Below are 144179 nucleotides of genomic sequence, written 5' to 3' on the forward strand. Positions count from 1 at the left end.
TGATAATTTGACGCAGATCTTAGCTAGTGTGCGCCTAACTTGGGATTCCCCATTCAGTCCACTTTCCTCTATTTCCCTTTTACAAAATGTGATATATATTAAGTCTCTTCTCTAATCAATCTCTGCCAAAGTATCAGTGTAGCTTGAAGCCCCTGATAACTTCAGGCTGTAAAATTACATTCTGCCCTCACAGCGTGGATCAAAGTTGATAGCGGAAAAGCAAGGAGCAGTTTCACACAATTATCTTCCTCAAAGTTCCAATCCAAATTACCACCTAAGGATAGTACCTCCACTCCGTACTGAAATTGTGGGCAGACCATTGCATTAACCGCAAGCGTGCGGCCGCGATTTTCGCGCTGGGCGGCTCTTTTAAAAAAAACGCGTTACATGACGAGCTGAGCTCGTCATGAGCATGCGAGCGGCGCAACTCATGACGAGCTCAGCTCGTCATGAGCATGGAAGGGGTTAAAGGCTGATAAAATGGGACATAGAGACATGCATCCATATTTCTGCTTAAACTGTTTTAGGCCCCTTTAGTGATTCTATGGGGTCCCTGCAATTTAATTTGGTTTCAAACTAAATACCCAAATATTTATATTTGTCCACCACCTCAACTTTGACCTCTCCCAGTTTCCAATTAATAACTCCCATTCCTTTCCTGTAGGAAAGTAGGATATGCTTGCATGGTTACCCCCACATTTTGTTGGTGTTTTACTGTTTTTCTGACTATTCTGACTGGGATCCTGCAAATCAGGACCCCAGTCAGTGTGCTTCCTCCCTAAATTGGTACATTCCTAATTGGCTGCTGGTGTATCCTAGTAAGTCCCTAGTATATGATACTAAGGTACCTAGGGCCTGGGCACACAAGGGGTCCCCCATGGGCTGCAGCATGTGTTATGACACACATAAGGGAGCCCCTAAACTCTGACTACAGGGCTGCCATTGCAGCCTGTGTGAGTTGGTGCATGCACCTCTCACGAAAGATATAAGTTCCTTTTTATCTTACATCACTGCACTTGAAACCTATAGGTCATTCCTCTAGCAGGCCTTTCAGTCCCAAAGGCAAAGTGCTCAGTTCTGAATGTGAGGGTGGCCTTGCATGAGCAGACCACCCCTACAAATTCCAGTCTATTCTACAAACTTTGTAATTGAATCAGCCATTATGATATAAAGAGGCCATGCGTCATTATGCGATGACCTTCTCTAAACTGGTAAGAATGAACTTGGGCATGTTTGGTATCCAACATGTTAGAATCATACCCCAACACGATACCCAGTGTTGGAGGTATAATTCCATCCAAAGTAGGACCCCTCCGGGAGGCCTTCCTGTTATGTTTCATATAGGTACCCCAATATAGGCTGAGGTAGACATCTATTATCTATCTATAATTCTTCCCGTTATTACACTAAAACTGTTCTTGGGATTGAACTTTTATCTAGTTGCGGTACTGGTTACAGAATGTGGGGTTTTCCTTGAAAACTAGCCTCATTTATTATGCATGAGGATTCTTGGAAACTCACCAGGACTAGCATCTCTTGCATAATAACTATGTATAAGCGTAATTCCTTCCGTCATCCTAAGTGCAACATGACACAGGAAGGTAGATCCCCTGAGGGTACCACTTTGGGTATATATACACCATACCTTTGGTGAGGCAGGGAGAGGAGAAAAAGGACTTCCATGTTGACACACTGACGAAAGACGCTGAGGTTCCTGCTTGCAGACACTCCACCTCGCAGTGGTATGACATCCCTCGCGGAGTGTCCATCTTGAGACAAAGACGGGGTCCCACACGCTCTCACTTCAGGTAATGAGGTTGACTTTATCCTAGAGGGATTCTTGGCTTTACACCTACATACATGCTAGGTCCACTTAGGTACATCTAGTTGGGGTCGCATCGTAGGAGTACGCATTATTACTGTCATGTATTTTACATTCTTAACTGTATTCATTGTTATAACACAATGGTAGGGATCTACCATCCATTTACTCTGTTGGTGCTTATAATCATTTATATCTGTTTCTGTTATGGTTGTTTCAGCACACTTATTTTACACTGCAATGACGCTGGTTCAATAAATGCTTACTGAAAAACGTCCCCACCGTGTATTCTGTGTATCTCTTTGGGACAAAGTTAGCAAGAGTGACTGAGCAAAAATCACTGTACTGTTTCCATGATCCCTGATAGGACTGAGTTGTCATGTTAGATAGTTGCCAAGAACTATGCTTGGATACTCCCCTTGGTAAGAGGGGTTCACAGTGGCACTGTGAGCTAGCTGGTACACTGGCGAACATACTCATTGGGGGTGTCTGGAATCAGTCTGAACACCAATCCCACAGTCTATGTTGTCTAAACGTTCAGATCCTATATAGGTTTATAGGAACTACACGACATGGCACCACCAATGTTGGTTTGGTACTTATTTAAAGGTCAAATCTAGTAGTTCAGTCATGCTATTCTCAGAGACCTCTACCCACATTTTCTCAAAGATGTCTGGAGTAGGAAGGGAACAATCTGCCACAGCTGAGTAGATGTATCATACGTATTGGCTGTAGGTTTATCAAGCTTGACGGACAAATAGTTCCTATTGTGCATAAAACCTTATCTCAGTTTCCTTGAAGCTTCTTCCTTTTCGAAATAATGACTGAAGAAGACACTCCTGCGCCAGCACATCATTCAGCTGCAGGAGGGAGGAAGGAGAAGATTAAATAAACATTTCAGAGAATCTCAGAACTGCCCTTACTCTAAAACTAGCAGACTAAGAAGTCGCAGCTAGGGGCGGGACAGTAACATTCCTGATTGAGGCCATACAGAACAGAGGTATTCTATTTATGGGTTTAATTCCCACAAGCAGATGCACAAATGCATACATTTCATTCTTATACTAAAGATGAAACACCAGATGAATACTGTCTCTCTGAGGACATTTAAATTCTGCTCACCTACCAGGAGCACATGACTGGTTTAAAGGCACCCTCCCACACACAAAAGAAAAAGTGAGACTGTCTGCTCAGAAGAAATGGAGCAACTTGGCCAGCCCTAGCAGCATATACACCACATCCAGACATTGACACAAATGCCAGTAGTAGACTTATGTCCACTTCATAAAGAAATAATGACACTATACGGAAACCAGATACAGTTTGTGATGAGAACACTCACACTTCAGCCTGCAAGAGCTACACCAGAACGACAAATTCAGGAATCTACAACTAAAATAACACCACAAAAGCTACACGCAGTTACGGGTAAAATGCCCACTAGACGTGAACAAATGCCATTCTGGATAGCGCAAAAAATAACACAGCTAGAGGCAGTATTTCTACACACAAGCCCTCAAGAAAAACACTGAATGCTAACAATCTGCTTGCCAATGGGGACAGCTACCCAGATAGAAGATTGTACCTCTTGGGGTACATTCTTCACTGCATATATACCAGAACTCATGGTATCCCTTCATTACCAGTAATACCATATGTATTTAACAAATACTGAATGAGTATGGAGTAGAAGCTGCTCTGAATTTAGGAATGAAACTGTTAGGAAATTTTGCCCAGGTATCAGCTATTATATTGGCAAACATAAAAGGGGAGGCAGCAGTGGTGGCAATACGACAACGCCTGAGGGATTTCACTCCTGTACAACAGGAACGTGAATTATCTAAAATTATTGAAGATACCTATGCTGAACTAGGTAGAGATAGTTTAGGAGCCAGAGCAACAAAACCTCAACTCATGGATGGTCCTAAAAAAGAGAAGACCAAGCAAGCCCCTGATTCTTCCGAGAAGAAATGGGATAACAATAAAAAACAAAAGAAAAGAGATAATAGATGACAATCCAGGGGTGGGTCTCCTCAACAGAAGCCCTCCAAAACATTAGGAATAGTAATAACATTAAAAACCTGGCAGGTATCAGGATACTGGTACGCATTCCTCTCATTCCTTTCAGGGTTCGTCAAAAAACTCTGAGAGGGAAGGATGGTCAGAATACAGACAAGAAGAGCGTACAAAGTCCAAAGACATGCAACCCGCTTCACACTATACTCCCAAAAAAGAAGAGAAACCAAAATCAAAACCTCAATTTAAAAAGAAGAAAGTAGCAGGCCTTAAAGTTAGACATGCACAGAATTCTAAGGACTAAACTTCTGAACAGGGAATGGGCTCTGACGATGTTAGACAGTGCAGCAGAAGTAACAATAGCTCACCAGAACCTGATGGAATTTTTGGTGACAGCTGAGTTGAACGAACATATCACGGTGGAGACACCTGATACAAGGGTAAGTGTCCCACATAAGTTACACGAAAAAACTCTCCAAATGGAGGGGACACACCCAGAAAAATTAAAGGTCACTTTTGGGAGAACCTGACTTACAGCTATGACATCCTTTTAGCAGAAAAAGATTTGCCACCTGAAATTGTTATGGAGTGCCCAAAGGGAGAAATGTAATTTTACCGGCTTTATCCAACGACCTTCCAATATACTTAAAACATTCAAATGTCAAACACGTTTCATTCCCATGCTGGGAACTTCATCAAGGCAATGGAAAATTGCAGTTTGAATCTACTTGCACGCACCAGCAAATTTCCGCATTCAGTAATTTCAAATAAGGTGGATTCTCCCAAGGACAATATGCGTCCTTATGTAAGCCAGTGGAAAATCATGACTTGATTAAACTTGCACACACCCGCACATTTTTGCGTTCCATACTGTCAAGTAGGGTGTATTCTCCCCAGGTAAGAATGTGTACTTATGTATGTCTATTAGGCCATTGTTTATTTGCGAATGTAGGATTGTACGTCGGTCCCATGCTATGCACTGTGAAGCAACCGACAGAGAGCAAATCAACAGGTAAAATCTCATGAAACATTGTTTTCATGTGTTAGGCTCTAACTTCTCACAATCCCGTGTATTGTACTGGGGCCAGGCACAACGATCACAGGTATGATAGTTCCTGGATGCTGAACTAGTGTTTCTCCCTCTTCGTGTGCACACCACCCTCGAGGAGGTGGTAGCACTTTCTCCAGCATTATATCGCAACCATGTTGCGTGGGATGCTGAGTCACCTCACCGTGAAATCCTAGTAAAAACTACTCCAACTCCACAGAGACAGTACCCATTAAAACAAGAAGCAAAAAAACAGGTTAGGAAGATTGAAGATCAACTTGAATACCAGGGTGTAATTGAAACTTGTACCTCTTCAATGAATAATCCTTTGTTTCCTGTAATGAAACCCAATTATTCACACTGTCTAGTTTTAGACTACAGACATTTGAACACATGCACCAAAGCATTTTCAGTACAGAATGCACACAGTGCACCCCATTAACCCCTTCGCCGCGGGGGTAATTCCCCCGCAGTGGAGGGGAGGGGCCGTGTGCGCGGCACCGTGGTGCTCATGGCGAGCAGTGGAGCTGTGCTTGTGACGAGCTGGGCTCATCATGACTCCGCCCACTTCCATACAACGTCCGCACAGGCGTGGAATTTGCTGTGCGGAGGAGTGGCGCAGCCGTTATGATGAGTCCAGCTCGTCATGACCACAGCTCCACTGTGCCTCATGATGAGCTGGGCTCGTCATAAGCAGGCAAAGGGTTAATGAATAACATTGTGCGGAAAAAATACAAAACAGCACTAGATATCTTAAGTGAATTTTTCAGCCTGAGAGCAGATTCTTGATAGCATTTTCAGCGCTCGGTACCCAGGCTCAATTTTGTCGACACCCCCAAGCGTATTCGAAAAGCCCTGGGTTGTTCTCAGCTAGGGTAAGAGAGTTACTTCAGAATTTGGATGTAGAGGCATTGTCCTATGTAGATGAGATTTATCTGATGAATGGGGTTCACCTCTGAGGGCTACAAATTCAACTTTAAAACATTAAAAATAGCCCACCTCAATGTCCTATTTTTGGGATATGAGCTTTCAAGTGAAGGGAAAAGCCTGGCAGCTAACTTTTTAGAAACTTGTGTGCTGCTCCAACCTCTTAAATTGTTGGTAAACTTACAATCCATGTTGGGATACTTACATTTTGGCAGAAGTTACATTTTAGATTATGCAGTAAAATTGAAACCTTTCTATGACTTAATAAAACCTGCTTTTTCAGTTAGGCATTGGACACAGGAACACACAGCTATCTTCCGTTCCCAACAAGCTGACATGATAGCATCCAAACACGTACACACATGTATCAACACCTCAGTTTGATGATCCGTGTTATCGAGGGTCAATCTAGGTATACCTACCTAACCTTCAATGGAGGCGAAACAGTACCCATAGCATACAAATCACACTTGTACACAAACACTGAAACGCGTTTAACTTCAACAGAAAAAAATCTGACAGCAGTACAAACTGCCGTGGTGAGAGAAAGAGCATTGGCTCAGGGAAAACGAATAATTGTTGTGACTCCGATACCAGCCCTAGAGGCTGTCACAAAAGCAAGAGTTCCAAATGCTAAAGCTTTACATCCAAGATGGATGCAATGGGCTAATTCTCTCACTGCAACAGATGTAGATTACAAATTTGACTCTACACTTAAAACACAAGCATTCCTGCAATACCAATAAGACTATCCTCTTCCGAATTAAATAATGGCTCTAGGGCAGTATGAATATATTATTTACACTGAAGGATCGGCTCAGCCGGCCATAGGAAGTACACAACAAAACAGCGCTGAGTGTGCAATTGAGAAGGAAATCAATGCAGGACGGCAAGTTCCATCCTAGCAGCACGAAGACACAGTCTCTAGGAGACTGCATGGCACAGCTGACAGGATTAAAATCTCTGTTACTGGCACTAATAAATACGGATTGAGAATTCCTCAAACTGATATTGTGCGATTCTTTTTACTGTGTCCAGTCATTCAATGAATATCTACACTACTGGAGTCAAGATGGGTGCAAAGGTTCAAAAGGTGGTACAATTAAGCATAAATTGCTATGGGAACAGATAGCTGAGTTGAAAAACGAACTACAAAGAGCTTAAGTGATACACACACTGAGTCATCAACGTGGTTGCTTTCACGTTGAAGGGAATTCATAGGTCGATGAAGCCGCAAAAGAGGCAGTACCTACTACTGTCGTACCTGCAATTACTCATTCAAAAAGGAGATAAGAGGGACAGATAATGGTAGCTATCATTGTTTCACTCAAAAACAGCACAGCCTTACCGAAAGGTTTTCCACTCAAGTACTCCTACAAGTTAAATGCAAATACAAATCCATATGCTCAAATTCCAGGAGTGGGGGATAGAGTAATACCTAACATGGATTGCAGATTAGGTTTAATTCTAACTGCAGACGAGGGTCTAGAATCTGAACACACAGGAGTTACAGCGACAGTTCTTTATTGAAACAACGCTATTGGTGGCCAGGATTAACTAAACAGACAAAGACTTTTGTCATAAATTGTGACAGCTGCCAGCAGATAAATGTTCCACCGTAGTACGTCCAGCGCAAACACCATAATTGATATCAGACAGACCACTCGCTTGTGTCTATTTGGACCACTGCGGCCCCTTACAATCTGAAGGGGCTTACAAGTACAGCTTTGTGGCAGTGAATATATGCTCTTGATTCCTGTGGGTTTGGCCTCAGTGCTCGGCTGACACTCAAACTGTTATAAAAGATTTGCGAGTCTTCATAGGGACATACGCAGTTGGCACATTACATTCTGACCGCAGCCCGCGTTTAGCTCTGAGGCTTAAAAGGAGGCCATGGGAAGGTTCTGTGTTGGATTACAGTACAACTCTCCAAACCATCCCGAGGGAAATCCAGTCATGGAGAGGAAAAAATGATACTTGAAACAATATTTAACAGCAAGGTTATTAGGTTTGGTTGATCGTTGGGTCAATCACTTATACGGGGTCCAGAGGGCTCCTAACAATATGCCAAGAAGTTCCCTAGGATGTGTACCTCCTTACAAAGTCCTATTTGGGACTTGAATTTGGTTACCTGATCTCAATTTTAAATGCACAGTTTCGGACAAAAAACCATTTGACATCAATAAACATTTGGCTGTTTTCAAGGATCTCAATTAATTCCGGGCACTGCAAAGCAACGTGCAAGAAAAACACACCACCGCTGCAAGTCATGGCAAGACCTGCCTGGATCCCAAAGGTCGGAGATCTGGTCAGAGAAAAGAGTGTGGACAAGAAAGAATTTGGGCCCTCATAAAGAAAGCCTGTACCTGTCGAGGGAACAGGAATAGTATTTCTTCCACCTCTTGCTGGCAAAAAAGAAAAGAGATTTGTTTCCATCCATCTGATCAAACCACACTATGTGGCCGATACTAAAAAGTAGGCCTTGTGGTCTCCTGGGTAGCCGACACTCTCGTCTCGCTACCATACAGGAAGTTCAGACAGAAAGACTCATAACTTTTGAGTCACCAATACCAAGTAATGGACCGTCCAACAATGAAATGGAACTTGTTCCTGTTGAAACAGAACATCAAAACACAAATTAAAGATAAATACCAATTCGGCCTTGCACCAATATCTACATCAACATGCTTCTAAAAGAGACGTCTGCCAGTTCAACGTAACCTGTTGGGCTACCAAAAAGAGATAAAACTGCATCTGGCTACTTCATCGATTTTGATACCTTTTTCTCTGGATCCCAGTGAACCTGAAACAGCGCCTGCTCCAGTTTCCTGTAAGCAACAACTTGATGATTTCTATAATTTTCTGAAAAAAAATGTACCTAGTCTCACCATGGCTAGAGCTCTGGATTATAATGGGAATGCTGTTTTTTCTATTCTGGATTGGCCTAGTGACTGTCTTTTGCTTACTCATGAATGGTAACAATCTCCCAGAACGCTCTGCAGTATCATATGTTAACTTGGTCCCAAAACCTCATTAGTCATCTCATCATGAACAAAGAGACCTGTCTTTGGTGAAGATTACAGCTGTTCCAGTTCCTGATGGTATAGTTTGGGACATATTTTCATATGATGTATTTGGTCCCACTGAACATTTGAAAATTCCTTCTGTGTTCAATAGTTCTTTAAATGATATCATTACCTCCAGGAAATTTCCTGATGATTAGGATTTTGAAACTGTAAATAATATGATGTCTGATTTAGAACAATCCGGTGCATTTTCAAGCATTGAAATGTTAGAAGACACTACTGATTATGACACAATGTACTGATACCAACATTATGATCATCGCTCTTTACATAAATCCACTATCCCACAAATTGTTTTTACAGACCACCAACAGGAACATTGCCCAACACTACTGAAAGGTAGTTCACGAACGATTGTACAGAACATTTTGTATTTTTCAGGGTTTAACACTTGTGACCCAACCTCATATTACCATAAGGTTGCACCTACAACGGCAAAGAAAAATAGGCTAACTAACACCAAACACATTTACTCTACATCCTTTATTTACCAACTGTCTGAACAGGGTTTCGACTTATGGAAGGACACTGTAAACATAAAATCAGTCTGTGGTTCAAAGGAATGGCAAGTTCAGGGAAGAGATGCACTATTTGGAGCATGCCCCATTCCTCAGCAGATAATATTTCTGAACGAAGCAGTGCAACAGATTTCATGTCTTGGACTAGCCAAGAACAATGACTTGAACACACCTCAGATTCCCCCACCATCACACTTTGAGGGGTGGCAAAACTTTACAACCCATGGTGGGGACACAGTAGATGACATCGAACATACCATTTCTTACAATTCATCAGACCCCGATTGGAAAGGATGGTTAGTTTGGCCCACAGACACAATTAGGTGTCAAAAAAGATTCTGGGGTACTTCCGAAGGGTTTAGTATCCATAGGCCAGACCTACAGTATGTACAACAAGAACATCCAAGGTTGCTGACATCTTACAGTGTTAGGAAGTTATGCCTTGATTGGCTAAAAACCTTGACACAGTCCCAGGTGAAACAACACTTATTCTTACTATCAGAAGACATGCATGTAAGGGATTTTTTATTAGACCCCTGAAAGCCACGTCAGAAACGTTTCATCAAGGAATCTTAAGATTTGCCATACAGATTTTGATGCAGGAGCGGGGACATCAAAGTGTTTCTGAGCGGTGCAAACTGCAAAAACTCTTTAAGTAGATCTCTTATCTGCCAGGATATCATGCTTCACGGGCCTGTAACGGTTCAGTTGCAAACTTATACTGTCATTTGAAAGGGGCCGCTGTGAATAATCCAGTATTCAGATTGCTCTCGAATGGGAGTTATTTGATGCTGAATGATCAACGTTGTTGTGGAATGCTTCCGGGCATCGCATATCTTGTCACTGTTGCCTCCAAGGTTACTTGTTGTAGGCAAGTATTGTTTCCACCGATCCACACAGTCAGGGAGGTGCCTTTATTGCTTTCATTGAATGTTTCTTTTATACGGTTTGATACTCTGAGCCAAATGCCATGCTTTTACAGAAAACCGTGCCCTTAATCTCCGCCCGAGAGACTTTTGATCGGTAGGTTGCAAGGTCCTCAGCTGAGATACAGGCATTTGTATGAACAAACTGCCTTATCCATTTCACAGAAATGATACAACGTATCTTTAACATGTCTGATACAATGGGTATAGTACACATATTTAAGACCATAGGTTCTGGACTGTTAAGCACCTTTCAGGCTGCCTTCGGAGTGATTCCAAACTTTATACACTCTGTATTCTGAAGCATTTTTGGTGGACTTCCGCTGATCCTGTTCCTGATAGCAGGAATCCAAATTGCAATTTTTCTGCTACACAATGGAAGTGCAGGTCACCAAGGATATGGAAAAAACGCTCCTAGAGTGCAGATACCGCGATCACATGGTACTCCATCTGGGCACACCTCACCATTGCGAACTGAGCGAGTCTTGGTTCCTGTCATTTAAACCAGTCTAGATCAACTGTGTTCTGCCTGTCCTCTGATGCCTGTTCTGCAGACAAGAACGCGTGTTTGATCTCTGTCTAATGCTTCCATTGGTGCACCACTGGACATGGATCCTTTACTGGACCCAATATCAGCCCATGTACTGCTGTGTTCTCAGTATATTCCCATGTTGACGTCTGCATTCTTAGAGCCACCACAGGATGCTTCAGCTCCTGTTTGAACAGCTACGGACTCCTCTACAAACATTCAGTCCTTGGATGTCACACTGGCCTCCCCAGGCACCAGCTGTAGGCAATACAGAAGATCATCTGTGCTCAATTGACCTGATCTGTGGGGTGTTGCAGGGACCGTCGTCTGCGATGGCAAGCAACAGTGATGTTGCGTCTCCCAGCCAGGACACAAACTGTGGCTCATCGTGTGCTGGAAAACAATTTGGCCTTTTTAAAAAACAATCAAACTCTTGAATTTTAACCAACTAACACTATTCTTTTTACTGAACAGCATGGCTTTCAGACACCATAGTTGTTCAAACTATATATACTAACATATTTTAGTAAGACTTCTACTATTTAAAATACAATTTACCAATGGCCCTTGGGACTGAAATTTTACCTAGTTGTTGTACTGCTTACAGGACGTGGGATTTTCCCTGAAAACTAGCCTCATTCATTATGCATGAGGATTCTTGGAAACTCAGCAGGACTACCATCTCCTGCATACTAACTATGTATAAGGGTCATTCCTTTCATCGTCCTAAGACCGACATGACACAGCAAGGTAGATCCCATGAGGGTAACACTTTGGGTATATATACACCATATCTTTGCTGATGCAGGGAGAGGAGAAAAAGGAATTCAATGCTGATATACTGATGCAAGACGCTGAGGTTCCTGCACACAGCGGTACAAAAGGGGGTGGTGATAGACGGAGCATCTGAACCAATCAAACACTCACACCCAGTCAACAGATCTGGGTTTAATCCATCACTATTCTTTAGCCCACTCTGCCACCCCAGTTCATGCATGGCCATATGCAAATCAGTCTGACCCTGTGCCTCATGGGAACAGTCCAGCCCGAACTGCAAAGCCATGCCTTCCCTGGACTGGATTCAAGCTTCCTAGGACCAGTTTCTGGCATTACAGCCTTCTTCAGCCAGGCTTGCTTGAATCCAGTGGTAAAGTGAGCAAGGGACTCACGTCTGAGCATACCCTGCCAACTTATGGCGAACAAAGTGGTACAAAAGTGGGTGATGATGGACGGAGCATCTGAACCAATCAAACACTCACACCCAGTCAAGAGATTTGGGTTTAATCCATCACCGTTCTTTAGCCCACTCTGCCACCCCAGTTCAGACATGGCCATATGCAAATCAGTCTGACCCTGTGCCTTGTGTGAACAGTCCAGCCGAACTGCCAAACCATGCCTTCCATGGACCGGAAACAAGCTTCCTAGGACCGGTTTCTAGCATTACAGCCGTCTTCAGCCAGCCTTGCTTGAATCCAGTGGAAAAGTGAACCAGTGTTCGTGCTCCATACTGGTTCCGTCCTGTGCCTGTGGATATCTAAAGACATCCAAATGAATCTCCCTTGGAGTGAAGGAGTCACTCCCATGCATCCTAAGGCACCTCAACATCATCGACCGGTCTGCTGAACCTGGGCCCCCACAGACTCCAAAAGGCTGAGCAACACAGGTTGTGGTTCTGCATTCTCTCGAGGCCTAAGTTGTCCTCTCGTTGTGTTGAGGCCAGTATCCCTTGTAGAACGCCCGGCAACCGAACCCCTGTGCAACGCATCATTGCATCACTTCATCACAGTGTAACTGCATTGGTTACCACAACAGTTTCATGAGTCGGACGCATCGAAAGATTCTGTAGCTTTCAGCATCACAGTGGCTCAGGCAGAGCTACCAATTCGGCGTACCCATACCTGAAACCTCTTCATAAACTGACCTATTTCATTGAACTCGAGTGGCCTTCGTCTTCCATGCCTCCCGGACGTCTCAGTGTGACATAGAACTCTGGCCTCTCTGCTTTCAGGTGCTTTTGGACACAAGCCTGAGCCTGGATTCCAACAGACTTTTTCATGCTTCTGCAACAGCGGTCTCGATCTGAAGTCCTTGATTGTGGTCGACAGTGGTTGTAGGTATCTGGATTCCGAGGATATCCACGGGTGGGGTGGCTCCTCAACTTTCTGTCTTCCATAGGGTATCTTCGGGTCCACTGTGAAGAGTCTTGTCTCTCGAAGACTGCAACTGCAATGTACCCTGAGTAGTATTGAGTATGCGGTTGTGTATTCTCTTGGCATATGAATATCGTGGGTTACCTAGACTGTCACCTGGGGTGGTATCTTGGGTCCCCGACTCACTACACCTACTGGGTCCAGTCTCATCTACTGTTGTGGTTTGCATTCCACTATTTTGACATATAGTTTGGTCTCCACCTGGGGAGACCACTGTGTACTGGTGCTGCTTATTGTTCTATTTTAAAGTATTGTGTGTATTGTCAGTATTTCTCCAGGTAGAAAATATTGTATAGTGTTAGTGAGTGATTGTAATAAAATATCCATTTTTATAAGTACACTGTATGGTTTTTAAGGCTCCTCTCCACAGCTGATGTGGCGGTGCAAAAACCTTAAATTCAACGTTTATCTAAATAAACAATTTTCATACATACTTGCATGTGTTACTTCTGGCAAATTTCAAAACATATTCTGTAAGAACACAACTCAAGCAAAAAAAGATTTCAAACATTATTGTATTAAATCACAATAAGTTGGATTCTCTGTACATTTGACATTAGTTTAACATAATTCAGAATTGATACAAAAATTGATCATTGACGACTTTTCTTTCATGCCCAATGCATTTCAAGCTCGTGTGAGCTCTTCATCAGGGGCCTGTGGGGTTTGAATATGATATTCAATTAGTGAACTATATGACGACATCAAATTTTCACAAGATACAAGGCTTCAACAATGTTTTAGAACCATAGAAAACACGCAACATAAGTGCTCAAAGAACCACTTTTCCTCACCCTTGTGTGATCAAAAAAACGAAAAACGGACTCACTGGTCTTGAAAAAGGAAGGTGTGTCGTGCCTACGGCATGAAAATCGGGCGTTACTGATTAGTACAAGAATTATTCTTCAACCGCTTAAAACAAACTCCTCTTCAAATCTCTTACCTTGTTTCAAAACTTTAAATGTTGCCAACGATTGCTCGAGTGACTGCTGACATAGATCCAACTTCTCCTGCCAACACAAAAACCAAAAGCTCACTCTAATCTTGTCAGCTCACAAGTGCTCTACTCTGTTCTACTAGAGATCTATCGCTACCTCGTAGCTCACCTCTGGTTTAACACTGCTGCTGTGAAATGACCCGCGTTCGTTCAATGGAACCTCCGATCGGCGGTAAACATACTGCTCAACTCGCCGCTCCTCCTTACCTCAATGCAACGTCACAGTAATCAAAACTGAAAGCGGACTAACCGACTGCGCGACCGCGGGCGCCATGTTGGAGTGTGTGGTGACGGATGTAGGACCAGGACTACATCGTAGTGATAACCAAAGAATAGAAAAATAGGAGAATAGAAAAATAGGAAAAGAAAGAAAAATAGAAAAATTCTCATGTTGCAAAGTTCGTACATATTTACAGGAAATACTGGCATATGTTGTACAATTTCATTATGCAGACATCAACTTTTAGCAGAATCAGGGAGAAATGTCATAAAAAACATGATAAATCTACTTTTTCCTTTAATCCCCTCGGTTCTTGTGTTTCCAGGTTTCTGATCCAGTGGATTTCTCTTTGGAGGAGGGATCTAGTTAGATCTACCCCCTCGTATGTTTTCACTATTTATAGAATGGAAAACCTGATCTGGGCTATGTTATGATTATTCTCATTCCAGTGTTTGGCCAAGTTACTTTTCAAATTTTTATTTCTTATCGTACTCTTGTGTTCTGATATTCGGGTCTTGAGTTTTCTTTCAGGTTTTTCCTGTGTAAATTTTCCCACAGGGACACTTAATGTAATAGATTAGGTTTCTGGAATTACAATCTCCATCATACTGTAAACTCATTTCCTTTCCTGTTCGTGGGTGGTGTAGTTTTTTTCCTTCTATTACATTAGAACAATGAACGCAGTTGTGACATTTCTTCATTCCTCTATAGGTCACTTCTGCTTGTCTTGTAGGGGTCATTAGTAATTCTTTGAGATTTTTGGATCTGGTATGAGCAAAAAGAGGTTTATGAATGAATATCCCATTGAAATCTGTTTCATTTTGCAAAAGTACCCAGTGTCTGTTGATAATATTTTTCAGTTTATGTGACGTAGTGGAGAATTTAGAAACAAACACATGTCTTTCCAGTTTTTTCTTCGGTTTCTGAATCAAAAGATTTTCTCTGCTATATGTCTGAATTCTTTTTCTTGCTTTCGTCAAGATATCATCTGGGTATCCTCTCTCCTTATATCTTTGTTGTTGAAATGTTAAATGGGTGTTCAAATCCTCTTCCTTGGAACAAATTCTTTTTATGCGCATAAATTGTGAGACCGGTAGATTGTTTTTGAGATTTTGTGGATGGAAGCTCTGGAATAATAAAGAATTATTCACATCTGTAGTTTTTCTGAAGACTGTCGTTTTCAATTCTGCATCTTGGATGTTGATCATAACATCTAAAAATGACAATTATTTATCGCTGATCGTATGCGTGAATTCAATGTGCTCTGTGCAATGATTTAATTTTCCAATTTCTGATTCCAGATGTTCCCTTGATCCAGACCACAACACAAAGATGTCGTCTATGAATCTCCGATAAAGAATCGCATGTTTGTTCCATGAACTGTTGTTGTAAATAAAATCAGCCTCGAACTTTACCTTAAAGGTATTTGCATTTGCCGGGGCCCCGGCAAATCCCATAGATGTTCCATTTTGTTGGAGAAAAAACTTAGAAGACCATTGAAAATAGCTGTGGTATAAACAAAAGTGTAATAGTTCCAAAATAAAACTTTCTCTGCCTTAATTGATGGTTGTTGTAACAAGGCCCATTCCACGGCCTCCAATCCAGATTGATGGGGAATGGAGGTGTACAACGACTTCACGTCGATTGTGCACAAAAGAGTTTGACTTGTCAGCTTGATTTCATTCAGTTTCAAAAGAAAATTGTTGGTGTCCTTTATGTACGAGGGCCATTTCTGCACAAATGGCTGAAGAAATGTGTCTATATATTGACCCAATGGTTCAAAAATGGTGCCACATCCGGTCACGATGGGACGCATTGGTGGATCTTGTGGATTTTTATGCACCTTAGGGAGCATATAAAGAAGTGGTCTCCTAGGATATTGCACGGTTAGAAATTGTTTGGTGGTAGTTGAAATGTGACCTAATTCATGTGCTTGTGTCAAAATTCCTCGAAGCGCTGTTTGCAATTCTTCAATAGGATCTTTATCCAATTCAAAGTAAGTAGATATGTCTGCCACGTGTTCCTCTACTTTTTGGTTGTACATACTCCTGTCCATAACAATGATGGCTCCACCCTTATCAGCCTTTTGGATTAAGATACTTTGATTTTCTTGCAGTCCTTTAATTACACTTCTGTCATATACTGATAGATTCTTTCTTTTCAATTTCCGAATGTTTAAGCTATCCAGATCATTCATTACTGCATTTTCAAAAGCGCCAAGAAGTTTATGTGACACTAGTGCCTGAAATTTAGATTATGGTCTGAATTCCAAATATTCTGGTTCCTCTCGATCTGTTTGGGCTGGTACCACATTTGTGAAGAAATGTTTAAGTTTGAGTACTCGCATGAATCTGTAAAAAGCGATCTCACACTCCAGTTTATTGGTGTCATATGTGGGGACAAACCCCAAGCCTTTATTCAATACTCTTACTTCATCTTCGCTTAGTTGTGTTTTGGAAATGTTCAGCACTAGGTTTGTCTCATGCTTCTTGTGCGGGCTCCTTCGGCCTCCTCTCCTTGTTTTGCACCATGTTTTTTTTGCGGTTTCCCTGGTGGTTGGCTTGAGTCCCCTACCTGAGCTAAAAAAGACTGGCTAGTACTTGCTGTTTTTGACGACTCGGTTGGAACTTGATTTGCTGATGCTTGACTTTCAACTATTTGAGTTTGGGCAGAGGGCCTGTTGGTGTTCAGATCACTATCGGAAACTAAGTTTTCTTCTGAAGTTGTGGGGGCTTTCTTCTTAGGGTATGTTCTACGTTGGGCATAGACTTCAGCCCACGTGTAGACTTCGTTTAGTTTGTAGTCCAACGTGTCACGTTTAAACTTTCGTAATTTACCTTCTTGTAACTCTTTTGAATATTTTTCAAGTTTTGTGTTGATTTCATTGATGGTTTTCCCCCAATCATCTTTGTCCATCCGTGTCTCCAAATTGTTTTTAAGTTCCTCAATCTCACATGTTAGTTCGCGAATTACCTTCACCAATTCCTCAATTAGTAAACAAATCAAGTCCAACGAACATTTATTTAAAATGGAATTATGTTAAACTAATGTCAAATGTGCAGAGAATCCAACTTATTGTGATTTAATACAATAATGTTTGAAATCATTTTTTTGGTTGAGTTGTGTTCTTACAGAATATGTTTTTAAATTTGCCAGAAGTAACACATGCAAGTATGTATGAAAATTGTTTATTTAGATAAACGTTGAATTTAAGGTTTTTGCACCGCCATAGCAACAGTGCATAGAGGTTAAGTGTCTCCGACAGACACTTAAGATAAAATTCATAGTCAGGCACGGCGAGGACAAACGTGGCACCTCCATAGCACGCTTAGATCAAAAATATCAAACAAACAGAGTTAATTTCACTGCGAAGAGTCAGTTATAGAGGAGTGCTCCTCTAACTTTACATTCGTCTCCACAGCTACCACTAAAATCATCACAAGGGCATGTGGATTAGTGTAGGGTGCTATACTTACATAAGTGAGCATCATATACTAAGCCAGTCTCCTACATTTGTGTACAGCGGTTAGGAATTAAGCTTGCACTGGTTTACCAGCTAATCTAATTGTGGTCTAATTGAAAAACCATCAAGAAAAATGTAGGCACTTATAATATTTTATAGACAAATAAGTTCTGTTTAACTTACAGATTGTTTGTTAAGGGCCTAGCACACCCTTTCTCCAATCTTAGGAAGTTTTGTTTTCACTAGGATTCACCAGTGGGTCTCTGCCTTCTAGATATAGTGGCTTCACATTTCAGGAACCGAGAGCTGGGAAATTTAAGACAGGGAAAGGAGCTAGCGTTCAATGCCTTTTAGAGGTGTTACTGCAAGACGACCTGCAGGAAGCCGATGGGTCAGAGGAGCAGGACCGAGAAGGTGGGCAAAGGACAGAAGAAGAGTCAGGAGGGTACCCCCTTTGACCTAGATTCTAACCCTAATCAGGAGGATTCTAATGAATCCCCCTGGAGAACTCAGATCCCCCAGAGTGTAGTGCAGATGGCACGAATGGTGTGCCTAGAAGGAGGTCCCCCTTTATTCCACCTGCGAGGGTACAGGGTAGGCAAAGGAGGATTAGTTCCTCCTCAGTTGAGTCCATTGGCTCTGACATTTCTGGGGGAACATCTATCTCTAACAAGAGGAATGACTCCATACCAAAGGATTCGTCTGGAGAAACTGAGACTCAGGAAAGATCAGTTAGAACTTGATAAGGAGGCCTTAGAAGTACAGAAGGCTTGGAAAAAATTGGGACTAGAGTCCCATTGTGGCAGCCCCAGTGCCCCTAGATCAGGGAACCCTCCTTTGATATTAGGTACCTGAGGAGGATAGACCCTCCTTACCAGGAGGGGGATGACATCCATAAATGGATCACTGCTTTAGAGAGGGCCTGTAAAGTACAGAAGGTCCCTCAAAGGCGGTGAGCAGCTATCCCGTGGCTCTCCTTTGCTAACAAAGGAAAATATATGCTCCTCACTGGTAGAGAAGAGGATGCTGATAACTACACTGTCTTGATACCTGCTCTCATAGATGGGTGTTGGCTTAACCACAGAACAATACAGGATTAAGTTCAGATATACCCAGAAGGCAAACACCCAAGACTGGGTTGATTTTGTAGAGGGTGCTATTAAGGCTCTAGAGGGCCTGGGCTGATGGAAGCAAGGTACAGAACTATGAGGGACTGTATAGTTTGATCATAAGGGAGCACACCCTTAATCAACTTTTGGACCAGTACCTGGTGGACTCTGATCTGACCTCTCCCCAAGAATTGAGAAAGAAGGCAGACAAATGGGTGCCCTCCATGGCTAAGAAGAAAAAACACTGGTGGAGGTGACCAGAAGAAGCAGGATTCTTCTAAATCTCACGATAAGGGTGGGGACAAAAATAAAGACAGGAAAGAGCCTTCTCAAGGTCCCCAAAAAACCTGCATCTGAGGGTGGGTCCCAAACCCACAAGAAAGGCAAAAATAAATCTTGGTGCTATATTTTTAAGGTAAATATCCATTGGACAAGGGATGCTGATTGTCCAAAGGCCAAGGGAACTCCTACTACCACTGCCCCTAAGGCACCTGGTCCTCCTAGCACAAGTACAAGTAGTAGTACAGCAGCCAAGGGATAAGTGGGGATAACATTGGGTTCTGAGATGGGTGGGTCCGACCTAGTCAGAACTCAGGCTGTTCTAGTCTGCGAGGGTGGCATTGACCATGCTACCTTACTGGTAAGTTCCACTAACTTGGGCAAGTACAGACAACCACCTTTGTTCAATGGAAAAGAAGCCATGGCTTACAGGGACACAGGGGCCAGTGTCACTATGGTGAAAGAGACACTTGTGTCCCTTGAACAGATCATACTTGGATAAAAGCATCAAGTCACCAACGCTAGTAATGTGGAGACTGACTATTCCTTGGCAGTTGAGAATCTCAGCTGGGGAGGGGTAACTGGACCTAAGAGGGTTGTGGTATCTCCAGACCTACCTGTAGGATGTCAGTTGGGCAATGATTAGGAAACTTCAGACTGGGCTGAAGTTGAGTTCAGAACTCATGCAGAAATGTCAGGCGTTTCTGCCAGTGTCTTAGCTGTCACCAGGGCTCAGGCCAAACAGCTCAGCAGAAGTACTGGACCGTAGAAAAATGGAAAAAGGGACCAGGTGCCTCAAATGAGAAGGTACAGGAAGGGTAAAGAATTGCCCTCCTCTCAAACTCTGTGTGAAGATCAACCTCCTGAGGGAGATTATCTCAGCCCCTGTGAAGGAAATGTACCTGAGGAACTTGGGCTTGACGGGGCAGAATTCTTGGGGCCAGAGGGCCCTTTCAGGGAAGACTTGAGTTTGGAGCAGCAGACCCGCCCCTCTCTTGAAACCCTCAGGCAGCAAGCTGCTGTTGAGGAGGCAGGAAATATCAGTGGATGCAGTTGGATCAATCGGGGAGAGGGACTCCTGTAGTCTGAAGGTAGAGACCCCAAGCGTGGTGCCACCAAGAAGTAGGTACTACCCCAGAGTTCAGGGGGGTTCTCCTCTCCCTAGCACATAATATTCCCCTAGCAGGACATTTAGGGCAAAGCAAGACTTGGGACATGCTTGTCCCTCATTTTCACTGGCCCCATATGTCTGAAGACATCAAGGAGTTTTGTCGCTCCTGTGTCACATGCCAAGCCATTGGTAAGTCAGGTGGCACTACAGAGGCCCCCTTAATGCCACTTCCAGTGGTTGGGGTTCCATTTGAAAGGGTGGGGATTGACATGGTTTGTCCCTTGAACCAACCAACTGCATCTGGGTGGCACAGTTACATACCAGAGGTGGTAGACCATGCCAATAGGTACCCAGAAGATATTCACCTTAGAACCACCACAGCTCCTGTAGTGGCCAGGGCCCTCCTGGGAATCTTTTCCAGGGTGGGCTTCCCTAAGGAGGTCTTAACTGACAGAGGTACCAACTTCATGTCAAGTTACATCACTGCAATGTGGAAAGAGTGTGGCGGTAACTATATGTTTACCACACCCTACCACCCACAATGCAATGGGATTGTTAAAAGGTTCAACAAGACCCTCATGGGTATGATCATGGGACTGCCAGAAAAACTCAAACGAAAATGGGATGTCTTGTTACCTTGCCCTCTCTTTGCCTGCATAGAGGTCTCACAAAAGGGGGTTGGTTACAGCCCATTTGAACTTTGGTTTGGGTATCCGGTTAGGGTCCCTTGTGTCTGGTTTAGGAAGGATGGGAGCAACCTTTCAAACCTCCTGAACAAGACATTGTGGACTATGTCCTTTGCCTGCGTTCACGTATAGCTGAATACACGAAGAAGGCAAGTAAGAACCTGGAGGCCAGCCAAAAACTTCAAAAAGCTCTGCATCACCAAAAAGGCTGTCTTGACTGTTTACCAGCCAGGCCAGAAAGTGTGGGTGTTGGAGGCTATGACCCCAGCAGCACAAGTGGAGTGCCCCCCACACCATCCTTGAACAAAAAGGAGAGGTCCTCTACTTGGTGGACCTGGGTACTCCAAGAAGTCCTCACTGGATATTTCATGTGAACTGCCTGAAATCTTTTGTGGACAGGGCTGAAATGAGTTTACTCATGGCAGCTGATGAGGGACAGGAAGAAGAGAGTGACCCTCTCCCTGATCTCCTCTCTCAGAACCCTGGTGATGGGTCGGTAGATGGAGAAGCCTTGGCAGGCAGCTTCACTGACCAGCAGCAAGCTGATTGAAGGCAAATCCTCAATGAGTACAGACACTTGTTCTCCCTTATACCCAGTTATATTGCCTGGTGTACCCATGATGTGGACACAGATGACAGCCTGCCTGTCAAGAGTACAATCTACAGGCAGCCTTACCATGTCAGGGATTGCATCAGAACTGAGGTCTAAAAGATGCTGGAATTGGGGGTCATTGAGCCTTCAGATAGCCCAAGAGCTAATCCAGTAGTACTGGTACCAAAGCCTCACACTAAGGATGGTAAAACAGAGTTGAGGTTTTGTGTGGACTTCAGAGGCTTCAATGCAATCACTAGGACTGATGCCCATCCTATTCCAAGGTCAGATGAGTTTATAGATACTTTGGCCTCAACCAAGTTTCTGAGTACATTTGACCTGACTGTTGGCTACTGGCAAATCAGACTAGCTGAGGATGCCAAGCCAAAACCAGCATTTTCAGCTTAGAGTGGGCATTATCAATTTATTGTAATACCCTTTGGTCTCGAAAATACACCTGCCACATTTCAGAGGTTGATGAACAAAGTTCTAACAGGTCTGGAAGCCTATAGTGCAGCATATCTAGATAATATTGCTGTCTTTAGCTCCACCTGGGAGGATCACTAGGTCCACCTCAGGAATGTTCTGGTGGCTCTGAAGAAAGCAGGCGTCAATACCAAGGGCAACAAGTGCCAGATAGGGCAGAACAAGGTTGTATACTTGGGCCACCTAGTAGGATGAGGCCAGATTCAACCATTGGCGAGCAAAATCCAGACCATTGTGGACTGGATTTCTCCCATTACCCAGACTCAGGTCAGAGCTTTCTGAGGCTTGACTGGGTACTACAGAAGATTTGTTAAGGAACATGGGTAAATCTTGACTCACTAGAAAGATCTAACATCCAAAAACATGCCAAACAAAGTTCAGTGGACAGTAAGCTGTTAAAAGGCATTTGATGGCCTGAAGCAGACCTTGTGCACCGCTTCCATTCTGCAGAAGCTTGATTATTCAAAAACCTTTATTGTCCAGACAGATTCTTTTGAGATAGGGTTAGGAGCTGTGTTATCACAACTTATTGCAGAGGACCAAGATCAACCAGTAGATTTTATCAGCAGAAGGTGGAACCCCAGGGAGAAACATTGGTCAGCTATAGAGAGGGAGGCCTTTGCTGTGGTATGGACCCTGCAAAAGTTGAGGCCATATCTGTTTGGCACTCACTTAATTGTTCAGACAGGCCATAAGCCCCTCCTATGGCTCAAACAGATGAAGGGTAAAAACCGCAAACTTTTGAGGTGGTCAATTTCTCTACAGGGTATGGACTATACAGTGGAACATAGACCTGGGTGTAATCATGCCATCGCAGATGGACTCTCCAGATATTTCCACTCAGAAAATGAAGACTAAACTGGGCAAGGTTAGTCTCATCTCTTTATGTTTGTGGGGGGTTGTGTAGGAATGTAGGATCTGCTTTCTTGGTTACCCCTGCTTTTTTCTGGTGTTCTACTCTTTTCCTGACTAGTCTGCCTGGGATCCTAATAATTAGGACACCGGTCACTGTGCTTTCTTCCTTAATTGGCTATGGAGATCACCTTGGTATATTCCTAATTGGCTGCTGGTGTATCCTATTAAGTACCTAGTGAATGGTACTAAGTTACCTAGGGCCTAGTTACACCAGGGGTCCCACATGAGCTGCAGCATTTTTTATGCCCCCCATAAGAGACCCTCCCAACTCTGGCTAAAGGCCTACCATTGCAGACTGTGTGAGTTAGTGCAAGGTTCCCTTATATCTTACATCACTGCACTTGAAACCTATAAGTCACCCCTCTAGCAGGCCTTTCAATCCCAAAGGCAGGGTGCTCGGTTCTGAGTGTGAGGGTGGCCCTTCATGAGCAGAACAACCCTATAAACCCCGGAGTCTATTCTTCAGACTTTGTAAGTGAATCAGCCCTTATGCTATAGAGAGGCCATGCGTCATTACGCAATGACCATCTCTAAACTGACTGGAATTAACCTGGGCATGTTTGGTATCAAGCATGTTGGAATCATACCCCAACACTGTATTGGGTGTTGAAGATATGCTCCCGGGACCAATCTTACAGAGCCTGACTGCAACTTAGGGCTGCTGCCGACCACAGACACAATTCTGCCCTCCTGCTGCTGGTCCGGTTTCGTGTCACATAGAAGTGTAACCACCTCCCAGACAGGATTTAGTGTATTAAACCGGGGTGGGGGTGCTTGTCCTCGCCAAGTAGTCTGCTGGAAGGGCACATTTGGTGCCCTCCTTGCATACTCCAGTTCAAACCAGCTCAAGGAGCCGTTGGCTCTCTCTCTGGTGTGAAACTGGACAAAGGACATGGAAGTATCCTGCCCACTGTCCAGCCCCTCCTCCGGGAAGGACCCTTGAATCATCCGAACCCTTTCCTGAGGGTACCTGAGGCTTACCTGTATGTGGGACCCTAGATTCGCTGTGGGATTTGAGTCGGCTCCAACTCCACTTCAACTTTGACCGTCTGGACATCCTGGCCAAGTTGTGCTGACTATTCCAAACTGATCGCGTCGTCCTTTGCTTTGGGACCAGACTGCAACTGAGAAGACTTTGTCTACTCCAAAACTTGTCGTCCTGCAAACCCGCTGCACTATCAATGTCTGTGCTCCATACAAGGTCCGTCCTTGGCCTGTGGACGTCTAAAGCCATCCAAAGGAATCTCCCTTGGAGAGAAGGAGTCACTCCCCTGCTTCCGCTGGCACCACAAAACGATTGTCCGGTCCGCCGAACCTGGGCTCCCATGGACTCCAAAAGGCTCAGCAAACAGGTGGAGGTTCTGCATACTCTCGAGGCCTGGGTTGTCCTCTTGTCCAGTTGAGGCCAGCATCCCTCGTAGAACGTCCTGCAACCAAACCCCTGTGCATCGTGTCATTGCATCGCTTCATCACACGGTAACCGCATCGGTTACAAGAACTGAATAGTGTCAATGGAGCCGGACACATTGAAAGATTCTGTCATCTTCAGCATCACGGTGGCTTGGATAGAGCTACCGATTTGGTGTACCCATACTTGAAGCCTCTTAATCAACTGACCTGTTTCATTGAACTCGAGTGGCCTTTGTCTTCCATGCCTCCTGGGCATCTCGGTGTGGCATAGACTCTGTCCCCTCTGCTTTCAGGTACTTTTCAACACAAACCCTCGCCCGGGTTCCTACAAACTCTTTCATCCTTCTACAACAGCGGTCTAGTCCTGAAGTCCTCGATTGTGCTCGACAGTGGCTGTAGGTATCTGGATTCTGAGGTTATCCACAGGTGGGGTAGCTCCTCAACCTTCTGTCTTCCACGGGGTATCTTCTGGGTCCACTGAGAAGGGTCTTTCTTCTTCAAGACTGCAACCACAGGGGAAACAAGCTTTACAACGCAACTTTTACAACACACTACCATTACAACAAAACTTTTACAACGCAACATCCATTACATCGCATGCCATTACAACGCAACCATTACAACGCATGACACTACAATCAATGTCATTACAACGCAGTCATTACAACGCATACCATTACAACGCATACCATCACAACGAATAGTACCCTTACACTATCCAACACTTACCACAGAGAAGGGTGACCCCCACATCAATTGAAGGCAGGTAGTCGGGGAAAATTACAGATCAAGGCAAAGAAAAATTACCTGCCTAAAGTATGAAAATATAGGCCTCAAAAAGGTCCAACTATATTTGTGCTAACCTCAAACCACATAAGAAATTCTTGAACACATATTTTACAAAAGTATAAAGAGATATTTTTTATTTTATATGACAATGTTTATCCATTTCATAGGCATACTTCAGGTTAGTTCATTGCATATAGATCATAACTATTGGATACAGAAAAATTACACCAAAATACAACAAAATAATTAAGTTACATCCTCACCATAGCCGACGCATCATACAGAACTATCATACCACCATGCATACAATTCAAATCACACACATCCAACAAGTTCATATAATACTCCACAAAGATGTTACAATAAATGATCGATTGGGGACAGTTGGTATAGAATCACAAGTCATTCAGATATTCCTAAGATGGTAACAAACGCCAACGCGCGTTTCGGTGTGAGACCCCCAGCTGGGGCTACACCTTCATCAGGGCGGGAGTAAACGGGGGCACAAGGAAAAGGACGTCTTTCTTCTATAGGCTGGGTCCTAATGAGATATCTCGGGATAGAGTTAACCTTGGCTTAGACGATCACAGCAATAGATTTTTCTTTGCCTTGAACTATCCAACACTTACCCTACTGTTGCAACCCTTGGAGTTAGAAAAGTAATTTTTACCCCTACACTATCCAACATTACCCTACTGTTGCACCCCCCTGGAGTTAGAATAGTAATTTTTACCCCTACACTATCCAAAACTTTACCATACATGCAATTGTGTAATGGCATGCGTTGTAATGGAATGCGTTGTAATGGATGTTGCGTTGTAAAAAATGCGTTGTAAAGGTTTGCGTTGTGAAAGTATGCGTTGTAACGTCATACATCCCAACCACAGTGTACCCTGAGTAGTATTGAGTAAGCAGTCGTGTATCCTCCTGGCAAACAACTATCATCGGGTACCTAGACTCTCACCTGGTGTGGTATCTTGGATCCCCAACTCACTACACCTACTGTGTCCAGTCTCATCCACTATTGTGGTTTGCATTCCATTATTTGGACATATGGTTTGGTCTCCTGCTGGAGACCACTGTGAATAGATGCTGCTTATTGTTCTATTTTAAAGTATTGTGTGCATTGCCAGTATATCTCGAGGTAGGAGATATTGTTTAGTGTTAGTGAGTGATAGTAAAAAAATATCTATTTTTATAAGTAAGTGGTTCTTTTTCAATTAGAGTATGCTAAAGATTAGATACTGGTAAACCAAGCTGCTTTACACTCCTCATGGACTAGGCCTGAAGGCTGATCTCCACAGCTACCACTTAGAGAGCCTTTCTAAGGTTGTCTAAACCACAAAAATCACCATAATGGTCATATGGATTAGTACAGGGTGCTACACTTACATAAGTGAGCATCATATACTAAGCCAGCCTCCTACATTTCCACAGCGCCATTATTTTATTCTTTTCCAAATTGACCGTAAAAGCCTCCATTTTATTTTGTAGACCCAATTCCGTCATGTCCACTATCAATAGACCACCTGCATATAGCAGACATGGGATGTGGGTTCTGCCTATTTATATTATTCCCTGGACCGGAAACAAGCTTCCGAGGATCGATTTCTGGCATTACAGCCGTCTTCAGCCTGGCTTGCTTGAATCCAGTGGCAAAGCGAGCAAGGGACTCACGCCTGAGCATACCCTGCCACACTTATGGCAGCCAAAAGCGGTACAAAAGGGGGTGGTGATGGACGGAGCATCTGAACCAATCAAACACTCACACCCAGTGAACAGATCTGGGTTTAATCCATCACCGTTCTTCAGCCCACTCTGCCACCCCAGTTCAGACATTGCCATATGCAAATCAGTCTGACCCTGTGCCTCACAGGAACAGTCCAGCCCGAACTGCTTAGCCATGCCTTCCCTGGACCAGAAACAAGCTTCCTAGGACCGGTTTCTGGCTGTTCCCATGAGGCACAGGGTCAGGGTGATTTGCATATGGTCATTCTGTGATTTGAATTCTTCCCAACATATTTTGGCCTCTTTCAGGAGATTTTCTGGGTCGGTTGATTAGTTTCTATACGACATTTAAAAAGCATGGTAGGAGGGAGATGGGGTTGTAGATGGTTTCTTGAGCAGGGGCGGGGATGATAGTGGCAGGGTCCAGGTGTCTGAGAATGTGGTTGAGACAATTGGAGTATTGAAGATGAGTGTTAGTGCTTTTCTGATTGGTAAGAGTCCTTTGGTGAAGGCATGGTAGGGGAAATTGTTAGATGGGGCCTCCGAGTAGATAATTTTCATCATAGCAATGACGGTGATTGTGGGCCATGAGGTCAAGGTTTGCTCTTTGGCCACGATGAGAAGTTGAGTTGCAACAGTGACAGGGTCCATTTGAGGGTTAAAGTTGCCATAGATCAAGATGATTTTGTTACAGAAGAATTCTGAGAGCTTATTGCAAAGATCTTGGGAGGAGGAGATATTGTCAGAGGCAGCAGGAGGTGCAGTGAGATCCTTGATGATGGTGAAGGTTTCCTTGCTGCTTTTAGCACTGGCATCAATGTAATCTGCAAGATCTGTGTGCTTTGTATCCCGTGTGTGTTGGTGGTAGCATGTTAGGGCTGATTTGAAGAAGTCTTAATCTGATGTCATGACTTGTTCTCCATTTTCTCTACAGTTGATTGCAGTGATGTTTCATCAGCTTGAGTTCCTCTGTGTACCAATTGGCCTATGGTCAAGCTTTTGCCAGCGGGTTGCGCTTGAGGGCAGCCATGATGTCGGCACATGCAGTAATCCAGCTGTTGCGGTTCTTAATAGCTTTTGGCAAGTTACTGGTTTACTCAGGCTGGTGCATGGAGAAATCGGAAGCCAACTCATCTTCTCATGGATGTCATTTAGGGGTAGTCAGGTTTCACAGATGCAAGCCGTAGCTTGCTACCTGCTATCCCTGGCACTTCCTTTGTGACTCCTGGCCTCTGAGGGGGCAAAACATTTTCCTCCTCCAAATCCTGGGGTTGCAAGAAAGCGGCAGTACTAGCAAGGAGATCGCATGAGGTTGCAGCTGAGACCCCTGATTACCCCCAAATGAGATCTATGCCTCTTCTCAGATGATTTTTTAACTGTGGCGGGAGGGTACAGTGGTGGTGGGTCTGTGGTGAAGTGTGATGAGTATGCTGAAACTGAGGAGGGCGTGGTCTGTCTAGTTCATAGCTGCTAGCTTGTGGACTGTAATGTTGCTTATCGATTAGAAAATCGGGTCCAAGAGGTTTTCGGTGAGTGAGGCCAAGTTTTCCATGGATTTCTAGAAGGGACATAGACTTTGAGTCGGTGTCATCTTCCAGGTAAAATGTAAATTTTATGAGGAGGATGAATGTGCTGGAGATGATGATTAGCAGAACGACAAAATCCGTGAAAAAGTTGGCTGTAATGTATATCTTGAACATGAGGTGTTTTATATAGCTGATGTGGGTGTTCTTGTAGGTTGTGCAGCTGAAGAAGTCTTTGTTGATGATGGTGACCCCACCTCCAGGCTTGTGCTGACTGTCTTGCCTAGCAAGCTTGCAGCTGGCTGGGATGGCTCCGGCGATGTCTGGTGCAGAGGTAGGGTTTAGCCATGTTTCCATGAGGGAGAGCGGGTCGTGATCGCAGTACTGCTGTAAATCTTATATCTCTGTGGCGTGTTTAGTGAATAAGTGTGTATTGAGGAGCATGCATATGAGTGTGGGGTGTTGTGTGGGTGGTGTTTGATCTGGGTGGCCATAGCTGGTTTGTGTGAGTGTGAGCGAGTGGGGTGTTGGGTGCTGTTAGTTCAAGAACGGTGAGTGATTTGTGAGGGAGAATGCATGTAAACTTGCAGAAGGCACATGTGAATGCTTCTTCCGTGTTGAGTGGTGTATTGTGGCAGCATTGCAGCAAGCGACAGATGGATTTGAGAGTACTGAGGAGCATGGAGGGTTGCTTTGGGCAAGCGGAGAACCAGGGCTTCTGCTGCTGGTCATGGCCCAGGTGGCAAGCACAGACAGGCTTGCCTTTGGTGCATCTTTCTCATCCCAGCGGTGCACCTGCTGCATGTTCATGCTGTAGCTGCCATTAAGTAGGGCTAGGGAGGGGGAGGAGTGTCAGGTGATATGGATAGGAAACCAGGGATGTCTCTTTCTGTTCAGATGGGGGATGCAAAATTAATTCCTTTTGCTTTGCTTCTTGTTTTGAAGATGATTTTGGTGGGAAATCAGAGATGTCACTTTCGGTGCAAATGGATGATGGGAAATCAGTAATGTCACTTCCTGTGCAGATTGATGATGGAAAATGCATTGATGGCATGTCCTGTGCAAATGGTTTATGGGAAATGGTCTGGTCTATGTCTGGTTTTTGCAAGCCCGATATAGTTAGTATTTCTTGTTGCAAATGTATGCAATTCAAATTAAAAGTGAAAGAGAATCAATTTCTGAAGTATAGTGAGCCATTGCCCCTACTATACACTATGGTAGGTGGATGCAAAAGGTGAAAAACAAATATTAACCACCAATGTAGCCTGACTGTTGAAGTTCAGTTCAATAGAAACTTTATTCAGTCTTTTACAACCATAAAATTATACAAATAGGTGACATTACATTCATTAAAAAAAGTAGATACAAATGATCAAATAATCTACACATTCTTAGAGCCAATAATCCTCCAGACATTTTTTAAATTATGTTAAAAGTTTCTAAAAGGCACAATTCATTTTTAATCTAATAAAAAATGTGTATATTTTTTTCCATGTTACTTTTACCCTTTCGTAGCTCATTCTCAGAGTGAGCTTTAAACATTGTCAGCTCAAGACTCATTACATTTAAGGAACTCTTTTATTTTTTTATATATATTTCCCCATGGCACAAGCTATGTCTAAATTGATCATTTCCACTAAAAGTTTTACTGCTTGCGTCCTATTTTTAATATCATACTTTTGAAAAAACGGGCATAAAAACTATCTTCGAATTCCTAAAACCTTCTGGCAAATCTATAAAATATGTATGATATTGCATGTTGTTCCTAAAGTGCAGGTGCATTTTCTTTTGCTGTTTATCATGGATCTTTTTACCCCTTTATTCGCATAGCATGGGTTTACCCCGAATCTTAACCTTAACACTTCTCGCCTTAACGGGCAACTGGGTAGCTTGTCAATATAGGGATACTGTAGTTAATTTTGCCACACTGAGCTCATATGGAGAACTGAGCTTTTCCTCAAGAGGTACTCTTGATCCTGAGCTCAAGAGATGTATTTTCCCCGGGTCCTAAGTTCCCTCTTATCAATGTTAGGTTGGAGGGATTGGGGGCACAGCATAAGAGTTGTCGTACACCTCGTCTTATTAATGGTGGCTCTGATTCCTTTTGCCCACTTTAACTCGCTGTTTACAATATCGTTCCTGCACCATTGTGAGATTTTATCATCTTCATCCAATCCCAAGCACTGCCAGAAGCGCAATAGAGCCATACAAGCTGTTATACCCCAAGATGTGATTCCCAATTCTAGTCTCACTGCCTCTACCATTGACGATTTAGGCAGAGAGAATAGATTTTTCAAAATCTTTCCCTCCTCCGCTTCCCACCTATTTTTGCCACTTAAATAAAGCACCTCTGCGCCATTGAGGTGGTACCATTGCTGAGTAAGTATTTAGGACCGGTCTATCGGACATTTCACCATACACAATCTTTTTAATCCCTTAACTGAAGCCGATGCCCTCAGGTTTAGTGCCTCAAGATGGGTCTGCCATTGCAGGCTTCTTTTGAACCACATCCCCGGGTATCTTGGGGGCAAGTCTGCAATAAACAAGGAAAAAAGCAGGGGGGCCAGTACGCACCCCTGCCTCAGCCCATTACCAATCTGGATTTTTCGAGATAAACGCCCCTCTACATCCATGATTATCTGGGCCCAATTTTCAGTATGCAGTACTTGAATCAGGCCCAATATGTCACCTGGGATGTTGTACCCTATCAGAGTCTCCCACAGCTGCTCCCTATCCACCAAATCAAATGCTGCATGGACTGTTGACGTTTAAACCTGCAGCCCGACCTGTCCAAACAAATCTTTTGACAAGCGAAAAAACCTCCCCTTTAAATATGAATAAGTTACACCTAAGTAGGCTTTGTAGCCCACAATGTATGGTTCTACTATTGGAACGTGGGACACATAAAAATATAATGTTACCACGTTCCTACATTGAGAAAAGATGTTTTCACTGTGGAAGACTCTGGCTCTCCTATGTGGGTAAAAAGAGTCCAAATTAATATTTTAATTTTGCTAACTCAGATTTGAGATAAGCTACAGAAATGGTTCAGTCACTATTTTTAATATTGAATAAAATCCACATCAACTGCCCTCAGCTTCAGACATTCATATGTTCTGGGATTGCCCCCATATAGACACTTACTGGGCAGAGATCAAAGTTACCTTGAACGCAATCACTAAAATCGACATTCTCTTATCATTACCATTTGTCATTCTTGGTTTAGACCCGAATATAACCGGGGCAGCACGATCTCTTCTGTTTTACGCCACGTTGCTGGCAAGGCGGCAGATATGCATGCATTGGGTGGACACCACCCCTCCCACCCACTCAGCATGGCTAAATTCATTATATGAAACCTCAAAGGTAGATCTGAGAAGATCATGCAGAGCCCAGAATCTCACATTTTGGAAACTTTTGACAGAGTGGAAGTGAGGTCCTTTTCTTGGGGTTTTTTTTTTTTGTTTGTTTTTTTTCCCCCCAATATCCGATGATTAAGCCCACCCACTCAATAGTTCAGTACTGTGGTCTGCCCAGATTTCGATATCTATATACTGAATCTTTTGGCACGAAGTTGCTTTGAGACAACGTTATAAGATGTATGGTTGTTCCTATCAACTCATAAAACTCTACGCACGCCGAGTGGTGAAACGGCTCAATCTTCAGGGCTTCGCTCCCAAAGGCAGTGAGATGGTTGGTTGGTTCCTTCCGCATCTAAGGGACGTCTGTCGGGTAGATGAGGATACAAAAAAAAAAAAAATCCACATCAATAGAGACATTGGATTTTTAATTTATATTTAGGAAAAGTAACTTTAAGAAAGTTACCTTGTTCCCACCTGAAGTTCTTGGAAGCTAATTTGCATTAACATGCTGGCAGATGCTCCTGCTCACGCTTCACCTTAATGAGGTGTGAAAATTGCTCCCAGAGCAGATGTAATTGGCTTAGGCCTAGTGACAGGATGAGCTGGGGGTGAGGTGTGTGACACCTGTCAGCCTAGGAAGAGCACCTAGAAAGGTTCGGGATTTTAAATTACTTCAAAGGTACAAGGGGGAAAGCTATCCATTTGCAGTCAACTTTAAGGAGAATCCTGAGGAGGAATCGCCTTTGATCATTAGGCCTTCTGTAGCCGATTGGGCAGAAGCAGAGTGGAGGAAGAGGGAGCTGGTCCCAGACCCATTTTAGTGTAACTAGGGAGTAGGGGACTGTTCATTTCTTTAAACACACCCCTGGTTGGCCCACTGGCTCCCTTTATGGGCAGATAGCCAGTGCCATCTTGGATTTCCCTTAGAATAATGCAATTTGGGCTAGTTTGCAGGAAGGCATATGTTGAAAAAGTGGGAAGGGTCGCCCCCAGGAACGTTTGCCTCATAGATTATAGAGTGTCCAGGAGTTGCCTCCTGTGATATTCTCCTGCTACTCATTTTATGTTTTCCTTCTGTTACCTTAGATACGTAGAATCTTCTTACATGTTCGGATTCTGACTTAGGCCTGATTAGAATGTGATGGTTTGAAATGTAGCTGTTGATTGACCTGTTTGAGTTGTACTTGAGTGAGTAGCAGGAGAATATCACACCTCCCTTAACTGGTTAGTTAAAACTACAAAGCTGACACCTCATCCACAGCTCATGAAAACACTTTGTGGACCTGCAGAAGAACAGAAGGGGGTTGAAGCTTCTGTCTCCAGCCTGTGCGGAGCCCTGAAGGGCTGGGCCTGCTCCCGCTTGTGTCCAGGACAAAGAAGCAGATTTGAAGGTGTTTACAAGGACATCAAAGAAGGCCTTTTCCAGGAGTGATCAGTGAGCATTTTCAAGTCGAAAAGAACTGGACGCTACTGGAGTGAGTCATAACCCCTAAGTGATGTCCCTGATGGTCATGCCATCATTATTGGTGTCCAGAAGGACTTATTCTGAAATGCCTGAAGAATTTGAGCTAGAAATTATTTGGGCTTCCAGACCTCTAGAGGACTGGGACCATCCACCCAAGCCAATCTGCCCAAGGCCCAGTAGCGGCTCGTGGAGTGAGTGCCGACTGGAGTAATGCAAATAAATAAATAATTTAAATGAATTTCATTGCGTGCGCTGAAACGCATTTGGCGTTTCAGCACGTGCAATGAAATTCATTTAATTAATTTATTTGTTTACATTACTCCAGTCAGCAGTGAGCCAGAGTTTATTACCCCTTCTGCCCCTCCCCTGCCCCACCGCCCTGCGTCACTTCCTCCACGAGCCGCTACTGCCAAGGCCCAAACTCACTGGGCAAGAAAATCAGGTTAGCTCTGCATGGAGCTTTTTGCTGCCAGAAAACCCAGTTCATCGGACCATCGCTGCATGTTTATCTGACTTTTTTGCAACCTTCCCAGAAAAAGACTGCTGGGTTGACCCAGTGGAGGAATCTTCACTGCAAAAAAAGGAGACTAAAGGGCTTTTTTGGTGTTTGGCAGTCAGTGATAAGTCTATTGGTTTGGCATAGTAGTTGTAAGGACCTCCACCCACCAAACTCCCTGTGGGCAACTCTGTACTTTGGCTGGAACTCCCAGAGAACCAGTCACATTTTTACAATGTTTAACTTGTTCCAATAACAAACTCCCAACGTTGAAAAAAATCAAATTAATGGCCCCAACACCATGCGTTGGGGCAGACATTAATAATAATTATAAGAATAATACCTCTTATAAAGCGCATGGTTACACCAAATGGTGTGTCCCCGCGCTAAAGACCACTCTCTAAAAAGCTGGAAAAATGAGTCACAAAGACAAGGGGTAGAATGGACACGAGCCTCAGAGCTGTAAAAGCCAAGGGGCTTATTTACAAGACCCTTGCACCACTTTTGAGTCATTTTTAACATGGAAAAAGTGACGTACGGGTGGCACATGGGGCTTGTAAATAAGCCCCCAAGTTTTTTATCTTTTCCGGAAAACATTCTCCGATGGCTCGGCACAGAGAGAAGGAGGTAATGCATTCTAAAGGATGCTTTCATTAATAGGCAGCCAATGCAGGGAGTCAAGGGCTTTTGCAGAGGCAGCTTTCCTGGTTAGGTTAAGCAGCAAACAGGCTGCCACGTTCTGAATGCATTGCCGCCTATGAAGGCATTTTTTTGTTGCTCCTAGATAGAGGATATTTCCATAGTCCAATTGGGACGTTACAAGGGCCTGAACCAGGGTTTTTCTCATTGAAGTAGGGAGGATATCCGTTTTTCACAACATTTTGAGAATTCCAAAACATTTCCCTGTAACCTTCCTAGGGTGTGTCTCGAAAGAGAGAGTAGGGTCCAGCCTCCTAGATTTTTTACTTCCTCCTTAGGGGTAGATATGGGACCCAGAGTCTGCGGCCACCCTGCTGAGGACCAGATGGAGGGGGACTTCTCCACAACCAGGATCTCTGTTTTGCTACCGTACAATTTGAGGCAATTACTTGCCATCCAGAAAGCAAGATCCCTCAGACAGGAAGAAAACTGGATGGCTGCTTCTTCTGAGTTATGGCACAAGGTGACTACAATCTGCGTTGTCATTCGCATAAGATACAATGGTGACATTGTGCCTTTCCACAATCTCCACCAAGGGCCCGGTGTAAAGATTAAAAAGAGTTGGGCTCAAAATTGAGCCTTGTGGGACCCCTTGTGTGAGTGCAATGCTTTTTGAAGTATTTGTAAATAGGAAGCTGCGTTCCTGGAGTAAGGAAGTAATCCACTTTAGGGCAACTCTATCCAGCCCACCTAATTTAAGGCGCTGTAGGAACTGTTTGTGGGATACCGTATCGAATGCTGCGCTGAGGTCCAATAGAACCAGAGCTACAGTCTGACCTTCGTCCTACGCCTACGTATTGTATCAATGGCGAGGAGTAATGCTGACTCCATAGAGTATGCAGCTCTGAAGCCTGATTGCATGGGATGAAGTAGATTGTGCCGATTAATATGCGCAACCAATTACGTATTCACCACCTTCTCTGCTATTTTAGTGACGTAAGGCAGGAGTGAAATAGGGTGCAAGTTATCCAGCAGACCTAAATCTTTTTTTTAAGGGGAGAATACTTGCTTGCTTACACTTATTCAGAACCTCACCACTGTGGAAGGAGAGTCTCAGAAGCCGCTGTACATAGGGCAATATTATATCCAGGCCTTCCCTAAGGATTTTTGGTAGGGCTGGATCTATTGGGGAGCCAGATTTAATGCTTAGAGCTACTCCTTTTAGATCTTCCAATAGAGGGAGGGAGAATTCTGAGAGGGAGTTGACCCCAAACACAGAAATCCTCTCATTTTGACATAGAGCACCGTTGTGAGCCTCATCAGAAAAGGAATCATATATTTTAGATATCTTCGTAGCAAAAAAGTCAGCAATCTGGTTACACGTCTCTAGAGAACTAATGACAGCGCCATAGTTCTCTCTAGAGAAGATAAATCTTTAAGAATGACAAATAGTTCTCTAGAGGAGTTATCCGCCTGCTCTATTCTAGTCATTGTAATAGGCAGCACGGGTTTTCTTAATAAGAAAGTGGTAGTTCTTTAAATATGGCTTATAGGCAGCCTTGATGCTATCAGAAATATATTTTCTCCATTGCCGCTCTAAGTGCTTGCAGGATTTTTTAGCTGTCATTAGATCTTCATTGAACCATGGCGCTGATTTGATTAATCTATGAGGGCTGTTGGAGGTCCATGGAATCACTACATCCAGCGTTATCCACTACTCTGTTAGCAACATTAATATCCTTTCTTTCCAGTCTAGGATGACTCTGCTGAAGAGCTGAAGCTCTCAGCATTGAATCTGGTCCATCTCCTATGTGGGGTACTTAAGCCTATTATAGCTGTGGTAGGGGGTTTAGCTAATAGAATGGAGAATGTCACAATATTGTTATTGGACCAAGGAACTAGAATCGGGATTTCAGTCTCTAACTCTAAGCAGTTGGGAAAAATAGGGTCTAGGTGGTGTGTCGGGTGAGTGAATTTAAGCTCTAGCTGAAGGGCGGCTATTTCCTGACATAAGAATTGTGCTTCACTGCTAGTATGGTCGGCAAAGTGTTAATTTAAATCACCCAAAACAGCCAAATTGTTATGTCGTAGCACTGGTTGCACCACTACTTCCACAATGCTTGAGATGATATTAGTGGCTGGGCCTGGAGCTCGGTAGATCAGGAAGCCATTGACTGTGCAGTTGTTAGCCACCATTATCGTAAAGAAGGCTGCTTCACTATTACCTATATTGGCTGTTTCCATAGTACATTTTAGGAATAGTTGGTAAATAATTACTATTTCTCCTCATCGCTTAATAGTGTAATGCTGTCTGAGGATGTAATATTTCTGGGGAAGAGCTTGTAATATCTCGGGAGCAGAAGCCTTGTTCAGCCATGTTTCCGTGAGAAATAAAGCGATACCAAAGAAGATGATGGACCGAGCGTTTGAGCAGTTCAAACACTCACCCCAGTCAATGGATCTGGGTTTAATCCATCCTCATTCTTTAGCTCACTCCACCACCCCAGTTCAGACATGGCCATATGAAAATCAGTCTGACCCTGTGCCTCATGGGAACAGTCCAGCCCGAACTGCCAAGCCGTGTCTTCCCTGGACCGGAAACAAGCATCCTGGGACCAGTTTTGGGAGCATAACTGTCATCAGTCAGGCTATCTTGAATCCAGTGGCAAAGTGAGCAAGGGACCCACGTCTGGGCATACCCTGCCAACTTAGGGCGAACAAAGCGATACCAAAGGGGATGATGGACAGAGCGTTTGAGCAAATCAAACACTTACCCTCAGTCAACTGATCTGGGTTTAATCCATCATCATATACAAACCAGTCTGACCCTGTGCCTCATGGGAACAGTCCAGCCCGAACTGCCAAGTCAGGTGTTCCCTGAACTGGAAACAAGCATCTTGGGACCCTGAGAAATAAAGCATCAGGCTGATTTTCTATAATACAATCATGGATTTCAATCTTATATTTACTGAGTGACCTGCAATTCATAAGAGCTTTAATTTGTGCTCCTTCCTAGGGCCTGCCTTCAATACGGTTGGTATAAATGAGCAGTAGGTGCAACACAATGTATTTCCTCAGTACATAGAGTGTACCTGCATGATTGTAGGTGTGGTGGTTCCAGTTCTTTGAACCGCTCTGCCGAGTACCTCAAAGGCTGATCTCTCCTAAAACAGGCAGGTGTTCTGGCCCCTAGCCCTGGCCTTCCACAGACGGGCATAGATGGGCTTGCCTTTGGCACGCCTTCAGTGTGCTGGCTGCGCAGGTCCACTCTGGTATGCGATTTAAATAGCTGGTGAGCCACCAAGAGTAGACTGCATACATACCCCGGAGTAGTTGGCCTGGTGGAAGTGCGGAAATACCTTAGCCCAGCCCTCCGCTCAATTGGCACTGCAGCCCCGGAGGAACAAGGAGGGATAGCCACAGAGGAGCAAAATAAGTATAAGGTGAGCGTGACTAAATCAGACTTCTAAACACATTGATAAAAATGACATTATATTTAAATAGTTAAAAGTGCACACAGGGCGTTTCCACAGTTTTTAGAGAGTCAGGACGGACACTTGCAGACCCTGCAACATTATTGCTTTCTTACTGTCGTTCACCGTCAGATTTTACACAGCAATGAGGTACACCAAAAAATACATATAACACTGTCCACTTTAAATCGGGCAGATGATGCAATATGTGACCCTACGATGGCATATACTCTGTCGAGGCATTGGAGGAGTATGTCAGTGAGGGAGCCGGAGAAGGCTTCATCGCTGATATGCCTATGGTCTGCCTGATTGTAAATCAGGCAGGCAGATCTTCAGTTTGGGGAACGGGGTATTCTATTGCTGTTGTAATAGAGTATCCCTGATGAAAAACTCTAAATTGAACTCTAAGGCAGAAGGTAAAACTGTTGAACAGGCGAAGTAACCAAAACTATCTGGACAAAGAGGGGACTTCCCTAAATGCAAAATTTTAATTTTCCTGCTTTGAGCTTTTCCCTACAAATAGTTTCAGAAAGACATAATCCAATGCCATTATGACTTCGAAAGGACTTTTTCCCTGATACAGCCTACTGCCTTGTCTGTCAGGAGGATTCTGACTAAGATTTCAGAGACTAAGGAGCATATGTGTGGGGATTTGTTGAAGGGCAGTGCAGCAAGTCACCTTCCTGCTTTTCCCTGCTTCAAGGTGTAAGGGCAGGAATGTGCTGTATATATGGCATTCAGCACATTCCTGTTCTTTCCCCTATGCTCATGCCATTTCAGTGAAAGATTAATTAGTAGTAGTAGTGATGCCATTTCAGCAGCTTAGCACAACCATGGTGCAAGGGTGCCTACATTGCATGCAGGGTTGTTTTTTGTGCAGGAAGAGGCACATTCCTGTTTAAAACAATCTTGGGAGGACAAATCGAGGAAAAATAAAGTTATTTCTCCACGTTGCACATCCTCTAGGAAGGCATAAAGTTTTGCCGCATCCCCAGGTTTACGTGGTCCTGTAAATCTGGGGATGCATCAAAACCCATGGGTGTTGTGTGGGAAGACCCACAGCAATGCCCATTGGACACCTTTTGAGTGCCGAGTAAGGCAACGCAGCGATTAGCGCTGGCTTGCCTTACTCAATGTCTATGAGGCCATCCAAAGACATGCACAGTGGCTTTGGTTGGTCTCATAAATATGATTTGGTGGTTTGCGCCGACGTTGCATCACAAAAAGTGATGCAAAGGAGGAGCAGGGGTCTTGTAAATATGCCCCTAAGTCGCAAGGTAAAAACCTTGAATGGAATGGGCGGCTCAGCTGCAATTATATTGCTAGACCTCAGTGCCGCCTTTGACACTGTGGATCACAACATCCTGCTTATGCGACTAAAACACCTGGGTGTGACAGACCTGGCTATCACCTGGCTTCAGTCCTTTCTAAAGGACCAATTTTTCCAAGTCTCTGAGGGTGCTGCTACCTCAAACCGATGGCTTCTCAGCTGTGGGATTCCTCAGGGATCATCCCTGAGCCCCACGCTTTTTAACACGTATATGGCGCCGTTGGCTGAGATAGTGCTTCCATTCGGCATAAAAATCATTACCTACACAGATGACACCCAATTGGTGGTGGCACTAAACCACCATGAGGGGTCATCGTGCACTCGGGGCATCTGCCTACAAGCGGTAGCCGAATGGATGGCACTATATCACCTTAAGCTAAATGGGGACACAACAGAATTGATGTTTCTGGGCAAGTCTCCCCCATCCTCCCCGGGATGACCTGTCTTGGCACTATGACGGGTCCAAAGCACCAGATCAAGAGCCTAGGTATATGGCTTGACAGTTCCCTCTGTTGTAATCACCAAGCCACCAAACTCTCTGCTATCTGTTTTGGCCTGATGAGGATGTTGAGGAAAATTCTCCTTCTACTCCCCTTACAGGCGCGAAGGATTATGGTGCAAGCCCTCATCGTGTCCCACCTAGACTTTGGGAATGCCTTATTTCTGGGCGCCCAGTTGGCCACCATCAAAAAAATTCAAGTGATCCAGAATTGTGCGGCCTGCTTACTCCTTGAGATCCCTCGGAGACAATCAGCGACTCCCTCACTGAAGAAACTTCACTGGTTGCCAATTCAGTTCAGAATGCGATTCAAAGCCATGTGCCTGGCCCATAGAGCATTTGGAAAACTGGATCTGCCATTATCCATCCTCTGGTCACTCCCTCCCAACCCTCTAGAAGTCTGCGTTCCAGCGCAGCCTTCCTCGCCACTACGAGGAAAGTACAGAGATCCTGATGGGGTGAACGTTCCTTTTCTTGGAATGCCTCCAATTTCTGGAACTCCATGCCCCCTACTCTTCGTAGGTAATCCAGTCCACAGATCTTTCGTAGACTACTTAAAACCTATCTTTTCACTACTACCGATTAACATGCCATGTCCTCTGTTTGTCGGTCCTAGTGCTATGAGGCCTCAGTGTAGAAGTGCGCTATATAAAACCAAATTCATTCATTCATTCATTCAATGAATCTGCTTGCCTTATCCAACTGCACTCTATCGCATTCAGCCTGAAATTGAGCCCCGGCCTCAGTCACACAAGAGCAGTACTTTCTATTTCTGCTTTACGTTTTCTTGGTGATTTTACTCTTAATTCTTCAAAAATTCATTTCTTCAGTTCCACTTACCTGATTTTTGCTGTTTGGTATCATTTTGTTTATTAAATGTTTCTCTATTTGCATAAATTGGAGTGTGGTGTTTATTGTGTTGTGTTTTCGACTTTTTAACAGCTATGGTACTCTAAGGATCTTATTGACAAGTCCCTTGCGCTGACAGTGCGTCACGTTTTATATAGGAAAAAGTGATATACCAGTGGTGCACGGGGCTTGTAAATAAGCCCCTAATTTTTTTTTTTAACTAATCCTGTTTGCTCTGTGCCACAGCAACCAGAGGTTGAGCTTAGTTTTAAAATTATTGAAGCCTTGGGGCAGATTTACAAGTACCTTGCAACACTTTTGCGCCGCCATTGCGTCACTTTTGTAACGCAGCAATGGCATAAACAAGGCGGCCAATTTACAACGTGACGCATCTAGGGAGATTCGTCACATTATAAAGCCCTGCATCACATTATACCTGCGCCAGGTATAATGTATGCAGGGTGGGCGTTCCCACGCTGGAAAGCCTTGTAGAAGTGACGCAGTAAAACCTACAAGATTTACCTGCGCCACTTCTAGGAGGCCACAGTGTCAAAACCTTATGCCTGCTTGAAGCAGGCGTAAGGAGGGACGCAGTACAATGAGTATAGGTCTCCCCATGCATTGATGGAGTTGCGTCGTGCTTGCTACATGACTCCAGCAATGAGTGACTTTTGGGCCAACAGATGTGTCTAAATTTCTTAATCCAACCAGTGTTACAGCACACTTAATCAAACCATTACATAGCAAATGTTCACACTTTCCATCACATACTTGTGATTTTACATATGCACTTTCTACTTCGTAAAACCCAAATATTGCTTACCCTCCATTAACCAAAAGCCAGATTAAACTGGAAGAGTAGAGTTAAGCCCCCAGAGCAGTATCCCTTAAAAAGGCTACTAAGCAGTGTGTATGGGTACAGCTCTAGCCGCAAAACCAGCGTCCATCCCTTTTTTCCATTGTTCTATAGGTCGCCAGATTTCCCCCCCCCATCGCTCTGGCTCTACGACCTTTCCTATCATATATTGCTTTCTATAGATTATAGGTAGAGAGTAACCTAGCAATCCAAATTTGAAATGTTGGCGGAGCTCTATCCAGCCATGCCTTTGCTATGCAGATTCGATAAACTGCCATGGCCATAAACAGGAACTCTGTAGGGAGCCCCACTGCTCCTCCCAGCACCCCCAGCATTATCAATTCAGATGAGATTGCCACCCTCACTCCCAATAATACCTCCATGAATTTCTCGATTACAACTATAAGGGAGTATAGTTGTGGACATTCCACAAACATGTGAATAATATCCGCATTATTTGAGTCACAGCGCGGGCAAGTTGTTCCCGAAGTGCCACCCCATTGTGCTATTCTAGCAGGAGTGTGGTATAGAGAGTACAATGTCTTATAATGCTGCGCTTGTACCGATGCTGAACATCAAACAGTACATCCCAAATCTAAAGAAAACTGTAGTCCCTCATGGGGGGAGCCTACTTTCTCTACCCATTTTTTGGCATATTTTTCCCTGTCATCAATCTTGAGTACATATAATTCTGCATATAGCTGTCGAATTGTGCAGTGTCCACTGCTCTCTACGTAATCCATTATCCGACATTGACCCAATCCCAGTGGCCCTCCCTGTTTATTTGCAAAGAAACTTCTCACCTGAAAATACTTAAAAAAAACTCCTACCACATAATTTAAATTTTGTTTGCAATTGTTGAAACTGAAGGATACCCCCTGATCATACAAATCCCCTACTTTCTTAATGCCTTTATTCTCCGATTCCCTCATAACTGAATCCCTAAAGATATCCCCTGGCAATGAGAGGTTTGTGAACAATCGAGTATATCTATTGTATCTTCCTAGCCCTAACTGTTTTGAGACTACTTTCCAGATATTGTATGCTGCTTTTAATGTCTTAAACCTTGTGTGCTTAAAATAACTAAAGTCAATTGTATTTAAAAAACCATTTTCAGCCTCCCCACCCAGCAGTGCATTATATACATTCGTGAAGGCAGGTCTTTTACCCAATTGCTCAATTCATCCACCCCCTATCAATCCCTGAAAGTACTGCATGGCCGCTGCCCAATAATAAAGACTAAAGTCTGGGGCCCCCCAGCCACCTTTTTCCCTAGGGAGAGTAATGTGACGATATGCTCTCCTAGTTTTCCCCTGCGCCCAAATAAGCTTATTCAGTATCAGTTCTAGTTTATTAAACCATGAATGGTCAAAAAATAGCGGAATAGCTCTGAAAATATATAGGAATTTAGGAAATGTAATCATTTTGATAACGTTTATGCGGCCCATCAGAGTTAGGTGTAGATTGTGTATTCTTTCGGTGTTCTTTTTAACTTTTGCTAACAAAGGCTCGATGTTTATCTCTACCAGTCTATCTAAATCTGCTGTCACTTTTATCCCTAAGTAGACTGCCACAGGAACCACCTTAGCATCCTGATATGGTGAAAGATTATTTTGTACAATCTGCGTCTTCCCCTTATTAATCGAATAGCCTGAAAGTGCGTCAAACACCATTGCCTCCAGCTCCAAAACCCACAATGGCTCTCCCTGGATCCGGTATAATAGCCACGTCATCTGCGTAGGCGAATACTTTGTATTCCCTACCATACAGCTTAACTGGGCGGATATTATTGTTACCAGCTAACCTTCGTAATATAGGATCCAAATACAATGCAAACAATAGAGGTGAGGCCGGGCACCCTTGTCTTGTCCCACGCTTTATCTGTACTGCCTTTGTATAGCCTTTGTTAACCCTAACCCTTGCAGTTGGTTCCATATATAGGGCCTGTATTGCTTTAATAAAACCCCTACCAATGCCGAACCATTGCATAACCTTCCAAAGATAGTTCCAGGAGACCCTGTCGAAGGCCTTCTCCGCATCTAGGAATATGGCAGCGACAGGATCTCCTGCAACCTCTGCTGCATCCAGGAGGGTTATCATTTGCCTCGTATGTTGAGTGGTCCCTTTTCCTGGGATAACCCTGTGCTGTGTACTGCTAACCAGGCTCAAAATGTTTTGGAGAAAATTTTAGCATCCACGTTCATAAGCGTAATTGGCCTCTATGACCCTGGTTCTAGTGGAGATTTATGTTTTTTTGTATAACTATAATGTCTTCACCTGCCCATAACTGCGGAACTGAGAGCCCTAACTGTGCCTGCCTAAAAGTCTCGTGCAGATCTGTACCCAGCGTGTCCCAAAAAGTTTTATAAAATTCTGCCGGAATTTGATCCCGGCCTGTGGCTTTCCCAGAGGGGAGGTTGTTCATGGCCGATTGTATTTCCAGTAGGGTGAACGGGGAGTCTAGCTCCTCTTTCCCCTCTTCTTCTAGTGCTAAGTGTGGTATTTCTGCCAAGTATTCCATAATTTCTGAACCTGTGTTAGGAAGGCTCTGATCATACAAAGTTGAGTAGAATTTCCTGAAGACCGCCCTCACGTCTTCTATCTTATTTACCACCCCTCCTATCCCGTCATTGATTTCTTTTATTTCACCTGCTGCCAGATTTTGTCTCATACGAATTGCTAACAGGTGACCTACCCACTCACTATACTCATAGCATTTTTCTTTTTTGGAGAGATAATTGCTTGCCGCTTTCCTTGCTATACTTTCACTTGTCTCTGCTTTGGTTATTTCAATTTTTAATAATATGTCATCTAATGGATCTTGTTTGGCTATGGCCCCTATAAGAACTTCTTCTAGATCTGCCAGATCTTTAAGCCTTCTCTCCATCTTAATCCTCTCCTGTCTATTCCTATGCAGAGTATAGCTCAGGGTTTCCCCCCTAATTCCAGCCTTGAACGCATCCCAAATAATACCCGGGGGGGCTGTCCTCCTATTAGTCTCCCAAAAGAATGCGATCCACTCATGCATATACTTAATATATTCTTCTTCCCTTAGGAGCCCTCTCTCAAAAGTCCATGAGTACTTCTTCTTCCTTCTATTGCAGAGTGATAGTGTTAAAACAAGCGGATTGTGGTCTGATAGGAGCCTTGGCAGCCTTTCCAGCTGACTCCTACCTACCAAAGAGCTGGAAATAAAGAAGTAATCTAACCTGACCACAATCCTGTGCGGGGCAGAATAATACGTGCTCCCCGTCCCTGGCGGGTTATTCTGGGCCCACATATCCACTAATGCATTGTGCCGTGCTAAGTTGCAACTAGCCTGACATGTCCTCTTTTTTCGACCACCATAAGACCTTCCCCCTCATTGTGCCTAGCCCAACCAACCCATTAATATTAAAATCCCCACAGCAGATAACTGGTTCTGGCCAGAGAGGTAGCTCCGAATCAAAGACCTCTGGTTCATCATCTGTGGAACCATAGATAGAAACAATTGTGGAAATTCCAGCTCCAGTTTCCCCCTCCACCATTACCCACCACCCCCACTGATCTTCTTTTTTCCTTTTAACCTTAACCCCTCCCTTCTTGGCTAATATGGCGACCCCTCTTGTTTTAGTACCCTGTCTTGTATGGGCAAGTACCTCAAAGCCTAATTGCTCCAAGATGTATTTATTGTTCTCCTCAATGTGAGTCTCCTGGAGGCATATTACATCTAGTTTTAACATTCTTAACATAGCAGCCACCTTCTGTCTTTTACCTCCATCATTGAGGCCGCAAATATTCATAGAAGCAACCCTTAACGCCATCTGTATTTGCTATGTGTTTCCTTTCTTGCACCAGCCTTCCCTCTCCTCTTCCCTAGTGCAATTGATAACAAAAAAGTGTGTCCTGTGTCCTCTTGATTTGTGCTGTGCCTACCATACTGCCTCCGCCATCCCCCCCTCCCTCCCTGCCCACCTGAGCCCCCCCCTCCCAATGACTCCCCTCCCCCCCTTCTACAGGCAAATAGGTCACGCATGACCTATGTGTGACTGCTGTAGGTTGCAGTGTTGCTTCCCTCTCCTTCCCTTACCAATCCAGTAATTGCTGTGCCCTCCCTATGGGCCCCCCTTACTTGCAGGTGGACCTTTTCCTCTGTTTGTTTGTCCCCTTCCCTGTTCTCCTCGTTCCTCTAAAAACTGCCTTGCCTTGATTTCTGAGTAGAACATCCTAGCATGCCCTCTAGTAATGACCTTTAGTCTAGCTGGAAACAGTAGATATGCTTCTGAGCCTTGCCCTTGGAAGGGTGCAATTAGCTGCCTGAGTTTCCACCTTCTCTCCACTGTCAAGTGGCAAAAATCAGGCCTTGCAAAAAATGTGACCCCGTTGTATGTTTTTTTGTAGACTGGTCTGGCTTTATCCATAATTTCTTGTCTTGCCAAAAAATTCCCAACAAAAAACAACATTCTCTCCACTGTCACGTGGCATAAATCAGGCCTTGCAAAAAATGTGACCCCGTCGTATGTTTTTTTGTAGACTGGTCTGGCTTTATCCATAATTTCTTGTCTTGCCAAAAAATTCCCAACAAAAAACAACATTGCCCTAGGCAGGCTATCCTGGTTGCCATCCCTTCTCTTTTTAAGTGTAAGTGGACACCTGGGCGCCCTTTGAATCTCTGTCTCCCACTGCCACTGTGACTCAGGTAAAGCTCCCTTCATTAGCTTGATAACGTACCCCCTTGCATCCTGCCCTTCCACACCCTCTGCCAGTCCAAGAAGTCTAACGTTATTACATCTCTGGCAGTTTTCAAAGTCCTCAATCTTCCATTGAAGATCTTCCACCACTTTTTCTTGATCCACCTTAAAAGACTGCCATTCCCCCAAATCATCTTCAAGTCTGCCAGTTCTTTCCTCCACGTAGGTCACCCTGTCCACCACTTTTTCATACTTCCTATTCATTTTCCTGAGTGATGCTTGGATCTTCTTAGTTGCCTGTCTAGCTCTCCGGCTTTCCGCTCTGGCTACCCCCTGCATTTGTTTTAGCGTGTAAAGCAATAAATCCATCGTAGCATGCTGCGGGGGGGATTCACTGTTATTTCCTGCCACTGATGCTGCCATAGGGTTGCTTTCTTGATATACTTTGGAGGTAGCAGAGTAATCCCTTAGTAGCTTTTTATTCACGCTAGTGGGAGAGCCACCCCCTAATCGTCCGGCACTTGATTTCCTTCTTTTTTGTGTGTTTTTACCCTCTGAGCCAGTGAGACTTAGTTCAGAATCTGAGCTGTCCCCCGTAAACTTTCCCCTTCACTTGACGGCATGGAATCTGTTTCTTCGTTGACTGACAAGAATCTATCCCCCTCGGGGGAGCCCCCTCCTCTGACCCCTTTATCCTGGGCACAAGTCTCTCTATATTCTTTCTGCGAGTCCAAGCTTACCAGACTGGCCCACTTTGCTTCAGCAATCTGAGTTTTGCCCAGCCCTGCCTCGACCTGCATCAATGCGTCCATCATTTGTTCATTGATCGTCCTCTCTGTGCCCCCCACCGCAGCCTCCTCCTCCACTGGGGCGCCCCCACTCACCTTCTGCACATTCTCCGTTCCATCCGAGGTCTGCATGGTTGCCGCGGGTGCCGTGCATTCAGAGACCAGCTTTGCTCCTTGGAGTTGCCTAGCAACCGCGTCGCTTGCCTCCTCGAGGACGGCTATCCCCTGCTCGGCGTCCTCTAGAGCTAGATGATTTACCGGTGTCTTGACTGCCGCTGCTGCTGTTATTCCGGATGGGCCGGGGGGCTTTGCGCTGAAGACCTCAGATAAGGTAGGCTGCCGTAGTGTTCCGTTTTTCCTGTCTGAATTAGTACTCCGCTGCGATCTTAGTCCCGCGGAAACACTCGTTTCTTCACCCATGTTTGGCTCAGGGGGCTTGGGTCTCGATTCCAGCTTCTTTTCCTTCTCTGACTTCTTCTGTTGTGCCTTTGCTGCCGTACTGGCAAGAGAGGCCGATCGCTTACTTAGGGGAGGCATTTTCAGATTACCCCCGGAGTTTGAAACGTCCTTATGTCCAAGCACCTTTGTCATGCTGGATGAAGCCGGCGGCAGCTTCTCCTTCTCTTGCTTCGTGCGTTGGGACATATTCAAAGAAACTTTGTAGGTGCTCACGCCGTTATATAGTTTGCTCAGACGATTTTTCAGAGCCTTTAACGTTGCTGTTATCGCCCAGTGTATCCACACCTTGAAGCTTATGACCGCCGTTCCCTGACCCTGCATTCGCCCATAGATCTGCAGCATGCCAAGCTTAATCGTTCAACAGCATCATGGTTAGGAGAGGGAGTTTAGTGCGACTGTCCTCTACAATCCAACAGCGGCCATCTTGCCCTCGATGTGTCAGAATTTCTGACGCATCTGTCAGTCCTTCTGCATTGGTGCACCGTATTGTAAATATGGAGCATCCATGGTAGCACAAGGGTTTCACCGACTGGTGCAGGGAAACTGACGCATGCATCTCTACAGCTGCGTCAATTTCTTGTAAATCTGCCCCCTTGTGTTTGCCATGACAATTAGGTGACTTTATGACTTGTGGTGGACTGCAACCCACCCCAATTAGTAATACGCTTTCTTACAATATTGATGTAAGTATTATTATTTATTGTTTAATGCACTGCCAGGCCTAAAAATGCAGACAGATCTCCGGTACAGGAAAAAAACATAAACACGATCTTTATTTCTGTTCTGAGCTACCAACATATTTCAGAATAATAAAACGTGCAGGTGTCTGCAAATAATGTGCGTTTTCTCCCTAAAATTCGAACAACCTGCACAGTGTCTCGACTGTGGCCCAATGAAATCCAGATGATAATCGCAGTTTAAACGCTTACTGCTGATACTCTCCCGGCCTGATACACCATACGAATAGAGGAAGCGCTCTAGGGCAGCATAAATCACAGCCCTACGCCTGTCATTTTGCAGTATTAGTTGCGCATCCAAATCCAGCTAGGTAATGGAAATGATACAGAGCAGAGCACGCCTGAGATCCCGTTTTGTTTCGCGTTCTGATTAATAATCTGAAAACACCTGAATTATTGAAGGTGTCCAGAGTTCTTGCAGAATTTATGGTTCCTGGCTCCCTGTCCCTTGGACTTCCCCCAGCTGTTCCGCACCTGGAGGCGGAGCGCGGTACCATCTCGCCTTCATTTATCTTCCAGGACTTGTTGCTTTTGGGAATCGGATGCCAGGTGATAACGTACCGGGAAGCACGTAATCTAGAGGACGTAAAACTGTCTTTTCGCGCAGTACTGATGCCGCATGGGAATTCAAGAGAGCGCGCGCTTGTAGCCAGGAGAGAATGTTATCCATCTATGCCTCGCCGTTCATAAAAAAAATGAAAATATGAGGTTGGAGAGCAGCGCGCATGGCAGTGCAGTATCTGATTTCACGGTTTCCTCGCGGCATCCCTCTGCGAGGTGAGATGGCGCAGGGCTCCTGAACAGCAGTGCTGTTATGGCCTGGCAGATGGCGAGGCAGGCTAGGCTGCAGGAGGGGAGCAAAGGTGCCCGAGGTGCAGCGCCACCGGGGAGCAGGCGAGGCCTTTGTTTCTAAATCATAATTACGGAAATATAATTAGTTCCTTTTAAGTCTGTAATTTACAGAATGTGGCAGGCTGCCTGCTCTTTTAACTGTTTCGCACTGCGTTCTGCCTCTTCTCTGAGCATAGTTGTGCCCTAGATGGTGTACCCAGCTTTCATGAAGAGATACACATTTATTGATTGGTATATAGAACATTTTAGAAATTGGGTTACTGGTTGGCTGGGTTGTGAGCCATGGAAAGCAGCAACCACAATCCTAGTCAGGGTAAGGCATAAGCAAACCCAAATTAACCTGTGCTCAACCCCCTGCTAACTTGGCACGGAGCAGGTAAACTTAACTTAGAGGCAGTGTGTAAAGTATTTGTGCAACACTTCAAAGAGTAACACAGTGAAAACACCACACAAAAATATCCCACAGCAGGTTCGAAAAACAGCAAAATGACAAAAATCCAGTCAGAGGAACCGGAGTTATTTTTTTGTAAAGAATAAAATGTAAAATAGCACCTAGAAACAGAAAGCGCTAAATGAGGCTATCTAGTTATCCTAGACCGGGTCAAATTCGAAAGTTCAAGCCGACCGCAATGGAGTGCAGATCGGATACAGTCCCAGATTAGTCCCACTGAAGGTTTAGCTGCTCAAGTTTTGTGCCAAGAGTTCAGTTTGAAAGAAAGAAGATCGCCAGGAGCAAGGAGAGCATTGGAGGCTGAGGTAGGGGCCGCACGAAAAGCAGACTGGGCGTTGCAAATGGGCAGACTGGAGCTTCCCATTGGTGGTGCACATGGGGGACTGATGCTTGCTGTATGAAGAGGCGACCGTGCAGCGGCTTGCGCTGATTTTTCATGCAAGCAACAGGGTTCAGGTGTGAACTGGCACGTTCACGATCGTGAAAAAAGTGCAAAAGCTTGAATTTAAGAGCTCAACAACTGCACCAAGGGCACAGGACCTGAGAGACTTCTCTTGGAAGTCAGGAACTTGCTGAAGACAGGAAAATGAGCTGTTAGGGAGTGTGTTATGACCCTGAGGCTCAGATCAGGAGACAAGCAGACTAGCCCTTTATGTCATTCTGGGGTTCTGGGTTCAAGATGGAGTTGCAGTTCCAGTTTTTCTTCCCCAAGCAAGAGGGAAGCAGGCAGCAGGTTTGAACAGCAAGACAGCAGCTCCTTCAGAGTAGCAGTCCACCAGAGTGACAGTTCTTTAAGCAGCACAGCAGTGCACCTTTTGGGCGGCGTATACACAGGACCAGAAGTGTACTGAAGGGGTGATGTCTGAGGTCCTTCTTTTATACAATAGTGCACAGGTTCTGGAAGGTGGGAGAAGCTTCTAGACAGTGTCCTTGTAGTGCAGGGAATACCCTACCCCCCTGACCTGGCTCGAAACTGGCTAAAGTGACAATGCAGGGTCGTTAGGTCTTTTGTGTGGAGACAGGACACAGCCTGTTCAGGTGTAAGTGAAGCTGGGTCCAGCTCCTCTCTGCCACTCTGTCAATGATGGCCCACCCAGTTATACCTAAGCTCCCATTGTTTGTAGTTGTCTAGGAGGAATACACAAAAGCCTGACTGCCAACTACACCCAGTCATGTGACCAGAGACAGGCTGCAGGCACCAGATGACTAAGGCAAGGAAATGCCAACTTTCTAAAAGAAAAATCACCAGACAGGGGTCTGGATGCCTAATGCATTGCTCAAATCACTCTAGTGAGTGTAAATCAAAAAGTCTTTTTCAAATAGTCAATAAAGTTATACTATTGTATCGTACAGGTTGAAACGCGATGTACAGTTGTAAACAAATACGAAACGTGAAGTTCCTTCGTAGAGAATAGTTCTTTTTATAACATCAAATGATAATCCAAAGAAAATTTTCATAATTCACATGATCCAGGCGTAGAGGTTTCAAAACATTTCTTCAGTTACAGTTCTATTTGACAAATCCCAATGCATTTCGGGCGTAGCAAAAAGCCCTTCATCAGGGACTCTAAGGAAACAATACCGAATATTACTAAAGAGTTTCTTTAATTTGGACATACAGGAAACACTAGAGAATGCGAGGAAAGCAGATGAATAGATAAGAGGTAGAAACTGAATGGGTGAGATCGGTTGGGGTAAAGAGAGGTGAGTGAAAAGGATTAGGTACAAGCAAAGGTAGTGCTCGATGGTGCAATGACCACAGATGGTACAGTGGTGTTAAAATCGACAGGAGGTGGTGAATATTAAGAGTACCGAAATAAGAAACCATCAGGAGTTGGTGAGCGATATTCTAAATACGGAATTAGTGACAGTCTTCGTAAAGACGCGAAGGTGTCATGGGATTACGCTGTAAATAAATATGTCAACCATAAGTATCAAATTGTAGAGGATGCGGGTCGTGAACAAACAAATGACATAATGCCGACTCACCGTGTGATTTTAGAAAAGTAGCATGCTGGGAACCCAGTGGCAACTACGGCGTTCAGGAGTAAAGGCAACAGTCAGTCAGCCGTGCATGTAGACGGCTCAGTGAGGAATAGAAGATAGAAATAGAAAAAGGACCGGTGATTCTCGGATAGAGTGTCAATGTTAGGGGAAAGTGAGGGCCATCTTAAGATGGGGAAAGCTAGTGAAGTTCAGGAATACTAGGTGTAGGAGTAAGATAAGAAATTAAGAAATGAGGAGAGAGAAGGGGGGTTCGGAGGATCACAGGTCAAGTAAGCTAATACATATAATGCTGACAAGAAGTATGATATACTGGTCAGTTAAATATTATACATATTAATACAGGTGAGAAACATGTTGGAAGCATCTTTTTACAGAAAACATGCTAGTTCAAATTTGTCGTTAAGGCCTAATGGAGTTAATGTTTGCATATACCATATCCAATAAGTTTCTCGCTGGGACAAAAATTTGTTAGTGTCACGATCTGAACGCTGTTCAATGGTTTCTAGTACCCCACACTTAAGTTGCGCAATATTATGTCTCTTTTCATGGCAGTGTTCGGCAATGGGAGAACTCGTGGTGTGTATTCTAATGCGACTCTTATGTTCTGTAATCCGAGTGCGTAATGCTCTTTCAGTTTTTCCTATATAGAATAAATCACATGGGCACTTAATGAAATAGACAAGATGGTGACTATTGCAGGTGGCATTTCAAGAATTGTAATTTAAAAGCCGACTTTACCATTAGTGAATTGACTGCCCGGCTCTGTTTCCCTGCTTGCCTCGTCAGCGCGACTGGAGTCGCTGATCACCCCCTTGTTCTACTGCTGGACCGGCTGGGAGCTTTGAAAACACCTTGTGGCCGCAGAGGAGGGTGAGGCGCCGGCCCCGGGACTGCGAGGATCAGCATACACCAACTCCAGCTGGTCCTCTTCCCGCGTGAGCCGCGCCCCCTCCCAGTGCCACGCCTCCAGCCAAGCCCGTTAACTTCTCACGGCACCCGCTTCGCGGGTGCCACTCGTGAATTGACTGCCCGGCTCTGTTTCCCTGCTTGCCTCGTCAGCGCGACTGGAGTCGCTGATCACCCCCTTGTTCTACTGCTGGACCGGCTGGGAGCTTTGAAAACACCTTGTGGCCGCAGAGGAGGGTGAGGCGCCGGCCCCGGGACTGCGAGGACCAGCATACACCAACTCCAGCTGGTCCTCTTCCCGCGTGAGCCGCGCCCCCTCCCAGTGCCACGCCCCCCCAATCGGTCACACCTCTTAAACCTGACCCCTGGTACGCGCCTCGCGGGACGCGCGCGGGTCGCAGCCCGGGGCGAAGACCGGGCAAAGAGCGGGCCGTTTGAGGCCGTTCGAGGACCGGAGGGACTGGACTGGGCCATCTCCCCTGCAAGTATCCATTGCATCCTTTATTTATTTATCACATTCTATTATTCTCTGTCGACCCGGGAAACAGTACACTGACTCCCACCCTTATACGATGGTAGTCACAAGAGGAAAGAAGACTGTAGTACCAGGGAGCGTTGGAAATATATTGTGTCCCATGGACGATTTTATCACCAAAGCAAATTCCTTCATTGACCAAAGCATTTCCCTCATGGAAAATAGAGTCTCATTAGATTTAGAATTCGCAAAAAGATCCTCCCTGGGAAATCTAGCTCAAGCCAGAACTCCTGTGTCGACCACTAATAAGATAGTACCAGGGATTGCGACCGAGGGTAGACGTAGTCTCCCAAACAACGTAGACTTATCTGTATCCGAGCTTGCAGATTCCCCTCTAGGCTCTGACCTGGAAAAAACGCCGGAGCTCTCCCCTCAATCCCCCACTCAAATATTACCTTTGGAGGATATTCAAAAAAGAGGAAGGAGGGAAGGAGCAATTAGTAAAAATAAATCTACTCTACCAAACCCTACCATATTGAAAACTCTTCCCGCACCTATTTTACCACCACCATCACAGCATCAACTTCTCACTGCAATAGTACATTGTGATCAATTGGAAGGTGTCACTCCCATATCATTGGTTTCACCAACTCAACCCTCTGCAGATAAGGGTCTGGAAGAATATGACAATTCTGTTTTCTTAAATAAGCTAGCTGACCTTTTTAAACAACTTCTACTACCGGTAGAACAAAAACTAGCAAAGATAGAATCCCAGATTTCAAAACTTACCGCCCCATCACAACACAATCAGGGGCATTCCCAACAAAAGAAAGGAGGCACTAACCCTTTTCTAAACTCCCTCCCAAACCCCGTGACTCTCAATGCAAAACCCACAATTCTGCAAACCACTGCACCACAGACAATCACACTAATAGCATTACCTCCCACCCCAACCCTCCCAATTACGCTGCCTTCAACTACATCAATCTCTACTCCCACAGTGCCAATCATATCAAAACAAGGTAATAACGCGGCATCCACTAATCCCTCCTCACAACCAGCACCAAGAAAAACCGCACCTCCCAAGATCCCGGCACAAAATTCTATTTTTCAACCAACTCAAAGAAACACCTCAAGAGGGCCTGGAGAAATCAGAGCTCATTCTGAGCTTCCCCCCGAGGCCGCCCCCTACGTAGCAGTCATGATTGGAGTACCCGAAGTAGCTCCCAATACGGCAGAACCTCCATGGTCCCTAAAAAATAAAGTCCACCATTGGCTGCAGGCAAATCGGCCCATGCCAACAAATTGCCATGGAAGGATTTCCTCTCTACGCAGGACCCCATGGGTGGGGAAAGGCAAAAAACAGTTCTCAGGGGACTGTATTATTATAACCTTTGAGGACCCCTGGGTTGCCGAATACATTATCTCCTGGGACCAACCTAATGTCACTGGAGGAATTAGTATAAAACCACTCTCCTTTTTTTACCCCATCCTTCAACCCACAAACAGTAACTTTTTTGAGGACCCTATCTTTCCCTGGGCTGAACGATCCCAGCGCCAACCCCTAGTATATGAGAATATACAATATGGCCCCCCTCGCTTTCGAGAGCAGGAGAACCCGTGGCACGTAGTAAATCCACGCCACCAGGGTTCAAATTGGGGAGAATGGGGATACCAACAGCAGAAGGTGACCCGCAGAGAACCGCCCAGATGGGACCCTTCGTATAACATCCCACTAGTAAATCGATTCAGTCCCCTAGAAATGGTAGACTGACCATCAAGGGACATTGATCACACTACTCCTAACCTCCCACACTCCCCTCTCTTAATTAATAATTTTGAGGAGATTTCACAAACCTTAATCCCAAAAGCTAATCACCACACTATACCCTTCCTATTCTGGAACGTGGCGGGTCTACGATCCAAAATCGATGACCCTTTAGCAGTGAACTTCCTCGAACAAGGCAAAATAATCTGCCTTCAAGAGACCTGGACAACCTCAGAGCTCCATCTGCTAGGGTATAAAACCTATTCTTCCCCAGCTAGCCGTAGCGCAATGGGTAGACCCAAAGGAGGACTCACAATCTATATTGCCAACACCCTATCTCGCCTAAAAGTGACCAATTTCTTTACAGACTCTAATTGCCAGATACTATTTCTCTCCTTTGTAAACGAAGATATCATAGTTCTCGTAAATTCATACAACAACCTAACGGAACACGACTTTCTAACTTTCGTTGAAAACATGCAGGAGAGACTAAGATCCCTACTTCAGAGGGAGACTAACTCTAAAATGATCCATCTGATCTGGGGAGGGGATTTTAACCTTCATCCATGCTCAATGGCAGTCTCCAAACGTTGCGGGTTCGTGGATGAACAAGAAGCTCCATTAGCCCACTTCGCCCACAACGAGTCCGGCAATACAATGAATAATATTCTGTCAGAGTTTGATTTAGTGATCGCTAACTCCCTAAAGGCGAGGGAATTCCAACTTGACGCAACCTACGTAGGCAGAGGCCACCAGACAACAGTGGACTATATCCTTCTGTCCCAAGGCATCGCTACAAAGGTTGCAGGCTTCCAAGTAATGACAAATATACTAAGCGATCACTACGCATTAAAGATAGAACTCTATTCTTCAGAATGTAAATCAAAGGTCACTAATATAGCAAAAGCCCTCACTCAAGAAAGATTGCATTTAGGAAAACAAAACGGCTACACCATAAAGTGGGAAAAGATTGACCCGCAAAAACTTACCAAAAAAAATAATCAACCAAGCATACCCGAAAATCATCAATTGCCTGGACCCGACATTAAATCACGCAGAGGTCCTGTCAAATTTCGGAGAAATCCTGGCAGTAGCTAAAGAGTTGCTCACGGGAAAAACTACAAATAAACATCTAGCAAAAAAAGGTTGGTTTGACCACAATTGCACCAAGGCCTTAACTGACCTAAAATCTGCTCTTTGCCAAAAACCAAGAGACGTCGGTCTCATCCAGCTTTTGAGAAGACAGTATAAAAGGGATCGTAACCTTAGAGTCCAACAACTGAAAGAGAAATTGTGGAAAGATTTAGACAGGGGTTCTTTATCAAAATGCAGCAAGGATTTCTGGAGAACGGTGAGATCCCCATACCTCTCAGCGAACAACTCCCCCAAGATAGAGGTAGCTATAGATGAGGGAACTTGGATCGCCCACTTTGGAAATATATTCAAAAATCAAGGAACCACAGACCATCTAACGAACCTCTCTAATGAGGTACAATATCCTATCCCAATATCCTTTGATATTTCGGAAATCTTGGTGGCCCTGGAAAGAAGTAAGACAGGAAAAGCCCCGGGCCCCGATGGCGTTCCTGTCGACCTTTTCAAATTCAATCAGGATCTCTGGGCACCCATCCTAACAAGAGTTTGTGCTGCTGCAGCCAGTGAAGGAATTCTAGACTCCTGGACCAGATCAATTATGGTCCTCATTTTTAAGAAAGGGGACCGCCAGGATGTAAAATGCTATCGTCCTATTTCTCTTCTGGACTCCCTCGGCAAAGTGGTGGGAAGGGTTATGCTGGAGAGACTCCAACTGTGGTGAGAGGAAAAAGAAATCATCTCAGATCTCCAATTTGGTTTCAGAGCAGGTCTTGGAACGGTAGAGCAGGCACTTAACCTCAGCCTCATAATGGCCAAATACATGCATGCCAAGAAAACCACGGTATACATGGTCTATGTGGATTTGTCTGCCGCTTTTGACTGCGTCTCACACTCCAAACTATGGACAGTCTTAAGAAAAATGGACATAGACCCTTCCTTGTTGGATCTCCTGAGAGAGCTCTATTCTGGAGCCTCGGCGAGAGTTCGCTTTGGAAAGAATGGCGAGTTGACGGCGCCGTTCGGCGTGGAGCGAGGAGTCAGGCAGGGTTGTGTTCTGGCCCCCTTCCTCTTCTCGCTTTATACCAATGGCCTGGAGGAAGAGATGTTGAGGGGGGCTCAGGACCTCCCAAAACTGAAACAGAGACCGATTCCAGCACTCCTCTACGCGGATGACGCTGTCATCTTGGCCCGAACTCCTCGCGAACTTCAGCTTTCACTCAACAGATACACCTCTTTTAGGAATTCCCTGGACCTCAAGGTGAACGTAAAAAAAAACGTTTGTAATGATCACGGGGGGAGTGAAGAAAGGCATAAAAAACATCTTCCTTGACAAGCAACCACTTGAGACTACTACACAATATCCATACCTTGGGGTGATGATAGATGATAAACTATCATGGAAACCAGCTGTGGACACCAGATGCCATCTTTTTAAACGCTCGACAGCGGCATTGCAGTCCTTCTCACGAAAACTGGGAAGGAGACGTCCAGTAGAATTGCTGAGAATTTACAAAGCCAAGTGCCAGGCTATTGCTCTTTATGGAGCAGGAGTCTGGGGTCACACAGATGTTGAATCTTTACAGAAAATTGAAAACGAATTCATAAGATTTCTTCTAGCGACCCCGAAAGGTTCATCAATCTACGCCTCCCACATGGAACTGGGAATACCGTATCTTCAGGATCTTATTAAAATCCAGCCTTTGCTCCTGTGGAGGCGTATTTGGGTATCGGACGTGAACACATTATCTCAGTCGATAGTGGCTGATGCAATGTCACTCGATCACTCTTCTAGACTGAAGTGGCTCCGTTACATCAAAAACATTTTTACTGACCTTGGGCTTGAAAAATACTTTCTCCAACCAGAGTCGATTGTCTCCCTTCCAAAAAAGGAACTCACGGAACTCGCCTTGCGACACTTGGAAACTCTAAGATTGTCAACCGATGCCGCTAAACCCTCAGTAATTCACGCGAATATAATCCAGCAAACTTTTGGCATCCAACCTTACCTTACCCTACAGAGTAAAACTTACGAGAGGATGTTACTGACTAGGTTTAGATTGAATCTTTTCTACAGACTGGTCGCTTTTCCCATAAATAAGGCCTGGGAAAAAAACATGCCCCCATGCCCCTGCGATGGGAAATCAATTCAATCGAATATCCACGCTTTCTTGTTCTGTAAGTTCTACCATCCCCACAGAAAACGTTGGATTCTCCCGATATGCAGGCGGTGGGGCCTTAGACAGTGCCGACCGGCCTTTTATCGATTGCAATCCCTAGAGTCCAAAGAAATTTGCTACCTAGTCCTAAACTTTTTAAAATGTATTATGAATCACAGAAAAAACCTTTAGCAACATGCACAGAAAAAATCCATAACTTTTTAAAGCAAATATTTTTTCTTTTTAAATATATGTTTCCTGATTATTACTAAATCTTAAATGTTATTTGAAATGTTTTGTTTTATGTATATTACTGAAATTGCTGATTGCTTCTTTTATGGTTTTCCCTGTGATTAACCGAATAAAGAAAGATTTATTATTATTATTATTATTAGTTAGGATGTTAAATTGTGCTTCCAGAAATAGCAAACTTGAAGGGATTATCTCTTCCCATTTAGAAATTACACTTAGAAAATGTAATAGGACAACTCCAATTTTCTCCTCTGGGAGGGATAGGCCTTGCAGTGGTGAAAAATTAATTTAAGAGTCTTTCACTAGAGGGAGTTGTAAAACTTAAAGGTGCATGTCTAACTTTTATAATACACTGCATCTTGCCCTGCGGGCTGCCCAGGGCCTACCTTATTTTCAAAAGGGGGTGGTGATGGACAGAGTATCTGAGTTAATCAGAACACTCCTACCCAGTCAACAGATCAGGGCTTGATCCATCACTGTTTTTTAGCTCATTGCACCATCCCAGTTCAGAACCTGGCTATATGCAAATTAGTCTGTCCCTGGCCCAGTGCATCATGGGAACAGGGCAGACCAAACTACCAAGCCAATTCTTCACTGGAAAGGAAACAAGCTTCCGGGGACCGGTTTCTGGCATTACAGCCGTCTTCGGCCCAGCTTGCTTGAATCCTGATGGTGCAGTGAGCAAGGGACTCATGTCTGAGCATACCCTTCCACACTCATGGTGGCCAAAATATTTTCAAAAGGGGGTGGTGATGGACAGAGTATCTGAGTTAATCAGAACACTCCTACCCAGTCAACAGATCAGGGCTTGATCGTCACCGTTTTTTAGCTCACTGCACCATCCCAGTTCAGAACCTGGCTATATGCAAATTAGTCTGTCCCTGGCCCAGTGCATCATGGGAACAGGGCAGACCAAACTACCAAGCCAATTCTTCACTGGAAAGGAAACAAGCTTCCGGAGACCGGTTTCTGGCATTACAGCCGTCTTCGGCCCAGCTTGCTTGAATCCTGACGGTGCAGTGAGCAAGGGACTCATGTCTGAGCATACCCTTCCACACTCATGGTGGCCAAAATATTTTCAAAAGGGGTGGTGATGGACAGAGTATCTGAGTTAATCAGAACACTCCTACCCAGTCAACAGATCAGGGCTTGATCCATCACCGTTTTTTAGCTCACTGACCATCCCAGTTCAGAACCTGGCTATATGCAAATTAGTCTGTCCCTGGCCCAGTGCATCATGGGAACAGGGCAGACCAAACTACCAAGCCAATTCTTCACTGGAAAGGAAACAAGCTTCCGGGGACCGGTTTCTGGCATTACAGCCGTCTTCGGCCCAGCTTGCTTGAATCCTGATGGTGCAGTGAGCAAGGGACTCATGTCTGAGCATACCCTTCCACACTCATGGTGGCCAAAATATTTTCAAAAGGGGGTGGTGATGGACAGAGTATCTGAGTTGATCAGAACACTCCTACCCTGTCAACAGATCAGGGCTTGATCCATCACCGTTTTTTAGCTCACTGTACCATCCCAGTTCAGAACCTGGCTATATGCAAATTAGTCTGTCCCTGGCCCAGTGCATCATGGGAACAGGGCAGACCAAACTGCCAATTCTTCACTGGAAAGGAAACAAGCTTCCGGGGACCGGTTTCTGGCATTACAGCCGTCTTCGGCCCAGCTTGCTTGAATCCTGATGGTGCAGGGAGCAAGGGACTCATGTCTGAGCATACCCTTCCACACTCATGGTGGCCAAAATATTTTCAAAAGGGGGTGGTGATGGACAGAGTATCTGATTTAATCAGAACACTCCTACCCAGTCAACAGATCAGGGCTTGATCCATCACCGTTTTTTAGCTCACTGCACAATCCCAGTTCAGAACCTGGCTATATGCAAATTAGTCTGTCCCTGGCCCAGTGCATCATGGGAACAGGGCAGACGAAACTACCAAGCCAATTCTTCACTGGAAAGGAAACAAGCTTCCTGGGACCGGTTTCTGGCATTACAGCCGTCTTCGGCCCAGCTTGCTTGAATCCTGATGGTGCAGTGAGCAAGGGACTCATGTCTGAGCATACCCTTCCACACTAATGGCGGCCAAAATATTTTCAAAAGGGGGTGGTGATGGACAGAGTATCTGAGTTAATCAGAACACTCCTACCCAGTCAACACATCAGGGCTTGATCCATCACCGTTTTTTAGCTCACTGCACCATCCCAGTTCAGAACCTGGCTATATGCAAATTAGTCTGTCCCTGGCCCAGTGCATCATGGGAACAGGGCAGACCAAACTACCAAGCCAATTCTTCACTGGAAAGGAAACAAGCTTCCGGGGACCGGTTTCTGGCATTAGAGCCGTCTTCGGCCCAGCTTGCTTGAATCCTGATGGTGCAGTGAGCAAGGGACTCATGTCTGAGCATACCCTTCCACACTCATGGTGGCCAAAATATTTTCAAAAGGGGGGTGGTGATGGACAGAGTATCTGAGTTAATCAGAACACTCCTACCCAGTCAACAGATCAGGGCTTGATCTATCACCGTTTTTTAGCTCACTGCACCATCCCAGTTCAGAACCTGGCTATATGCAAATTAGTCTGTCCCTGGCCCAGTGCATCATGGGAACAGGGCAGACCAAACTACCAAGCCAATTCTTCACTGGAAAGGAAACAAGCTTCCGGGGACTGGTTTCTGGCATTACAGCCGTCTTCGGCCCAGCTTGCTTGAATCCTGATGGTGCAGTGAGCAAGGGACTCATGTCTGAGCATACCCTTCCACACTCATGGTGGCCAAAATATTTTCAAAAGGGGGGTGGTGATGGACAGAGTATCTGAGTTAATCAGAACACTCCTACCCAGTCAACAGATCAGGGCTTGATCCATCACTGTTTTTTAGCTCACTGCACCATCCCAGTTCAGAACCTGGCTATATGCAAATTAGTCTGTCCCTGGCCCAGTGCATCATGGGAACAGGGCAGACCAAACTACCAAGCCAATTCTTCACTGGAAAGGAAACAAGCTTCCGGGGACCGGTTTCTGGCATTACAGCCGTCTTCGGCCCAGCTTGCTTGAATCCTGATGGTGCAGTGATCAAGGGACTCATGTCTGAGCATACCCTTCCACACTCATGGTGGCCAAAATAGGCATGTATTAAAAAGGACGGTTTGCCCCTGGCAAAGGGTTTATTTTGTCAGGTGAAAATGGCGGTTTAAACTGCACACTCTGGCTCTGCAATGGCAGGCTTAAGACATGCTTAAAGGATTACTTAAGTGATTGGCATAATCAGTGCTACAGGCCCACTAGTAGCATTGGACAGGCCCTGGGTACTTATAGAACCACTTTAATAGGGACGTATACTAAATTAAATATGGCAATGGGGTATGAGCCAATTTTTACCAAGTTTAAAGGAGAGAGCACATACACCTTAACACTGGTTAGCAGTGCTGAAGTGCTCAGAGTCCTAATGCCAGCAAAAATAAGGTCAGAAAAAAATGGAGTAAGAGGACAAAAAGTTGGGGGGAAAACCACCCTAAGGCTGGCAGTTCTAACACAGCACTTAAATAGTAATACGTTGAACATACAACACAAGAAAGAACCCACACCAATTTAGAATAGCCTAAAATATAATAAATATTTGACACCAACATTATAAAAATCCAATCAGAGGAACCACACATATGCAATTTCAAAGATTTTGGGTAAGTATAGCACCTCAAACCTCAATCTACAAAATGTCACGCAGAGTTATCTGGTCATGCAAGATTGGGTGAAAGTCACAAGTTCAGGCCCATCACAATGAAGTGTGGGCTGGATTTAGGGACTTGATTAGTTCCACTAAAAAGGTTATCTTCTACAGTCCAGCACAAAGAGTTCCATTCATGGTGAAGGAGGCCGCGAGGAGCAGGGAGAGTGTCACAGACAGTTGTCTCTGTAGCACGATGAGCAGGCCAGACGTTGTGGATGGTCGCTGCTGTAATGTGAAGATTCTGTTGGGGGTTACGGACAGTCATTGTTGGAGATTCCCATTGGTGGTCACTGTTGATTGTCAATGCTGTAGCGTGAAGTGTAGATCTAGCCTTGCTGGTTGTCACTGGTGGTCACTGGATAGCAAGATCTTGGCATAAATGGGCCCGATCGCAGTCGCAAAGTGCCTAAACGCTTTAGGATTTCTCCTTTTTGAGTCAGAGGAGTGCACTCTGATGCCAGCCAAAGGTCCAGTACCAGGGGAGATACCTATTGGGTATCAGAGACATACTCTTGCTGAGGCCAGCAGGGCTCAGGCAGTGCCAGTTGCAGGTCCAGACAGTAGGTCAGCTGGGCAGATGCAGGGAGACCTCTGGAGGTTGTTGATTCCCTGTGGCACAGAATAGCAGATTTTTCAGCTGACCCTTGGAGTCACTCAGCAAAACAGTGCAGGTCGAAAGTAGTAGGGCAGCTGGGTCTCATTCTTCTGTAGTGTCCACAGGTCCAGGAGTATATTGGAGTGTGAGTTTGAGGGACCCATTTATATACCTGGTGCCTCCTTTGGAGTAGGGGAAGCTTCTGGAGTTTTCCTCCCAAAGAGGTGTCTGCAATTTCCTGTTCTCCCGCCCTGGTCCCAGTCTGTATGTTTTACATGTCCTGGTAGTAAAAAACTCTTACATTATTTTTTTTTACTATATCAAGGCCTACCACACCCATAGGATAGTACTGGATTACCTTATTGCATTTAATACGTGACAATCTTTGATTGGAAGCAGATTGGAAAGTTATGTTTGGTGTCTGAGGATTTGTAATTCAAAACCCTGTTTTGTGTTAAAGTCAGAATTGATCTTTCTTGACAATAGTTCATCATTGGACATTCCGTCTAGCACTGGGAAATGTAACCCTGGTTACCAAATGTCAGTGTCTGTCATATGAGTCAAACATCCCACCACTTCTCCCTGCCTAGGAACACTGTGTCTACTTGTAAGAGGAAAAGGTGCCTCTGATGTAGGTTAAGCAATATAACAAATGTATGAGCATGGACCCCAATTCATTCATTCAGCCCCCCTTCTATATATTTATACCAAGATGGTAATCTTCAGCTCTTCATGCTATACACCAGACTGACCTGTGAAATATTGGAAAAGATTCTTCCATGAGCATAGGAATACTTTTCATATTGCTAGACGGGGAGCCATTGATGAACTGTGTTACATTATGTGGATAAGATTTTCAGGCATTTACGGTTAGGTGCAACCAGGACAGTGTACTATTGTCAGAGCAGCCCTGAGTGTTTATCCACAATTGTGACTAGATATATTACGTGTTTGGATCAGTTCCTCAGTTTGTGGTGTAATGAATTTAGTAGGCATGGTGGGTAATGATTCACTGAATAAGTTCAGCCCTCTCTCTTTTGAAGTGTATTTGGTCAAGCTTAAATAGCTGAAAGAAAGATTATTATTTCATTTTTATTTAATAAGTAGTGCCTGAAAACCAAACACAGAAGAAGGAAAGCTATCTCCATAATTTACATTTTACATCTTAGATTTAGGATCTAAATAAAATGCATACTTTATTGACCTTGTTTTGAAAAAAAATGATAATTTTGGATATTATATCATTACAAGTGGGTAATCAAGTTCCACAGAGACCTACTGTAATCTGCAGGTTACAAAATGAAATAATGACATTGTTGACTTCAACCTTTATCATTTGATGCAGATGATATTTTATGTTATGTAATGTGCATATGTATAGTACAATGACACCATTTGTATCGTCCTGAAGCACTTTTGTAATCTGTGTAAAATTTGCAGTTCTGCGATTCTTGCTGACCAAAGTCCAATTCACCTATTGATATTGTGGCTGTGTTTCCTGTTGCTAGATGTGAGTTATTTTGGATGGTTCCTAGCAAGGTTAGACCGAACTATTATAATATATATGATGGTATGTATTGGTTCATATCAAGCTATATTCTGTTATGGTATGTGCAGAGAGTAATGGCAAGGATGTCTATGAAGAATGATGTAAGTATTTGTTTCATTCTGCTGGGATTTATGATTGTTCATTGCTGTTTGTTATATTTTGAGTCATATTTCCCAATTATGTAACATTGATACCAGTCTATTTTTATAACGACATGCATGTATGTGAATAGATTTACGAAGAAGGTGGTAAACAGTTAGCTATCTAGATTGCTTGAAGCACAGGATGGTGCCAGAAGTTGTGACTAATATTTTTTGTAAAAGGTTGTCTTGGTGTTGAGTCATGTTAGAGTTCCAATTAGAGCATAACTGAGCTATTTGGGAGCATGTGGTAAAATGTGTTCTAAGTGTAGTGATTGGCTTACCTGTTGGTCTGCTACTATACTGATACCTAGCTATGAGTAACTTTGGCTGGGTTGTTATGATGACCAATGGTATTTAAGCCCTATAAACAATTCTGCTTGATTTACTCCTTACAGCGGGTTAATGTTATAGTTAACAGTAATAAAGTATACTGCTCCCCTAGGGTCCCAGATAGTATATTATCTAGCTAGATTCAAGTAGGTAATTGGAAGTGGTAGCTAGGTGGAACACAAGCCCATACGTACCCTAAGGTGGCATGCTACATCATCAGACCATGCTCCTCGTTGGACCGGCGCATCAACGCCCAATGGACCCCTGTAGGAAGCTCTATGTCGGAGATTTTTTATTGTCTCTCTGGCTGCAAGTGTGCAACTCGAATGCCTCTAATGTAAAAACTACCAAAGACAATCTAAGAGGATTGGTTGAGGAGTGATGTAAATTAAAATTAACTATTGAACCCCTAGTTCCATCATTTATTTGTTCCTGGAGTTTATGTTAAAAGTTAAAATCAAATCAGAGCATAAGTAGGATGATAACATTCCTTGCTTTCTCACTTAGTGATTATTGGTCGGTAGTTGGTCTGGTGGTTATTGGTCGGTAGTTGGTCAACATGTTTCATGCCTTACAAAAAAGAAAAAGATGGCAGTGGTAAATACAAACTGCCAGCACCTTTGTCAAATTTTTTGGTAAGTACACAAGATTCAAAAATAGTGTGCTCAAATAAATAACACTATGCCATCATAGTAATGTAAGTTCATATGTGGAAAAATAATTTTCACTCATATAAAGATATTGAACAATCCAGAGCACTACAGAAGTAAAGTATTTGTGATCTGACAATGTTGTGGATCCAATTTTATTTGGTTTAAGCACTTCAAAGCAACACAATTTTATACAAAATCCATATCTAAAAAGTATTGACAGCCAAAATACTGTTGACAGGCAGAAGATGACGTACACAGTCGACACGTGTTTTGTCGTATTGACGACTTTTTCAAGACTGTTAACAATGATAAGGACAGAAATGTAAGGGCAATTTAAAACTGCCATAGAATGCCTAAACGGCGTAAATCCCCAAACCATTTTCGCTACCTCACCACCAGTGGCAAATGACACCTTACAGTTTCCATAGTACCAATTGTCTCCAACAAGAAGCATGGTCAGAAAAAACCAGAACCAAATTTCTAGGAAAAGGAAAAAGAAAAAAGAACGGAGGAAAAGGGAAACAAAGCAGACGAAAATAAAAAGACACCCAGTGGTATCCTATTCAATACGAAGATTGTGGGTAAAATTCCCACAAAAGTCACTTTCTACCATTCAGTGAGTAATTCACACAACATGCTAACCACCACCAACATAATAGAATCAGTACCAGTCAGTCGAACTCTATTACAATATACCTTGCAAATAGAAAAACACCACATATATTCTTCTCCAAAGTGAAGGTTTCAGCGTCAATACATCCCTTATAGTAAAAGGGCAAGTAGGAAATAAACCCTATGGTATATCAAAACATAGATGGACTGGATATGAAAGCTACTTGCGATCTCCGATGCGGTGGCCGGTACGGGAAAAGAAAGAAGGAAACAGTCCTTCTTTAGCACGGATCAAAATCTAGATATCTTGTAGTTATTATTAATCTATATATAGTACATAAGCAGGTTTATAGTTAAAACACCTGATATCTTCAGCCCAAAAGACACTGTAAAGCGCATAATTAAAGTGAAACAGTGCCTCACGTGGTCACTGTTTTAAATTCTGGGATTTAAATTTCCTGTTATAGTGAAAAAACATCCAAACAAAACCAGTGACTGATACTGTTATTTTTTTCTTCGAAACTATCTTACCTCACATATCTCTTATAATTGCACCACAAAGTTAAACTGTAAACGTTAAACACCGGCGTTGGCTTCTTCTCGGCCCATAACCAGGAAGGGAGCAGCCCGCAATGGGACAATAATATTAGGGTTTAAGTAAGAAAGATATAACTAGTTTCAAATTTCCGGTAAGAAAGCCGACCGTAGGACAAGAAAAGGACTCACCCGTAGAGGCTCTGTATAAAGTATCTCTGCACAGTGTCTCGCATCCCGCATTGTAAGCTCATTTATACCAGTTTTCTCAGCATTCACATTCCCATGGAAATAGAAAGAGGAGTATCTAGTTGGAAATACACAGGAAACGTGGGCGCTATTTTAGGTGGACTAGTAAAAATAAAGAGAACCTGCTAAAAGTGCAAGGTAATCTGTTGGGCATATGTTAGCCTGGTAAGTACAGATCTAGCGCATGTTACACATTTAGGATTTACCCATACATTTTTCATCACATAGACATTTCAATGCCCCAGATTTTAGTATTGTAAACACACTGAAAAGCATATATTCAAAGAGAAAGCCACATGACACCAGTAATCAGTAAGTATCAGCTTCCTCAGCTCATCCAGTCAGTCCCCATCTTGAATGAGAGATAGAAATAGTGTAGAAGTGAAAAACAAATCCAGTGAAGAGAAGGAACAATGTAGCAATACAAGTCTGTTCCTGTATGTACAACTACAACATACATTAAATAGTCTAGTATCTTAAATAGTATAAATGTGCGAACAATTTTGTTGAATACTTTCATAAACACATGCTAACAATTTTTTTGAATCCTTTCTTGAAGCACTTGCTGACAAACATAGAAGAGGGATTCTAGTCATTCATGATTCCAACAGATAACACAATAAGCAAATTATGGATGCAGCCTATTTATCACTATAGTCCCTATTTCAAAAATACAAACAGTCCCATTTCCAAATTAAGACAGTGGTCAACTGAACTCAGTTTTGTGATCCAAGTGGCCTCAAGTTTCCACAGAATGTGTGTTTCATCGCCACCTCAAGGGTGGTCAGCGATCAACCCCAAGCCATGGAACCTACATTTAGATAGTTCTGCTATCCCGTGGGTTGTATTAAAATGAACGGCCATTGGATAGTTATTATTTATATTTCTGATGGCCCTTATGTGTTCTTATAGCCTTTCTTTTAAGGGTCATATTGTGCCACCAACGTAGATCCTTTTACACACACATATAATGCAGTAAACTACAAATTTTGTGTTGTATGTACCAATGTTTGTATTTTATGCTCTGTGGTAGCGTTGTATTTAAATATTTTGATCCTATCCAAGGTGTAAGGACAATCAATCAATCAATCATGCCATTTGTATAGCGCACTACTCACCCAGGAGGGTCTCAAGGCGCTTGGGGGGAGGGGTATGCTACTGTTTGAACAGCCAGGTCTTGAGTTGTTTCCTGAAGGCGAGAAGGACAGACATTACAGTGTCCACATTTGTAAAAAACAGTTGGTGGAGACTGTAACCAACGTGTATCTTCTTTGTGTTTCTTGTGGTTAAAAAAACTCGGATAGAGTATAGTTCGTATTGTTTGTCCCCGTTTGTAGATTACACTAGGTTTCTTGGAAATGACAGTGTTCACGATCGGATCGACTTTCAGGATATGTGAGTGTATGTTAAGAATTTTAAATAACATGTGGCTCATGGAGTTGTAAGGAGTAATGACTGACACTATTTCTTTACGGTTGCTCACTTTCTTGGTTTTGTTTAATAAAAGTCAATTCCAATTCAGAGTCAATGCCTTGTTTTTAGCCTTTGAGGTAATCTCCTGGCTATAACCTCTAGCCCTAAACCTTGTGATGGCCTCATTCATTTCCATTTCAACTCCTCCTCCTCACTGCAAATTCTTCTAATGCGTGTTATTCACCAAATGGAATTGATTGAATCTGGGATTCAGGATGTGCCGTGTCGGCATGCAAAATAGAATTACACGCTGTCGGTTTCCTATAAAGAGCAGATGAGATAGAACAGTTTTTCTCATAGAGTTTCAAATCCCAAAAAAGAATTTTCTTCTTATCATATTGATAAGTGAATGCAATATTAGAAACATTTGAATTTAGGAACAAACAGATGTCATGCAAAAGTTTTACATCACCAGTCCAAATTAGCAAAACATTGTCTATGTAGCACCCCTAGTGCACCACATGATTAATCAGAACATCCAGGCACTTAAACCATATAAAGGTTTTCTCTAGCCAACCCATACCAAGATTTGTAAGGGAAGGTGAGAACTTGGACCCCATAGCAACTCCTTGATGTTGTTTAAACCAATTTCCATTGTGTAGAAATACATTGTTGTTTAGTACTAGGGTGATCATCTCAATCAGCATGGTAATGTGCTCCCATAAAGAGGCATCCTTAGTAGAGAGGAAGTATTTGAGAGCCTCATTCCCAAGGGCAATGGGAATTGAAGTGTAGAGGGAACTGATGTCCAAGGTAACAAAAACAACACTCATCGAACCAATTAAAATCCATAAGTTGGTTCAAAAGATCTTTAGTATCATTAACATAGGATGGGAGATTTATGACCACTGGTTGTAAAAAATGGTCAACATACTTGGAAATGCGTTCCGTGGATGAACCTATCCCCATGATAAATGGTCTAACTTGGGGAAAAAGCTCCAGCTTTGTGTATCTTGTGTAAGACATATAGACATGGTGCAACTGGATATGGAACAAACATGTATTTAAACTCCAAATCGTTAATAAGGCCAAGCTCTCTCCACCTTTTCAGGTTAATTTCTAGTGTAGAAGCAATTTCTCTAATTAGATTCTGAGTTAATTTTACATAGGCCTTATGATCTGACAGTTGTCTGTCAATCTCTGAAATGTAGTCTTTAATATCCATTATGGCTAGGTTTCTCCCTTTGTCAGCTTCCTTCAAGGTCACTCCTGGAAGTGAATTTAGCCTATGTAGTGCCTGTCTCTCTTCTATTGAGAGGTTATCGTTACCACAAAAGCTTTTTGGTTTAAAAGTATCCTGCCAGGCATAGAATTCTGTGGAGGCAACTTTATAAAAAGTGTCAATGACATTGTTACTATTTAGTATTGGTGTAAAAATAGACTTGGGTTTAACCCCTTTGCCGCGGCACAAATTTCGCCGTGGTGCAGGGTAGGGGCGTGGCGCTGCCGTACTCATGACGGCTCCCGGCCATTATTCACGGTAGCCATGTGCTCATGACGCCCTCCACTCGTCAGAACTACGCTCACTGATTAATTCGCCTGCACAGGCGGGGAATTAATCGCGCATGGGCAGAGCGGCAACGTTCTGACGGCTCCAGGCCGTCATGAGCACACGACTACCGTGACTCATGATGTCTGGATCTGTGAAATGCAGGGAGTATTTTCTTCTTTAGTAGTCAGAGACAGTAATGTTTGAATGTCTTTCATGTCTTTAATAGTTCTACTGCTACATATTGTGTGTCAAGCTGCTTGATCTCTTTCTGTTTTTCACCTTAAGCTCACACACAAATAAAAAAAAAATCATCAATATGCATTTGATTAAAATCAGGTTTGGAAGCGGGACAAAAATTTAAACCTTTCAACAACAATTTTATTTCTTCATCATTCAGTTTATATTGTGGCAAGTTAACAATTGAGATCGCATCATTCTTTTTATCAACTATTGCTTCGTTTATTCCTGGGATATTTCTGGCCCTGCTTGTTGTTGGAGAGAATTTGTACTATGGACACTGCAAGGTGTCATTTGTCACTTGTTGGTGAGGTAACACAAATGGTTTGGGGATTGATACTGTTTAGGCATTCTACGGCAGTTTTAAATTGGCCTTAATTTTCTGTACTTATCTTTGTTAACAGCCTTAAAAAAGTTGTCAATACAATGAAACACATGTTGGCTGTGTGTGTCATCTATGTTTCATGCCTTCTCTGCCCTGAGGATCTAGGGCAATTCATCATTCCTTGTTTAGGATTATAACCCTAATTTCCAGAAACGAGGACCTCTTAGGATATGTGAAGATCAGACCATTCTCACGTCCTTTCCCTGAGGGCAGGTCTAGGCTGCTGTGCCTACCAGTCTTCCTCAATCCCATCCACACAAACAGCGACCTCAGCCCAAAGTGAGATGTTGGATTCACAATAAAATTAAGGGGTTATGCTGTTGGTTGAAGTTATTTTAATTCCAGAACAAACAACATGACCTGCTCGGGCAACTCCCAACACCAACTCCAAAAGGAAGCATCTTCCCACTATAACATTCCAGTTCTACATTCTGCAGTATTAACTTACATAACACAACACAAAGTGACTCACTCAGGTGTATCAGTCTTCTTCAGCTATGTGTGTGCTCCAGCGGCAGCTCCTAGGGTATGGTGGAGGAGAGTCGCCCCACTTGCCACCCTCAAAAGTTTATACAAGTTTATTATTGTATTATTTTTGAACTTCTATGTGCTGCGTCCTGTGGCAGGGCCATCACAGAGCAGTCAGGAGAGAAAATGGTGGGCAGCACTGCTATCAGTGTGCATGTGGGTTTGGCCTGTCGTCTCAGGCCGGCTAAACCGACATGCGCGCCGAGCTGTCTCCAACCCAGATGTGTTGCTGGTTTGAAGACAGCAAAGCATAGGCTACCAGTTTCTCAGGGTGTTCAAGTTCAAGTTCAGAAATTTGTATAGCGCACTACTCACCCAGAGGGTCTCAAGGCGCTTGAGGGAGGGGGGGGTGCTTTATTTATCGAATATCCAAGTTTTAAGTTGCTTTCTGAAGGAGAGGTGGTTTTGTGTAAGGCGGAGGTGGGTGGGTAGAGAGTTCCAGGTTTTGGCCGCTAAGTAGGAGAAGGATCTACCCCCCATGGTGGATTTATGGATGCGCGGAATATCGGCGAGGGCTTGATTGGACGATCGTAGATGGCGGGTGGGAGTGTAGAAGGACAGTCGCGTGTTGAGGCATTCGGGTCCTAGGTCTTAGAGGACTTTGTGTGCGTGGGTAAGGAGACGGAACGTTATTCTCTTGTTGACAGGGAGCCAGTGGAGGTCTTTCAGGTGACCGGAAATGTGAGCTTGACGGGGGATGTCCAGTATGAGTCTGGCTGAGGCGTTTTGGATGCATTGGAGTTTTTTCTGTAGTTTGGCTGTGGTTCCGGCGTCAAGGGTATTTCCGTAGTCCAGGCGGCTTGTGACCAGTGCGTGGGTGACCGTCTTTCTTGTTTCGGTGGGGATACAGCGGAAGATTTTTTTGAGCATGCGTAGGATGTTGAAACATGATGATGAGACGGCGTTGACTTGTCTGGTCATCGAGAGGGAGGAGTCCAGGATGAAGCCCAGGTTACGTGCGTGATCCGTGGGTATGGGTGCGGTTCCCAGGGCCGGTGGCCACCATGAGTCGTCCCAGGCCGAGGGGGATGAACCTAGAATGAGGAATTCCGTCTTGTCTGAGTTTAGTTTTAAACGGCTGTTCTTCATCCACTCGGCTACTACTTTCATTCCTTCGTGTAAGTTGGTTTTGGCGGTGTTTGGGTCTTTGGTGAGTTAGAGGATAAGCTGGGTGTCGTCTGCGTAGGAGATGATGTTGAGATTGTGTTGGCGCGCGATGGATGTGAGGGGACTCATGTATACGTTGAAGAGGGTGGGACTGAGTGATGATCCTTGTGGTACGCCGCAGATGACTTCGGTGGCCTATGATTTGAAAGGGGGGAGGCGGACTCTTTGTGTTCTTCCAGTGAGGAACGAGATGATCCAGTCTAATGCTTTTTCTTGTATTCCGACGTTGTTGAGGCGTTGTATGAGGGTGCTATGACAGACTGTGTCAAAGGCTGCGAAGAGGTCAAGTAGGATGAGGGCGGCAGTTTCTCCGTTGTCCTGTAGAGTCCGAATGTCGTCTGTTGTTGCGATGAGGGCGGTTTCAGTGCTGTGTTTGGCTCGGAAGCCGGACTGTGAGGGGTCGAGGGATTTGTTGGATTCAAGGAAGGCGATGAGCTGATTATTGATGGCTTTCTCAATGACTTTGGCAGGAAATGGGAGGAGCGAGATGGGGCGGTAGTTCTTAAGTTCAGTGGGGTCTGCTGTGGGTTTCTTCAGAAGGGCGCTGAGTTCGGCATGTTTCCAGCTTTCCGGGAAGTTGGCGGAGTTGAAGGAGCAGTTGATGACGTCTCGGAGATGGGGTGCGATAATGGAGTCTGCTTTGTTGAAAATGTGGTGGGGACATGGGTTGGTTGGCGATCCTGAATGGATGGAGTTCATCAGGCGGATGGTGTCTTCAGTGGTGATTGGGTTCCAGGCGCTAAGGTTGTTAGAGTGCGGTTTTGGTTCGGAGGTGGGTGGAGTGGGCTGGTCTTCGGACTGGTTTTCAAAGCTGTTATGTATGTCGACGATTTTGTTGTAGAAGAATGAGGATAGAGAGTCGCAGAGGTGTTGGGAGGGAGTGATGTCGTTGGTGCCGGCTGTGGGGTTGGTGAATTCTTTGACGATGTTGAATAGTTCCTTGCTGTTTTGGGTGTTGTTATCAAGTCGATCCTTGAATGCTGATTTCTTGGGGGATCGGATCAGTTGGTGGTGTTTGCGGGTGGCGTTCTTGAAGGTGGCCAGGTTATCCATGGTTGTTTTTTTTCTCCAGGCTTTCTTGAGGGTACGGCAGAAATTCTTGGATTTCTTAAGATTATCGTTGAACCAGGGGGCTTTTTTGCTACCTTGCTTGGTTTGATGGTTTTTCAAGGGTGCTAGTTCGTCGGTGCTGTGGGTAATCCATTGTGTGAGGTCGGTGGCTGCTTGGTTTGGATCCGATGATTTGGCAGGAGGGTTTTGGTGAAGCGATGTGAAGAGGTGGTCGGTGGTAATTTTGTTCCAGTTTCTTCAGGGAATATGTTGTGGGGGTTGTGGGTCGTGTTTTTTTTGTAGTTGAAGTGAACGCAGCTGTGGTCCGTCCAATGGAGAGCTGTGGTGTGATCGAAGGAGATGTGCTTACTGGAGGTGAAGATTGGGTCGAGCGTGTGTCCGGCATAGTGGGTGGGGGTATTGACAAGTTGTTTGAGTCCGAGGTTGGCCAAGTTGTCCAGAAGGGTGGTGGAGTTGCTGTCGTTTTTCTTTTCCAGGTGGAAGTTGAGGTCTCCCAGTAGAATGTAGTTCTCTGAGGGGAGGGCATGTGGGCTGATGAATTCAGCGATGTCTTCGCTGAATTGTGTGCGGGGTCCTGGTGGTCTGTAGATGAGGGTGCCTCTGAGTGTGGTCTTGGGGTCGGTGTGGATCTGGAAGTGAAGGTGTTCGGCGGTAGTGAGGTTGTCGTCGGAACTGGTCGAGACGCGGATGGTGTTCTTATGGACAATGGCGATTCCTCCTCCTGTTTGGTTGGTGCGGTCCTTTCGGATGATTTTGTAGCCGTCCGGGATGGCTATGGCGATGTCGGGAGCTGATGAGGCGTTCATCCAGATTTCTGTAAGGAAGGCAACGTCCGGCGATGTAGTGTCGAGTAGGTTCCAGAGTTCGATGGAGTGTCTGTGGACCGAGCGGGTGTTGAGTAGGATGCACTTCAGGTGGTTAGTGTCTGAGCTCTGTTTGGAGATTTTGGATTTGGTGTGGGTCCTGGTGCTGTCGAACTTGCAGGAGTGGCAGCCGAAGGGTCCATGGGTGTGTCCTGGGGCTGCTTGCTAGCAGATAGGTGGGCGACCGGGGTTAAGGGCTGAGAGGGTTGCAGCGTTGTACGTTATGCGGGCAGGGAGTATATTGCGGGGGACAGGGGGTTTGGCCCTGGGTGCGGTCCAGGAGCGGACGGGCGTAGACGGGCTTACCTTTATGTATGTATGTATGTATTTTAATGCTTATTAAGCGCAGCTGTCACCCAGCGGGTATCCTGGCGCTGAGATCAGTTCCACCATCTGCTCTACCATTTATTCTGCTCTAGGGAAGAGAAAGGTTTTAAGGTCCTTTTTAAATAAAATCAAATTTTGAATGCTCCTCAGTGTTAAAGGTAGAGTGTTCCACATTGTGGCGGCCGTAAAACTGAAGGCGCGGCCGCCCATTCTCACTCTGTTTATTCTTGGGATTTTCACTAAGAACGCTGAGGCGGATCTCAGAGGTCTGGCAGCCTGATACCACGAAAAGAGGTTTTGCAGTGGTATTGGTCCTTGACCATGCAGTGCACCAAAAATCAGGCACAAAGCCTTATAGGAGATCCTCTGCTGGACCGGTAACCAATGTAAGATTGCCAGAGCTCCGGCAGAAGAAGCCGAGCGAGGCAAGGTTAGGGCTAGTTTAGCCGCCATGTTTTGAACCCGTTGTAATTTATGGATCAAAACCTTTGGGGCTCCTAGAAGTAGTGCGTTGCAGTAGTCTAACCTACTGAGGATGGTACTACGCACTACTTCTACTCTGGCTTCCCGCGGGAGAAGCGGCAGTATCTTCCGTAGAGCACGGAGCAGGCCCATACATGTCCCAACAGTCCTGTTCACCGAGACGTCCAATTGCAGGTTCGGCTCGAACATGACTCCCAGATTGCGGGCCGAATCTGCTGCCTCCACCGAGCCTGGAATGGAACTAGGCCAGAAGTCTTCCGGCAATGGGCGAGGGAGTCGGTCTGAAGAGCAGTGCAATATCTCCGTCTTTGCGCCATTGAATTGGAGTGAATTGGCTTGCAACCACTCTGCTGTGGCCGACATACACTGATGGAAAGTGTCCCTCGACACTGCCTCTGAACCCTCAAAAGAAAAAATCAATTGGGTATCATCGGCATAGTTGATGACTTGAATACCGAAAGACCTTATAAGTTGTATCAGGGGGCGGAGGTACAGATTAAAAAGAATCGGACTTATTGCCGAACCCTGGGGGACACCCTGGTTCACCTGGCGTATGGCAGAACGGAAAGGTGGTAGTGTTACTGCCTGTTGTCTGTTATCCAGATATGATGATAACCAGGCTAGTGCCGAGCCTGTTATTCCCGCATTACCGAGACGGCCCAAGAGGACCTCATGGTTCACCGTGTCGAACGCGGCCGACATGTCAAGCAGTACTAAAAATGCTGACTTGCCCCTGTCGACACGCGTTCGCAGATCATTCAACACGGTAACCAGAGCAGTCTCAGTACCGTGGCCCGGTCTGAAGCCAAATTGAGCTACATCCAGACTGGAGTTGGATTCCAGGAAGTTGGCCAAGGCTCTCGTAACCCACTTCTCTAAGATCTTTATCGCGAATGGTAGCAGCGAGATAGGCCTATAATTGGCTGGGCAGAGGGGGTCCAAAGTAGCCTTTTTTAGCAGAGGTGTTACAATTGCCAATTTCCAGCAGTCTGGTACAGATGCAGTAGCTAACGATTGGCAACAGATTGAGTGGAGCGGGGGAAACAGCTCGCCCTGGAAGGCCTTCCAGATCTTGTGCGGCATGGGATCAAGAGGGGAGCCAGATGATACACAGTTAGCCAGAGCACAAAACTCCTCCAACGAGGGTATTGGAAAGCTCGGCAACTGACAGGCAGACTCCTTGTTCATACTTGACTCAGAAGCCGGGTAGCCGGGGGACACAGAGGGACAAGAACCAGATGGCATAGGTTGCATAGAAACCTCAAAGCCCTTCAGAATGTTCCTAATTTTGTCATCAAAAGCTGTGGCTAAAGAGTCACAAAGCTCCTGTGACACCGGTGGAGATGGTATGGCACATGTAGGGTTGGCTAAGCTCTTTACCAATTTGAACAGGGTCTGTGATTTATTCAATGCCTTTGCCAATGTCTCTTCCAAGAATTTGGCTTTGGCATTTCTTAACTGGAGCTTATATTCCAGTAAGATGCCTTTATAGGTGGCCCTGTCCTGCTCTGAATACCCTTTCCTCCATGTGCGTTCCGCTTGTTTACAGCGTAGCTTCACCTGGCCGAGTTCCTCGGTGAACCAACCATTGGTCCCTCTGGATCTGTCCTTCAGTTTCCGTAAAGGTGCTACCTCGTCCAAGGTTGTTAAGATTCGCTGGCAGAGGGCATCGTAGCTCTCACCTACGCTGTCTTTTAACTCAAATGTTCGGGACAGGAACATAGGTTGCTTAATCTCCTTTAACAGGCGAGTCCATGATCGATTGAATGTAGTACTCCCCGAACTAACTGGTTTTGATAGGGCCGGCTGGGCTACAGTAAAGAGGATCAATGAGTGGTCGGTCCAGCATTGGGTTAAAATGCCCTTCACTAAGATTAGTTCCTTGTCCGCAAACACCAAGTCCAGTGTATGCCCCTTCGTGTGGGTAGAGGAGAGGACAAGTTGTTCAAGTTGAATGTTCTCACACGCTTGGCAAAGTTCTCGAAAGGCAAGATCATGGGGCCCAGAGGGCCACAGATTAAAGTCGCCCAAGACAAGGAACTTAGAGTGGGAGTTTGAAAGATCATATATCAGATCGACCAGGGATTGGAGGGCCGCTGTAGTTGACGAGGGTGGTCTATAACACAACAGGCCGGCCATCAGCGTACCACCTTGGGTCCCGATAGAAAAGCCCATGAGCTCGAATCCCTGAATTTCCTTTATCACAAGCGGTAGGAGGGAGATTGAGTCTCTGAAAATACATCCGACTCCCCCTCCTCTCCCAGAGCCACGAGGAACGTGCCTCACAAGATATCCAGGTGGGCACGCCCAACCGAGTTCTACCTCACAATCTGATGTGATCCAGGTCTCGGTCACAAACAGAATATCCAGGTGGGAGGATTCTATTACCAGGGCAATTTCCGCATAATGCTTAACTAGGGAGCGTACATTCAAAAGTCCACAGGAAAATACCTGAGGTTGTACTCCTCCCTTGTTCTCAAAAGGAAATGCCTGTGGGTCCGTGGGGAAGCTCGATGTGCCAGAGGTAGCCCTATGCACTGCACCGGACGCGTCCGAGACGCGAACGGGCGCAAACGGGCTTACCTCTGGCGCACCTCCGGCGCGTCTACGGCGCGGCCGCTGCGCGCATCCGCTGCGCATCTGTTTACACATACCTATTTATGGTATTGCGCCGCCCGGGCTTCCGGCTACTAGAGCCTCTAGCCCCACCCAATATGGCGCCTGACGTGTCCCAAAACGTTAGCCCACACCAAGATGGCGGACGGAAAACACCACCGGAACCCTGGAGCCCTGTCTAAAACCCCGCTAAATGCGGGTGGAGGGGCCGATTATGGTGCAAGAAAGCCTTACTCTTTCCCCGCGTTGCTGGCCAGGTAATTAATACACAGCAGTAGCGCGCTAGTACATACAGAAAAAGCGGCGCAGTTTAAAATCAAGATTAGCTAAAGTAGCAAGTGAAATTTTAAAATAGCAGCAGTAAATTAGTAATGCGCGCGATGATGAGGGATCTAAGGCACTTACCCGGGGAGCCGCTTAAGTAAGCTCTCCAGTGCCCGGGCTTCCGGCTACTAGAGCCTCTAGCCCCACCCAATATGGCGCCTGACGTGTCCCAAAACGTTACCCCCCACCAAGATGCCGGAACCCATGCAATTTCCCAGTGCTCAGGCCAATCCTGATGCTGCTTTTATACATGAAAGCAGCATCAGGATTGCCCACAGGGGAGGCTGGGAGCCTGTGCTGCAGCGAGGACACAGAAAAGAGCATTGGGCGGCAGGCAGAAGGTAAGTTCTTTTTATGTTCTTAAATGTCGGTTATCTGTTTCTCCCCTGCCCACCAACCCGTCATCTGTTGTCTACTCCCTTTCCCCACCCTGCCTACTACTCCACCCGCACACCAGCCGCTTCTGCTGTGCTATACATAACGGAACTCAAATGCCATAAGAAACTCAGCTTGCTCCCAGAATGTCCCACTCATCCAAATGCAGAAGAACAATCACAATATATTTGTCCTCTCCTTAAAACTTAGAAACCCTAGTCGTGTCTTTTCATTTTTTTGATTGCGCATTTGGCACCACTGTTTCCCATTGTTTTAGCCTTTCACACGCTGCAAGCGCACTGCAGCATTTTTCATGAGTGGTTTTCTTGAAGTTTATGATAATAATAATAAAGAAAATTTATAAAGCGCATGTTTACGCCATCTCGGCGTGTCCCCGCGCTGAGTGAGAGGGAGGTAACAGCTAACCGCAATCTGAGGTCCACGCAGTGCTAACCGGAGAACAAATATGTTTTAAGCGCCTTCCTAAACTTAGCTTCAGAGATCTCCATCCGGAGTTTTACAGGGAGTTTATTCCAGTTTTGCGCTGCCAGGAACCTGAAGGAACAGCCTCCCATTCTGGCCTTCTTTACCTTAGGAAGTTTCAACAGCCCTGTCCCACTGGACCTAAGGGACCTTCCTGGCACATAGCTGGTGACCAGGTCGCTCAGATTGAAGGGCCAAGGTTCTGGGTGATGCGGTGGCAGGTGCATAATGCCTTAAACATCACTCTTTTCTTTACTGGAAGCCAGTGCAGTGAATCCAGGGCTTTTTTTGAAGTCGCCCTCCTAGGCTGCATAAGAGTAGCCAGTGGCAGTGGCAGACTCGATCCGCCTGGGAGCTGCATGTATCGCACTGTGGGCGTTGATTTGAGAGCGTTTATATTTTTAATGCACTAGCGATTGTATGGCTATTTTAAAAATACATGGTGTGAGCATCTGAGATTAGCAGGCGCAAACTTTTTATTTGCACTCGAGCTGGGAATATTTCCTTTAAAACTGTGTCCATTACACTTCTGGGCTGATTAAGAGTTCGGGGGGAGACACTCACCTACTGCACTCCCGCCCCGGTCCGCCGCGTCCATTCTAGGCGTTTGTTGCGGAGGGTGAGGAGGAGGCCAACACTTCCGGGCCCAGAGCAGGCAGGTCAGCGCTCTAGTCGCGCTGTATTGAAACCAAATAAAAGGTGGGGAAGAACGCGGCCACATTGTGGAGACGAGTAGCCAGTGGCAGTGGCAGACTCGATCCGCTTGGGAGCTTCATGTATCACACTGTGGGCGTTGATTTGAGAGCGTTTATATTTTTAATGCACTAGCGATTGTATGGCTATTTTAAAAATACATGGTGTGAGTATCTGAGATTAGCAGGCGCAAACATTTTATTTGCACTCGAGCTGGGAATATTTCCTTTAAAACTGTGTCCATTACACTTCTGGGCTGATTAAGAGTTCGGGGGGGAGACAATCACCTACTGCACTCCCGCCCGGTCCGCCGCGTCTATTCTGGGCGTTTGTTACGGAGGGTGAGGAGGAGGCCAACACTTCCGGGCCCAGAGCAGGCAGGTCAGCGCTCTAGTCGCCCCTCCCAGTCCCGCCCTTAGCTCCTACATATGCGTGCAGCGGGCGCGACGGACGTGCGCCGAAGTCGCGCCAAAGTTAAGCCCGTCTGCGCCGGTCGCGACCGGACGGGGCCCAGGGCCAGGATCTCTGTACCAACTAAGCAAACCTACATTCAGTATGGTAAACAGGAACTGTTAAAACTAAGTTCCCCTAGGGAGGAGCCCTGTTGGCACTCTATGGAAGCTCTTACAATCCGAGACTGTCCCTTATGCTCCTTCAAAGGTAAAAGGGAACCGGATAGCGGGACAGGTCATAAAAGTGTCCGGGGAGGTCTGCTTAACGGCAGGTCACTAAGTAAACATAGCAGTCAGATTTGGGATCTCCTTTTGGATGAGAAACTTGACTTTCTCTTCCTAACGGAGACTTGGTTAGAGGAACATTCAGACCCAGAGATAATAGAAGCTATCCCACCGGCCTACTCCCTGGCCAGAATAGATAGGAGTGAAGGAAGAGGAGGGGGAATTGCCATTGTTATCAAATCTCCGATGGAATGCACCTTAGAGCCCTTAAATATTGACAACTGTGAAGCGGGCTGTTTCTCTCTTAAACTCGGGCCCCAGTATTCTGTGTCGGGGATTCTTGTCTATAGACCCCCAGGTGGGCTAAAGAATTTTAAAACTAGTTTGGTGGAGGGTATTGCTCATTTGGCAACTAGAAAGAGCAGACTTCTGGTATTGGGAGATCTCAATATCCATCTTGAAGATGAGCAGGATAAGGAAGCGATAGATCTAAGGCTAGACCTACAGGCACTACAAATCGATCTAAAAAATAGTACCCCCACCCACAAACAGGGCCATCTATTAGATCCAGTATTCTGTAGCTGGGACGGAGTAAGGGTTGATATACCCCTTCCTGTCCCGTGGTCAGACCATTACTTGGTCCCTTTTAAAATTATAATCTCAACCAATGGCATTCGTAAAGTAGAGAATCAGAGATACCCCCGCCGCAAATGGAAACAATTCTCACAGGATGCATTCAACGAACTGCTGCTTGAAGGGGGTCCACCGGGGGGTGACGACTGTGAAGGTGCACTTAAAAGGTTAGAAGAGCGCTTTCTCGGGGCCCTTGATAAGGCGGCCCCGATGTATCTTGCTAAGATGGGGAACAGAGCCAGGAAATCTGCTCCGTGGTTTACATCCGATCTACAAGCGGCTAAATCGGTCTGTAAAAAAATGGAACGGAGATGGCGGACAGACTTCTGCCCTCTGAGTAAATTAAATTACAAGGTAGCGCAGAAAAAGTATCAAATGATGGAACGTGGAGCTAAAGCCACCCATTATAAAAAACGTATTGGGGAGGCAGAAAACTCATCAAAAGAGCTTCTTAAAATTTTTAAAGAGATCTCGGTGGCACTAACCCCAAGCACTCATGATAGTGACTCGGTAGCAGAGTCGAACAAAATAGCTGAGCACTTTGCAGGAAAGGTTAGAAATATATATGCTACCTTCTCCAATAAACCAGAGGATGGAACAAAATTCGAAGTAACCAGAGCTGCTGATAACACAGAAGGGGGATTGAAACTCTTTTTGGTTCCTTCCCCAGAGATGCTTTGCAGCCTCTGTCAGGGGATCAAATCGGGTTCCCCTCGGATAGACATTTACTCCAGATCTCCTTTTCTACGGAAAAGCTCCCTGAGGATTGGAAAAAAGCGATTGGGCTTCCCATAAAGAAAAAACCTAACATAAGCCAGGACACACTGGAGAATTTGAGACCTATCTCTCTGCTCCCGTTTTTAGCCAAGGTGGCGGAGAAAGTGGCTAATTGTCAATTAATGACACACTTAGAGAAAGCTAATATCTTGCACCCTTCTCAGTCGGGCTTTCGGGCGGGCTTCTCGACTGAGACGGCCCTCTTGAGAGCTACGGAAATCCTGAGACGTGGGGCAGATGCCGGCAACACCATGGCTTTGATGATGCTTGACCTCAGTGCGGCATTTGACACTGTAGCTCATTCCATCCTACTACAGTGTCTACTCAAAGCGGGTGTCACGGGGTCCGCACTGGGGTGGCTGAAGTCCTTCCTCACAGGTAGAAGCTTTCAGGTACAACGAGGCGCTTGTAGATCAGCAGAGATGACCTTAGAACAGGGGGTTCCTCAGGGCTCTGCCCTGAGTCCAACTCTCTTCAATCTGTATATGACCCCCCTGGCCGAAGTGGTGCAAGCGTATGGAATAGAGTTGGTCTCCTACGCAGATGACACCCAACTGCTGATCTCTCTGTCTCAAGGACCATCAAAGGCGGCATCCAATTTTAAGGCTTGCATGCAAGCATTAGCAGAATGGATGGACGCACATTGCCTGAAACTAAATGGATCCAAAACGGAGGTAATGGTTGTGGGTGGGAGCAACCTGAGCTGGACTCCAGACTGGTGGCCAACATGTCTGGGTCCTACGCCAGTTCCCTGTAAGGAAGCCAAAAACTTGGGAATATGGGTTGATCCCACGCTGTCCTACGAAGGCCACATCCGTCGCCTCGTGGGAAAATGTTTTGGGGTTCTGAAAACACTAAATCGCACTCTTGATTTACTCCCGCTGGATGCCAGACGCATTATGACTCAGGTGCTGGTAACATCCTGCATGGATTACGGGAACGTCTTGTTTTTGGGTGCCACAGAACACAGTCTAGAGGGTTGACAAGTCCTTCAAAACACAGCTGCTCGTCTTGTTCTAAGACTCCCTAGAAGAGCAGCATCCAAACCAGCGTTAGCAGCCCTACACTGGCTACCTGTCAGGAAAAGAGTGATGTTCAAAGCTCTCTTAATGTGCCATACAATACTCCAACACAAAGCTCCTCACTACCTTCAGGATCTAGTACTGAGGTATGAGCCGACCAGAGCCTTACGCTCAGTGGGGATGGGTCTGCTGACGATGGGTCTGCTGACGATTCCCTGTGTAAAAAAAGCGAAACTCGGTGGTCACTCTTTTAGAGCTGTAGTGGCAAAAAACTGGAACGCTCTCCCGACATCCGTAAGACTGGAAGAATCTGAAATTAAATTTAGAACTCTGCTGAAAACATATCTATATAAACTATAAGCAGTTAGTGGGCGGAGGGATGTGGGCTGTCTGTTGCTGATAACTTGTTCTCCACAGCGCGGGGTCACGCCGGGAAGGCGTCACCAGGTGCTTTAGAAATTACTTTATTATTATTATTATTATTATTATAAGTACCAGCCGTGCGGCAGCATTATGCAAGACCTGTAGTCTCCCCAGACCTTTTGCCGTGGCACCAAGGTAGAGTATGCTGCCATAGTCTAGGCGAGATGTAAAAAGAGCATGCACGAGCGTCTTCCTAGCCCCTATCGGGAGGAGATCTAACGTTTTGGGTAGATTTTTGAGGACTCCAAAACATTTCCCCACTACGCGTCTAATATGTCCATCATAGGAAAGAGTGGAATCCAACCAGACCCCCAGATTTTTTGCCTTGGTGCATGGTATGGGGGTAGGGCCCAGACTCGGAGTCCAGCTCGATGTATCACCCCCCACCACAAGCACCTCTGTCTTGCTGCCATTAAGTTTCAGTTAGTTCTTAGCCCTCCAGGAAGCAAGCTCCTGTATGCAAGCCCTGAAATTAGAGGCAGCTACCTCCGGTGCCTGGGATAGGGAGATCATCAGCTGGGTGTTGTCAGCATAAGAGACCACCCCAACTCCCAAACCCTGTACTATCTCCGCCAAAGGAGTCATGTGCAGGTTGAACAGGGTAGGGCTCAGGACAGAACCCTGAGGCACTTCCTGCTCCAGTTTAATGTCATTGGAGTAATGCGCACCTTGTCTAACCTGAAAATTACGGCCTACCAGGAAGGACTCCAGCCATTTCAGGGCCGGGCTTGATACACCTCTGTTGGACTTCGCCCTCCTGGCAGCTTCACCCCTAATCTTTTTGCTTGTACTTGTGAATTGGTGATAGTGATTTTTGGATTTCTGTGCACTTTCACTGTGTCCCAGTGGAAAGTGCGTGCGCACTCTGAGTGCGTGGAGTGAGGTTGGCCTACCCTCCCATAGGAATGCATGGGGAATGTATGTGTCCCTGGTAGTTCCTGATGCGTGGGGTGTACAGGCTCGAGTATGGTATGTGCGGACTCGTGTGATTGAATGCTTCGCAATGATGTATGTGGCATGATTGTGTCGTGTGTGGAAGTGCCACTTCTAGGAGTTGGCATATTAGGGTAAAATGTGTCTGGCGTGTGATTGGCTGGAGCTGGCTGGGATGCCAGGCTCCATGAGTCATGATTGGTCTGCCCGGTGGTGAGTGTGGAGATTAGCATGCTGATGGCTGGGGAGGAGTGCACCTGGTTCCTGCATGGGGCTGGGTTTTCCCCACACAATGCTGGTTCCGCCCCCTGTGGTGCGTCTAATGACCCTAGCCCTGCCAGTGAATAGAGTGAGGGGCTGAGCCCATCAAGGGTGCTCACCAACCAGCTTCGACTGGTTCTTCCCCTCACCCTGTGACAAAGACAAAGGAATGTAGTGTATAAAAATGGGGCTGTGTCCCAACACAAACTGTTCTGTTCTCTTCCAGGATCCTGCCAGAGGGGGCTGCTGCTGTTGCTGCGGCCAGGAGGACCACCACTTGGACTGTCTCCCTGCCTGGAGACCCAGTGAGCTGGCTCTGGGCCCAGCCTTGCCCCCCTGCCTGCCTCCAGACCCTGCTGGAGCTTTGCTTGTGCCTATAGCGCTGAGAGCGCTGTACTTTGCCCCTAAGCGCCTGGGAGCGCTGTGGATTGCCTTTAGCGCTGGAAGGCGCTTTATTTCACTTCTAGCGCTTGGGAGCACTTTTATGATCCAGGCAGGTGCCCACCCTGCATTTCGTACTGCCGCGGACCTTGTCGCTTATTTGCCCCGTTTTTATTTAGTGATTTGAAGCCGGTGCCCACCCGGCATTGCCCCGTGTTGAATTCACCGCCGCCGGCCCGGAGAGCGATTAGGAGGCGCTGTCCCGCCTCCCTACCCCAGGGCCGCGCTGCGATTGGCCGCAGCCGTGACCCGGAAGTCAGGCAGGCCGAGGGCAGGACTGTGGGACGACAGGAAGAGGCCGGGAGCCCACCCCGCCTCCTCTGGAAGCCAGCCGTACCCTGCCTGGGGGCTCCCGAGGGAAGGGAGAGCCCCGGGGAGAGAGAGAAGTCCGGCGAGAGGGCAGCGAGGCTCCCAGAATGGAGGGAGAGCCCCGCAGCCGGTGAGAGTGAGCCGCCGCCCGAGAGTGAAGCAGCCCGACGGAGACGTCGCCCCCCCATCTCCGATGAGTGGGGCAGCAGAGGAAAAGGGAGGGGTGCCGGGACACATTGTCGGTGTCCGCCCCCCCTAGCAGCGCGATCTCGTGCCCGTTGCTTTGTGAAGCCACGAGGGCTTCAGGGGCATTCCTTTACTGAGCCACGAGGCTCCGGGGGCATCCCTGTTCCAAGAGTCCAAGAAAGACTCCAACGACGCCACAAGTGTTTGTCGAGCCCGAGAGGCTCGTAGTGGCATATTCGTTCAAGAGCCGGTCGAGGCTCGAGGGGGCAGATCTTCGTTATTCAGAGCCCGGGAGGCTCAGCACGCACAGTCGTAGTCACGTGCCCAGAGAGGCTCTTGGGCCCCAGTTGTTCTTCGAGCCTGAGAGGCTCAAAGCCCATCATTGTTTTAGAGTGCAGAAGCACTTAAGTGCCAGCCTATTGTTTTGCGAGCCTGAGAGGCTCTTGGGGGACACAGGCAGTTGTGTTAGAGTCCCGTGGCTCCCACGCTGTGTTTCGCCCCACCATTGTTCTTGAGCCCACGAGGCTCCAACGTTGGCCCCATCAGTATTTACAACTGCCCAGCACTTTGTGGGCAGTTGCCACGTTTAGGCTTGTGTTCTTGGTTGCCTGCGCAGCCTCCCTGACATTTGGACTCAGGACACTTCAGCCCTAGCGAGGCCAGTTGGCCTAGGGACTGCCACAGGTTGTGGCTAATGTGGTTCTGGCGCATTTATGATTTATTTGCCAATGTGATTACTGCGCGATTGTTATTGCTACACCTCTGAATGTTTTTAGGCATCATGTGTTTTCCTTCCTTACACCGCTGAATGTATGTTATGTTCTTACACCCCTACAGGTATTGTGATACTTAGGTGGTTGTTTTTCCCCTAGTACAGGTGGTGCTAGTGAGGTCCTGGTTCCCTGCGTGACCTGTTCCTAAGGTGGTTAGGGTTGCGTAGGTGGTACTTACCTGTTACCAGTAGATACTGGTTGTGTGCTCTATTTTTATATTCTGTGCTACAGTGATTTTCTATGCTATGTTCTAAGTGAAATTCTAATAGTATTTCATGTTCTAAAAGTGCTAAGTTCTAAAAGTGCTGATTCTTGACAGTGGTCCAGGTGGCCCTGTCTTGTACATATCCCCTGTAAATTCTGCCCGTGCCTGTTGGCACATTGTAAAGTGTGTGTTTTCATCTAATGTGTTTTGGTGTAATACAAAGGCTATTTTTATATATAACCTTGTGTGGAGTTTCCTTTGTGGTGGGCCTTGGGTGTTGTTGCTGGGGTGCGTGCACAAACACTTAACTCACATCGCCTCCGAGTTTAGCCTTACTGCTCGTGCTACGTTACCAAGGGGATGAGCAGGGGTTATCTTGGCGTGTAACTCCCTTGCCCTGACGTGGAAGTGGTGGTCTCTGACTGACTTGTTTTTAGAAGGCTACAAGGCTTTTTATGTACCAGCCACACCATCAATTAGAGGCAGGCCAAAGGGTGGCCTGGTGATATTTGTTTCCATTCTGGTCACTGCAACAATCCATAGTATTGATGTACATCAAGCCTGTGTGCAGGGTGTAGTACTAAGGGGAAAGAACAATAGGGTTGGTCTGGTGAATTTTTACAATGCTATTAATGGTACCGCAGCATCTAATCAACTATCTGTACTTCATGTTTTTATTACCACTTCTATGAAGGAGTACAGTCACAATGTAATGATCATGGGAGATTTTAATGTGCATCTGTGTGGCGATCCGTTGAAGAAATGCATAGGGGACCTGCATTGTGAACGAATGAATGGCTTACACTTGAAACACACAGTAGATGGGGAATTGTGCAATACCCTACTAGAAAGTCTGGATCTCTCTATGGGTATCACTATCAGGGACCCGCAAAGAAGCTTTGAAATTCCTACATTCAAGGGGCATGGCAGGGGCACTTTCATTGACCATATGTTATTTTCACAGACTATGTTGCCCTTCCTAGAATAGTTTGATATTGATAACAGTGAGTTTAGTGACCACAACGCTCTTGTGATTTATGTAAGGGGATTTGGGATCACTGAAGGGTAGCAAACCCGTAGTGAAGGAAGGCTGAGCACTACAGATGGGAGGAGGTGACTAAAACGGTCAATGGTAACCCCTGATCTTCTGTATAAGAATATTAAGGACAATTTTTCAGAAGACATTACTAATTGTATTAGGAAAGGAACAGATCCGCAGGAGGTGCTAACTGCCTATCAAGACCTGTCGGGGAAGGTGTCAGAGCTGCTGACGGTTCCAGTTAAAAATAGTGTGGAGAGATGTGGACCAAGGTGGTTTAACCACGATTGCTCCAAAGCGGCTCGTAATCTTAGATTAGCTTTGTCAGCTTCTCCGAGAATTCAGGAGAATATTAGAGCTTGTCGGAAAAACTACAAGACTGTCCTTAAAACTCATAAGGAGTTTTTGAGAGAAGAGGCATGGTGTGAGATATTAGACCCACCCACCCTTAACTGCAGCTCCAGATTTTGGGCGCTAGTCAAAAAACCATTTCTGGTAGAAGAACCAGGGGACGGGCTTGAGTGCTGTATAGCTAAAGAGGATTGGGAGCAGCATTTTAAAACTTTGTATTGCTCGGAGGATACCGAAAGCGTGGGGCTGCCCACTGGTGAGAGTGGAGGAACCATTAAGTTTGACATTAGGGAGGTGATTGATGCCATAGAAGGATTGACAGCAAACAAGGCACCAGGCCCGGATGGGATTCCCCCAGACCTGTTTAAGTCAAAGCCGATTTTTTGGGCACCAATTCTAGTGGCAGTCTTTAATGCTGCTGCCAGTGCAGGTTGTCCTGCGGCCTGGGGACTGTCGACTATTGTGCCGGTATTTAAAAAGGGAGATAGGGGTAGCCCCCATTGTTATCGGCCAATTTCCTTAATTGACTCGATGGTCAAAATCATGGGGAAAATTCTTCTGCGGAGAATTACATGCTGGGCGAATGATAATAACATCATGTCTATCTCCCAGTATGGGTTTTGTGTGGGGCGTTCCACCATAACCCAGTGTCTTAATCTGTTTCTCATTCTTAGTAAATATACGGTGGCGCAGAAGGGAACGGTCCATCTCGCCTTCATGGATCTGTCATCAGCCTTCGACTGTGTCAACAGGGGAAGGCTGTGGCAGTACATGAGGGAGAGGGGAGTTGACACAGGGATTGTTGACTTCCTGGTGGACATGCACAATCACACCAGCGCTAACGTTAGATACTCCACTGATACGTTTGCCATAAAGAAGGGAGCACGCCAGGGATGTATTCTTGCCCCTTTTCTTTTTAATTTTTATATAAATGAATTGGATGCTGTTTTACAGAAGGTACAGTCAGACTGTCCGAGAGTGGGCAGGCGGGGTATTCCTGTTCTTTTATACGCAGACGATGCGGTTTTAATTTCAAGGACGGAGAAGGGGCTTCAGTTGCTTTTAAATGTTTTTAATGCTTTTATGACCGACAGGGACCTACTGGTCAACAACTCTAAATCGTATATTATGCATGTTGGCCGGCAGCCAAAAAGGACATTTGTTTTTAAACTTGATGATGTGCCTATCCCGGTACAGAAACATTTTCTTATCTTGGTGTTTTATTTGACTCTAAACTTAGCTGGGGCCCTCATTTGGCTAAAAAAAAGGGGGACATGTTGAGGGTCAACGCATCAATTTTTAATCTTGCAACAAAACTGGGGAAGAAACCAGTTAGTGCAATGGTCAAATTGTACAATGCCAAATCAGTTGCTACTGCAGTGTATGGCAGCGAACTTTGGGGCTATGTATCAGGAGAACAGTTACAGGTCTCTGAAAATACTTTCCTTAAACGTCTTCTATGTGTCCCCCCAGTACCTCTAATTTTGCAGTTCATGAGGAACTAGGTACACAGTATTTATGTAACAACTTTGCTTTAAGGCCATTGACTTTTTGGGTTAACCTGTGGCTAAAAGAAGAAATACCTCTTACTCACCAGATTGTGAGAGATCTTGTATCTCAGGATAACTCTATGTGCATACCCTGTTTAAAATACTTGAAACCCGGTTTTGAAAGGTTGGGGCTTTTAGATCTGTTTATTCGCCCCAGCGGGATCGTAAAGGGGGATGTATCAGCAATTAAAACTGCATTTTGTAAGTATCAGCTGGCCGATAGAGAAAGTGTGGAATTGTTGAAGTCAAGTGTCAGGAAATATGTTATGCTAAAGACATGTGATAGCATAGAGCCCTACCTGGCAGGATCATTTAGTTCACACGAAAAATTTCTGTTGTCGAGGTTCAGATTCAACATCTTTCATCATCTTTTAATCAGACCCAAGTCGGACATTTTTAGCAAATGTGCAGCTCCCTGTGGCTGCGACGGGAAGTCTCCACAGGATATGCTGCATTTTATGTTTTTATGTAGGTTTTATGAATATCCCCGCCGTCGTTATCTTGTTGCCTTACTAAGAAAACTTGATTTTAATCAAATCAGACCAGCTCTTATTTATCTACAGCTTCTGCATCAGGACAGTGTTCTCCAAATAATATCATTTTTAAAACTAGCCGTCAGAATGAGAACCTGTTTGGATCAATGACCCTATAAATTTTATCTGTCTAACTGGCAAACTCATTGGACCTTTTTAATTACGCCTTTTTGCACCCTATCAAGCACTGTTTGCACTTTATAACTATCCTGTCTGTATATCGATAGTGGGACAAAGGAAACATGTATTGTATAATGATTTTATATACGGTAATAATGTGTGTAATGTTTTAAATTGTTGTATATATGTGTACTTTTATGGTTTGAAATATAACCGAAATAAAGTCTCTTTTGATTTGATTTGACTTTGGCGCAAGCCCTGGCCAGCCAGGGATCCCATTTGTAACATCCTCCCTTATTCAGACACTGCAGCATGGTGTAATGTGGTACAGTCTCAAAGGCGGCACTGAGGTCTAACATGATCAGAGCCATAGTGTGCCCAGCGTCACCCCCCTGTCTGATAGTTTCTGTGGCACGCAGTAGTGCGGATTCCGTAGAATGGCCAGCCCAAAACCCAGATTGCGACGGATGTAGGAGGCTCGCTTCTTCCATATGTGTCATGAGTTGCCGATTAACCACCTTCGCTGCTACCTTTGCCAGAAATGGCAGAAGCGAGATAGGTCACAAATTTTCTAATTTGTCTTGACTGATATTCGGCTTCTTCTTAACTGGGAGAAAAATTGCTTGTTTCCAATTCCATGGCACCGTGTGTAGATTGAACGAGACCTCCAAAACATGCCTGATGAACGACTCAAGAAACTCCAAACTCTCGCCCAGCACATAAGGTGGGGCAGGATCTCTGGGAGAACCAGATTAAAAAACTGAGGCAGATTTTACTAAGAGTCTCCGGAGAGGGAACAGTGAAGTTGTCCAGTCTCTGCCCTGACTTCGTTTCTCCCGTCTGTTCCTCAAATTCTATGCCCCTCCTTACGGTCCCTGAGATGGATGAATAGATTTCCTTCACCTTCTCCGAGAAATAATTCGCAACCCGATTGCATGCCTCAGCTGGGCCCATAATTGGCACAGCCGTAGCAGCAAGGGAAGAGATCTCCTTATATAGTTTAAAGAGTTCTTTTGTAGAATTTTCCGCCGTCCCAATTCTGGCCTTGTAGTAGGTGGCTTTAGCCCGTCTTAAAAGACCATGGTATTTTCTCTGTTCATCCCTGTATTTCAATCTATCCTGGCAAAAAAATCCCTTTCTCCACTGCCTCTCCAGACGTTTACATTCAGCTTTTACAAGATGTAGAGCAGGGGTGAACCAGGGTGCAGATTCATGCACCCTTCCCATCGATTTATTAGAGAGCAGTGGGGCCACCTTATTAAGAGCGTACTTTATGCGCCTCTCCAGATTCATACAGGCAGTTTCCCTGTCTGAGCCACCTGGGGCCCACCCACTGTCAACTCTCTATTAAAATCATCCTGTACAAAATGTTTCCATTTCATGTGCGGGTGATTGCCAATGGCTAAATCCTGGCTTTCGATCTCTGGCACCCTTATCACAAAGGGTACCAGAAAGTGATCTGACCAGGGAACGGGGAGGGGGGTGGATACTTCTACATTCTCCCAGCTAGCGAACACCGGATCAAGTAGATATCCGTGCTGATGAGTAGGGACGCATGATTTCAGGCATAAGTGAAGTGACTGAAGATCCTGGCGTAGATCGAATACCCCCTTATTCAGAGGATCCTCCACATGAAGATTCAGATCACCTAGAACTAAGAACTTATCATGTCTTAAGGCCAAATGAGCAATACCCTCCACCAAACTGGGCATAAAGCGTGTAGGGGAACCCGGGATCTGTAGACCAAAAGCCCTTTCACCGTAAGGTTGGGGCTGATGTTCAGCGTAAAGGAGCCGGCCTCACTTTCACATAGCATAACTGGTTCAAGGAAGTATTCAAGGGGAGTCTAAAGATCACCGCTATATCCCCTCTTCTGCCTACCGCCCTATCAATTCTGGCTATAGTATAGCCTGAGGGGAGTGCCTCTAGGATATCTGGCTCAGAATCGGCATCCAGCCAGGTCTCAGTAAGAAATAGGAGGTCAAGCTTAGTGTCCGAGAGCAAGTCAGAGATTTCGATTTTGTGTTTACTGAGAGATGTACAATTCAGTAACCCACAACAGAGTACACCTCTCCCCACCTGCCTTATGTGATCCATATTCCACCTAAATGGACAGTAATTACAGGCACTAACTTGAGTAGCCAACATGCTGTGTCTGCAGGCACTATCTATAAGGGGGCATAATGCCTGTAGTTCCCCCATGCCATATTGTATTCTGACCGCAAACCGGCCAGGGGTCCTGGCCCCGGTCCCCGTACGGCCGCGGACGGGTGCAGACGGTCTTGCCTTTGGCGCGCCTTTGGCGCGCCGGCTGCGCGGTTGCTTGAGCATTCGCCTTTCATCCCTAAAGACTGAGCAGGGGATGGCGACTAGACCGCTAACCGGCCCCCCAGCCAACCGGAAGTGCCTGCCTCTACCCTTCCTCGCCATCCGCGCAACGGTGCTATGCACAATGCAATCTGCCTTGCAAATGGGCAGATAACAGGTGACAGTAGGATTACTGCAGACATGGAGAAGGAAAGCAGATGGTTTGGAATGAGCAATTGGGGAGAGGAGTTGGCCTAACGGCTAGGGCGGTCGACCTCGAATCTGAGGAACTGGGATCGAGTCTCTGCAATGACGCTGAACATCCTGAGATTCTGGGCAAATCACTTAATCTCCCAGTGCCTAACAAAAATGAATGTGTCCTCATGTACTGCAATTGGTGCTATGTAAAGCGCTCTGATACCCGATTTGGGTCAAGTTTGTGCTATATAAAACTCTGTACAACAATTCACAGCCTCGCCTTCACTGAGGAAGCAGGCAATGACCCAGAAATACAATATGGGAGCAGCGCCTCTGTGAGGGCAAAGATAGAGTAAACAGACAGTCAACTTCTCTGGCTATTTATGTATCATTTATTAAATTTGTAAGGCGTGGCAGCTACCGAAAAAGGGTATCCCGGCGCCGAAGAAGGCCAAAAAGTGTATAGCAGCTTTATGAGATTACTGGTTAAAAAGCCAGGTTTTCAAAGATTTGCTAGTAATCAAAATGAAGGCCTAGGATATGCAGCACAAGTTAAGACAGCCATGACAGTTTTGTGGTGGATAACCCTGGGCAACAAATAAACAAATAATGTAAAATCAGCACTGGCTTTTCACTAGTGAGTGAACTGATAGGATGAACTCTCTGCACTGACTTCATCTCAAGTCTTTGCCCATCTATGGTGCTTTAAATATTAGATGCTTCCATTATCTAATTCTTTAGTACTTAATAAGTTACCCTGCATGTTGAACACAAACATGGACTGCGTGAGCTAACTTACCAGTTGAACTACAGCATAAAATGTAGGAGGATATTGTTAGTCACCTTTGAGTTTCTACAGCACAACTCCTCTGTGTCTTGTAGCGTCCTCTTAAGGTATAGACCGCGCATATTATTTGAATAAAGTGCTCTTTGTTTGATTATTTTTCCCATTACTTGTATGATAGGTAATAATTTTAGTTTGCCACTGATGACTCTATCTCAGGGAAATCCAAATTTTCAATTGTCTTACCAAACAGAGTATTCGTGACGTCAGTGGAGCCAGATCATTGCTTTTGACTGAGAAACGCTGGCTGTTCTGGGTTTCTCAATTGTTCACTACCCTGTTGAAAGCCATATTTATTTTACAGCCAAGAAAGCAAATTACCATATTTCACTGATCCTGAAATACTTAGATTTGTTACTCTTGGAAGCAAGGATCAAATAAAGATTCGGATATCTGGCATATAAGGCCATACATGTAAAATGTCTTCCTTACTGTCTCAATCTACTAACTGTCATGTGACGTCAGTGGACTCTAAGGATCATGGACTAATTTATTTCTTGAAGCCCCCAAATTCAAAATAACTAAGCCAGAAAGCAATCATTTTCTCTCTGATGAAAACAAAACAAAGAGACCACTGATCCAGTGATTTATGTGATATACCCTGCTTATAAATATTTGCCAACAAGGTTTTACTCTGCACCCTGCATCACATTGTTATGCTGTATGCATGTAGTATCTTTATTGTTTTGTTCTGGGTGCACGTAAAGCAAACTTACATTTATTGTGGCTGTGTCATATAACAATATAATTAAACATTCACTTATTGGTAACATCTACTTTTGTAATTGAACATGCTGATATTATATAACTATCATAAACACAGTTGTGGTAGCCAGGTAATATACATCTGATGGAGCAGGGTTTGGCAAAAATGAAGCCTGCTCGAATCTATACCTCATAATACGTACTAACATTAGGTAGAAGTAGTAAAGCTAATGCACACCATCATAAACACAAGGGAACTGCTTTGCGCATGCCTGAACCAATGTATAATTACATCGTATTGTAATAACCTTTGTGCTTTGGAAGAAAATAAAGAAGTTGCATGAATAGGTTGCAAGTGCATCAGTATTTGCATGTTGCATCCTGCTTTAAAGTAATAATTAATGCTGCTTTTGCACTAAGCTTATGCTAGGTAACTTTAATAGGGAATAGTGAACGATGGGTGGTAAACACTGAAGGTTTCATTATCACCAAATTAATAAATGTTCATTTTTCATCTACTTTAGTGTGCTGGATGGAGCCTCCATTTTCATAAAGTGTCCGAGGTGGGAGGGGGAAGCTCCAAAAAGTGACTCTGTTCTGTCACGAGGAAAGCAAGACGCGCTGTGCACCATAGATGACAAGAGTGATGCGCAGTGTAACAGTTGTCTGCCAACTACTGTACCTGAGCAGGGGACCGGCGATGTTCTCTGCAAATAATTTTAATACATGAATAAAGAATGTATATTTTGTAACTTATGTGGGAAACGTACGAATATATTGAGATTCAGACCATGGGAACTATCTTCCACAATAAAATTGTTGAATAAAGGTGAAGTCATGGTGGCGTGACAATGCCACCTCCCCAACCCACCAATCCCTGTGCGAGTTTGAGTGTATAATGCAGCATTTGTGGGATGGACATGTCAATTTTAGCCTATAACTAAGGTGCCTTTAGGGTTGTGTTTTGAGCCTAGGCTTACAGGAGAGAAGAGGGGAGATGTGTTGGTGTTTGTAGGTTTGCAGAGAGGCCTGGCTGTTCCTGACCTGTCCTCTTCCTGTCCTTATACCTTTTTGTTCCCTGATTCCTTATCAGGGAATCCCCATCATCTCCTAGGTCCAGGGGGTGGTTTTGCTACAGACCGATAAGTTTGCATTTAGCCTTTATCATGTTCAGAAATTTAAGAAATAATGTATGATGTCTTTGAATCTTTTGTCTCTCTACCTATCCACTCCATCAATAGTATATTGATATTGTTAGATTTGGGGGTCTCTAGTTGGCATAGGTAGGTACCTGTGACAAATAGAGACCCTTGCTTCTAATCTTCTAATCGGGGTAAGGGGGTACACTCTTAAAATAACCCCTGCTCACCCCTTCGGTAGCTTGGCACGAGAAGACAGACTTATCTCAGAGGCAGAGTGTAAAGCATTTGTGAACACATACAGAAACCAAGTGACAACACTACAGATGGACAACACACAAGTTGTATAATAAAAAGAAGTATCTTTTATATAGATTTAACACAAGACCAAAAATGACAAAAATCCACAATACTGTACTTAAAATGGTAGAATTAGCTTAGTTCTCTTAAGATGGTAAATGCGACACTCTGAGTTCAATGTACCTTAAGATACTTAACGCAAGACAATGAAAGTGTTGTAAGGACGGTGACGCGTTGAAGATCTTGTGCAAGGAAACAAAGATGGCGCTTTCTTCTTGATGTGTCACGCTTCCCGGTGATGCAGCGGCGTCTGCTGTGACGTCGATCCTCTCCCTTGGCGATGCGAGTTGCTTCCACAACAATGCGAGCCGCGACAGGCTCTGCAACACTCTTCCCGGTGATGTGGCGGTGTCTGCTGCGACGTCGATCCTCTTCTCCGGCGGGGAGCTGGTGGGTGAAGTCAGTTGTCCCTGAGACTTCAGCAGGAGGCAAGCTCTTTCCTCAAGCCCTTTGGACATCCTTACAAGTTGAAATAAAGTGCACAAAGTTCCTCTCTCCTTTCTTTGGCAGTCAGGCAACCACTGCAGGCCAATCCCCCAAGAAGTACTCTCCTCAGTCTTTCTGGTTCCACCCCTCAGCAAATGTTTCTTCTTGTTGTCCAAAGTGATCTAAAGTTCTGGGTCCCCCTTTTTATACACTGTTTTTCTTTGTTCTCTGAAGGTAGAGAGGCTTTTGCCTAGTCCAAACCAGTTCTGGTCAGTTCTGGATCACTTTATTGACAAGACTCCTTCTTTCCCTTCACAGTGTAGGCCAGGGACTTCAGACGCACCACAGGGGGTGGAGCCGGCACAGCCCTATTCAGGTCCCAGGTGCAACTCCTCCCACCTATCTACATGCAGATCTCTCTATTCAGCCCTGTGCTGACTCACCCTGTCTCCTGTAACCCCCCAGCCCCTGTCACTCAAACTCCAGACAAGGAATACACAACCTAGCAGAGGCAGGCTTGGATGGTTAGACAAGAAAATACCTACTTTCTAAAAGTGATATTTTCAAACACAGAATGTTAAAACCAACTTCACTAAAAAATAGTATTTTATCATTCTGAGTTCAGGCATACTAAACTCAAATGTCTTCGTAAATCCCTGAGTCAGTTAGGATTATAAAATGTAATAATCTAACTGCCCATTCTGGCCTATGGGGCATAGGTAGCCTTGTAATAGTGAAAAACGAAAATGGCTGTAATTCACTATTAGGACATGCCACACACATCAGGGCGTGTCCTACCTTAGACTTACAATACAGCCTGCCCTTGGGCCTACCATAGGGGTGTCTGATAGGAAGAAAAGGGAAGGTTTAGGAACTTGCAAGTGGGTGCACTTGCCCAGTCAACATGGCAGTACCAGACTTCACACAGGCTCTGCAATGGCAGGCCAGAGACACACTTTACAGGCTGCTTCTATGGGAGGCACAACCAGGCTGCAAGCCCACCAGTAGCATTTGATCTACAAGCCCTGGGCATATGCAGTGCACTGTACTACGGTCTGACAAGTAAACCAAACCAGCCAATCATGGAGTCACTAATCCAAACAGGTCAGACAAAATACAGGAGGAAGGCAAAAAGTTCAGGGATGACCCTACAAAAAGGGCCAAGTCCAACAGATATGTATTATTTTAGATGAACCTATTGTCTCTTCATCTATCACTCTGTTAGGAATATTATGATTTGGCATAACTTTTGCTGAAACTTTTGTTTCTTACCCTATGAACTCCTTCATTGCATAACATCATTGCATAATGAGTCTGTATGTTATATATAATTTCTCCTTTCATGAGATTCAATGTTTCTAATTGTGACCTAGTGTAACTTAGCATTGGCCTTTAAAATTGAGGTAAAATTCAATACTAAACTTATTGAGAGTCTGTAATTAATTGAATAAATGGTTGGTAAGCTTGTAATTATCATTACCATCAACTCTTCAACTAATTGGTCCACCGACCAAGTAGAAGGAAAGCGGATATCAAGATTAATTATTTAACAGATGTCCCAAATGGGATCTATAAAAGGAAATATTTGATGGAATGAACAAATTGACACCGGCACATCAGGGATACTGGGTGAATGTAGCAACAGAAATTAGGGATCGAGGCTAATATGCCTGCAACGGTGCTGAAGTTCCACAGGTAAGTATCTTAAACAGTGAAGGTGCGAGTGGCCTCGAGCGCAATCCCTATACGTCCCATAGAGGGGAAAGGTGAAAAGATTCCCTCAACAACATACGCAAAAAAATGGCCCTGCACCCTTCAGATATTCAACATGCTATTTTAATGTTCTTGAAGGTGATTGTATTACATGCAATTCTTCAATAATTAGTAGTTTTCCCAAGAAAAAAGTGAAAAGAAGGCTCTTCAGTTGAAATCAGTTCTTTATTCAATTTGCTGTTTAAAACAAATAGCCAACGCGTTTTGTCCGTTACCGGACTTCTTCAGTGCTATAAAAATACAAAAACACAGAGGTGCTATTTACAATAGTGCAGACACACATTTTTTAAAACCTACTACTAAAGAAACCAGATATAAAAATGACAATGTATGTCCACAGTCTCATTATGTGCAAATCTTTCTAGCCAGGGAAAACATTTTTATCTACATACATTGATCAAAGCCACACATCAGAGCATTGATGCATTATCTTGAAGTTATTAGGAATTACTTACAAATATCAATATGTCACAGGGAAAACTATGTAAATACTCCTATTATTTATACAGCTGTATTTAGAGACAAAAGTAACATTTATACACTGTGGAAAGGTTTTCTATTATTACAACATTTCTTCAACACTCAATGTGTAAGAGCAAAAATTATATACCTTTGATAGCATCATGACAGTCGTAATTCAAATCATTAAATACTGAGAATCGGTCTGTAAACTGAATAATGCCCATCATTACACACAAATAAAGCTTTTTCACACCAACAGTATATATATTTTTTTAAACGTATCACATCATTTCTGTATGCCAAGTTCTGTGGGTTCTAAACAGGCACTATTTTCTACAAGAGAACAACCCTTCTGTAATATCACAATCCTAAAACACTATTATCTCTAGGTTTAGTTTTCTTTTCATTTAAACCATTTTTATTGGATTTAAACATGTTGTACCATAGCACGTTCTCACTCACTTTGGTCAATGAGTTCCAAAGGTCAGGGAAAAAAAATGTGTGCTATAAAGTTGTCTGCCCGAATCAATAAAAGTGTCAATTGTGGCTTCAGCAAATATAAAATCCAGTGTGTTTTAGCTCGCCCACAACATGGCTCGCATTCCCGACAAATGTGGCAGCCATCTTTTAATAATTAGACCTCCCACAATGAACAGAGTCCCGTTAACACTCCCATGTACAAACATTTTTTTCCCTGACACATAGTTCTGGTCTGTCGGTTTAAACGTAATTTTTCTAACACGAGAATACACATATTTGCCGGCTTTTGATTGAGAGATTGGATTTTAAAAGTAAGAGGGCTGTCACAACGTTAATGTATTGCCCGCCGATTAACCTAGAGCATACATAATGGTAACGGTTCACGCCGCATGGATATGTTGAGGCACCTTTGGTGAAAGGCTTGATTATTTACAAAGATGGCTGACACTATTTGAATGCTGTCATTTTTACACTGTATAATGAGCAACGGTGTATGCCACATGGATGAGATGAGGGATATCTACATAGATAGTGAAAATATTGTGATCCAAGACTGCCCATACTAAATAAATGGTGACATTGTGGCTAAATTCACTAAAAAGGTTTAGTTTATTATAAAAAGTGCGAACTAATACAATATGGGGACAGATGGTTTATGTCCCATAAATTCCATATGTCCCTCTGAGGTTTATTGGCGGCTTGGACTCATTGACAGTATAACTGATATTGTCCTGTTAACTGTAAAGAAGTTTCAACACAATAGTAGGCTCCCATGTTCCAAACACTGATGTGTATTCATTTATTTATCTCATTTAGGATTTATACTTCGTCTGAGAGACCTTACTTGATTTTTAACTCTCCTTTGGAACTCATTGACCACTTGTCTAAAAGTAAGTGAGAACGTGCTATGGTACACATGTTTAAATCCAACACAAATGGTTGAAATGAAAAAAAAACGAAACCTAGAGACGATAGTGTTTTAGGATTGTGATATTACAGAAGGGTTGTTCTCTTGTAGAAAATAGTGCCTGTTTAGAACCCACGGAACTTGGAATACAGAAATGATCTGATGCGTTTAAAAAAAAATATATACTGTCTTGTGAAAAAGCTTTATTTGTGTGTAATGATGGGCATCATTCCATTTACAGACTGATTGACTATTCTCGGTATTTAAAGATTTGAATTACGACTGTCATGATGCTAACAAAGGTATATATATTTTGCTCTTACACATTGAGTGTTGAAAAAAATCTTGAAATGTTGTAATTATAGAAAACCTTTCCACAGTGTATAAATGTCACTTTTGTCCCTAAATACAGCTGTATAGATAATAGGAGTATGTATATAGTTTTCCCTGTGACATATTGATATTTGTAAGTAATTCCTATTAACTTCAAGATAATGCATCAATGTTCTGATGTGTGCTTTGATCAATGTATGTTAATAAAATTGTTAGATAAAAATGTTTTCCCAGGCAAGAAAGATTTGCAAATAATGAGACTGTGGACATACATTGTCATATTTATATCTGGTTTCTTTAGTAGTAAGTTTTAAACAATGTGTGTCTGCACTATTGTAAATAGCACCTCTGTGTTTTTGCATTTTTATAGCCCTGAAGAAGTTCGGTAACAGACTCCTTTTCACACTAAAAAGTCCTCTTGTGAAAGCTTGGTTTTATCCCTAGAAGAGTAATAGGTCCACCTGGAGCTTGTCTGTAGGGTAAAGATAGCGCTGGTCGTTATTAGGACTCAGAGTGAGAAAAACTCTGGAAGAGTGAAGACTATCTCTTTATTTAGTAGAACAGACAAAATAGCATTGTTTTATGTTGTTACTAATATAATTTTGACTAAAGAAAACCCAGAAAAATATTTGCTGTAAAATTTTGTAAAGGGAGGGTCATAGAACGAGTAATACTAACGTCAGAAAAAGCTGCGCTGACATTGGTCAGGCAGCGAGCGTGTACTGAATTGTGATAGGTTAGTTGGTGTGAGCCATGCTAGTATTGGTTGAGACTTTGCTTACGTAGCAGTGCTCAGATTGGTTGTTTGGTGTGAGAAGCACTGGTATAGGACAAAAATTAATAGAATAAGTAGAATTACGGAAAGGTTGTTTTGGCTTGTTCATGATAAGACTTGTTAGTGGAGGAAGCCACAAAATGAAGTTAATACAGAAAAAAAAGAATTTCTTCAAAAAAGACAAACCAATTGTGACTAGAGAGGGAACTCCGATTCCGCCTCCAAAAAAGCCTGCTTTTTTTAATGATATTGGAACGAGGATATCATATGTGTATGTGGTTAGAAAATTGGATAGAATATACAATGGATGATGGTGTTTTAGCTTTCCCACAACATAGTACATTCAATGTGAGGATATTGCAGAATTTGGGAAATCAAATGAATTCATTAGTCCCAGACCCTAGATTGACTCAGTATGAAGCATTCGAAGAATGGGAGGTGGAAGCATTTGAGAGAGAAAAATATGGTTTTGGTAACAGAGGTTACAGGAGTATGATGTTTAAATACCCTTTTGAGAGCAGGGAAGAAATGCTGAAAAGGTGGAGGAGATCCGTCATAACAGAAGCATTATACCCAGTTTTAATAGTTGATGGTCACACTGGAAGTAAATGTAAGGAGAAAAGAAACCATTTATAGACTCCAAGTGTAAGAACTGATATGGAGGATTCGCAAATGGGAATTCCTTTGACTCCACAAGTATCAGATGTATTGAAAGTAATGAAAGAAAAGGAAGCGAAATTATTGAATACGGTCAGACTAGAACAGGTCCATAAATAGTACTGGTAACAATTGGTCCTGTAGTTTCATTGTATGGAGACATACAGAATTAGTCTAAAGTGCATGCATTAGCTGTACTAGGAAGTAGCATAAGGAGTGGTACGAATGAGGATAGACAGGCAAATACGAATAATACGATGTTAGATCTTCCTGTTAGTGAGTTAATAACTAAGACCCCTCAGAGAAATATCCAATTAGAGCCAAGAAGAATAGGGCCAAATGTCACTCCAATAGCAGGGAGTTCAGCAGATCCCTCACCAGAAGAATTAAATAATTGGAAAAAAATGATGAAGCCAAACCCTCAACCACAGAGTATAAATGTGAGTCAGTTGAAAGTTGATTTGGAAGAAATGATTATTGAAATGATAAGTCCAGACAGATTAGGGACCTATTGTGAAGAAGAATTGTTGTTTTTGTTTAAAAGTATTACTTGGAGGGCTAAGAATCTACATGAGAAAATATCAGAAGCCGCTAGTGACTATGGCGTGAACATAGAGAAGTCGAAAGTATTGCACAAATCATACAGATTGGCTTTTACTGACAAGGATTTAGAAAGCTTAAATGCATCTGGAAAAAGGTTGCAGATAAAGGAATGAATGAATATCTTGAAGAAATGGGGAGATGTGGATCGTTGGTTAGTTAGATGGACAAAAAGCAGGAAGATGCAGCTAGTAAAGGATCATCCTTGTTTCTCATAATTGAAACAGAACAGGTTGAAATGGCATGTCCGATGAGAGAAGTACCAGGTCGTGGATATGTTCATGTTCCTTGGACAAGACAGGATATCATTTTCCTAGGTTAAGAGAAAAAAGGTTGAGTGGTACAAGCAGGTAGATAGGTTTGTAAAAGTATCAAAGGTTTTGTTAAAGGATTTAGATGATCTGTTTGACATTGTTGTTCCAGCTGATTTATGGACAGAATGTAAGATTACTATTGATTGGCCAAAAAAGGAATGCCCTAGGGACCCTAAAACAGGTACACCATCAGAAGAAGTAATCTCACACAAGACGGTGTAGGGTCTATTTGTGTGCACCAAAAGGCTGTTCCCTCAAAATAATTAGCTCAGGAATTCAAAATCAGTGAACATGCTCTACCTCCTAAGGGTACACCTGGGCGGATGTAGCGAATCTGGCATACGCGAACTTGCGTATTTACGGATTCGCAATCCGCAAAATCCGCGAACTCTCGCGAATTTGCGGATTTTTTCGTTTTTTTGTGTTCGCAAGGGTTTCTGCCAGTTCGCGAGGTTTGTTTACCAGTTCGCAATTGCGAACTTACTTTTCGGCTCGCAACGGCCGCGACTATGTTGTTTCTACGTCTGGTTCATCATCACAGGTACACAGCACCCTCTGTTTCACCACTGCCACCCTCTGGTACACCCATGCCACCCTCTGGTACATCCTCACTGCCACCCTCTGGTTGGTTTATCACTGTAGATTATGGGGGTGAAAAAAAGCAAGCACACCTGCCCTGCTTCAACTGCCATGAATTAATTTGGGGTTGATTAATGTGTCACTGATTTTTAAACCTCTAGTCTGGCTGGCACCTGCTTCCTTCCTTATCTGTAATTTGCTTTCTGTTGCAGTGCAATTTTTTTTCACAGGACCATTATGGCCTACTTGTAGCTATTCTATGAGCCTGCTGTGAGGGTCAGAGCAGGGTCATAGAATAGTTGCAAATAGGCAACTGAACTCTGGAGGGGCCCCTCAGGAAGCACTAGAGTGAATGGTTACTAATGTTAAGATTGAACTTTTGCACCTGCTGATTGCTTTCAGTTTAGCAAAAATCGTTTTTCTGCAATGTCGCGCGATTTGCGGGCGCAAATCCGTGCGAGATCGATTTCGGAAGCCGCGAATTCGTGCGAATACACGATTTATTTTTTGCTGCGTGTTTGTTCGCGTGATTTTTTGCATGTTCGCAAGCCGCTTGTAGCGCAACGTTTGCGAAGTTACCCTAGCGGTCGTACATGGGCGCGGCCATCTTGTTTGCGTGACGTAATTCCGTTTCCGGGCGCTATGTGTAATCTCGCAAAGTGTGCGGCTCGCTCGTACATGTTTGCGTGTGATCGCGAGGAAAATCTCGTGCGAACTTACCCACGCGGTCGTGAACGGGCGCGGCCATCTTGTTTCTCATTCATTGCTATGGTTCTGGGCATGCTCTCTGTATCCTTTCTTAATCTCTGCCATCTTTTGCTTCTTTGAAGTTTTTTTTAATCTATTTTACTCATTATCTATCCCTCTATTTTTCTAGCTCTATATTTTTGTGTTTTCTGCTACTTTTTGTTCATTTTAAACTACTTTTTTAAACGCTTTTCTTTTCTTCTTCCTTTGTTTCTTATTTTGCTTCCTTTCTGCCCAGACCATGGCAAAGGGAGCCGGGAAGAAGCCCGCAAAGGGAAAGGGTCCCGCACCAAGTGCCCGGCTCCCGTGCAGGCGTTTGAGGGGGGAGACAGTTGTAGCTCGGGAGATTTTTAGTGCGGAGGAGGTGGCCGCACTAGTCTTTCACGTCCAGCGCCGCCTCCCCAAGACCATCATGGGAGGCGGCAGGATCGCTACCGGCTACGGGATCCGGGAGCGCCGGAAGCGGTGGGAGAAGGTGTGCCGGGCCATCTTTGAACACTCTGTGGTCCGGCGCACCTATAACCAGGCCACCCACCGCTGGACGGATCTCATGGACCGGGAACGCGACTTGCTGGACGTGCTCGGCGTAGAGATCCCCGGGCTTGGTGAGTAGTAATAGCTATTTCTAGCTATTTCATCACTACTCTGTTTTATCCCGCTCTGTGTGTTATTATATTGCAAATTTTTGTTTTTTACCAAGAGCAATAATGCTGCCGATTACATTGTAGGTAAATTATATTTCAAAATCTTCTATGCATTTCAGGTGCACTGCTCTCCTTCTCAGTAGCCTTGCTACTATGCTTATTTGTTTTCTATTTTGTGTTCATTTCATTGGGCTGAGAAATTATGTATGAGTGTAGTGTAAAGAACTGCATAATGCCAGTTATTGTGCGCCATGCCACCACCACCCATGGTGCGCCGTATTTACAATGTGGCGCACCATGGGCCCAAAACGTCACAGAAGCCTTACGCATCTGTGCCGTAAAGGCGGCGCATTGCTGGAGTTGTGTGCCAACGATGGCGCAGCTCCAGCAATGCTCTGGGGTGCCCTATCTCCCCAATGCTGCATCAAGCCGTACGTCGGCTTCAAGCAGGCGCAGGGTTTGAGTCACGCATCATTGTCCTAAAAGTGACTGATTGACATCTTGTAGATTTCCCTCAGGCACTTTTAGGATTCGTTCCTGCGCAGGAACGCCCTCCCTTGCGCCGGAACGCCCCCTGATGGCGCAGGGCTTTACAACGTGATGCATCTCCCTTATGCGTCACTTTGTTTATATACGCCGCACCATGGCGCCTCTTTTGTTCTGCCGCTGCGTCACAAAAGTCACGCAACAATGGAGCAAAAGAGCCGCAAGGGGCTTCTAAATCAGCCCCTACAGACTCAAGTCCAGTCCTTCCTTTAGACACATGGCTATAAGAAGAAATAGTGGTGGTGGTCGGTGGATTGATAGTTTGAGTATTCACTGATCTGCAAGCACGATGGACTTTGTCTGTCACTTCGCGTGCTGCGGACTGCTGACTGCCAGGCCTAGGCAAACCTTTTTAGTAGTTTGTTTAGTGAGTTACATAGGAACTTTCCAAGTCAACGGTCCGCAAATCAATAACTTAGTAGACCACATGAGATCGGTCAATATATCCCGTGGAATAGTTGTCTATTTGCTATTTTGCCAAAATATTTTGTTATTGTTCTTTTGAAATGTTTGATTTGGTTGACAAATATCATCCATGTTTTCTGGTCTTTCTTTCTTTCATGTTGTACATCAGCTCCCCCCAGGGGCAAGAGGACACAGGAGGAGGAGGAGGGTGCTGTTCAGGATGCAGGCCAGGATTGGGCAGGCGAGGGCTCCTTTGCTGGCCCCAGTAAGTTTTAATTTTAATAGAGTACCTATTTTTTCCTAGCGTTCCTCATTCGACTTTTTCTAAATCGTCTTTGATCTTCTTGTAGACTTTTGGTTTGGCTAGTAGGACAATCCATTCTACTACTGTTGCAGGGACAAATCTGCACAAACAGAACTATGGACACTAAATAATGCATTGCTTAGCTTATCAATTATAATAGGTGCTGTTAGACTTTCCACATACCTCAGTGATAACAGACTTTGTAGTTGAACCCCCAATCTCCTTACTGACTAGATAGTGTGGCAGAGTCATTTAGCTCCCAAAGTCACCGATGATTGATCCCCAATGATGATTAGATTATCCAACGCAGGACAAGAGTACGGAGTCAGAGTCAAGAAGTGTCAGAGGCACGGACTCATGCTTGCAAAAATTCCACAACCTTTAGCTCATCCACTCTAGTCTGGGGGACCAAAAACCACAGAGTCTATTTAAGTTTAAAAGCTTTATTAAAAGTAAACACATTTATAAAAATCAACTTTGTCATAAAACTAAACGTTTAACTGAAAATGGAAAAGTGCTTAGTGCTGACGATTAATTGGACACATCTCTTGTGGTCGAGCCGAGCTCTCACCTGGTTTGAACTTGATCCTGCTCATGTTCTTAGAAGTCAAGCTTCTGTCTGTTAGGAGAAAAAGTGGTGCGTGTTAAAAATAAAAAGCAAGCATTCATCAGTTGTGCCAAAAAGTGCAGCAAGACAACAGCCTTCCCTGGAAAAAGGGACATTTTTACTTTAGAGTAGACAGACACAAATTATTACATTGCATTCTGTTTTTTTCACATTTCTTTATTCCTCCTAGACCAAATATTATATAGTAGTGAGTGGTGTATTCTAACATTCTTAAATGTACTTTGTATGTGGAACATCTGGTGGCGGGACCAGCGCGGAGGTGGTGGTATTGGACGAGGGGGACAACTCTGGGGAGGAGGCGGTGCAAGTGCCAGACGTGCCTGTGAGGGTTCACACGGTGGTGGCGGGCAGAGGTAAGCTATATATTCCTAACTTTATTGAGATTGAAGACTGCATAGTGTGCTTTCTGCATGGGTGTATTATAAATCAACCAGGTAGTAGCCTCCTCTAAATGTACTTCGACTTAGCTGTGAAGTTTTTGGCGAGAAGAATCCCAATAAGATCTGAGATGAACTTGATGGATGGGATGAACGAAAAGTGAAAGAAGGGTGTAAGTAAGTGTGGAAGGACGAGAAATTTAATGATGACTGGCAAAGGAGAATGATATGTGTTTGCTTGGTCCCCGAGGTGGCTGGGAAGGAAAGAATATGGTATGGTCCATGGCTGGGTGAATGATGAAGCAAGGATGGGTGGAAGGAGAACAGCCTGGGCGGGTGAAACAGAAACTGTATGTGTGCATATACTTTGAATGGATGGATGCCTGGATCATGGTATTATCTGACTCTTAGATAGCATATGTGTATCTAGAGAGAGTATACGGTCACTGGATGAACTAAGTGTTACTTTGAAGAGCATGTAACACCGCACCCGCACGTCCGTTCCAGTGTAGGAAAGGCAAGGAAAAGAAGTTCTAATTTTGTCCAAATACTACCATGAATAGTAGCAGTAGTTTGTATTGCAACTGCAAGCACAGCATATATCCGGTTATTACGGTGGACACTCCCTACCTCTCTTAATAACTTTAGTTTAGTAGTAGTACGTCATTCATGTGTGGGCACACTGTTCACTCAATAATAAGCAAAGCACCTAAAGTCATCCCATATGTCATCAAATACATCCCATGTGATGTGATAGATAATCAGATTATTTAGCTTCTTTATTTTCCTTTTCTAGTACTCATTTGCACTGTAGGGTGAAAGCTAAATTAATTAAGCAGTAGCCCTTTTAACAGAGTATTCTCAGTGCCACCCGTAATAGAAAAGTAAGAGCTTCACCACCTGCATGTACTGGACCGGTACAGTAACGCAGGTCTGTCTCACTAATCATGTTGTGCGTCTGTTTTTCTCGGGTGCAAGTTCACTGCGCTGGCATTATGCCGGCTTGCATAAGATAACGTACCAATTTTCCTAAACAAGAGAGAAGAAGAAGAAGAATAAGACTGGTGTACTGTCATAGTCGACTGTAATGGAAGTCCATAGTGCTCGTAGAATTTGTTCCTTAAACTCCCACTAATGTTAGAGCAAGGATGAAGAAGTGGGAGGTTAGATAGATACTGTCCTCAATAGTTATGTACTGTGCTTTCAATTTGCTACTTGTACTGTGACACAACTTTCCGCTCAATCATTTTGTGTTAAGGCCTTTGTGTTAAGGCCTTCCTGAAAGACCGGGTACAAGTGGTGGCAATGGGGGACATCGAATCAAGACCTTTCGAACTCCCGGGGGGGGTCCCTCAGGGATCCTCCCTTAGCCCCACTTTGTTTAATATCTATGTGTCCTCTCTTGCTCCGGTGATTAGAGCCTTCGGGTTTGAATTAACCTCGTATGCAGACGATACCCAGATTGTGGTCTCGGTGCATCCGGAGAAAGAGCTGGAGGTGGCAGCCAGGTTTCAGGAATGTATGTCTGCTGTCAGCTCTTGGATGGCAAAAAGTTGTCTAAAACTAAACTCCTCCAAGACTGAGGTGATCGTCTTTGGGTCCAATTCAAATCTCTGGAGCCCAAGACGGTGGCCAACAGATATGGGTGACCTGCCGGCACCAGCTCTGAAGGTAAAAAATCTGGGAGTGATAATAGACAACCAACTCTCTTTCAAACCCCAAGTTAGGACGGTGACCTCATCCATATTTTGGCTCTTGAAAACCATCAGGAAAGTGCTCCCCTTTTTACCAGAGGGAAGCAAAAAGACGGTAGTGACGGCACTTGTTCTGTCGCGCCTCGACTATTGTAATAGTCTTTTTCTAGAGGCTCAACAGGGAGTGTTGAACAAGCTGCAAGTCCTGCAAAACGCGGCTGCCCGCCTTATTGGAGGTCTGCCTAAATTTGCCTCAGCTACCAAGGAATTGGAGAAATTGCACCGGCTCCCAATGCGAAAGAGGATTAAGTTTAAAGCCCTCTGCATTGTCTTTAAGGCACTGCACGGATTGGGCCCAGTGTCTCTTCAAAATCAATTCCAATGGTATAGACCTGAGAGACAGCTGAGGTCTGCCAGTATGGGACTGGTAAAAACAGCTCGGATCAGGAAGGCACGCTGGGGGGGCAGGAGTGTTGTCCAAGGAGCGGCAAAGGCTTGGAACTCCCTCCCCTTGTCCCTCAAATCAATCACCAATCTGTTAGCGTTTAGAAAACATCTTAAAACATGGCTTTTCACCCTCTAGCCGTGGATTCTTAACCTTAGAGAGTTACCACTTCAGCGCCAGGACACCGGTTGGTAGCAGCGCGCTTTATAAGTGTTAAAATAAATAAATAAAAAATTAATCTTAAGGAGCATTGGTTACAGACTATGTCTTTCTTTCTTCATATAGTTGCTCCTTCCAAATCAACCAGAAGACCATCAAGGAGGGAGCTGGCTCAAATGGCCCGGCAACGGAGGCTGGATGCCACTGTCGCCGAATATTGGCGGCTGGTGGCCCTGGAGGAGGAGGAGACGCAGTCTACCGGTACAACAACAACATCCACTGGGACAGCTGCATCCTCCTCCGTGCACCCACGGGCTGCCAGCCAGCGCAGTGCTCCAGCGGTACGGAGCCGGGCTACCAAAGCCAACCGCCACCGCCGAGCAGCAAAGACAGAAGCTGCCCCCCACAGGAGTTGCAAGGCACGCCAGTGCCGCTTATCCCTCAGAGTGTCCTACCTGGAGCAGGAGGTCTTAAGCTATAAGAACTTGGTGGAGGGCCTCCGCTTCGACCATGCCACCCTCCGCAAGGAGTATGATGCCCTGGCCGCTACAGTGAACAGCATCCTGCCGTAGTGTCCCTTGCCCCTTTTTTAGAGACTTTTGGGGGGTGGGATTTGGGAGTTGGGTTCTTTTTGGGACTTTTGAAAGACAATCGTTGGGGTTAGGGAGGGTCTTGAGGGAGATTATTTTGTTAGGGCTACAAAAATATACTTTTTGAAACTTTATCTGACCATACCTGTTTTTTACTGCTTTTGAGTCTGGTGGGTGGGGGTTTAACAGTAAGCTTGTTTTCCTGAAGAGTCCTAGGACTTTAGTAGTACTACCGTCAATCTCTCGTCTATTCCTAATACTCCATTATACTACCTCCCACCAAACGCTTATCTTACCTGTAATTTGTGTTTGAAAGTAGGGCTAGGCCCAGGGCTGGCTCCACGGGAAATGGCGATTAAGGTTGGCAATCCTGGGCGGATGAAATGTCCTCATTGCGGTGGTACTAGTGGTGTGACACAGTGGCAGTTGCATGCCTATAGAAAAAAAGAAAATGAAACCTGGTTTGTCCTTGCTGTAGCATTACATACGATAGAGAATATAGCAGGTGACAGTACACTAGAACAGTGCCACACAGAGCCTAACAAATGGTAAAGTATTGAAAGTATAACTAGTACTTGCGTTGAATTTCTTTGACATTGGCTACTACTACAAGAAATAGTACTGAAGCTGAGTAAGTCTAGAATATATCCTCGGATTCCTTCACCAGCCTGTTGCTATGACCTTATCCTCCCCAGCACGTGTGTGGAATTATTGATGTCATTTAGTCACACATCAAGCAAAACCACACAGCCCGGGGGAAGAGGGTTAGGGTTTGGAAAATGGATGGGAATGGGGGGTTCTTTTTGGGTAGGTTTTGTTGAGAGAAAAAAAAAAGCACGGCATGGACAAACAATAATTCAAGATAAAGAAATCTTTGGGTACAAAGCTAACCATAAATCTTTTTAAATGACATAAAGGAAGTGCATGCCCTACTGCATGCATTGTTACTGAAAAGTAAGTAGTACTAGAATGCAACAGTACAGGGCTGCAGCGTTTTCACTTGCCTATCTCTGCACTCAGAGAAACACTTCTTATTCTTACATTAAATTAGGTTTAAAAATTAGCCGAAGTAAAACCTATAGAATGGCTGTAGGGATCAATTTAGAAGCAGAGAGAGATCCAAGAAATGGAGTCACACTCATAGAAGAAAACAATGGATACTGTATCTGTATGTTGTTGTAGTTGTCCTGTTGAATTTGGTAAGTAAGTTGCATGCAGCAAACAATTCCTCTTATTAGCGGCACTCCTCCATTCCAGCTGACGCTTCGTCCATCAATGTTGGTGACCAGAAGACACCCTGTCCACTGCTTGCCTGGCGGATGCTGAATTGCAGCTCGCTAATGTGAAGCCTGACTCCATCCTTTTTTCCCCATTGCACAGACTGAAACCCGGCCTGTAATTATTGAACGAAAAATAGGAAGTGCTATTACAACACCACTGATAAATAAATACAAGGTGTGTACACTGTGTAGTGCAAAAATTCACACTTTGATTTTCCAAATAGACAGTACAATATTTTTGAAAGTGCGTACTCTGTCTGAGTCACCTTTTGAAGGATAAATAAGTATGGGCAAATTAATTTAGCAGATCTTTCCCCTCAAGCTAGGTGTACTGTAAACTGTGTTTTAGAACAAAATTAGACCTTCCCAGCAGTGCTCCCGCCTCCCACCCAGACCCTTACTAAAGCCAGTCGCAAAAATATAGAAGACCCCCAATCAGATCTAAAAAAAAGAGGCCTAGCAGAAAACTGGTGACAAAACGTACTTTGAAAGTAAAAGTAGGCCCAAATACCCCCTTACCCACCGCGGATTGTATTTCCAAACCACTTGCAAGCAAGCAAAAGTATCCATAGCCAGCATCGCTCCAAGACTCGAAAGCCCCCCCACCCAAACACAAGCAATAGAAATACTGCTAACCCTAACGAGCCCTAAGTTTAGAATAGTGGGAAAGGCTTTCTTTAACTATGCCAAATCCCCCCTTTCCCACCATACTACTGGTTTAGAGTCTGGTGGGTGGTGGTTTAACAGTAAGTTAGTTTTACTGAAACTTAAGTCTGTGTCATTTTCTTCCTTTAAGTGTAAATGGCTAAATGTTTTCAACAGTAAGTGCCTCTCACCGAGTAAGTGATCCCCCCTTTCCCACCATGGATTTTCTTCAAATCGCTTGCAACAAAAATTACACATTCCCACGAGTGCTCTTAAACCCCAGAACTCAGTTGCAAAAATCAAGAACACCCAAACACAGGCAATCCTGCTGCTAGGGCTAACCCTAACGAACCCTAAGTTACAAAAAGTGCCAAAACCTTTTTCCTCATGGATGTTGTTTAAACCAGTTTTATCCGGTATTAGACCTTCCCAGCAATGGCCCCAGAGCCGTCAACCCAGGCGAAAACAAGTAGAAGACCCCCAAACAGCCAAAAAGCAAAAGTACAAAAATGTGGACTTAGTCACTTTTGTGAAAATTTCCAAAATCACTCAGCGCGCGCTCTGCAGCTAGGCCCTAACTCCCCTCTGCCTCCATGGATTTCCTTCAAACCTCTTGCTATCTAAACTATCCATACCCAGTAGTGCTCCCAGACCCCGAAACCCACCCACAAACACCAGGAAGCCCCCCAAACAGGCCCCTGAAAACGCTACCTTGAGCGAAAAGTCAGAAAAGGCAAAACCTTTTTTCCTCATGGATGTTGTTTAAACCAGTTTTATCCGGTATTAGACCTTCCCAGCAATGGCCCCAGAGCCGTCAACCCAGGCGAAAACAAGTAGAAGACCCCCAAACAGCCAAAAAGCAAAAGTACAAAAATGTGGACTTAGTCACTTTTGTGAAAATTTCCAAAATCACTCAGCGCGCGCTCTGCAGCTAGGCCCTAACTCCCCTCCGCCTCCATGGATTTCCTTCAAACTCCTTGCTATCTAAACTATCCATACCCAGTAGTGCTCCCAGACCCCGAAACCCACCCACAAACACCAGGAAGCCCCCCAAACAGGCTCCTGAAAACGCTACATTGAGCGAAAAGTCAGAAAAGGCAAAACCTTTTTTCCTCATGGATGTTGTTTAAACCAGTTTTATCCGGTATTAGACCTTCCCAGCAATGGCCCCAGAGCCGTCAACCCAGGCGAAAACAAGTAGAAGACCCCCAAACAGCCAAAAAGCAAAAGTACAGGTGATTAAAGTTTTAATTATATTAACTTGTGCAAAACAAAGAAAGACAGAAACACAGGAATAAAAGTCAATAAGTACGAAAAAGAAAATGTCTGAATTCATTGGCTCATTTTCAGGCCTCGGTGTCAGGGAAGAAGAGTTCGTCCTCATACTCTGCGAAATCATCAGGCAGGAGTAGGTCAGTGTCACCTAACAAAGAAGAAATTCCCTCATCTAAGTTGCTGTCCTCCTCGTCTTCTTGCGTCGTGCGATCTGGTACTTTGAAATCTGGTGGTATGAGCTGCTCATTCATCTTGATCATTGTCAATATCTCCACATTTTTGGGCGAGAGGCGGGTCCGTTTTCAAGTTACAATGCCACCAGCAGCACTGAAAACACGTTCAGAAGACACACTTGCAAGTGGGCAAGACAAGTAATGTATAGCCAGGCGGGAGATCTCTGGCCACAATTCTTTTTTCCCATGCCAATACGCCAATGGGTCAGCATTAACATAGACCTCTGTTGAGTCATTCAGATAGTCCTGCACCATCGACTCAAAGTTCTCCACGTTTCCTCCACTTTGCTGAATTTTCGCTCGGACCTTTTCAGAACCATAACCAATCTCAGCTAGCCAATCCTCTTCATCACCCGATATTTCTGTTGTGTCTGGTGCAGATGATGCGGTTGCCGGTGTCTTTAACGGCTGAGAGGTCACTTCTGCCACAGCCACAGGTGCAGAAGTGGAGTCTTCTGACTGGGGATGGCCTGCTGATGCTGATGTACTGCCTTTTCCTTCAATTTGCTTCCGTTCTCTTTCAAACCTGATGGCTGACCAGGCTACCCAACGTTTGTACTTTGTAGCATCTTCATCACTAAAAGGAAATAATGCAGAGCCTGCCAGCGCCTTTTTGTAACGTGGATGCAGAATAGTAGCACAAATGCAATGCTGTTCTGAGTGGATCTTTTGAAGACGTTCATCGCCACGTAGACCCTCTAATAATTTCTCCGCCAAAACAAAAGCTTCTTGCTTTTCTACATCGTTTTGAAACTTTGAAGACACCGCCTTCAGTTTGTGCTCCAGCATGCGCAACAATGGGATAGCTTTTCCCAAATGACAGTCCTCCCTGCTGACTGCACGCGTGAAGAACTCAAAAGGACGAAGCATGTCTGTCAGGCTTTTAACTAACTCCCATTGCGCCGCATTTAACCTCAGGTCCTCCTTCACAGCTGTACCCATTGTTAAGAAATACTGATCGAGAACCGTAAACTGCTCATACAGACGCTCAAGCATGTAGAATGTTGAGTTCCAACGTGTTGGCACCTCCTGGATGAGTGCTTTCACTGGCATTCAACGTTCATGTAGCAGACTCCTCAGATGCTTCCGGGCCTTAAAAGAATGGCTGAAATGGTTGCACATTTTTCGGCAGGTGACCACTAACTGGCTTGCTGGACTTTCTTTATCCAAGAATTTTTTAACAACCAGGTTTATACAGTGCGCCAAACACGGCACTCTGAAATAGTCACCCAGTTCCATGGCCTTAACTACATTGGCGTCATTATCCGTGGAAACATAACCAATGCCGCGTTTTTTTGGAGACAGCCAGTGAAAGACCTTTGTGTTGAACTCATTCAAAATGTTTTGTGCTGTATGACGTTTCTCCAAGCCAAACATGGCTAGTGTTGCATGTTTCCGAGCAGCTTTAAAAACTTGGTCCAGGTCAGCACCTGCGTTTAGCTTTGCTTTAACCCCTGAAAAAGAGACCCAGTGTGCAGTGATGCACATGTAATCAGTGCCTGCGCCACTGGTCCACATGTCTGTTGTGAGATGTATAGTGTGAACAGCACTCTTCTGCAAAGCTGCTCCAATCACCTCCAGCACATCTTCATGTAGTGCTGGAACCGCAACTCGGGCAAAATAGTACCGGCTAGGAACCTTCCATTTAGGGCAGAGCGCTGCCACTAATTCAAGAAAAACAACCCCTTCTACAAAAGAAAAAGGGAGAAGATCCAGCGCTAGCATTTTAGCCAGCTTAGTGTTATACAGACGCACCATTGGGTGGTTGCGGTCATATGGCGCGTCTGAAAACAACATTGTTTTAATGTTTCCCTGGACCATTTTACGGGATGATGATGATGACTTCTTCGACCCAATTACGCTCGCTGATGAACTTTTTCGCATTGGTGTCCCACTAGTCTGTCCCACACTCTTAGTGTGGCTCCCAGGGGTACTGGGTGTAAGTGAAGTGTGTGACACTTCTTCCTCCTCGTCATCATCAGATGGAACATCAACGTTTTCTCGACTTGCAATTCGGGCTCCTTGATCGCCTTTAGGTGCGCCAACCATTGGACAGTGTGCTGTCTCTTAAGATGACCTCTCTGGCCTCCAGTCCCATAGTTGGTACCAAGCTTACCACGACTAACTGCAGGCTTACAAATGCTACAAATGGCTATGTTTTCACTTTTTGGGCAAACACTAAAGAAGTCCCAAACTGCGGACTTGAAATGTCTGTGGGGGCCGGAGGAGGCGATACTGGTGGTGGTCGTGCTGCTAATGCCAGACGAAGTGGAGGATGTGTATTTCTGAACTTTACTACGTTGTGCACTTTCACCACCACTAATTGAGGTCGAGGTGGATGGAGGTCCCTTCTGGCGAGTAAGAAATATGGAAGCGGTAGGTTGTGGTGTACTAGTTAACATCAATGATTCTGGTGTTCCCATTGCCTCCTCGTCGACTTCATCATCACGCTCAGCAGCCTGTCGGGCTAGGGTCAAAATGTCTGTTTGCTGCATGCCCGCTGGGGCTTCAGTGATGTTAGTGATGAATTGAGAGTTTCGACGACCTTCCTTTTACGCTTAGCTACCTTTGTCAGATCATGGTGTGCCTCCTCAACCTCACTCTCAGACGGCAGTGGTGCTGGTTCCCAAGTAAGATGCAGATCATCAGAAGGAGGTGGGCTTGAAGAAGATGTAGACACCAACACCCTTGATCTTTTCCTTGCTCGGGATGTGGAAGACAATGAATGATCATCAGGAGGAGTGGCTTCCTCGAATGATACCTCGGCTTGATTGTCGATTTCCAGATGTGCCCCTACTTCTGGAGGAACAACTATTGTGGCCACTTGTTGTGCCCCTCCATGCACCTCTGCTTGCTCCTCTCCTTGCGCCGCCTCTCCTTCCACATGTACTTGGGCTTGTACTTGCACATGTGATTGTTGTTGCGGTTGTGGTTGTTCAACACTCGTCAGATGAGTTACAACAACCTGTGTTGATTGAGGGACATTGCTGCTACTTTCTTGCGATGAGCCAACATCACTGGTCGATGGTGATTGAACAACTATACTGGCTGCCTCTGCAGCACTCAAGGACTTGGACCTAGGTTGGCGTGGTGGTGGTGGCACTGAGCCCAATAGAGCGGAGTTGCTGCTCCCAGCTTGGTCCCCAGCAGACCCCGCTGCTGCAGCAGGCATACTTTTTTTTCCCCAAAAATGTGGCGGTCGTCATCACACCAGTCTCCTTGGTAAGTGGCGCCACTTGCTTCTTCTGCTCCTTACTGGCAACTTTCTTGCTAGAGGAGCTACGGGCAACTTTTTTTGGGGCCATCTTCTTCAGATGTCACTCTGAACAGCAGGCCGCAGTTGCACAAGTTGCAGAGTTGTCTGTGGCCACACGTGACACTGTGCTGCACACACCGCAGCAGGACTTCTTCTTGGCACTGGTGGTTCTCTTGTGCACCTACAAGCAATGGAAGACAGAGGAACATCAGTTATACACCCCAAAAAGTGAAAAAACACACAAAAATCACCACAATCCAATGCCATCCAGGATGTTTACATTAAAGAGAGTGAGACCCCACAGGCAGACTCAGTCCATGCACCACTCACTACCCCTGGGCAAAAGGCCCCAACAGCAGCCCCAAAAAAATCGTCAAAAACCACAAAATTCAGCACAATCCCAGCCCATCCATGGCCTCAATGGTGTTTAAATCCAAGAAGACACCCCACAGAAAGACTAGGCCCATGCACCACTCACTACCCCTGGGCAAAAGGCCCCACCAGCAGCCCCAAAAAAACGACAAAAAACACAAAATTCAGCACAATCCCAGCCCATCCATGGCCTCAATGGTGTTTAAATTCAAGAAGACACCCCACAGAAAGACTATGCCCATGCACCACTCACTAACCCTGGGCATAATGGATGAAAGCTAGGCAAAATAAGTGCAGGCCTCAGACACTGCCTCTCTTCAAAATTGCCCCTTGCACCCCAAGCACATGTTGCCCTTTACCAGCACTCAAGATGGCCACCACCACCACCCACATGGCCAGTCCAAATCAACAGTAGCACCCCAAAAAAAACCAAAAACACACGTAAATCACCACAATCCAATGCCATCCCGGATGTTTACATTAAAGAGAGTGAGACCCCACAGGCAGACTCAGTCCATGCACTACTCACTACCCCTGGGCAAAAGGCCTGAACAGCAGCCCCAAAGAAATCGACAAAAACCACAAAATTCAGCACAATCCCAGCCCATCCATGGCCTCAATGGTGTTTAAATCCAAGAAGACACCCCACAGAAAGACTAGGCCCATGCACCACTCACTACCCCTGGGCAAAAGGCCCCACCAGCAGCCCCAAAAAAACGACAAAAAACACAAAATTCAGCACAATCCCAGCCCATCCATGGCCTCAATGGTGTTTAAATTCAAGAAGACACCCACAGAAAGACTAGGCCCATGCACCACTCACTAACCCTGGGCATAATGGATAAAAGCTAGGCAAAATAGGTGCAGGCCTCAGACACTGCCTCTCTTCAAAATGGCCCCTTGCACCCCAAGCACATGTTGCCCTTTACCAGCACTCAAGATGGCCACCACCACCACCCACATGGCCAGTCCTAATCAATAGTAGCACCCCAAAAAAAACGAAAAACACACAAAAATCACCACAATCTAATGCCATCCAGGATGTTTACATTAAAGAGAGTGAGACCCCACAGGCAGACTCAGTCCATGCACCACTCACTACCCCTGGGCAAAAGGCCCCAACAGCAGCCCCCAAAAAATCGACAAAAAACACAAAAATCAGCACAATCCCTGCCCATCCATGGCCTCAATGGTGTTTAAATCCAAGAAGACACCCCACAGAAAGACTAGGCCCATGCACCACTCACTACCCCTGGGCAAAAGGCCCCACCAGCAGCCCCAAAAAAACGACAAAAAACACAAAATTCAGCACAATCCCAGCCCATCCATGGCCTCAATGGTGTTTAAATTCAAGAAGACACCCCACAGAAAGACTAGGCCCATGCACCACTCACTAACCCTGGGCATAATGGATGAAAGCTAGGCAAAATAAGTGCAGGCCTCAGACACTGCCTCTCTTCAAAATGGCCCCTTGCACCCCAAGCACATGTTTCCCTTTACCAGCACTCAAGATGGCCACCACCACCACCCACATGGCCAGTCCAAATCAATAGTAGCACCCCATAAAAAACGAAAAACACACAAAAATCACCACAATCCAATGCCATCCAGGATGTTTACATTAAAGAGAGTGAGACCCCACGGGCAGACTCAGTCCATGCACCACTCACTACCCCTGGGCAAAAGGCCCCAACAGCAGCCCCAAAAAAATCGACAAAAACCACAAAATTCAGAACAATCCCAGCCCATCCATGGCCTCAATGGTGTTTTAATCCAAGAAGATACCCCACAGAAAGACTAGGCCCATGCACCACTCTCTACCCCTGGGCAAAAGGCCCCACCAGCAGCCCCAAAAAAAATGACAAAAAACACAAAATTCAGTACAATCACAGCCCATCCATGGCCTCAATGGTGTTTAAATTCAAGAAGACACCCCACAGAAAGACTAGGCCCATGCACCACTCACTAACCCTGGGCATATTGGATGAAAGCTAGGCAAACTAAGTGCAGGCCTCAGACACTGCCTCTCTTCAAAATGGCCCCTTGTACCCCAAGCACATGTTGCCTCTACCAGCACTCAAGATGGCCACCACCACCCACGTGGCCAGTCCAAATCAACAGTAGCACCCCAAAAAAAACGAAAAACGCACAAAAATCACCACAATCCAATGCCATCCAGGATGTTTACATTAAAGAGAGTGAGACCCCACAGGCAGACTCAGTCCATGCACCACTCACTACCCCTGGGCAAAAGGCCCCAACAGCAACCCCAAAAAATCGACAAAAAACACAAAATTAAGCACAATCCCAGCCCATCCATGGCCTCAATGATGTTTAAATTCAACAAAACAGTTGTATCATGCACCCATAACCAACCCTGGTCCTACTGGATACTGTGGCTACCCACAATATATTTTATTTAATGTTCTGAAAAAGTTCCAAAATTGTAGTTGCAGCAACTGTAATGCCCCAAACAAACTTACTTGTGAAAGTTGATTTCTAATCCAAAAGTGATCCAAAGAAAGTCAAACAAGCATTAGAAATGCAATAGGTCTCGCAGCATTAGAGTTAGTGCTTTTAGAATTGTTAATGGGTTTTTTTGTAAATCTTTAGCATGAGGTTGAGGGTGAGTGAGGGTGAGTGAGGGTGAGTGAGGGTGAGTGAGGGTGAGTGAGGGTGAGTGAGGGTGAGGGTGAGTGAGGGTGGGTGAGTGTGAGTGTGAGTGAGGGTGAGTGTGGGTGAGTGTGGGTGAGTGTGGGTGAGGGTGAGGGATTGAGGGTGAGGGGTTGAGGGTGAGTGAGGGTGAGGGGTTGAGGGTGAGTGAGGGTGAGGGGTTGAGGGTGAATGAGGGTGAGGGAGGGTGAGGGGTTGAGGGTGAGGGGTTGAGGGTGAGTGGGGGTGAGTGAGGGTGAGGGGTTGAGGGTGAGTGAGGGTGAAGGTGAGTGAGGGTGAAGGTGAGTGAGGGTGAGGGTGAGTGAGGGTGAGTGTGGGTGAGTGTGGGTGAGTGATTGAGGGTGAGGGGTTGAGGGTGGGCGAGGGGTTGAGGGTGAGTGAGGGTGAGTGAGGGTGAGGGGTTGAGGGTGAGGGGTTGAGGGTGAGTGGGGGTGAGTGGGGGTGAGGGGTTGAGGGTGGGTGAGGGGTTGAGGGTGAGTGAGGATGAGGGGTTGAGGGTGGGTGAGGGTGAGTGAGGGTGAGTGAAGGTGGGTGAGGGGTTGAGGGTGAGGCGTTGAGGGTGAGTGAGGGTGAGGGGTTGAGGGTGAGTGAAGGTGAGGGTGAGTGAGGGTGAGTGAAGGTGAGGGTGAGGGTGAGTGAGGGTGAGGGGTTGAGGGTGAGTGAGGGTGAGGTGTTGAGGGTGAGTGAGGGTGAGGGTGAGTGAGGGGTTGAGGGTGAGTGAGGGTGAGTGAGGGGTTGAGGGTGAGTGAGGGTGAGGGTGAGTGAGGGTGAGGGTGAGTGTGGGTGAGGGTGAGTGTGGGTGAGGGTGAGTGAGGGTGAGGGGTTGAGGGTGAGTGAGGGTGAGTGAGGGTGAGTGAGGGTGAGTGTGAGTGAGGGGTTGAGGGTGAGTGAGGGTGAGTGAGGGTGAGGGGTTGAGGGTGAGTGAGGATGAGTGAGAGTGAGGGTGAGTGAGGGGTTGAGGGTGAGGGGTTGAGGGTGAGTGAGGGTGAGGGGTTGAGGGTGAGTGAGGGTGAGGTGTTGAGGGTGAGTGAGGGTGAGGTGTTGAGGGTGAGTGAGGGTGAGGGTGAGGGGTTGAGGGTGAGTGAGGGTGAGGGTAGGTGAGGGGTTGAGGGTGAGTGAGGGTAGGTGAGGGGTTGAGGGTGAGTGAGGGTGAGTGAGGGGTTGAGGGTGAGTGAGGGTGAGGGTGAGTGAGGGTGAGTGTGGGTGAGGGTGAGTGAGGGTGAGTGAGGGTGAGTGAGGGTGAGTGAGGGTGAGTGTGAGTGAGGGGTTGAGGGTGAGTGAGGGTGAGTGTGGGTGAGGGTGAGTGAGCTACATCTAATGACTTCAGAGGACTGCTTATAGACTGTTTAAATTACAACCATTGTCGATAGTAAGTACTATTGACCCTGATAACGAAAACACAAAACACCAGCTGTCACGGCAGACTGAAACACCCCTCTAACGCACGCTGGTTAATAAAACGAGGCACAACACCGAGGAATATTGACCAGATCACTAATAAGATTGGAGCGCCAATTGATTTTGAACCAAATCAACAGGAGATTAACACAATATTTGTAAAGCAGTGGAATGTGGTGGGGACGTGGCGCAAACAATAAGTGCAGCTAGATCATATACTCAAATACATCCAAGATAGGGTGTTAACGAATAGCGGGTAATTTAACTGAGTGATGCGGCTTCGCACTATGTCCTCAAAGTAAAATGGAGATTAGCAAGCTGGAAAATCTGGAGGGTTACTTACATGCCGCTGGTACCAAAAGTGTCTGCCCGCTTCCCTCGATGTGTACACGGGCTTGTCTTGGCCGATTATTTTTAAATAGGTAATCCAGAGCGCGCCAAACCAGATTGCTCGGTATTTCCGGGTCACGTGATCAGGGCATTCAAGTCTACGCAGTGCCAGACTCTATGGTGCGTGCGTGCTGGTACAGCAGGCAACACTAGAATGCTGACCCTTAAAAACAAATCAGAAGGCGCTTCGTGAAATCGGCGACACAATAATCTTCGGCACAATAGTAAAAGCAAGCACCAGTAGAGGCGTGTTTGGAAACCGAAGACTGGGTAAGGGGAGAGATGCATGGATTGGAGAGATGCAGGCTGTACTATGCAGCCCCATTAACGATCCCGCCCAAGCAACCATTTTGTATTTATTTACCTGGACAGCCTGATGGAGCGAGATAGAAAACAAAATTTTGTTTAAACTCGCAAAGTCACATTTCCATAACATGAATAAAAATATTAATGATTTGTGATATGTCGTGCTAATACAACTTAGATTAAACTTTACACGTGGGGGGACTAACATGTGTGCTCATAAACGTGCATATTTGTTGCATCTTTTTGTTCGTGCTAAATAATAAAATAATTTATTGTTTTCGTTTTTGTCATTACTAACTGCTGCAAACTTAAATTAAGCATGTGCTTGTTTTGCTTTTCCTTATCTGTGTGATGTCATTTCTACTATTCTAGGTGCATATGGGTCTCATAGATAAACGGAGACTGGTAAATATAAACGCTGCTTTATTTGTTTGCAATGGCTAGGTAACATTTTGATTAATCGAGTGGGTTAATTAATTAGTAAAACATGGGGTGGATACAGAATCTACATTATTTCTTACATTAATACTTTTCTTGTGTTTGTTTTATACTAGAAAACATAAGTTGCCTGCTTTTGGGCCTAGCTAATTGAGCCGCACAATAAGAGCTGATCCATAATTCTGCAGAAAGTCACGAGACGCCCATTCTGAATTAAAACGTTTATTGAAGCTGCATTCACAAAGCAAAGACTGATGAGCTGACATCATTCTGTCGGACATGGCCAAGGTCGAAAGTGAACTTTTTGTCAGTCCTTAACTTGGCATCCGCGGAAGTCGTGCTGAAAGACTATGGAAGCTGCGAGGATGACTTAATACAAAGTTGCAATCGCAGGAAGCCTCTGGCTTCACGTGGAAGAGACAATGGTCTTTGTAAGACATGATTTTGTGGAACTTTTTAAGAAACGGGTGACATGTCACTTGTCACTCTCAGCCAATGGGACGTCGAGTAATTCTGAAAACTTTCCTTTGCTAGTTTAGTTAGCGTAGAAAGGTATAAAAAGTCATGCCCTTAGGGTTGGGCTGGCTGCTGCTTTCTGACTTTCCGATGAGGGTGATGTGCTGCTGGACTTTGCGTGGAGCACGTAAGAATCCTCAAAGATCTTTACTTTAATTTCTGTCTATTTAGCTCAGTTAGGGAAATAGGTTTTAGAAATGCTAAACTTTATATAATTTCTTTAAACTGATTCAATTGCTTAAATTATATTTTTCTTAATTTCCTTACCATCATGCTTGCTTTATTGCAAATAAATTTCATTTATAAAACTTACAACATATATACCATAATTTAGAAAATAAAATCTTACTTTTGACAAACAAGCTGGTCTTGATTATTTAGAAGTATAGGTTACCTTTAGCTAGATCACGTCGCCTATAGTGGTCGTTTAAATGGTTGGGTTTTATTCTAATGACAATATTCTTTCTGTAAATGTATAAATATGTATATAGTGTGTAGATAATGTGTATATAGATTTATTCTGACCACCTGATTCAGTAGGCCCAAAATATATCAGGTTTATAAATGGGTCCATATTTAGTATAGAATTTTGTTTATAGGTTATGAAGTTGGGTAGCGTAGTTTATGATATATTTTCTATAGCCCGCTGGATCAATTCTCTGGTAGCAGAAATTGATGGTTGCTAAGGGGTAACCAAGGTAACATGTTGGTTGCTAAGGATTGCGTCATGGTATGCAAATAGGATCAATGTTTTAACACTTGTTAAGTTCGTTTTTCGTGCCTATCTGTAAGCTATACCGGTATAGATTGTGTGGCGAGAAATTAGTCACGCAAGCCATCTGTTCAGTTTGTAGTGATATCGCCGAGTATCACAAGAGGTATCGCCGTGTACCATAGTGTTGTCGCTGAGCAGCACAGTTTTAGGGCTAGGTCTGAATCTTGTATAGTGAGGATTTTCTAAGAAATTAGAGCAGCATGAGAATAGGGACAAAGCGCCTTCCATAAAACTCACTGTAATGAGAGTATTAGTTATATCCGAGCTTGAGTGAAGGGTAAAATTAACGTCGGTACATGATTATCTATAAACAGGTTAGAGTCCTGTACGGGTACATGTTTCATATCTATAACCAGGTGAGAGCCCTGTACGGATAACGTCGTTATTTTACTAACGGTGCATGATTTCTATAAACAGGTGAGAGTCCTGTACGGATTTCATGTGTGTTTGAATTTAGGGAAATTTTCCGTGTAAAAGTGTGAGTTTGAATTGTATTTTATGTTCAAGTGGAACTCTTAGAACTTTCACTTCGCGGTGGGTTCAGAGCAAAGCGAGTTCATAATTATACGTGTTAGAAGGGTGGGGTAAGGTTACTCTACTGACAATTGAATATTATCCTTAGTGTGAATAGCGCCGTCTATTCCGAAGTGTGGATACTTGAATGTATGTAAACTATCCTAATTAGTGAAACGAACAGATGTTGTCTTTATAAGTCATTGTTAAGAATTAATTTACACTGAAAAGTGTTCTTAAAATGGCGCTGTGAAAAGATTTTGTGAAGGAGGGGTAAGCGTCAGGAGTGAGAAGCGAGAAACCGCAGCTGCTGTGTACGTCACAGAGCCGCGCTGGGATTGGGTGACCTACGTCACAAACTGTATTCTGATTGGCTCTTGAGTCTCTGACGGCCTGTGAGCAGATTGGTTGTTGGGAAATTCTCCAAATTTATTGGTTGAGCAGGAAACTGACGTAGCTCAACTGCCATTGGTTTGTTGGTGTGTTTCGCGCACGGATTGGTTGTTTTGCGGAACATCCCGGAAATATTTTACGAACGATTTTGTGAATTAAATTTAACTTTTGAAAATGAGTTATCATTTTAAACATGTTGAGAAAAAGACAACATTATTTCAGAAATTTAAGAATTTATTTTCACCCGACAAGAAAATCGAAACGCGAGGTGGTAAACTACTTCATAAGTATAAAACACCTGCAGCGTACATGGAAGGTGAATACGGATATCATACTGTCTTATGGTTCGACAGTTGGAAACGCTATACTAAAAACGATGGTGTTTTGGCTTGGCCTGATGATGGTTCATTTAATGTAAGGGTTTTAAGAAACTTACGAGAGAAAATGAATGCTCTTGTTCCAAAACCGAGACCAACTCAATTTGAAGCTTTAGTTGAGTGGGAAGATGAGATGTATCAGTTACAAAGAGAAGCTAGTGGAATTAAAAGACCTTCTAAAAATCCATCATGGAAAAGAGAAACTCATGAAGATAGATTGCGAATGTGGAGACAGGGAAACATGAGTGAAGGATTGTATTTAATTCATGAAATGGTAATGGGTTCTCCTACAGGAAAATCTATGGAAAGTGAATCTGAGGATGCAATTATGGAAGAAATATATACAACTGCTAGAAATAAACAGCCTAATCAGCCTTTGAGACCTCCTAGATCATGGTCTACTCCGGTGGTTTCTACTGAAACTTCACCGAGTGCACCTCCAATTAGTGAAGCTCCTAAACTTTATCCAAATAATTGTGAAATCACTGAAACTCCTAGAAGACCAGAATTCGAGAATGCTCGAAATGAGGGTAGACATTTTTCAATGACACCAAGAGCAAGGGAACCTCCAAAAGATTATGCAAGAGAGACAAGAAATGTTGAGGATGATGATTATAATGAATATTTAAGGTCTAAAGAAGAATTAATTAAAAGAATGACAAAAAGCATGGAAGCTGTCACAGTTCCAGTAACAATAGGTCCTGTTCAGCCTGTATTTGATCAAAGAAATACAAACAAAACTGGATTAACTATTCCTTTAAATACAGAAATTCAAAAGCCTGCTGAAAAATTTTATTCAGACTTGACTGAATTAAACACTTCTAGATCGAGAATGCCTGATTTAACCTTTAATGAGGATTTATCTCCAAAAACACCAATGGGTGCTATGTCAGATGTAGGAAGTCCTGAAGTTAGGATAACCACACCAAAACTTGATGTGGCCAAATTAAAAGCGAATATAGAAGAATTAATAATTGGAACAATTGGCCCAGATAGTTTAAATTACTATCGGGATGATGAACTATTATTCATTTGCAAAAGTATTCAGTGGAAAACGAAAAATAAATATGATCAATTAGAGGATTTAGCTGCAGAACTTGAAATCGATGTAAGTAAACAAAAGAATTTTGCAAAGCATTACAGATTAGATTTCTCAGAAAGTGACATTGAGAGTTTGAACTCAATGGGAAGAATAGTTCACATTAAAGATTTGATTGTCTATATCAAAAAGCTAGGAGAACTGAACAAATGGAGAGTGAAATGGACCAAAAGGAAGGAAGATGAAAGATTAGAAAGAATGTCAAAACAATTTCCAATGAGAGAAGTTGCAGGTGGAGGATATGTTCATGTCCCATGGTCAAGACAAGACATTCTGTTATTCACAAATGATTTTCCTAAATTAAGAGAGAAACCTGTTGAGTGGTACAGGCAAGTCGATAGATTTATCAGAGTGTCAAAAGTTCTGTGGATTGATTTGGATGGATTTTTTGACATTGTTGTTCCATCTGATCTTTGGACAGAATGCAAAGTATCTATTAGTTGGCCAAAAGCAGAACCTGAGCGAATTAAAGAAACAGGTGCCCCAAATCCACTTGTAATGGATTTTTATGAGAAAGTAATTGTTTGGATGAAAAACAAAATTCCACCCAAAGAAGTTGATTGGGTTAAAATAGAAAGAACAGAGCAGGAAACAAAAGAATCAGTTCATTCTTTTTATGAAAGACTACTGTTAATCTTTAAACAATACAGTGGTTATGAAAAATTAGATGAAAAAGACATGAGTCATTTTATCTATAGATTTGTTTATGGATTAAAACCTGAAATTGGAGAAATGATCAGAACTAGTATTGTCGGATGGCAAGCACTATCTATAGATGATATTCTGAGAAAAGCAAAATATTGTAGCGATGAATTAGAAGTAAAACAGAAGAAGCTGAAGGAGAAAGCCATGTGGGCACAGGTAAAGGTGGCTGAGCAACAGATTGCCAGCATGGGAAATAAGAACACTAATTTTGTTCAAACTGGAAATACGAACCAGATACAAGGAAAGTTTAAAGGTAATAATTTCCAAAAGAAATTTAGCCCAAAGATAGAAGAGCTGAAACAAAGATTACCTTGTTTTAATTGTGGCGAAATTGGACATTGGAGGGACGAGTGTCCTCATCCTCCTAGAAACTTAAAGAATCCCTTATTGAATCCACAGATGCAGAATGGTGTTAACGTGCAGCAACAGCTACAGATGCAACAGGGGTTAAATGAATTTAATATTCAGCGACAGTTACAACAACAGCAACAACAACAGGTGAATAATCGTCAAGACCAATTGCCACAACCACCTTTTCCGAATTGTGGGGGAGTTCAAAAATATAATCCAAACGTGGGATTTCAGGGATGTGAACAGGTAATAAAACCACAAAAACAGCAAAAGCAGCAAAAGGTTCAAATGCAAAATGCTTCACAACAGTTTTTATTAACAGAAAGCCAAGACAGTAATTCTGATGATTATTGCTGACGGTGCCCGAGAGAGGAGGAAGAGTGTGTTGTTGGAGCCACTCTTGAGGTTGACCAGTCCGGTCCTTATGTAAACGGGAAAGTTAATGATGTAGACATCACTTTTCTAGTGGACACTGGTGCTACCCGTTCTACTGTTAGATCAGTAGAAATTGAAAACCTACCTCTCTCTGGGGATACCATCCAAGTTGTCGGAGTAAGTAATCAGCAAATTAAAACAGACTTAACTGATCCAGTACCAGTTGAAATTGGAAATTACAAAGACAAACACAGATTTGTGGTTTGTAATAGTAGTCCAGTAAATCTATTAGGTAGAGACATCCTATGTAAAATGAATTGCAGAATATATTGTTCTCCTGAAGGAGTTGAATTACAAACAATGGAGGAAGATGGTTTGTATAGAATGACAATGATGATGATGGAAGCAGAAGAAACAAAATTGTTTCCTGCATTTGAAGAAAAAGATTTACCTGAAGAGCTAAAGGAAACAGTGAAATCTGAAATATGGGATTTTACTGGGAATGAGATGGGTCTGATGAAAAACGTAGATCCTGTTAAAATTGCATTGAAGCAGGGAATAGAATTTCCAAACACTCCACAGTATAAAATGAAGACAGAGACAATTGAAGGTATTACACCTGTAATTGAAAAATTAATCAAGCAAGGTGTATTAGAGGAAATGAAGAGTAGCTCTTGTAATTCACCAATTATGGGAGTTAAAAAGGCTAACGGAACATTTAGGATCGTACAAGATTTGAGAAAGGTTAATCAAATTGTTATTCCATGTTGTCCTGTGGTTCCAAATCCAGCAGTAATTCTATTTCAGATTCCATATGATGCTGAATGGTACACAGTCATTGACCTTTGCAATGCATTCTTTACTGTTCCTTTACACCCAGACAGTTATGAAATCTTTGCTTTCAGATTCCAAGGTAAGACCCTTGGATGGACAAGAATCCCTCAGGGCTATACAGAAAGTCCTTCAATCTTTAACGAACTGTTAAAAAGATCATTAGAAGATTTAGACTTACCAGGTAGGTCTACACTGGTGCAGTATATTGATGATTTGTTAATAGCTGCAAAGACAAGAGAAAATTGTGTAACAGACACAATAATTCTGTTAAATCGCCTTGCAGAAGAAGGACATAAAGTGTCCCCAGCAAAACTACAGTTTTGCAAACAAGAAGTGAAATATCTTGGTCACAGAATTGCAAAGGGAAAAAGACAAGTAACAATAGAGAGAATAAAAATGATTCAAGCAATGTTACCGCCAAGAACACAAAGACAGGTCAGAATGTTCCTAGGAATGGTAGGTTACTGTCGACAATGGATAAGTGGATTTTCAGTAATTGCGAAACCACTACAAAGACTGACCAAATCAGATGTAAAGGATCCAATTATTCTCAATGATGTTGAGATGGAATCTTTTGAGAACCTGAAAAAGAGCTTATGCCAAGCTCCTGCTTTGGGTATGCCAAATTATGAGAAAGATTTTGAACTGTATTGCAGTGAGAGAGAAGGATGTGCATTATCTGTGTTAATTCAGAGACATGGAAATTTAAAGAAACCTATTGCATACTTCTCTGCAGTTCTTGATCCAATTGCAAAAGCATTACCAGGTTGTTTGAAAGCAGTTGCAGCTACAAGTATTAGCCTAGAACAAAGTGAAGGAATCATTATGGGATTTCCTGTGAAAGTTTTTGTGCCTCATTCAGTTGAAATATTACTGACAAGAGGTAAGACTCAACATTTAACAAGTAGCAGATTGACAAAGTATGAGAAAATCATACTGGGAGCAGATAATGTTTCGATTTCAAGATGTTTGAATCTGAATCCTTCTACATTACTGCCTGATTCTGAAATTGTTGATGACATCGAAACTGAACACGAATGTTTAGATGTCATGGAATTCTGCACTAAACCCAGAAAAGACATCAAAGACAGACCTTTGCCTGAATCGGATTTTGTCTACTTTGTAGATGGCTCATGCTTAAGATCCGAAGGTGGTGTCTTGAAAGCTTCATACTCAGTTTGTACAGTCGAAGATGTTGAAGAAGCATCATGTCTTGAAGGAGTTCGTTCAGCACAAGTGGCTGAATTGATTGCTTTAATTCGTGCATGTGAAATATCAAGAGATATAAGAGTTACCATCATTACTGATAGTCAGTATGGATACGGAGTTGTGCATGATTATGGACAACTCTGGTCACAGAGAGGATACATGACATCAACAGGATCACCAATTAAAAATGCAGTTTTCATTAGAAGATTAATTGAAGCAATACAATTGCCAAAAGAAATTGCTATAGTCAAGTGTGCAGCGCACACTAGAGGAACTGATTATATTTCCAAAGGAAATGCCTTCGCAGACGAAACAGCAAAGTACTGCGCAAGGAAAAATTATTCTTACAATCGGAATAGAAGTACAGAAACTGATTCAAATTCATTAATGCTAACAACTGTTGTAGAAACATGGAATGAGATTAGAGATTTACAAAACGAAGCAGAAGATGAAGAAAAAGACCTATGGTTAAGATCAGATTGTAGACCACGTGATGAAGATGGAGTGTGGGTTTACAAAGATGGCAGAGTAGTTTTACCAAATTGTTTGATTTCTGACATGGCCAGATTATATCATGGTCCTGCACATTTAGGGAGAGATTCTATGGTCAGACTTTTTAGAGAAACATGGTTCAATACAAAATTTAGAACCATTGCAGAATCTTTTTGTCAAAGGTGTTTGTCATGCCAACAAATGAATCCAAACAGAAAATCAGTGGTGGGGACAGGAATAATTGGTCGAGAGGGTGGTCCCTTTACCAGGTTACAAATAGATTTCATTGAAATGCCCTTACACAACTGTTTGAAATATGTACTTGTAATTGTATGCTTATTCTCAAGATGGGTAGAGGCTTTCCCTACACGACATTGTGATTCAATTACAGTAGCAAAACTAATGCTCAGAGAAATCATCCCAAGGTACGGTTTTCCAGTCACTATTGAGAGTGATGGAGGAAGCCATTTTGATAACAAATTGTTGAAGTTAATTTGTGAAGCTATGAGCATTGAGCAGAAAATACACTGTGCATACCGACCAGAGGCATCAGGTGTAGTTGAACAAATAAATGGAACTATCAAAAACAGAATTGGAAAAATGTGTCTAGAAACAGGAGTTAAGTGGACTGATGCTCTTCCACTTGTTTTGATGTCATTAAGAAGTACACCAGATAAAAAGACAGGTTTGAGTCCTCATGAAATTTTAATGGGAAGAGTTATGAGACAAGCTTTTGTACCTGTAGGTAAATTGTTGAGCATAAATGACAGTGCGATTTTGGATTACTGTAAAAGGTTATCTGATATGGTAACTTCTGTGTCTAATCAGGTGGGAACTGAAGCTCAATCAAATGACAAAGTTTTGACACATGATCTGAGACCTGGAGACTGGGTCAGAACGAAAGTACATCGGAGGAGGAATTGTCTATCTCCTAGATGGCAGAAACCTAGGCAGGTAATATTAATCACTACTAATGCTGTAAAGTGCAGAGGATTAAAGCGCTGGATTCATCCAAGTCATACTATTCCAATACCAACTCCTGAGAATTCTGATGTTGAAAGTGATACCACAGATGACTCTGATTCTGAAGCAGAAGACAGAACAGAAGGTGAAGTAATTCCAGATTCTGAAGATCGACAAGAAAGTCGACATCTGGAAACTGTGTCAGTGAATGGAAATTTGACAAGAAAAGACTTAGAAATAATTGAAATAGATTCTGAAGGTGAAGAGAATCTGTTAAAAGGAAAGATAACTGAGGATTCAGTTGTCTATATTGAAGACAAAGAAGCTGAACCGAAGGAAGTTTCAGACCAGGAGAGTATCGAAAGGCAGAGAACAAGCTCTGAAGTAAGGAACAGAAATCCAAAATCTGGGAAGCTAGAGGTAATTGAAGAAGAAGAAGAGAACGAATTACCGAGTACCAGTGATGGAAGACAAAGTGAAGTTCCTGAAGGAGTGAAATTGCCGAATAGAGAAGTTCCTGAGTCAATTGAAATTTCAGACTACGAAACTGAAGAAAGTGACGTGGAAGGTGGAAGTGAAAACGGAAAGAAAAGGACTTGGAAGTCAGAATCGAATAATTCTGAACCAAAGAAGAAGTACGTGAGAAAAGCAGACTACTGGCCTGGTGGAAGATTGAGAGTCAGATTGATTAAAAAGCCAATAGAACAAGTTGAAGAAATCAGTAGTCAAAAGAGTCCAGGAAAAGAAATTGGAGTTGGAAGAAAGATTGAAGTAATATCGAGAAAAGGGAAGAGAATAATTAGACCAAACCAGAAATACAAGTCTCCTGAATGGACTTACTTAGTAATTCCACCCGTTATTGACATATATGATAGTAGTGAAGAAGAAAACGAAATCCAAGAAATTAGTGACAATGATTGAAGTACGAAATTATTAAATTGGCAAAAGGCTGAAGAAATCCTGTTAGTTGACACAAGGTCGAAGAAAAACTGATTAGTTGAAGAAAACTTATGTATGACATAAGGTCGAAGAAATCTTGTTTAGGGTTTTAAAAGAAAAATATATTTTAAAAGGGGGGTGTATATAAATTTTAAAATTTATTTTTATTTTTGAGGCTAAAACTAACCTAAAAATGCCTTACGTTAAGGAGAGCACTTCAAAATGTTCTGTTTTTAAAAGATGCTGTAAGATGACTCTGGTGTGTCTGCTCATTTTAGTTCTGCTCTGGTTGGTACTAGCTGTGATTATACCTTTAGAAATGAATAGAGAATTACACAAAGTTAACATAACAAGCAAAGCTCTGGCTAGCCAAACTAAACATAGTGCATCTGCAAAAGTAATCGATCATCAGCCTAACATTCATCAAGATAAATCAATAGGTGATTTTTCAAGCAATACATTCACAAAGCTTTTGAGTGAATATGTAAAGGTAATGGATGCAAAGGACTGTTACGTCTGTGTTAAGTTACCTGCTTCTGTTTCTGAGGGAGTAACATATAATATGCTTCCTCTCACTTATGCTGTTACATGTAGTGTATTAACTAGTTTATTTTATCAAACTGGTCGATTAGAATATTACTATTCAAATTATGATGAGATTTTTGCTAATGTTAAAATTGATAATGCTTTAAATAAGCATAAGAAAGCTAAACAATTAAGAGAATATTTCCTTGTTACTAACGAACTCACTTATGAGTATGCTTATAAGAATAATCTAACATGTAAATTAAGTGCTGAAGGAAAGAAATTTCTGAATATGGTTGAGGAGAGAAGAGCAATTTATAAGAGAAATGAATTAGTCAAGCAGACTAAGTCATCCTTCTGGCAAAAAGAGGATGAGAAATTAAATGGCAAAATGCTTGAAAATATTGCAATTCACATAGACAAGCCTGTTAGTGGAAAGCTTTGCATTAGAAGAGATAACACACTTTTTGATAATTATTTTGTAGGTGCAAGCAACTGTGAAGATACTTATCTGATAATGGGAGGTTGGGGATTTAAAGGTGGAAAAGATCCTATCTTTCCTGGAATTTATTTTGTTTGTGGTGATAAAGCCTACTACAACCTTCCAGACCATTGGTATGGAACTTGTTATGTGGGAATTGTTTTTCCTAAAGTGTTTCATGTTGACAGAGATTCAGAAGGATTATTTAAAATTCATAATTATGTAAATAGAGCTAAAAGAGAAACTTTTACTGAAGTTCTGGGAGATATTTTTCAAGCTGTAATACCTTTTGTTGGTATAACCCTAAATGCAGGGAGAATCAGAAAATTGTCCACTATAGTTGATAGATTATCAACTGACACTGCTGATGGATTTCAATTAGTGAATGTTGAAGTTATTGCAATTAGATCCATGGTAATTCAAGATCGCCTTGCTTTAGACATACTCCTAGCAAAGGAGGGAGGAGTCTGTGGCATTTTACATGTCCAACATTGCTGTACATATATACCGGATGAAAGTAAGAATATTGAAATGTATATTAAGAATATTACACAAATGCATTCAGAAATAATTCCTTTAGAAGAAGAAGATTTTACTGGGAAACTTTCAAAAAGGTTTCAAGCAATTAAAAACTGGTTTCATAATATCGGAAGTTCAATTCTTGGCAAGATTCTGGCACCTTTGATTATAATAGTATTCAATTTTATTTTGACTAAAATAGGTTGTTTGTTACATAAAAGAAAGAAACATTTAAGAGAAAAGAAAAGAATCTATAAACTCAGAAAAGAAGAGGAAAGGGAGATTGAGTTGCAGGAGTTACATAGAGAGCGTCATGTTAATTGTAAAGATTATGCTGAAACAGACTTTTAGGTTTACTGATACAAATGAATTTGAATCGATTTCTTAAAATTTAATTTACCAAAATTTTGAGTGCTGGTGTGGTGATTTGTTAATCACCAGATGAGGGAGTTGATGGAGCGAGATAGAAAACAAAATTTTGTTTAAACTCGCAAAGTCACATTTCCATAACATGAATAAAAATATTAATGATTTGTGATATGTCGTGCTAATACAACTTAGATTAAACTTTACACGTGGGGGGACTAACATGTGTGCTCATAAACGTGCATATTTGTTGCATCTTTTTGTTCGTGCTAAATAATAAAATAATTTATTGTTTTCGTTTTTGTCATTACTAACTGCTGCAAACTTAAATTAAGCATGTGCTTGTTTTGCTTTTCCTTATCTGTGTGATGTCATTTCTACTATTCTAGGTGCATATGGGTCTCATAGATAAACGGAGACTGGTAAATATAAACGCTGCTTTATTTGTTTGCAATGGCTAGGTAACATTTTGATTAATCGAGTGGGTTAATTAATTAGTAAAACATGGGGTGGATACAGAATCTACATTATTTCTTACATTAATACTTTTCTTGTGTTTGTTTTATACTAGAAAACATAAGTTGCCTGCTTTTGGGCCTAGCTAATTGAGCCGCACAATAAGAGCTGATCCATAATTCTGCAGAAAGTCACGAGACGCCCATTCTGAATTAAAACGTTTATTGAAGCTGCATTCACAAAGCAAAGACTGATGAGCTGACATCATTCTGTCGGACATGGCCAAGGTCGAAAGTGAACTTTTTGTCAGTCCTTAACTTGGCATCCGCGGAAGTCGTGCTGAAAGACTATGGAAGCTGCGAGGATGACTTAATACAAAGTTGCAATCGCAGGAAGCCTCTGGCTTCACGTGGAAGAGACAATGGTCTTTGTAAGACATGATTTTGTGGAACTTTTTAAGAAACGGGTGACATGTCACTTGTCACTCTCAGCCAATGGGACGTCGAGTAATTCTGAAAACTTTCCTTTGCTAGTTTAGTTAGCGTAGAAAGGTATAAAAAGTCATGCCCTTAGGGTTGGGCTGGCTGCTGCTTTCTGACTTTCCGATGAGGGTGATGTGCTGCTGGACTTTGCGTGGAGCACGTAAGAATCCTCAAAGATCTTTACTTTAATTTCTGTCTATTTAGCTCAGTTAGGGAAATAGGTTTTAGAAATGCTAAACTTTATATAATTTCTTTAAACTGATTCAATTGCTTAAATTATATTTTTCTTAATTTCCTTACCATCATGCTTGCTTTATTGCAAATAAATTTCATTTATAAAACTTACAACATATATACCATAATTTAGAAAATAAAATCTTACTTTTGACAAACAAGCTGGTCTTGATTATTTAGAAGTATAGGTTACCTTTAGCTAGATCACGTCGCCTATAGTGGTCGTTTAAATGGTTGGGTTTTATTCTAATGACAATATTCTTTCTGTAAATGTATAAATATGTATATAGTGTGTAGATAATGTGTATATAGATTTATTCTGACCACCTGATTCAGTAGGCCCAAAATATATCAGGTTTATAAATGGGTCCATATTTAGTATAGAATTTTGTTTATAGGTTATGAAGTTGGGTAGCGTAGTTTATGATATATTTTCTATAGCCCGCTGGATCAAGCCGCAGTGGCGGACTGAGGAACGCTCGCGATATTTACAGGCAGCGCTACTGGATATGGAGCCTGCGTGTAGAAATAATTGGAAACAAGGCTAGCGGCAGGCAGGCAGGGGAGGAGAGGAGGAGGGGGGAGGAGAGTAGGGGAGGCACGGCGGGAGGGGGCGGTGCGGGTAAACAAAGACGGACATGCACGCGCCCGTGACTTTTAAGGTCAATGCGCATGCGCATAAGCTTAATGCGCATGCGCATTGACCTTAAAAGTCACGGGCACTGCAAGGAATCGCCACGATTCCTTGCAGTGTGGATAAAGAGTGGATGAGCCCCTATAGTCTCGCTTGCTCGATGCGCATGCGCATCGACAGGCGAGACCTAAAAGGCCTCAAATCCAAATATCAAGCAGCACCCACAAAAAGTAATCCTTCCAGGTCAAGGTCCAAATGAAAGTGACCAACACATGAAGAAAGCACTGGGAGGAGCCTGCTGGACAGGAACAGGAAGTTGGAGACTGTGGGGCACTTCCTTCCTCCCCCCCCCCCCAAAAATGGACTCCTTGCAAAAAAAAGTGCAGGCAAATGTCAACCTGAGGAGTGATTCTGATAAAAATCATCATTTTCTGAAGGTTTATGCTGTTTGCTCGTGGATTTCTTGTGCAGAATTGCAAAATCTCTATTTCGCGAGTGCGAGATTGTTCCTGCCTGCCGCACCTACGTGTTCGCAATTGCGAACTCTCGCGATGCGTGCTGTGCAAGGTAAGGTGGCAAGCCACGATTACGTATTCGCGGGCGCCAACTCCCGCGGAATCCCGCAGCAAGATCCAAAATGGCGCAGCACTCGCAAAATATCGAGAAAAACAACTCGGCAAACGCTGAATGACGGAAAGTGAACACCGTGCGCCACGCCGCGCGCCGCAATATTGGATCACCAAGCAAAAAAATGCGCCGCATGCGAATTGACGGATTTTCGGCAAATTCGCTACAGTTCGCGGATTGCGAATTTACCGAAAATCCGCGAATTCCGCGAGCGGAACGGATTTTACACCCATGCTTAGTCAAAACCAATGGTAAACTTATTGAAAACAACAACATAGAGGGAGCATGCAAAATTACAACTAAAATTTATATTGTTTCTATTTTTTGTGCCATTAAACAAAAGTTCACAAAAATTCCAAAAAAGTGATCTTCCAAGCAAAAGTGTTGAATTTCGTTTTCTTTATTCTGAAGCATGTGTTGATATCAGTCAGCTTCCAGAAGAAACATCAACATTTTCTACACAATTAATTAACAGATTTACAGCCAAATGCGTTTCGTCCCCATCCAGGACTTCATCAGGGCTGTAAATAAGGAAAAACATATAGCGTCACCATGCAATCATATCACATTTGATTACATAATCTATTCAATCTTGTTACTCAAATTCACATGATATTGTCCAAAAATGTTCTAAAAAACAACCTAAACAGTGATACCACCCTGCCTGTTGAACAATCTGAAAACCCTGTTGTGGTCAACAACTTAATTTTCAATGATGATGTTTCTTCTAGAAGCTGACTGATATCAACACATGCTTCAAAATAAAGTAAACGAACTTCAACATTTTTGCTTTGGAAGATCACTTTTTGGGAATTTTTGTGAACTGTTTGTTTAAAGACACAAAAAATAGAAATTATATACATTTTGGTTGTAGTTTTGCATGCTCCCTCTATGTAGTTGTTTGCACCATCAGAAGAAGTAATGAAAAAGAATAATGGTAATCACTTTCTTAAAGGGAAAAATCTCTCCAAAAGAAACAGATTGGGTTAAAATTGACAGAACTACACAGGAACCAAAGGAGTCAGTACATGCCTACTATGAACGGTTGCTACAAGTATTCAAACAGTATAGTGGTTATAAAAATATTGGAGATAAATACATGAGACATGTTGTGTATCGTTTTGTGTTCGGGTTGAGACCTGAGATTAGCAACATGATACAGCAGCATTTCATCTGCTGGCAGAGTAAGACAGTGGATGAGATCCTACGATATGCAAAGTATTGTAGTGATGAAATTGAGAGCAAACATAAAAAGTTAAAGGAGAAAATTATGTAGGCGCAAGTGAAGGTAGCAGAGCAACAAGAAAACAGTAATAATCAAACAAGTGGTTAGACAAATGGTCAGAGTCAAAATGGACAGAATTACAGGGGAGGTAAAGGGAAGGGAAAAATGAGTAAAGAAGAAGCTATGAGGAAATTTCTTTGTCATGCGTGCGAAAAGCTTGGACATTGGATGAATGAGTGTAGATCTGCTAAAAAGAATAATGGGGAAATCAAAATTAAATTTCACAGATGCAGAATGAGGTGGGTGTAAATCAACAGCAGCAGCAGCAAATAGTTACTCAACAGTTACAGGTGCCACAAGCTCCCATGCCAAATAATGTGAATGCTCAAGTGCAGAGGTACAATGTGAACACTGAATATCTCGGAGCAGACCCGCTTGGCAAGAATCAAGGTGTGATTCCACAGTATTGGATGCAATGTAATGGAAGTGATTCAGACTCATCTCAATCATGGTGCCTGAGGGGGGTAGGGAGAGTGCATACTTGGCGCATCTTTGGTGGTAGATCAGCCAGGTCCATTTGTTGACGGAAAGTTGGAAGGTAATAATATTACATTCTAAGTGGACACTGATGCTACCCGTTCTACTGTGAGAGCAGCAGAAATTCCAAACCTACCCCTCTCGGTAGAAACTATCCAAGTTGTAGGAGTCTCGAATTTACATATTTGAACGCCAGTCACAACCCCAATAGAAGTACATATTGGAAACTTCAAAGACATGCATCGGTTTGTGGTGCGTGACTCAAGCCCAGTAAATCTCTCGGGAAGAGATTTGTTGTGCAAAATGAACTGCACCATCTATTGTACCTCAGATGGAATTGAATTTCAGAACCCAGATGAGGATGTTGAATTTAAGATGATGCTAGCAAAGCAAGGGACAGAAGTGCATGAGTTGTTTTCACTTCTCATAGAAGAGAATCTGCCTGAGGAATTAAAGAGCGCAGTAAATCCAGATGTGTGGGGGTTTACAGGAAAAGAAATTGGCCTAATGACAAGAGTAGATCCGATTTAGTTAATAGTGAGTTATGGTGCTGTGTATCCGAACATACCTCAATACAAAATGAGTCCAGAAGTGATTGCAGGAGTTGCTCCAATGATTGAGCACTTGATTGAACAGGGAATCCTAAAAGAAATAATGAGCAGTCCTTGTAATTTGCCTATGATAGGTATCAAAAACCCCAGTGGGAAGTGCCGGAGAGTGCATGATTTACGGAAAATAAATAAAATTGTAGTACCCTGTTGTCCAGTAGTGCTAAATCCAGAAGTGATTCTTTACCAAATTCCCTGTGATGAAGAATGGTACACAGTGATTGATTTGTGCCAAGCATTTCAATTAATTCCCTTGCATCCGAAAGGCAATATTTATTTGTGTTCCGGTTCGGAGACCGTGTTCTGGCATGGTGACGAGTTCCTCTAAGGCACACAGAGAGTCCCTCAATCTTTAATCAGATCTTGAAAAAATGCGTAGACACTCTAGTCATGCCAGGAAGTTCGGCTTTGGTTCAATATATTGATGACCTTCTGGTGGCATCAAAGACACGAGATGTATGTGTGACAGACAAAATTGCCTTATTGAACTATTTGGCAGAGGGAGAACACATGGTGTCCCCAGCAAAATTATAATTTTGTAAACAGGAAGTACAATAACTTGGACACAGCCCCCAGAAGCCCCTTGCACTTATCGGCAACTGGGACACAGGCACTACCTGGGGAAAAAGTACCTGCCTTCTTTTTTTCCAGCGCAGTTTAGCGCTCGAGCCCTTCTCTGACTGCCGGTCTCCCCCGCTGCTGCCAAGGATCATCAAGCAGCCACCGAGCGGGGGGACTAAAGCCCCCAGAAGCCCCTGCACATCGCCCTGCCCAACTACACCCACATCCGTGCCCGGAAGGCGCTCAAAACAACGGCGCTCCCTCCACGTCCTGCGCGGGCAGCGCCGGGCTAAGCCCGGACAAAGGGCGGGCCGTCTGTGGCCGTCTGAGGACGAAGGAGGCCGAGCTGGGCCAGCCCTCTGGCATTCTCTAAATGGGTAAGCGCAAGAAAGCAACTAACTCTGACGAGGGCGGGAAGAAGTCCAAGGTGCCTAGACACTCGGAGTCCATCATCTCCTATCTATATTCTGCAGTGGGGGCCCTTACAAAGGAAATAGCTAATGCGGAGCAGGAGCTTGGTTTGGCCCCCTCGCCTTCTATAAATAGTACACATGTCACTGAGACTGACCAAGTGCCCGGTATACCTTTAGAGCCGGAGGTGGTTGTGATAAACCCAAATAACATTATTGCACCCTCTGTCTGTCCCTGCAACCGGTACAGCGCACTGTGATTATTGGTCAAGAATCTAAGAAGAATAAAAAAAGGAGGAAGAAACTAGAGGCTACACCGAACACTGTTATTGTGACTAATGATAACCTTGGCGAGCAACTAGAGGCCTTGTTTAACGCCCGCATTGAGCCTCTGCTTTTGGGTATAGCGAAAGACATTGTGGAAACCTTAAATACCTGTCTTGCTGGACTTCTAAAGAAATGCGCTTTAATTGACACATATGTCAACAAGCATATTTTAGCCCAGGAACCCCCCAGGTCGGGTATTGATCCCGTATGTAATAGAGATAAGGAGCATGCTGGACACTTAGCACCTATTTCCCCTATAGATGAGGTGGTTCTTGACAATGGCAGGGCCCGGGTTTCCCACACAGGGACCACAAGTGTGAATACCACTCGCCCAAGGCTAGGGCCCTCAGGTAGCCTCTTATCGTCCCAAAGTCCAGTTAGCAGTATACAGGCAAGGGGTTGTCAAATGAATCTGGATCTTCCCCCAGATGCTGCTCCCTTGGTTGCTACATTCATCGGAGTTGATCCTCTCCAAGAGGGAGAGTCAGAATCAGTTACTGATTTGATAAATAAAGCGAGAGTTTGGTGCGCTGAAACCTGCAGCGGAGGGTTGAACATCTCAAACAGGATCATTGTGGCGAGAAGGGTGGGCTGGATTGGGAAAAGCCCAAAGAAAATACAGGGGGACTTTGTTGTAGTTAATTTTAATAGTGAAGATTTGACAGATAGACTGTTCTGGGATGGTTCTGAGATCTCACAAACAGGACCAATGAGACCGGTCCCTTTGGGATTTTTCTACCCACCCCCATATATACCCTATGGGGCATGTCGTATTACCATGAAAAAGAGAGCATGGAATACAGATCTTGGAGGTGTAAGACCACCTGTGAAACGTTGCCCTCAGCCTCTGATGGGGGGTCAGGGTGTCTCTGTGGCCTCCCACCTCCAGACGACCCATGCTTCTCCAGAGGGTAGTGGGCTAGTATTGAGCAATCGATTTGCCCCCTTTTCAGACATAGATGAAAATGATTGACAGACAGCTCCGACTCTGCCCGTCGCGCTTAGTGCCCCTAATCCTGAGGCGACAGCGGACTGCAAAATCATTAGCTGGAATTAGAGGAAAGAGAGCAGATACAGCCTGGGTGGACTTTATAGCTAGTCACGATATAATAGTTATACAGGAATCTTGGGACTCTTCCGCCAGCTTTTGGCTGGATGGTTTTACTAGTTTTGTCACCCCGGCCATCCCAAGCACTGTAGGCAGAGCAGAGGGTGGTCTCATCTCCCTTTTTTCTTTAAAACTTATGGGGACATTAATCGTGGTAGAGGCGGGCTCGCCAAATCTTTTGATAGTAGAATGGGCAGTCTCTTCTACCCGTAAAATTATCTTAATTAACTGTTATAACTCTTGGGGGAGGGATGTTGATACCCAACACATTGCCTCTCTGGAATTTTTTTAATTTAATTTCAGTCAAAATCATAACACTAAATTCGAGCTTATTTTAATGGGTGATTTTAACATTCATCCCTGTGGTGACATATGTTACGCAGGAGTGCAGGAGGGTCTAATTGGTTCAGTGGTTCCCCATTTTGGGCACACAAGGCCGGGAGAGGCTCTCGAAGAGTTGCTGGCCAATTCTAATGTATTTGAACCAAGCCATACCGAGGGGGAGGCAAGGGCAGTTACCTACAAGGGTACTGACCCCGGCACGGTGATAGATTATGTTTTTATGACGCCGGGAATCTTACATAGGGTTGTGTCCTATAAAGTAATTGCTTCGATATATAGCAATCACAACCCGGTGTTGCTTAATTTGCGCTGGGGAGATACCATGGGCATTAAGAACAGCTCTTCCCAGGTGGGGCCCGCTATACTCCCTAAGGACCAAGGGAGAAGGCTTAAGTGGGCAAAGGTAGTTCCCGAAACTTTTTTGGATGAATTGCTGCCCAAAATTGAAGGTAATATGGCGACCTGCCAGGATTCCAATGCTATCAATCAAGAAATTATGGGGGCCTTCGAGACCACATGCGCACATATCTCGAATGACCTGTCCACCAAACCATGTCATGGGGGTAACAACCAACTCAGATGGTTTGACTTTAATTGCTCAAGGCCCCATAGGGCCGTCGCACAAGCACTGAAGAATACCCCGAGAGACAAGGCACTCGTTGCTGACCTAAGGAGGGCGTACAAACAAACGATCACCAGACGAAAAAATGACATAAAAAAGGCAGCATGGGAAAAATTACTCTCAATTGATGTATTGCGCAATAGTGGGCACTTCTGGCACCGATAAACCAGCCTTTCTTCTCTGACTCTGACAACACAATCATGGACTGCGTCATTCCTGACGACAAATGGCTTCGTCATTTTAAAGGAGTTTATGGCAACTCGGATTCCGGCTCCCCAAGTGTCCCACTGCTGGTGCCCGAGTCCGCACCCTTACTTTTTAATGATGATGAAGTAGAGAGAGCAATTGTAGAGACATCAAAAAATAAGGCCCCGGGGCCGGATGGAGTCCCTGCAGACCTTTATAGACATTCACCCAAACTTTGGGCTAAGGTTTTAACAAATGTCTTTTATGTTGCTAATGGTAATATTTTCCCTGCCACCTGGGCCCCCTCAATCATTGTACCGATCTTTAAAAAGGGGCAGCGAGGTGATCTCGCTTGCTGTAGACCCATCTCCCTGCTAGACTCTGGGGTTAAAATATTGGGCAGAGTCTTATTGTTTAAACTAAGGGATAACATAGAGAGCTGTAGGGTCTTGTCTAATTTACAATATGGGTTCAGAGAAAAGAGAGGTACCCTGGACCCGTGCTCGAACCTGCATCTCTTAATCTCCAAATGTACGGTAGCGAAGGAGGGGTCTTTATTCCTGGCCTTTATGGACCTCTCCTCGGCCTTTGACATGGTAAATAGGGCTAAATTGTGGCCAATTCTTTTGGAGATCGGCATTGACCCTTCACTTGTTAGCTTCATGGCGTCCCTTAACCAGGAGTTGTTTGCAACAGTTCGGGTTACCAAAGAGGGCAGATGTTCGAGCTACTTTAAATCCGAGCGGGGAGTGACAGGGTTGCATCCTGGCCCCCCTCCTTTTTACCATATATATTAACAGATTGGGAAACCATTTAAATGCACCAGGGGTGGACACTCCGCGTGTAGGAGATACAATAATACCGGCTCTCCTATACGCGGATGACGCAGTTTTACTAGCCCATACTGGGGTGTGACTACAGAGACTGTTGGACCTATTCGGGGTTTTAATGGACCGTTTGATTTGAAGATTAACGCAAAAAAATCCCATTCAATGGTGGTTGGTCATCATAGAAACAAGTATAAAGCTAAAACTTTTATGTGTAAGGGCGAGGTGGTATCCAGGGTTCCCGTATTTTCTTATTTAGGGGTTCTCTTTGATGAGAAAGATACGTGGGGTCCTCAAATTAAGGCCAAGAGTTTATCTGTGGCAAGATCTACAGCATCTCTTATGGGCTTTTCTAAACGTTTGGGGGCCAGGCCCATGGAGGCCCTTTTAAAAGTATACAACACAAAATACATCCCAATTGCCACTTATGGCTCTTCTCTATTGGGCTACGTATCTCATGAAAAGATCCAAACAGTGAAAAATAGTTTTTTGAGATACCTTCTGGCAGTTCCCCAGTCTACCCCTACTTTTTCGATCCATTCAGAGGTAGGCCTGGAATATGTTACAGATAAGTTGAAAATAGCCCCACTAATATTCTGGGTAAAGACATGGCTCAACCAAGAAATAACTTTGAACCATGACATTTTGAGCAATGTTGTGACTTTGGATCATGCTAAAAGGGTGCCCTGGTTGGAATATTGGAGAAAAACATTTAAACAGTTAGTACGCCCGGAGCTTTATTTAACGTCATCTTGCATCAGGAAGGAGGATGTTAATTGGATCAAGTTGCACTTTGCAGAAAGGACCAGATTGGCTCGTGAGGAGCAGGAATTATTAAAACCTACAGTTAGATCGCATTATATGCTACTAATTTCCCCCTCACTAGAGCCATATCTAAAAATAGTCATTAAACCTTTTCATAGAGTCCTATTGACGAAATTTAGATTTATATATCAACAAAAAGAGAGGTAGGGAGTAATATGCAACACTCTTATTCCCCGGTTATATTCTGTAAGCAAAAAAAGAGTGTCATCTGGTATCAAAGAGACCACACGGAGGAGCAACGTGAAGGGGGAGACGGCCTCACTCAGGACGTTTAAAAAAGCCCTCACTCACCACCTGGTGATGACATGCTTCATCATTGGGCCCCACTAAAGAGGCCGAGTGCCTCTTTAGTGTGCTTTAACGCCAGATCTACTGCGTAGCAGGATTTGTGGGTTCAAGGCGTGTAGTGAAAAATAAACAATTAGTGGTGAGAGGATTAAAAATGTCTTTAGTGTATCAAAAAAGGATTTATTATGTGATCACTTAGGAAATATTATTAAAATAGTGTGTAGGAAAGCAGTCCACAGTTAATTGTGTGGTTATTTCCTTAATTGTCAGTCAACATGTTTCTGCCTCTGAAACGGTGTAAAGTTACCAGGCATTCATCAGGACTCTATATGTGTACTAAACCCTGGCGGTATGGGCACACTAAGGCCCACCCTTACCTAGGGACGTGCAAGTGAAAAAGGAAAAGTGAAAAAAGTGCAAAAAATTAGGAAGAAAAACTGACTTCCTAATACCTCCTGGTTTAGGAGGCTTCCTGCATTAAGGTTTCTGCACTTTTGTGGTGTAACAGGGGTACACCATGGGTCACAGGAGGGGGGTGGTAGTGTAATTGGCACACCGCCCTCGACGCTCGGCACCCTCAGTATACCTGCATTACCCTCAGACTGGACCCCAAAGATCTTCGGGTCCAGTCTGAGGGTAATGTCCTGTGACCCATGGTGTACCCCTGTTACATCACAAAAGTGCAGAAACCTTAATGCAGGAAGCCTCCTAAACCAGGAGTTATTAGGAAGCCAGTTTTTCTTCCTCATTTTTTGCACTTTTTTCACTTTTCCTTCTTCACTTGCACGTCCCTAGGTAAGGGTGGGCCTTAGTGTGCCCATACCGCCAGGGTTAAGTACACTTATAGAGTCCTGATGAATGCCTGGTAACTGTACACCGTTTCAGAGGCAGAAACATGTTGACTGACAATTAAGGAAATAACCACACAATTAACTGTGGACTGCGTTCCTACACACTATTTTAATAATATGTCCTAAGTGATCACATAATAAATCATTTTTTGATACACTAAAGACATTTTTAATCCTCTCACCACTAATTGTTTATTTTTCACTGCACGCCTTGAACTCACAAATCCTGCTCCGCAGTAGATCTGGCGTTGAAGCACACTAAAGAGGCTCTCGGCCTCTTTAGTGGGGCCCAATGATGAAGCATGTCATCACCAGGTGGTGAGTGAGGGTTTTCTTAAACGTCCTGAGTGAGGCCGTCTTCCCCCTTCTCGTTGCTCCTCTGTGTGGTCTCTTTGATACCAGATGACACTCTTTTTTTGCTTACGAAATTTAGATTTAACCTAAATCATTACTCTCTGGGCACCTATCAATCATGGGGCAAACCAGAAGGTTGCCCGCCCTGTAACTCTGACAATTTCTCGCAACAGGATACAATGCATTTTTTTATGTTCTGCGGGTTTTATTCAGGAATAAGGAAAAAATACATGTTACCAATTCTGAGAGAGGCAGGATTTATCCAAGTCAGACCTGCCCTCACTCATCTTCAGATGTTGAGTAGCACCCGCAACATTTTTTATGTGGCTAGTTTTCTAGTTGCGGCAATTAGAATTAAAACAAAAAATATGTCATCAAATGTTTTAACCTGACCGATTTTTAACAACCATTTTGATTTTAATTTGATTAATTGTAGCGTATCCGTTCGAAAGGGGCCT

The sequence above is a fragment of the Lissotriton helveticus genome, chromosome 4_1 (genome assembly GCF_964261635.1).
Source record: "Lissotriton helveticus chromosome 4_1, aLisHel1.1, whole genome shotgun sequence".
Classification (NCBI taxonomy): domain Eukaryota; kingdom Metazoa; phylum Chordata; class Amphibia; order Caudata; family Salamandridae; genus Lissotriton; species Lissotriton helveticus.